The sequence below is a fragment of the Podarcis muralis genome, chromosome 6 (assembly GCF_964188315.1).
Source record: "Podarcis muralis chromosome 6, rPodMur119.hap1.1, whole genome shotgun sequence".
NCBI lineage: Eukaryota > Metazoa > Chordata > Lepidosauria > Squamata > Lacertidae > Podarcis > Podarcis muralis.
Window position 1 is genome coordinate 98,782,849 of NC_135660.1, and position 144,179 is coordinate 98,927,027.

The 144,179-nt window shown below is 44.9% G+C and overlaps 1 protein-coding gene across 2 annotated transcripts; it reads right to left on the minus strand.

The window, feature by feature from the left end:
- Window positions 1-5,390: 5,390 nt before the first annotated feature.
- On the minus strand, window positions 5,391-112,964 carry WNT7B (Wnt family member 7B). 2 transcript variants are annotated; one of them, XM_077930799.1, is made up of 4 exons: window positions 112,388-112,964; window positions 28,435-28,661; window positions 10,448-10,719; window positions 5,391-6,619 (listed from the first exon to the last, which is right to left on the minus strand). In XM_077930799.1, exons 1-4 carry the CDS (start codon window positions 112,456-112,458, stop codon window positions 6,140-6,142), a joined length of 1,050 nt encoding a protein of 349 aa, XP_077786925.1. In that variant the 5' UTR covers window positions 112,459-112,964; the 3' UTR covers window positions 5,391-6,139. The 2 variants fall into 2 exon arrangements, with proteins under 2 accessions (XP_077786925.1, XP_077786924.1); XM_077930798.1 differs by lacking the exon at window positions 112,388-112,964 and adding an exon at window positions 96,652-97,229.
- Between the last annotated feature and the right edge of the window lie 31,215 nt (window positions 112,965-144,179).

A 144,179-nucleotide genomic window follows, 5' to 3' on the forward strand; every position in this document is an offset into this window, starting at 1 on the left:
GCCTTGGCAGCAGGGAGGGGGCTTCTGACGCTGAATCTCCCAGGCGTCCCTCTTGGATGGTCCCTCCTAGGGTCCCTGGGACACATTCCTGGGGACTGCAGGGTTTCAAGCCCCAACACTCACATATGAACTTCTGGTCAAAACTTAACATTTAATATTTGAAATTTTGCAATCAAACTTTTGACAATTTAAAGAATCCATGCTAATGAATTGTGGACGGTCAAATAAGCTGGCTGAAATGACCGGATGGAAATCCCACAAGGAAGATGTACCGCAACAAAACCTGCTGCATTGCAACAACAAATTAGCATGAAACAAATAGAATCAAACAAGAGATTGATCAATGAGACATCAAACTGAAGATCTTATAACCATTCAAAAGTGCTGATATGTGTGTGACTCACAAGGGTTTTTTGTACCACAAAGGGGACTATTTATTAAGAGATGGCTTACTGCAGTGTGTGAGAGAATGAGGGAGGGGGGAAATACTTGGTCTGATGGTTGCTCTTCTCAGCATTTGATCAGAAATCTAGGAAAGCAGAAGAGGGATGAGGGAATCATATAGCTTAGGCGAGCATGCGATTGCATGCACAATATTAAGAGGTGCCAATTTGTCAATGGTGATCTGTCTTCTGATGCTTTGAGCCCACATTTACAACTCTCTCAACTCAGGGGAACATAGTCACTTGTGTGAACCTGCCAGGTAATAAGGAGAATCTTTTACCACACAGCAACTACTGGTTTAGTAAATGTGTTGTAGAATGTAAAATAGTTCTCTGCATTCAGTCTTAGGACTAATGAGGATGAAGACAAACGTAACACTTCAAGCTTACAGCCAAATGTAGCTCTGTGTGGAGGATGTAGTTTGAGCACAGAAAGCAATTGTTTCCAGAGCAGTGTTTGAGCTACTTCCACCATTATTATAATGTTATGTCTGTCTTAACACTTGAAAAAATGCTTCTGTGTTGAAATTAGCTTTTTTCAAGCTCTAGATGCTAGGACCTGCTAGGGACTCTCGTCTTTTGGCAAGGTTTTGCTCTACCTGAACATCAAAATTGAGTGCTGAGAAAGGAAGCTGAATTAGCTGGATTTGCTGCCCTGTTCCAGCTGGAGATACCCATGCACAGAAGCAGCTTTTGTTATATGCAGCAAATGCTAATTCAGATGTGCAGCTGTATCTGCATCACAATGTTTGCCTGTGCTCCATTAACCTGCAAAATGCATCTTGTGAGCTACCTATGGACCTATATCCTCATCCAGACCCAGCAGTTGTTTTGTGTAACTAGAGATGGATCAGGGCTCTTTCCAGTATTGGACACTGGGCATTTTAAGTCGTGGCTCTTCATGATCCATCTTTCCTGATACCAAGACAGGAACACCTGCTTGGGTGAATATTTGCAATCCAAGTCTCTTTATTCTTTTTATATCATCTGCAAGTACTTAGCTCTTGGAGATAAATTCAGAAAGGGTGCTTTCACAAGGCTGAAATTTGCCACAGACTAGAAGGGACCTGGATTTCATGTTCATTTTCAGTAATAAAAAAAAAATGTAATTGGCCTTTCAACTGGCTTGCAACCAAGTGGTGGACATTTTCATAACTGGGAGCTGCAGATTCACACCAGGTTTTTGAAAACTGAATGTTATCACCTATTCTGCTACCTGATCCTGTCTAGCTCAGATGCCCCATGTGGCACTATGTGTTTCACTAAAGGTAAAGGTAAAGGTACCCCTGCCCGTACGGGCCAGTCGTGTCTGACTCTAGGGTTGTGCGCCCATCTCACTTAAGAGGCCGGGGGCCAGCGCTGCCTGCAGACACTTTCTGGGTCATGTGGCCAGTGTGACAAGCTGCATCTGGTGAGCCAGCGCAGCACACGGAAACGCCGTTTACCTTCCCGCTAGTAAGCGGTCCCTATTTATCTACTTGGGATGCGGGTGGCGCTGTGGGTAAAACCTCAGCGCCTAGGACTTGCCGATCGCATGGTCGGCGGTTCGAATCCCCGCAGCGGGGTGCGCTCCCGTCGTTTGGTCCCAGCGCCTGCCAACCTAGCAGTTCGAAAGCACCTCCGGGCGCAAGTAGATAAATAGGTACCGCTTACCAGCAGGAAGGTAAACGGCATTCCGTGTGCTGCGCTGGCTCGCCAGATGCAGCTTGTCACGCTGGCCATGTGACCCGGAAGTGTCTCCGGACAGCGCTGGCTCCCGGCCTCTAGAGTGAGATGAGCGCACAACCCTAGAGTCTGGCAAGACTGGCCCGTACGGGCAGGGGTACCTTTACCTTTACCTTTATTTATCTACTTGCACCCGGGGGTGCTTTCGAACTGCTAGGTTGGCAGGCGCTGGGACCGAACGACGGGAGCGCACCCCGCCGCGGGGATTCGAACCGCCGACCTGACGATCGGCAAGTCCTAGGCACTGAAGTTTTACCCACAGCGCCACCCGCGTCCCTTATGTGTTTCACTATGTGTTGGTTATTTAGCTCTTGGAACTGTTGAATGCAAATGGGTGTCGTTGGAAACAAAGGCATGTGCAATGACACTGGGTGATACAAAAGTTGTAACTGTAACATTTTGAACTGTGATCCACACATGCCAGAATTGCACTCTTCAGTGGATGCAGAGGCATGTGGGAACCAACCATACAATGTAAAACAATAAAATGTAAGATAAAGGTCCAGAAAGAAACACAATGGTGCAATTGCAAGGGACATGAATAAAGGCTTTGCTCATTTCTGAATATTTATTTGAAATTTACTAAGGGCTATTTTATGCAGGACCGGCCCACCCACAGGCAGGGTGAGAAAACTGTCTCAGGTGGCAGGATCTACAGAGGCAGCAGATCCAGCCTCCGAGGAATGCATTGCCTGCTGCTGCTGCTGCTGCAGTGACAGGAAAAGCTGCAGCATGCTCCTTGGAGGCTGGATCTGCTTCCTCAGCAGCTCTCCCCATGCTGCCACAACAGTGGTCTCTCTGCCCTGGTGGAGGGTTACTGGTTTTGTGCCATTTTGTGGTTTGCCTTAGGTGCCAAAATGTCTTGGCCTGGCCCTGATTTTATACATTACGCTGTAGGACATCCAGACTTAAGAGGCAGCTGCAGCCAAACCCAGCTCCTTGTCAAGTTTACCAGCAGGACCCTTGGAAACATGCGCATGCTACAGTCATGCTTTTTGGCTATAGACGTGCACCTAAAAGTATGGTATGAAGAGGCTCTTCGGGAAGAGGGAGGGTAGTTAAACACTGTCAACCATACTTCGGTTCACTGTGCCATTTAAAAATAACTCAAGTTAACACATCAGCCATGTATTAGCTGGGATTCAGCAACTGCTGTTTTCATTATCTTCATGGCATGGTGTGAACATGATAATGCCTTTCAGAGAAAAAAACCTGTCCTAACCTGGAAATTATCAAACATTAAGAAAATCCAACTGCCCAAATAATGTTGCTGCAAGGTTAACTCTCTAAAGCCCTTCTGACCAAATCACACATGCATGTATGGTACTTACTGGTTTGGGCAACAGTTGATGGCTCACAGCTAAATGTCTGACTTGCCTCTCCTGAAAAGGAATTTGCTTGAGGTGATGTATGAGAAAACTGCTGGCTCTTGTTTACTTATTTACTTATTTATTTATATTTAGAATACTTTATAGCCCCAAGAGGCTTTCAAAGCGCCTTCCTTGCAAAAGATTCTCACAATAATAATAATATTAATAATAATAATAATAAACCACCCCACATTCACAGAAATGGTACAGTGTCCCTCTGTTGCCAGAATTATTCAAGTGACATTTCCTGCCCCACGCTTTCCTGGTGTCTCCCTTCAGCCTTTGCCCACTAGACAACAGCTCCCACGGATGTCCTCTGAGGCAAAGCAGTGGGACTGAGCAGAGGGAACTTGATGGACCACATGATGGACTACAGCATTGAGTGGCAAACTGCATGTGAGAATAAATGGTGGCATAGACTTTATATTTGCCAATGGGACTGGGATTCCTGCAGCAAAAATTTCCACCCACTTCCTTGTCACATTGGTGACATCCAATCCACATTCATTGCAACTGTTGGGAGGAATGGGAAGAACCATGGCCAGTGGTGGTGCAAAGGTCACACAGACAGAACCTTGTTTATCATCACCTCAGACAACATCCTTTCGATTCAGTGAAGATAGTTCATACATTCAGCTAATGTTCAGAGACTTATAAAGATCCTCTTCCCGTGGAATGGGTTCAGGGTTCCCTCTGCCATCATCCTCTTAATAGAGTGAGTACTTTAGGTTGTCTATGCCTGAAGAGGCTGAAACTGTGAGCCATAACCCACAAAATAAAGGGTGGGAATAGCAGCCCTGTTTGGATGTCCTAATTCCTCATCAAAAGAGGAAGAGTGGGAGAGACTGTGCTGACTCTCTCCTGTAATCTCTTTGCTCCATGAGTTAGAAGCATACATCTACAGTAAGGAGTCTGCTGTATCTGAGAAGGTTCCACATGTGATTTAGAACCCTGGGAGATCATGGACAGCCTAGAGAAGTAGAGAAGTCTCACCACTGCAGAAGTCAACCCTCCAGCTCAACAGTGGGGAAGATTATGAGAATGGAGCTAGAGCACTCAGGAGCCTCACTCGTCCTCATCACATGGAGAATCAGAAACCTCTGAAGAGGGGCCATCTGATTTAGCCCTCTGCATGTAGGAGTATCCCAAAGGACTTTCTCTGTTGCACAAGTTAAGAGTGTGGCAGTCAGGCACAGGAGGCCTTCCTTCACCCAGAAGCAGGAACTTCTGCCCAGGTAAGCCAGTGCATCATTAAGTAACATTTAAACATGACAGCTTCTCCCGTGGGTTCATCCCACTGGGTGGCTGTGATACCTAAAAGTGTGCCACTATGTGGGCAGTGGGACCTTAATACAAAATTGTCATCCCCAATGCTGAACTGCACTAATATTTGTTTACTCGATGGCTCCTTAATGTGAAACCATTACCCAGCTAAGCTTGGGAATGATGCTTTCATGTCAAGTGCTACGCAGTTTTCTGGATCCCCATGGTGGTGACCCTTCCAGCCGCAGCACGGGGTGGACACATGAAAAAGTGTCTCCCCAAACATGGCTGCAACCAATAAAAGGTAAATGAGGAAGCAGTGACAGTATACAAGCTTGGCTGCCTTGGTTTGTACATGGATGAAACTGCTGCTCCCCTTCTGAATTCTGGGTTATCTATAGCAACCACGTTCCTAGCATTTTAAACCACTGTTTCCCATGCTCCAGTTGCTTGTGCTCTTAGGCCATGTTTGATGTGTACAGTCACAGAACTCTTTCTAACAGTGGAGTGCTATGAAATCAGTAGCATTGAAGACATAGGGAGAACCAAATACAAAATAAAAACAGAAATAAAAATCAGAAAGTTAGAATTCCAGTAAGTTTACATTTAGTACAGAGTAAAGACATAGCTACCCGTTAGTGCTTAGAGAATTTGTTTTGATGCTATTAAAAACATAAATAAAATATTTTTTCTTCAAATGTCCATTCAAAAGGTTCCAGTGTCACCTGCAGCTGTCAGAGCTTTGTCCTTTGTCCTGACCTTTGTTTTACAAACAAGTCAATAGCTGAGCTTCCACCCGAGTCCCTCCTCTTTTACATCATCGTCTCGCCAGCTCCCCTTTACCTGCTTTTCTTTCTTTTCTTTTCTTAGAAATAAAAGTTTTTCAGCAACACTGCTGGGATTTTAGGTTTCTCTGGGTACAGTTAAATTACTCATTTGTTTTTTAATAAGATAAAGGTCTTATTTGCACATATTTGTGTGCGTTATAAATCTGAAAATAACCTCCTGGACTGTGATACGTATAATTTAATCTAAGAGCAAAACTCTACAAAACCCAGACTGCAGGGTTTTTTGCGGGGTGGGGGGGAACCACAGAGGAACTTGCTTGCGCTGAACGAAGTCACCGTACAATTCATCCCATCGACCCTGGTTCCAATGTAGTGAAAGCAGCTAGTCAGCAAGTTAACGCATCGTTCTTGAATGTGTTATTAAGAAGTAACAGGAAAGAGACTGGCCTCCTCCTCCAAGAAAATTAAATGTGCAAAATGATGCTGTAGTTGCCTTGTACCACTCTAACACGTGGCGGCTGTGTCTTTTAAAAAGGAGGAACATGAGCTGTTATTTACAAGTGAACACCTCTGTCCGCTCGCTACAAGTGTTGCATTTCACAAAGCAGCACCAGTGGAACTTGCAGTTACACTGCCAGACTTTGGTGTACTGGTGGGTGTTGTAGCCCCTCCCACAGCACATCATGTCACACCCATCGGCGCTGGGCGAGGTGCGGTTGCAGAGGCGTCCCTGTGTCCCCACGCTCCCCGTGGAAGCATCTTCTTCGCAGTAGTTGGGTGACTTATCTATATATACCAGATCTGTTTCCATTGGTTTCTGGTAACTTCTGATCTGCTTGATCTTCAGAAAGGTGGGCTGCCGAAGCCTGCTGGCTCTCACCACTTCCACCTGCACGGCGGCGTTGTATTTTTCTTTCAAAATATATCCAATCTCTCTGAATTTAGGGAGCGTAGTCCAACAGGTCTTGGTTGTGCAGGAACCAGAAACCCCGTGGCATTTGCATTCCAGTTTCATTCTCTCTTCAAGCACCTGTAGACAAAAGCAGGGAGAAATGATGAAAGGGGGAAATAGCCTCTCATAGTTCATCACGTGGATTCTAAGATATTACAGGGGGAGTTATCTGTCACAATATCATGCATAAAGATCAAGGGCACGATCCGGCACTTTTAAACTCCCACTAGCTTCAGATGGATATCTCTGCAGTGTGCTTTTCTCTCATTAAAATTAACCGAAATTAGGAGTGGTTCGCTTGGCTTGATTCAAGCCTTTGGTGTGAAAGTGTGAAAGCAAAATTTTGTTATTGTTCTTAATGGTGTGATTCATCTCTTCTGCCCTAAAGATGTTCAGACAATACCCACACCATATTCAACCTTATTATGCTCTATCTCCAATAAAATTGTTGCAGTATTTTATATGCTTCAGATGGTTCAAATGTGCTTAATATTTTAATTAAATGCAAAATTCAATGGAAACCCTAATAGTCATATCCAAAACAATGTTATTGGCTATGTCAGCCTGGTGCCTTCCAGATGTGGCTTGGCTGCAGCTCCCGCCCTCTCATATTACTTGCCATGCTGGCTGGGGTTGATGGGAGTTCAACAGCATCAGGAGGGCACCATTTTGGCTATGTTAGTGTGCAATATGCAAGTTGATCCTGCGGGATCATATAGCTCCCCTTCATTTGCCAACAGCATACAGAAGAAGACATGCAGTATAGTAAGTCGGCATGTGCTGGTAGGATTCTGCCTGAGCCTTCAGGCAAACAACAGAGCGCAAAGCAAATGTGCATAAAGTGCAGCTCGTGAGCAAATGCAGCCGTCCAGGCCAAAGGTGTGTGGGAGGCATGTGACACTTCACAGGAAGACACAGACAATTCCCTTCCCATCCCGTTAAATTCATCCAATCAAGCAATTCATCTCTGTGAAATACCAAAGTGAATGGCATTGCATTTAAGACCTCACTACACTTTTTCAAGTAAAGCTAGTGTGAACCTTCAGGAGACAGGAAAGACATGTTTAAACAAAGCAATAATACTGAATTTGTAGCTCTTATGCATTTCAAAAATGGCTGTTGTTTGTGCATAATGTATGGACTGGAATCCAGACATGGTTCATTGAAACTGTCCATGTCTGAATTCGTATTTTTCTTATTATTCATGCAGTGTCACCTACACACTCCACAGAAGAAAAAGAAAACACAGTACTTCCCTACCTCTGGTTTATAATCTATTTGTGTAAGCAAGACCTGCAACAAAATATCACCAGACATGCCATCTTCCAGGAAACTCCATTCCTGGTTTTCCATCTGCCTCCCTCGTCCTCCTGCCAAACAAAAACTCAGCATTCTGTGGCCATTGAGCATTACTATTACTATGATGATGAAACAATGAGGAAAGCAAAGGAGAGGGGGAAAGGAGCAGGAGCCCTTGTCAGGCATTCTGTCCCTGCATGAGTAGCAAGCTGTGGGGCAGAGTGGAGAGGGGCCTGCCAAGCCCAGCCCCATCGCCGTTCTTGACTAGGAGGGTGAGCTTCTATAGTGAAACATTTCAGCAACTGACCCAACAAATGTTCATCATTCAAATAACCAATGGCATTAGTATTTCCATGTGCTTTTAAATTCTCACCAGTGGTCTAATTAGTTTTTCACTGGGTGCAAAGACATAATGGACTGCCTAGGAGCATTCCTTTCTGTAGAAGTATTTTAGAGTATATGCCCTTTAGGAGTATAGCACTGTTTTGTTTTTAAATCTCACATTATGGGTTAGCTTTTCGCTCCAAGCCATTGCCATGCTGGACCAGAACTGTTTTCAGTCCCTCTTGACCCATGCATGGTTTTCATCCATTTGTTATGATTGGATGTATTATATTAACACATTCAGGTAGGTAGCCGTGTTGGTCTGACACAGTAGAAATATATATATATATATAAACAAAATTGTCCAGTAGCACCTTAGAGACCAACTCAGTTTGTTCTTGGTATGAGCTTTCGTGTGGTATCTGAAGAAGTGTGCATGCGCACAAAAGCTCATACCAAGAACAAACTTAGTTGGTCTCTAAGGTGCTACTGGACAATTTATTATTATTTTTCCTATATTAACACATTGTGATTAATAAGGCTCCTAAGTCCACATGCTGAAGGCCCATGGTGTCCATGCAGAAACCTTTTGAGATGCTGTGGTAACTATAGTTTAACATTTAACAGGCAAGAACTGCCACTCTGTTTGGAGGAAAGTATGTTTTAAATATTTGCTTTCTCACTCCATTTGGCAGAAACTTCCCAAGAATTGAAATCATGTCAAAAAAATTTAAGTGGCTGTGTCTGGCAGCTCCTCCAATTTAAAACTGCGTTCACTGATTAAAAGTTAATTGATTAATCTACTTATTAAAATGTCAGTCTTACTCATTAGATGTCTGATAGTATCAGTCAGGGCTTTTTTCAGGGGGAACTCACCAGAACTCAGTTCCTGCCCCTCTCAGGTGGGTGCCATTGCCATTCCAAGAGAAAGAGGGAGGCGTTCATGGTGAGTTCCAGCACCTCTTTTTCTAGAAAAATAGCACTGCTATCAGTTAAAATTAGCTGTAAATCATACCGCAAGAGTGATTCACCAAAACAAATCGCCACTACGTGACTCGCTCTCTCAGAATAACATTGAAACTATTCCCCTTCCTCTACATAGATTCCCTCTGGGTTCATGATGTTCTTTCCAACTAAAATGGTTGAAATGCCACTTCTCCTTTGTAAAATAAGTGCTGAAATACAATGGCATAAAAACCGCTTCTTCAGTTTATTGTTTTGCTTTTTCAAATGACACATCGCAAACACCATTTGATGGAATTTCCCCCTGCAACTTAGAAAGAAAATCCTTACCAAGAAGAAAATCAAAACAAAATGTGTAACATGTTTTGTCAGTTTCAAATTAGGCATATGGCATCAGATGCAGCTTTTGAACATACTAGAGCCTGGGTTTTTTAAACAATAGTAACATTTTTTCATGTGTTGGTTTGAACTTGCTTTCCCTGCTGTGTGTTTTTCTTGGAGATGCTAATTTTCAGACCAGTTGCTGAATGTAATGTAATCCGTATTTTAACTGCCAGAGCAAAGGGTAATAGACAACTTTGACGCTGGTGCTCTGTGTCTTTTGCTTATGTTATTGAATAAAGCACCATCTGCACTGCTGGCACAGAGAGAGGAAATGCCTGCAGGAAATGCCTCCTGAGACCCTTTCTCAAGTCTAGATTTCACTGAGACAGATAACCTGTGAGAGACTAGAAACTGCAGATAGGGACTCACATGACTGGATGATCCTCTATACAGAAAAGAAAAGCCTTTCACATAGAAAGCTAGCATGTTGGGAAGGCATCTAGGCCAGAACCTCCTGTCTGTTTGGGTTTCTCATGTTTCCTGTTTTAAGCTCAGCTCTCCACATGCCTACAGCAGTTTGAATTTTTAAAAAGAGAATAAAGACCCATCATTAACCAGCACATCACCATACTCTTTTTTTTTGCAAGCAATTTCCCCTATATCATGCATTGCTCCTAGTATTTTCACAAATATATGCATTTTATGTACACTCTTCCCACATATATCACAAAATTCAGAGAAGTGTGACTTTTGGAAGAGAGCTGTGTTTCAATTTGCGTGTTGTTTTGGGAAATGAAAATAAGGCAGGGTTGCATTAGAATGCAAATGTGATCAAATTTGCCCCCCCCTCCCTTTTGGACATTCCAGTTTTGTATATGCAGGGAATCTTTTACACTGCCATAAGGCTTATCCGTCCAGCCATGTGAATCCATGCCTACCAGTGAAAAGGAAGCCCATCCCTCTAACATTAGACCATCCACTCCTATTCTAAAATACCTTTCTTCCAGCCTCATTGTTGTGCAAGTTCATCAGCCTCCGAGCACTCTTTCTGATTTCTCTGGCATCAACAAACCTCCTGGAGAATTCAATGCCGTATCTGATATCAGCGGAGCAGCCTCCCCACTTCCACCCTTCCTCTTGGTTGTAATAACCTTGTTTCTCTCTGTCACAGCCACAGTTGCTTAGGTTTCCCTGGCTGCAGGCAGCAGTGACGGCATGCGCAACCCCAGCAGCAGTGATGGCGTAGGTGAAAGCGGCTTCCCTGCTTCCTGTGGGGTGGAGGGAGAGAAAAAAAGGTGGGGGGAAAATCAGCTGACTGGAGCAAAGAGAAGGTAGCTATGCCCCAATGAAATCCACCCTATGCTTCCCAGCCAACTGGCATTTCAACCATCTGCCCAGTCAAGAGGTAGGTAGTGCTGCTATCCCCAAGTGATTCGTGAAGCACCTTGCAGGAGAGAGAAGGGATTCTGCTGCTTGGCCGTGACTGAGGCGGGTATCCGGGACTCTTGTGACTTGGCACCGGGGGCTGCCAGCACAGCACCCTAAAGGCACACAGCTTCCGAGTGGCTGGCAACGTCCTCTAGTCAGGGCATCAGGACACCTTTCCTTTTTTAAAATTGGCAATAAAGTTTTCTCAGCAGTGATAGAAGCCTTCTTTGCCTCCAGCAAGCCACCACATGGGCTGGATTCTGGTTTGAGGGTAGGATTGTCTTGGCGGTTTGGGCCCTCTCCTACATCGGTGTGCCACCAGCTCCCATTCTGAATTTTCCACAATGCCCTGGGGTGCCCAGCTTAGGACCACTCCAGAGAAATATTGTGTCAAGATCCCCATTCATGGATTCAAGGACAGCTTTTTGTATTTTATCTGTGTTTTTTTAATTTGTGTAAGGTGTGGTGTGTTGAGTTCCTGTCTGGGGAAAAGGTGGGATGCAAATAAATTCAGTATAATAATAATGTGGGGATAAAGCACACAGACTTCAGTCCCAACATCACAACAGCCAAGCAGACAGTCCTTATTACACTCCTGAGTCAGGGACGGAAGGATCAGTCTGTTTCCAGCCCATGGCAGCTTTTCATGTCATATCATAGAATTGTAGAGTTGGAAGGCACCCTGGGGGTCATCTAGTCAAGCCCCCTGCAATGCTGGAATATGCAGCTGTCCCATACAGGGATCAAACCTGCAACCTTGGCATTATCAGCACCACGCTCTAACCATCTGAGCTATCCAGTAGTGTTCATTCATAAATCTGTTCAGTCTCATTTCTGCATCAATCTCCTTTTTTTTTTAAAGTGCATTATTTTAAACATGTTTTTTTCAAAAAATAAATGGTATTTACATATTCTATCCTAAATACAGGTTATTTATATGTGCTTTGCTACATTTTTTTCTGATCAAAGAATGCTTTGTGACCCACATATTAGTCCAGAAAGTACAAATAAAATTAGTTCTCCCAGAAATACAGACTGAACAAAATCTTTGTGGTTCCCTTGTCCGAGTGAAGGTGCTTTAAATTCTCCGTGCAGTTATGATCCCTGCACAATCAGGGTTCACAATCATGGTGAGGATTTGCCCTGCATTCAGCCAAATGAGTGGAGAACCTCTCTCCAGACCTTTGGCTTCAATGTGTGATGGTGGGGGTGGAGCCAACAGGGACTTTGGGGGGGGAGGGGACCCTCCAGCCTTCAGCCCCTTTTTGGATGCAGACAGCTACTGCCTTTTTCAAATGTAAAAAAGAAGACGATTCAATCCGCAGCTGAAAGGGATCAGTTCTAGTTAACACAGTCTCAAAGAGCTAAATTTCTAATTTAATTTTGCAAATCCAGACTGTAACCTGAGGTAAAATATATACAGTATGGCTCAGTTTCAACATGTCTGTCAACACAGCTGAAATGAAATCATTTGCTTTAGTCAGGAAGAATAGACAATTTGACTGTGGAATCTTGCTCATGAACAAGAGCTGAAAGGAGTCAGCTCAGATATTCTCCTCTGAAAATTTTGATGTTGAATATTCACAGCCATGTTCTGAATTTCTGAATATTTGCTAAATATTACTACCATATTTACTCAAATCTAATGCTCACCTTTTTTGGTCAAATTACATTGCAAAAATTAAGGCCCACATTAGATTCAATGGCACATTAGACTCGAGATAACACTTTGATTTCAGTCGTTTATATATGACTTTGATGTTCAGTATATGGTGTTTGACAGCTTATATTTGACAGTATTTGCCGGCTGATGATATGCAATAGTGTTTAGTAGTTTATAACTGAAATATACTGTAATTACATTTACTTAACAGTACAGTACAGCATTTAGTAGCTGGTAGTAACTGATACTTGGCATGAATCAGTATTTGGTTTTAGAGGTCCTAATCCAACTGGGCAACTATGTGGTTACAGGAGAGTCTAAATTTAAAATAAATAAATAAAATAATAAAATAATAACATGAGCTACTATCTATTTTCATACACAGAGTTCATCTGGTTGAATGTAATTGTGCAAGATAACACAATAGCAGAAATATTTATGTGTATGTGTATTACATAATTTGGTAAAAATAACAACAATAATTGGATATAAAAGGTGAAATATAAATCTAGTAGTAGTAGTAATTATAATAGATTATGAAATACAATAAACAATAATAAAATAATTTTGTGTTAAACGGGTGTAGTGATACACTGATGGACAAAGATATTAGCCCATATTGGGGGGGGGGGCAACATTTTTTGGTGAATGACAATCTTCATCAGGGACAAAGAAATGGTGACCATATAAATAAATGTCAACCTTAAGGCAAATAATCATAGACATAGACATGAATTACAATAGAGCAGCCCATGATTAACAATGTGACAAATCCCCAACCTCAGCTGACAAACACACCAAACATGCAGAATATAATGAAACATTATAAAAATAAGTGAAAAGAAGGAAGTGGTTTAGATTTCTCATTGAAAAGCATTTTTATAATGTAAATATCTACACATAAAACAAGAACACATTACATTAGGCAGAAAAAAGTTCCCTTCCTCTGCCTTAGGACTCTACAGAATCCAATATTAAGGTCTTCCTGTCAAAGCAAATTGTCTCTCAGGTAACATCCCCGGGTCTCCTCCTCCTCCTCCTTCTCCTTCTCCTTGCCCTCCCAGCATGGGAGATAGAAAGAGAAGAAACTGAGCAATGGCCCCTCAGCATGCGGGAAGTGCAACCCTACTCAGAAGTGGGATTTGCTACCGATCCCCATGTTATTTCAGCAGATTGGATTCAGACTTAATCACAATTAGAGGAGTATGAATGAGTCTGGATTCCAGCCCAGAAAGAACTAGCCTGCCTTTGCGTTCCCCATCAATCAAGGAACAGGAATGCGGGAATGCCATCTCCAAAAATAGCATCCCAGAAAATAATTTGCAATGATTTCAGATATTACAAAATTTTTGAATAACCAAGGCAATGGATTACTTGTAATCTGAAACTGTTTGCTTATTCCAAACATTTGGATTTATTTCTAATATTAGGATAGAACTTGAGAAATGTGATTTCCAGAATACAACAGAAACTGAAATGTTACAATAATCAAAGCTACCATCTGTATCTTGCTGTTGGTGACTCATACCTTCCTTGATTACAATTAATTATTATAAAATAATGTTAAAGCCATTGTATATGTTTCTTTGTACAATCTTCACATTTCCATACACTAATTGATTTTTTTACTTGTGTCTTTATTCTAGATGCTTGGTTAAGATCATTTAGTATTATCTATATGATCTTCCAGCAATATTTTTACTTGGTAAAGTAAGTTTCCCATATTGGAACTTAGCTATTGACTAACCAAAACCCATCTCTGAACACTACTGGACTTTGAGAACGTTCAAAGCTATATTTTGTGGCTCAGATTGATCTCTAATTCAAACAATCCAACTGGAAATATTAATATCACCAAACATAACAACAAATATTCGTCATGGAAATTGGATATTAAAACCCACCACTAGTCATATTACTAGATGGTGATGTTACTGATGGTTATCTTTTGTAAAAATGTGTACCATGCAAGTCACAACCCCTGAGTTCATCCATTCGGATGGGTTCGCATTAAGTGTTACCCATGTGGTGGAAAGGAATGCTCTTCCATCCCACTAGACAGTGCCCTGCCACCAAACATATGAACTGCGGCAATTTCTAGGATTGCAACTTAAGTATGCTGACCAGATACAAAGGAGGACAGGGACACCAAGATTCTGTAGGCCCTTTGGCAAAGTGATCTTAGTGCCCCACATAACCTCGAAGGTACCGGGCATTGCGCCTGACTTTCTTAGGTGCCTTCAATCCAGTGTGAGTCTGACCTTCCAAGGTGTTATAACCAACTTCTGAAAATTCTGGCTGGAGGAAAAGTACCATATTTTCCATGTATAAGACGGTTTTTTAATTATTATAATTAAATGTTAAAAATTAGGAGTCGTTTTATACACGGATAGTGCAGAGGGGGGCGTGCGGTTGTGGGGAGCCATAAACAGGAGATTGTCAGAGGTTATTGTTGGCTGCGGCAATTGGCAATTGGCTGCCATTGGTGAGAGGACAGATGATTGGTGGCTTTGGCGAGGCGTGAGATTGGCAGCGGCAGTCAGGCCATTGAGTGATTTCCAGCAATCCCCGCCCCCAAAAAAAGCTCAACAACTCTGGGCAATCTCCCCCCATTTCCTCAATTGGGAGTCCCCAAAAATAGGGGTCATCTTATACACAGGGGCATGTTAAATACGGTAATCTCTGTCTCTATTTTACCTGGAGATAGTTTGTGTCCACAGCATATCACTTCAGATGGTGGGTGTGGGCTCACATCTTTTCTATGCAAAAAATGTCCCTGGCCATGAAAAATACAGCATGCTAAGCTAAGATGATAGTAGCCTAGTTTGCTAGAATTCTGTATGGAGGTACTTTTTATAGAGGCCCTTCTCTGCTGAGATTCCTGTATTGAAGGGATTGGGCTAGATAACTATCAGGGTCCCAACACTACAATTATATGGTTCTGTGATTATGATTCAAGCTACATGATCCTCTACCTGCAATTGGAAGCAGTACATCTGAGAAACAGATTTACCAAGACTAGACCTTAGCTACTATTAAAGGTAAAGGTACCCCTGACCACTAGGTCCAGTCGCGGATGACTCTGGGGTTGCGAACTCCTCTCGCTTTACAGGCCGAGGGAGCCGGCGTTTGTCCGCAGACAGTTTTTCCGGGTCATGTGGCCAGCATGACTAAGCCACTACTGGCGAACCAGGGCAGCGGAGGGAAACGCCGTTTACCTTCCCGCCGGAGCGGTACCTATTTATCTACTTGCCCTGCGTGCTTTCGAACTGCAGGTTGGCAGGAGCAGGGACCAAGCAACAGGAGCTCACCCTGTCGCAGGGATTCGAACTGCCGACCTTCTGATTGGCAAGCCCTAGGCTCTGTGGTTTAGACGACAGCGCCACCTGCGTCCCTTAGCTACTATTAGTATACAATTAAATGGGCATTTGTAGCAGTGAGAATGTCAAAGATACAATTCCCTTTACTTTAAAAGAGGCAACTTTTTGCTTTCCCATCGCAGAGTAATTTACAGTTGTGTGATGTAGAAGTTATTTAAGTCTGTATGGCAGTAGTTAGGTGCCTGTCTCCCAGGAGAAAAGCCTCAAAGCTGACCAGCACAACTATCTAGGCAACTTATCATCCAGGATATCAAGGAGCAGTGCCAGAAAAGGGTACAAGTTCCTTAATTTCACTTTTAAAAGCTTACGTGGCCATCTTGGGAAGGACTGAAAGGCTATATTTAATACATTCTTTCTTGTTACACACACTTCAGATCATAAATATTCACCGAAATCAGGTGTGCCCTAAACTCTCAGTTGATGCCAGTTATACCACCTGGAGCCTGCAGCATATCTGTATATACATATTAAAGATCTTAAGTTTAAACTTTGTGTTCAAATATATATCCAACAAGATACTAAAAAGGTGAAAATTATATAAAGGAACTGACACAAAATACCGAGGGCCGGTTCACTTTCTGCTGCTGCAGCAAGGATGGCAAAAGGAGGCATTCCTAGACCCCTCCATCTGCTACAGGCAAATGTTATTCCTATTCTGCACCTTTCTTATTGGACTTTGAAATTGTTAGAAGCAATCACATCTGCATATGTTCCTTTAAAAATCAAGGAGGCGGTGTCTGACAGAGAGATTTCCTTTTACCTCCTATGAAACCTATGTTTCATTGTGTCAGTAGTATGTGGAATATTGCCACTAATCCCTCCCCAAAACAAACAAAAACGTGTTGTTGCAGAAAATCCTGTTGAGTAATAGGTCAGAGGAATCCCAGCGAACTCCCCTGCTAAGTGCTTCTGTTTGAACAGTAGTTAATATTACAGTGCCTGCAGTAAAGTAACACAGTTGATCGATGGAGAAGAGAAAGCAAACAATGGGGGGCGGTGGTGGGCAGGCGGGCGAAGGAGAACGTGAAGGCAGCCTTCCTGAACTGCCAAAGGAAAATAAATGGGAGATGGAAGAGATGAGGGGGGGGGGGAATGTGTTCATGCCTTGCTACCTGTGTCAGGATGTCATGGTGCATCAATGCGCTAGCAAAAGAGCCTGAGGGGCGGCATGTCTTATTCAGAGAATGGCAGAGCAGATGCAGAACAGTGACTTTATAGTAATCACAGAGGGAACAATCCGCTGGGAAGATCTCCTGTGCAAGACTTCAATGACGTCACCTTGAAGGAACAGCATTTTAGCTAATGGATCCTTGAAGAAGGAATTTGGGAGGTTTGGGGGCCTGGTTAGGGTAGCTGTACAATCAGGTTTGGGTAACCTGTTCCTTCAACCTACCCCAAATCACAGAGAGCTGTGCACAGGAGAATTTCTCTTTGGCTACCTTTGTTCTTTTGCACTACGTTCCATGGAGGAATCCACATGCCCATGCTACAAGAGAGATGCCAGTTTTGCCCTCCTGCAACAGGAACAAATATGGGCAAGAAGTAAATTGATAGTATGTGTCAGTTATGTAAGAATCATGCCCAGTAGCCTTTTTCATTTAGCATGCTAGATGTGGTTGTCTTCTTAGGTGCCTTCATTTTTGCTGGGGGGCGGATCTTATTTTGCTTTTATTTAAATGTAATATTTGTCTGGTTTATTCATAACCTGGGGCCTAAATTAGCAATAAGTTTTCTTTAAACAATAATAAAAAGGTTAATGTCACCTGTCCCTTTAAAACCAGGACTGTCCTGTTTTGGGGGTACATTGGGGTCCCATGGATGCAGGTGGTGCTGTGGGTTAAACCACAGAGCCTAGGGCTTGCTGATCAGAAGGTCGGCGGTTCGAATCCCCACGACGGGGTGAGCTCCCCTTGCTCACTCCCTGCTCCTGCCCACCTAGCAGTTTGAAAGCACGTCAAAAGTGCGTTTCCATGCGCTGCTGTGGTTCGCCAGAAGCGGCTTAGTCCTGCTGGCCACATGACCCAGAAGCTGTATGCCGGCTGCCTCGGACAATAAAGCGAGATGAGCACCGCAACCCCAGAGTCGGCCACAACTGGACCTAATGGTCAGGGGTCCCTTTACCTTTACCTTGGGGTCCCATTTAGCCCCCTTATTTTCCGGTTTTGAAGTCATAAAAATAAAAATCGGCATTTGTGTGCTCATCCAAACTTGCTTGTCTTGCCCCAACCAAAGTTGCTAGGTCGAAGCTACTATTCAACCCAGGCAGGAAACTGCCACTGATGCTAAGAGCTGGGAAATGATCATTGGGGCCACAACAGAATAGAAGGGCTATTATTTAAAGAGGGGGTTGCACACCTTTAACATAACAACTGTTTAGGCTATAAAACTGATAGGTGAAGGTTCTTCTACACACGAGAAAGTTTGTAGGATGTAAAAAATCTTGAGGACTGGCACACTTTCTTAGACTGCCTGGTGCAGATCCCCAAGATTAATGTAAAAAACCTCTGGGGTTATTTTGCTGGAAGTCTCCTTGCTGATTCCATGTGGTGCGTGGGAATCATTTTTATCCAGAGAGTTTTGAAAATAATAATTTGAAGTGCTTGGCCTTTAGGCCCCACCCCTTTAAAAACATTCATATTCCAAAATGCATTTAGGGTGGGGATGAGTTTATTTTTAGCTGCAAACTTGCAGTATAGCTCTCTGTCATATAAACATTTCTTGGCTTGACTGCCATAATATATGACGCAAACTAAAGTTAATGTACAGTCCTTGTATGTTTTTGTATAACAAAATCATTTATTTTTCAAAAGACTGCCCAAATGCTCATATAAAGGTAAAGGTACCCCTGCCCGTATGGGCCAGTCTTGCCAGACTCTAGGGTTGTGCGCTCATCTCACTCTAGAGGCTGGGAGCCAGCGCTGTCCGCAGACACTTCCGGGTCACGTGGCCAGCGTGACATCGCTGCTCTGGTGAGCAAGTGCAGCACACGGAACGCCGTGTACCTTCCCGCTGGTAAGCGGTCCCTATTTATCTACTTGCACCCAGGGGTGCTTTCGAACTGCTAGGTTGGCAGGTGCTGGGACCGAACGATGGGAGCGCACCCCGCCGCGGGGATTCGAACCGCCGACCTTTCGATCGGCAAGTCCTAGACGCTGAGGCTTTAACCCACAGCGCCACCCGCGTCCAAATGCTCATATACATAATAACAAAAAACCAAAAAGCATGCTATTTTACAAAATCCCTGTATTTGGGGTACATTTGTGTTGCATGGGGGGGTTTCTTTCAAACTTTGGAAACGCCATCCAGTGTTTTTTTGTTAAAGAACATGTGGTTTACTAAAAAGAACGTATGTTAAGGAAGAGAGAAGAAAAGGAAGGATGCAACACATGTAACAGTGAATTTTAATTCTATGTTTAGCATTTGCCACTCAATGTAAAGAACCAGACTAGATGACCAACCCTATCATCTATAATTGTAGGGAAGGGATTTCAGCAGCACAGGAACCACAAGCAAACGCTGGAGCATTTTGAAAAGCAAATAGAACCTGCTAAAAGGGTATGTTTTGATGTATTTAATGTACAGCAATGTTTCTGTTTCGTGTGTGTGTGTGATTGTAAGCTCATTGCTTCTGGGACTAGTCATTTAGGCTGCAATTCTACACACTCCGTGGGACTTAACTGCAAGTAAACATGCAAAGGGCCGGGCTGTTAACTTGTTACTGTGCAAAGCACCATAAAAACTGTGGAGCTATAAATAAACAGCAATAGTAGTAGTAATAAAAATAATAAGGCACTTGGCATCCAGACTTTCAGGTCTATAGATAGGCTGTGAAGAAATCAGGATCTCACTTGTTTTGCTCAGCTGGCTCTTGCAGCTTCAATTCATGTCAGAACACAGTAAAGTGCTGAAGGCAAACATTTTTCATCTTCTAGAGTTCAGAAGAGAGTTTGGCATAATTAGCTGCAAAAGGGCTGAACAAGGTATTTGAGGAAATCTGACAACTATCTGGCATGTGTCTAACTAGACTAAAGAGGAGGGTTTTGTTTTAGCTCTTATACTTCACAATAGAAACCTCACAATGTTCTTGGATCCAGGGATTTATTAAGTAAGTCATATGTCTAGACCAGCCTTCTCCACCTTGGTGACCTCCACAGATTATGATTCCCATCAACCTGAGTGACATGGGCTGATGAAAGCTGAAGCCCCAAACATCTGGAGGGCACTAGGTTGGTGAAGGCTGATTTAGGCTGTTGCCTTTCAAGGCCCTTTAAACAAAATTGCAGTGGTTTAAAAAGCTAAATACAGAACTAAAAATGTTTTGCTGAACTTAAAATGGTAAGATATTTAACACTTGCAACTGATTCTAAAGTGCTACTCAGAAGTAAGCTCCCAGTACTTCCCAGTTAGTACTGAAGTGTTAGTCTAGTTGTTATTGCTTTGCTTGCTTTTGAATTTGTCAGGTATCAAACATGAAACCTTATATAAATGGTCCAATGCTAAAGACCATTGCATGCCAATCAGATGCTATCAGATACTCTGTAGCACTGTATATGTCAGCTATCAATTACAGTAATAAATGAAATACTATTGCATATTCAACATCATCAAAATTTGAAATTATGTAATACCAAATGCAGATATCAATCTATGACAGAATATTCAGTGACGTGCCTGCCTGGATGTAGTGTTTGACTATAACAAGGGACACCTGATTTCAGACCCCCACTTATTTATGAAATTCATTAGCTAAGCATGAACTAGTCAGAAACTCTCAACCTAATGTACACTGCATAGTAATTTTGAGAATACTGCCCATAAGATACAAATGTGGCCAATTATAGATGATTTTATTTAATAATAATTAAGAAGAGAATTCCAGGCAGACTTTTTAGAATTCCATTTATTTTATTTTGGGCCTTTTCAGGGTGGGGTGAGGCTTATCTTGTAGAATCACATTAGATTTGGTATTTCTGGTAAAGGTAAAGGTACCCCTGCCCGTACGGGCCAGTCTTGACAGACTCTAGGGTTGTGCGCTCATCTCACTCTATAGGCCGGGAGCCAGCGCTGTCCGCAGACACTTCCGGGTCACGTGGCCAGCGTGACATCGCTGCTCTGGCGAGCCAGAGCCGCACACGGAAACACCGTTTACCTTCCCACTAGTAAGCGGCCCCTATTTATCTACTTGCACCCAAGGTGCTTTCGAACTGCTAGGTTGGCAGGCGCTGGGACCGAGCAACGGGAGCGCACCCCGCCGCGGGGATTCGAACCGCCGACCATGCGATCGGCAAGTCCTAGGCTCTGTGGTTTAACCCACAGCGCCACCCGCGTCCCACCCGGTATTTCTGGTACTCTCTACTTAATTCACGACACACACACATTTACCATTTGCATTTGCTTGACCGACATTTGAATCTCCACCATCCACAAGTGCGCCAACTCTAGGGGGCCATTTTGTCACCACCCCCATCAATCTCTGTTGGAAAGGGGCCAGGACCCCTGAATGCTGAGGGAGCCTGGTGTGCACCTCATGCATGCGGTGTCACACACATCGCACATTGTGTGTCCCAGCTTCAATGGCCACCTCTTCCAGAGTGCTTGGCCTTCTCCAGAAGATGAGACGTCACTCACGCATCATGCATCACACACACACAATGTGTGCCACCCTCCAACCAGGCACCTCTGACCATCCAATACTACTAGTTATAGCTTGAAGGAAGGAATTCTTCTTCGGGTGTCTCACAGCACAATCTGAACTATGTCTACTCAGAAGTAAGTCCTAATGAAATCAAAGGGGAGGGGGTTACTTCCAGGTAAGCGGGGTTACAACTGTGGCCTTAAGATATGCATATAACAAACTGAGCTTCTCATTATCTATCATCTTTTGCTTTCTTAGCAGTAACAATACTCTCCCACTTTTTCTTATCTCACCAGAGCCAAGATAATCTTTAGATAGGCTTCTCTTTTCTCCATAAGAAACCTTGTTGTTGGTTTTTCCCTGCTTCCAGGCTGCCTGATGATAAAGCTGGAATTCCACAGCATGTATTGCTTTCTGCTGATTTACTGCTTCAAGGACAGCTAAACAGCAGCAGCACTTTGCAGCTCTTTCCGATGGTGCCTCTTAGCATTGCCCCAGCTTGCTGGCTCCCCGGGCCTGATGTCACGTGGCTGAAATAATTCCAACAGCCATCCTTCCTGACACACATATTTGGATAATTGGTATCTTTAGACATAGTCTGACTTAGTGGTTCTTTCAGAAGCTGAAAATAGGCTCTATTGGTAAAAGATACATGCTTACATCCCAGTTTGTATTCATTTTAATGCCATGTAATGCCATTATAGTGTAAGCCCCACCCCCACCCCAGGTGTCCTTTTATTTTGCACTCTTGTTTTCCCTAACAGCATAAAGGACAGTTTGGGAAGGAGCATATTTGTCAGGAACATGAGCTGAGGGAAAGAGTTAACTGCCTACCCTGGGCACCAGGGTCTCATAAAATCAGAGAGTTGGAAGCGTGCTCATGAGATAATCTAGTCCAAGGGTGGGCAGGCTTCAGTCTTTGGAGATCTACTTTGTTTTTGTTTTGTTACTGGATCCTTGAAACCCATTGACCAGAGCCTGGTGCGTAGGATAGACGTTTCAAATGAAATAATTTTGAGCCCAGGAATTTGTTTAGAGCACCAGAGCTGAACTGAGGTCACAATCCTGCCACACAAAAGCCACTCCTGGTTAGCTTCTCCCCTGCAAACTTTATTTCTTTGTTTGTTTGTTGCAAGGTGTGTATGTCATTTTTATGTTATTATTGTTATACAGGAGACAGGTTGCTTTGTTTGTTTGTTTGTTTGTTTGTTTGTTTAATTTGTGTACCACCCTTTATCCGCAGATCTTGGGGCAGTTCGCAACATAAAAATGCTGTCAGAAATCCTTGCCAGTTTACTTCAAAGCACAAGAGTAAATTGTGATCTAGCTTCTGACCTCCACCGATCTAGTTCAAACTCAATAAAGAACCTGCAAAGCAGGATGCAACCACATCACCCTTGAGCCACGAACATGTGCTTAAATGCCTTCTGCAAAGGGGAAGCCACCAGTTCTCAAGGCAATTCTCTTTCACAGTTGACCAGTTCATGTTGTTAGAAAGTTCCTTTTCATGTTTAGTGAAGAACTGCTTCCCTGCAATTTCCATTCTTTGGCTCCTGCCCTCTGGAGCAACAGTGAAGACATCTGTTCAACCATTTGCATGAAATGCCCACCAGGCTTTTCAAGACATTGTCATGGGCTCTCCTTAATCTTCTGCTCTCTAGGATAAACATAACCAACCATTTGATCTGGACAGACCTTTCCCAGTTATTGCCCAAAATTTAGAGATCCAATAATTTCCATTGTCTTCTCTGTTTCAGCCTTGATACTGACCATCTGCTTTGACTTGACCTAAAGATGCCACAGATTGGAGAGGGGGTTCTGTATGTCTAAAGCATGTGCTCTGTGGCTGAACCCTGCCTCTTCTCCTTGCAGCACAGGCACAAACATGTCTGAAGAGCTTCTCTATCTGGCACATGAATTAGACATGTTAAGTTTCCTGAGGCTCAGAACCTGATGCAAAGAGGGGCAGCACAGTAGAACTCAAGGGTGGCATCTGGTGGGAGGAGAGTGCAGAGCTTGCCATCATCTGACGACTTCTCTTTAAAGCAGCATTACTGACCTCTTTTCTGCCTTCAAAATGAAAACCCTCCAAGTGTCCCAATTTTCCAGAAATAGTTTCAGAATTACAGAAGCCATCTCGGTTTCTGATTTGATCCTGGAATGTCCCTGTTTCCCTTTTTCCTTCCCTCCACTTCTCAGAGAACAATTAAAAGTGATGGAGGGATCAGATGCATGCCCCCCCCGCGCCATCCTGTCCTTTTTGGAAAGAAGAGACTTTGCTGTGTAGGTGTGGGGGCACAAATGGAGTCCTGTTTATACTGCAAAAAGGTACATGCATCAAATGAAAGGAAATAGTGAAGCTGTCAGCACTATTCTGGCAGCCCTTCTTATAATTTTGAAGGGAAATGTCACCAACGCTTTAAATTATTTAATTGCAATGCTTCAACAGCCAGCAATTTTTCAAGGAAATGCATGGAGTGTTTATTCCTTTATGGTGGCCTTACACTGCAATACTAAGCATTTTTTACTCAGAAGTAAGTAAGAATTCACTCAGTTTACTCTTTGGTATGTTCCTGCTCATTTTCACAGTTTCTGTCGTTGTTGTTGTTGCTGCTGCTGCTGCCCACCTTTTCCCCTGACTCAAGTCAGCTTACCTCTGAAAATTTATTTCATTTCATTTATCTGTGGAAGGTGTTGTACACGATCCCTTCCCTCACACATTTTTTCTTTACAACAATCCTGTGAGGTAGGTTCGGTGGAGAGGTTGCAATTGGCTCAAGGTGACAGATGTACCATACATGATGTCTATGTGTGCAGCAAGATCAACCGCGGGAAAAGCTTCCTATTGTAGAATAGGTAAAGGTAAAGGTACCCCTGCCCGTACGGGCCAGTCTTGACCGACTCTGGGGTTGCGCGCCCATCTCACTTAAGAGGCCGGGGGCCAGCGCTGTCCGGAGACACTTCCGGGTCACGTGGCCAGCGTGACAAAGCTGCATCTGGCGAGCAAGCGCAGCACACGGAACGCCGTTTACCTTCCCGCTGGTAAGCGGTCCCTATTTATCTACTTGCACCCGGGGGTGCTTTCGAACTGCAAGGTTGGCAGGCGCTGGGACCGAGCAGCGGGAGCGCACCCCGCCGCGGGGATTCGAACTGCCGACCTTTTGATCGGCAAGCCCTAGGCACTGAGGCTTTTACCCACAGCGCCACCCGCGTCCCTGGTGTAGAATAGGATGCCCTTATTTTCATCTGAGAAATGTTGGAGGGTATGAAAATATATTTATATGTCTGGTCCTTGTGTGCTTCAACCTACCTCTTTCTCACTGGGGCCAAATTAGACATGAAGACAAGAGATCCATGACCAACTTTGTGCATGAAATTCATATCAGAAGCATGGTACTGTGTGTCAACCTCCCTGCCCCCACATAGCATTTTCCCTGTGAAAAATGTCCCCCTTCTTAAAGTTCCTATTTGCTTTCATGGAAAACTTTGCATCAGGGAGCAACCTGTGTGCCTTCAAGGGCCAGATGCAGTGATGAGAGGCTGTATGGGGGCTGCTTGCTGCGGGGGGGGGGGGCAGTGAGTGGAGCCATTCTCACACACCTCACACACTCGCTTACTCACTCACTCATTCTCTCTCGTGGACCACCCTTCCCCATATGAACCTTCCTGGACCCTGATCTTGCCACCTGGGGCTCTTCTCTGCATGGCCTCCTCTGTCGTTGCCCCTCAGGGTTCCTTGCCTTGCACCAAATCTGTCATTGTTTTGGCACACTTTTGTTTTTTGAGATGTTTGGGCAGCACCAACAATACGGCTGTATTGGCAAATCTGCTTTTAATATGTTAGTGAAATTTTATTATTTTATTTTATTTTATTTTACTTGGTGGTAAATTGCTTTAAGACTTCTTTAGTGCTTATGTCCACATCTGTTACATACCCCCTTCCAGGTGTGGGTTGCCCACCTGTGCCTTACATGGATTACGGCTATAATTCGCATGTTTATGTGATGGTACCACCTTCACACGATAGGCATACACAAATCAGCCTGTAACAAACATCATCCCTCCTTTCTGATGAGGTAAAGTTTAGCACTCCTCTGCACTGTGTTTAAAATTCTCTAATTTCTTCTCTTTATTATCTTCCAGATTATTTTGAGCTTCCATTCTTCATATCTCACTCCAACACCCCATACCCCCAATTACCGGAGTAAAAACAAATATATCAATATAGATTTTCCCATAATAAATATACAGATGTTTTATAATAAACATACCATCAACCTGACATTAACAGTAACCAAATAGTTAAATAACAGTGCCAATAATGTGACAAAATGACAGTATGAGAAAAAAATAACAAAAAACCCCAAATAAAAGTAATAATAAGAAGAAGAGTGTTTCACGTTAACCAAAAAGCGGTCTGAACTGGTTCAGGATTTCTTTCTGACTCTAATAATCTGAACCATATCACAAGGATACTGGAAATGCTGTCTTTGCATCCTGGGTGTATTCTGTGGTGCATAGGAAAAGTTCAGAGTGCTGTATTCAGTACTGAATTCAGCATCCATAAAATCTTAGTTTTTATATATACCCGTGTTTATATATGTACCCGTGAAAATCTACGAAAGCAAATATATATATATATATATATATATATATATATATATATATATATAAAGCTAGTTTCTGACCTAATGGATGTGAAGCTAGATTTGAAAGGCCAGAACTAGACATTACTCAAGTTGCCTGGAAACCACCAAAACAACAGACTCACACCTCCATTTCTTTTCTGAAATGCATGATGCCGTGCCATCCTCTTTCTCTGAGCTTAGTTCACTTTGTGGGCTGCTGATTGTGGAGACAGGGAAGGGATGAGTGTGGGGAGCAAACATGTGGCCTGAATTGTTGGTGTTGTTGTGTTGTTTTTTATTACATGCTGCTTGTGGAGGGTGTGGGAGAGGAGACCTGGAGTTGCTATCCAAAACATATGAGCGATGCTTACTGTAACCTCAAAGGCAAAGGGGGCAGCATCTCATTGTCCTGTCCCCAAATTAGAAAAATATATATGAAAATAATAAAATACGCCACACACATTTACGTAAAATGGGGGAGCACATTTGTTGAGTGCATAATTTGCATGGTTCGCAGAATTCAGATTTCCTTGACACAAAGCTTGGATTGCCTGTATGCAGAATTTTAATTCCTTTATTGGCATTTACCAAGCTCTGATTATGGGTTCATCAAAGCTCCACATGGTCTTTGGTGGAGGTCTTTGCCAGAGACTGAAGCTGGGGCTTCCTGCATGCAGCTGATGTCCATTGCCACTAAACCATGGTCACTATGCTGCTGGCTTCCCAGATGATAAATAGGCTTAAGGTAGCAGTGGCTAATGCTTTTTGACCCAGGGACTATAGTCAACCTTGGCCAACACTCTGAGGCCCACAAGACCACACACCCACCCCACAGAGAGAGAGTACACCCAGGCAGACATATGTGAGCACACAGCCCCACTTCCTCAGCTGAGCTGTGGCGATCATTGCACCCTGTTCACTCAAGTAATTTGGGAGGGGGGTGGTTTGCATCCCCATCAGTGCACTGGGTTCTGCCCAGCCCAACACTGGGTTGACTTTCTTTTTCTTTTCTTTTCCACTTCTGCCAAAATCTGTGGGGTCTTGGGAAAGCAGAAAAAAATGCTTGTGGGGCAGAGATTAGGCCCCCAAACTAAGAGTTATCACCCCTGACTTAAAGCAGTCTGTTATCACAGGAGCAGATCAGAGTCTAGCCCTTAAATTATTCAATCAGTCTTTTAATCATAAATTACTGAAAATCTGCAGATCCTACATTCCTCTGAAGGTGTTCAAGAGTCCCCTTTCCCCAGCTATTATTATTCTTGTGGTTTCTTACCCCTCTACTTAACCTTCTGCTTTGGCTTCAGATGAACCTACAATCCCAAAGCAAAACACAGCTGAAATGGCCATGTTTAGTCTGAGTTTGGTTTAAACCATAAAAAGCCACCAAGCACCACATCAATCAGAGTCAGACATTTTTGGGAGTTCCCCAGGTTCACTGAACAAGTTCACGAACTTGGTGAATATTTTGGTTAATGTAGTTCAGGGATGGAAAAAGGCCCAATTCTTACCAGAGATACAATTGATACAGTAGTTGTTCACCCTGAAACTTTGAATGTGAAGACCATCATCTTCCAGCAAACACAGTCATTTTCCATACTAGCACAATATTAGGTCCATGTTCACATGCTACCAGCATATTACCAACACACACAAAAAAGAAGAAAACCCTTCCCCATAATTGGCTCCAATATGGAACCCGAAATTTGCTTCAAATTCATTTTTAAAAATGTCTGCAGCAGTTCTAAGGATGCAGTCAGTTACCAGTTCCAATTTCAAAATGAGCCCAAGAGACTTGCGGATCACTACTAATATAGCATAGTGGAGGATGCAGGGCCAATTCACATGAACGAATATTTCTAATCTACATATGAATTGATGCCCTTTACATCAAAAGGAAGAATCTAGGATGCTAAGAGGGGGGAACAAGCACTAGGACTACACAGTACTGAAGAGCTTTCTGGGGTAAAGGGGAAATGCCTCACACAATTTAAAACAGGGTTACTGTACTAAGGTTCCACGTTGCATACGTACAAGAGTTATGCCACTTGGTTTCATTAATCTGTGCCAATATATTGACATTTGACTTGCCACATTAACATGTAGAAAGAAAGAAAGAAAGAGAGAGAGAGAGAGAGAGAGAGAGAGAGAGAGGTTATCTGATCTACTGAGGATGATAATTACATTTGGCATCTATTATATGCCTGTTAATATGCTTTTCCTCTTCAACATTACTTGAAGGAATCCCTTACCTACTCGAAGCTCTTGACCAAAGACTGTTTTCTCTCCCAGGGCTGAGCAGTTCCACCTGCCATATCGGAACTGGTACTGGCATTCATTGATCCCCATCTGGGCCCCTTCTCCGATCACTATGATGGCATCGGGACGACTCTGGCAGATTGCTCGCTGCCGAGGGGCCAAGCCTGGGATTTTGTTGCAGATTATGTTTGCTCCTAAAGCCACCACAGATGACAAAGCTCTAAAGAAAAGCAGAGAAGAAGCATTAGAGCTAATGGAAGCCATTAATTCCATTTCCTTGATAGCATAGCATGCTGGACAAGGCAACTGGCTAAGAGCAAAAGGGCTGGAAGGGGGCTCCTATAATTACGCACACTTATCCCAACCTCTTTGGTCTGGCAGTGGGGCTGGAAACCTTGCATGACTTTCGGTAATGCCTAGTTTTGCTTGGGCCAGAGTTACCACATGTGCAATCTGTCTTACAAAACGTTGGCACTTCCAGCTTCTGCCTGTGATCATACGAGGCAATGAGGAGATGTGAGAAATAGATATTAAAAATCTGATTTGGATTTTTTGGAAATCTTGCTAACTGAAGGGCAGATTAAGTTTAGTGGGCACTGGCTCCGCCTCACTGCAGAATGCTTTCAAGCCAGTTCATCCCTTTCTAATTTTAAACCACAACATAAAAAGTAGGGGATGACTTTATTCAACCAACATTCACGCTCATTATTATAAGCACGAGGTGATGAATGATTAATAGGAGCTTGCGAGCACAAATTTCAGAGTCAGGTTTTTCAGACCTGGAAAACGGTCTGGAACTTTTCACAGAAGTGTCTCAAACGTTTAAACAGAGTAAAAGAAACATTTTCAATAACTGCAGCAGACATGCTTGCAATTTTCATTAAAGTTTTTGTCTTCTGCAGTATGCTATCTCAGTGATAAACAGTTTTGAGGCTGCAGTGCCCTTAGCAAAGGGGAGCTGGCCCTGCTGGAAACAAGTTGTGCTTCAAAATGAATCAGGAGGATTAAGCTATGGCTTTAACGCCAGAGCAAGAGATTGTACTGCTTTATTTATTATTTTAAAAACTTATATACTGCTTTTCACTTATCTCAAAGCAGTTTGCAATGTACATGAAACCATTACAGTAAATAACAGAACATCCATATAGTCATATAATTTCAAGAACTAAAGCAACCAGAATCAATAAAGTGCTCAATAGTCAATAAATGCTGTAGAAAACTAAAAGGCCTTTAATTGTCTGTGAAAGCCCCTCATAGTCAGTGGTCACCAGATCTCCATAGGGAGTTCATTCCATAAAATGCAACATCTGCACTGCAATACATAGGCAGCCCCTAGGAGCCTCGCAGTGGTTTCCATTCTAATATCCAGAGGTGAAGATCAAAAAGCACCACAGTGTTGGAGAGGAAGCTGGAATAGTAGGGGTGGTATTCAACTAAGTTTTACTCAGAGTTGACCCATTGAAACTAATGGGGATCTGATGACTTCTCATCCATTACAGAGTGGTACAACAGATGTTGTTGGCTAAACTAACAAATTTGAGAGACAACTTTTTGTTTAGGTGGAATGTCTTTATTCAACATTATATTAGATAAGGTTTTTCACTAGATATGAGTCATGGGTACTCTCACTGCCCACACCATTCATGGCACCAGTCCTGCAAGTCCACTACATGCAGCAAATAAAAGAAGAGAAAAAGTTTGCAGCAGGGACTGAAACACATTACAATATATGTAATGCCATTTCCAAGGTTGTGCTTTAGAGCAAGGCATCCTTGACGGACACCTTAGCCAGGTAGAGACAAGGTGTGGGATGTGAACTTGAGGGATGTCTTATGCAACCTCTAAGCTTCCTTGTGCTTTGTGAAAAGTGAAAATGGGAGCGTTTTAAGTAGTGGAGTCCCTAGCCAGTCTTGGAGCCCTTGTATAGTGAACTGTGCAAATGTTGAAATGTTATAGGGAATAACCATATCTATTTTGAAGTTCCTTTTCCCAGCAGCAGTTTTAGGCATTAAAGAAATGCAAACAGAATATTAACATGCTCATTGTTACATTGGATTCTGGAATTTTTGGACCTGTTAGGGATTCAAATTGATCAGGCCTGGTCCTGCCTGGCACTCGCTGTGACCAAACAGGGCCTCCTGGCTTAATTGTTTTCATGCTGTTGCTCTATTGTTGGTTTTATTAATTGTGCTGCTTTTAATTTTTGCTATGTTGTATATATTATTGTACTTTGTGTATTGTTGGAAACCACTCCAGGATGGCATTGTCATGATGAAGCACTGTCTATGAATTGGAGGAGTGACTAGGTCCTCTATTTCCACAGATGCTTCCTGTTTGAGGTCCTGGCTTCCATGCTTTCACAACAGTCCATGTGACCTAATCTCTGGTCATTTGATCAGCTGATGCTCATCCATTCGTGCTTCAAACCCATCTTAGGGTCCACTTGGCTCTCTTTATTATCTTTGCTACTTTCACTATAGGCGACCTAAGACATCAGTGACTGACCATACGCTTTTCAGGCAGAAGGTTGGGTCCCATCCCCAGCTCATATTCAAAATCCCTCCAGTTAAAACAAATCTTCAGTAGCAGAAACATGCCTACCTGAGACCTCAGAGGACCAGATACTAGGCTAGACGGACCAATTATCTGTTTAAATTTAAGGCAGCTTCTTATATTTTTCCTCCTTCCATAGCCATACATGCTTCTGTGTAGCATCACACTTACTGAGCCCAACAATCAGGCTGTTTCACACTGTGTATGCACATCTCTTGATGTCCCATAGCTGAATGTGTGAACTGGCTCCACTGACAGAATTGTCTTTATTTATATCTATACGGTGACGCGGGTGGCGCGGTGACGCGGGTGGCGCTGTGGGTAAAAGCCTCAGCGCCTGGGGCTTGCCGATCGAAAGGTCGGCGGTTCGAATCCCCACAGCGGGGTGCGCTCCCGTCGTTCGGTCCCAGCGCCTGCCAACCTAGCAGTTCGAAAGCACTCCCGGGTGCAAGTAGATAAATAGGGACCGCTTTCTAGCGGGAAGGTAAACGGCGTTTCCGTGTGTGGCTCTGGCTCGCCAGAGCAGCGATGTCACGCTGGCCACGTGACCCGGAAGTGTCTCCGGACAGCGCTGGCCCCCGGCCTATCGAGTGAGATGGGCGCACAACCCTAGAGTCTGGCAAGACTGGCCCGTATGGGCAGGGGTACCTTTACCTATATCTATACCACCCTTCCAATAGCAGTCACTCAAAGTAGCTTACAAAAAGAATAATTTAAAAACAGAAGGAGTACATGAAGCAACATGAAACTTCCAGGGCTGGATCTACACATGGAACAGAATCAGGTGACAGAGGCTTGAGATGGTAGAACAGACTGTCCCACTCTGTACCATGCATGGAGGGAGCAATTGCATTTTTACTGCTCCCCTACATAAAACAGACCAAAAAATCCTCCCCAGAAGTCAAAGTGAAGGCCATAGGTCACTCTCCTCCCTGCTGTACAGGAAGGCTGTTTGTTTAACAAAAGGGAGACTTGAAGGAATATGCTCACACACCTGTAGTCTGAAGTGGTGCAGAGTATTCTACCAATGTTAAGTCTCTACTACCTGATTCTGCCCCATGTATAGAAGCCAGCTTACCTCCATGTTCTGCAATGGCTTATTCACATATAGAAGCCACCATTTGATCCTGCAGTCCATGAATAAATGAATTGAATGAAGGAATGCAGCGATGAGTGTCCATGTATGACTGTTGTGTAGCATCTCTCACATCTGTATCTGAAATGGAACTGACATTCCCTGAAAAGTGCTATGGTCCTGGTGATGTAGGAAGTTTATAAGGCCATCCCTGTTTCTTGACAATAATATACTGATATACTGCTTTATAGCAGTTAAAGTACTTGTCATAACTGAGAAAATTTACACAAACTAGAGAGTTCATAGCAGTGGCTTCTATGATTCAGAGCTCAGGCTCTTAGCTACCTAACCAGATATAACATTTCCAGTTCTCACCTTTCTGGGTGATTTCATTGATCAGAGAGAGAATAAATTTTGCGCTTATTTTACAAGCAATCCAATCAAATTCCAAACATTACAGTCCCATACAAAGCATTATTGCAATGCCATTCTCAGTGACTAACATAATACAAAAATAATATTTGCTGATCAACTCACTTAATCATGAATGCCAACAGAGTATGCTTCATGATGGCTCATGTACAAAACCACAATGGAATGCAGAGATCCAGGCAAGGCATGGCTTTGAAGGTGCTGCTGTAGAGGAGGCAGCTGCCATTCAAAGAAAAAAATTGTGTATATAGAATACCTGTGGCTTTGCGCGATAATTCCATGTCCTATTTGCTCAAAATGCAAGCTTCACGTGCGTCCTCACAAGGCAGCATGCAAGCACCTGTCCTTAGACAATAAATGTCCTTGGCTTCCAATTGGCTTGTCCTTTAAGCCTTAGGTGGCCTGGGCTCAGGGTGCCCAAATGACCACCTGCTCCCATGCAAACCTGCCCACCTTTACAACTATTCACTGTGTTCTAACTTTAGATTCTTACAGAGCTAGAAAATATTAGGCAAATATATACAAAATATAAGGCATTTGGTTCCTTTAAAAATATATAGCTGCTGTTGGGGGTGGGGTCTTAGTCCTCTTTTGGCTCAGCCTTACCAATATATCCTCCAGCTTTGCTTTTATCTCACTCTTAAGTGGTTGCCATAAATGATTGCCAGCAGAAATGCTGAGTCATGAGACTGGGGTTTGGAAAATTCTTTATTTATATTAAATAAATGTGCCTAACAATTTCAGGCTTCCTCTTGAGCTATTCCTTGCAGGCTTCCTCATTTTGTTTGTCACACATTCGAATGTGGTATGTTGCACATTTAGGTCTTGGCATATTGCGAGCTACATCTGCAGCTGGATTTGAGGGTGTTTTTGCTTCATAGCAGCTGAAAAACAAATTAATGTGCTGTATTTTGGCACTGGCACCTATTTAATCTTTCCTCACAGTGCAATATCCTTTTTTATCAGAGGAAATCCTGAATGCCATGTTTTATCAAGACTTCTAGTGCCATGTGTGACCAGATTACACTGCATAAAAGCATCAGACTAAGCTATACAGCATAGCTTGGATATCAGTAGCAATAAGTGACTGGGGAAAAGCAGAGAGCTATTTGGTTTATCATCAACTGAACTAATGACCAGTCCCTAATCTTTTTTAGTGTTGTAAACAGAAGTTGACCTAAAACAAAAGTTGAAGTAACTCCAGATTTTATTAGTTACTTACTTGAATTGGAGCCAAATTCCACTTGATGGCTCTTGATGGAATGTACCAATTCAAAATGCAACTGGGGTGACTACACCTCTGGATGCCCCCCCCCCCCACATTACTAAACATGTTAAGCAAAAAGGTTTTAGCCTGGCTTCTCCCCATGGCAAATCACATGGAACCTTTTTTAAAAAATAAAACAAAATGTGGAAATATCACAGGTTGGTTGAAGGGGTCAACAACCAGATTTCTCTCTGTTTTCTGTTTTCCCCCACCCACCCACCCATCCACATTTACAAAAAGCCCAGCAATATAAGAGTGCCATTTTCCCAGGAAGGTAGACAAAATATGGTGGTCTACGGTAGAACCCACAGAGTTCCCCCCCCCCCTGCAACAATCTTCTCCTCTCCCCCCCCCCCTTATTGGGCAAGGTTCCCTTCTGGGCATGCTCTAACTATTCCTCATCTACTGGCTTGGCTTTCCTTGTTTAAATATTGAGTTTCTATCCAGTTTGGCTAACCAGCTCAATCTAGGGTGCTTTGAGAATTCAATTTGGTTGAATGGTTGGATAAAGAATTAATTAATTGAAATAACTCTTTGTGGCAGAATATAGGAGCACATCAGGAGTGTGGGGCTGAACCCCTTTGAGCTCTGCCAATATTTGTTAGTGGGGGCGAGCCCCCTCAATGTTCATCTGGCCGTGTTGCCCGGATGTGATGCTGTCATGTGCGGCATCCTGGCTTCGTGCAGTTGCATGAGCCAGGGGTATGGAGGCTCCTCCTTCTTCTGCCACATAGGGGAAGCGGCCCCTGACCCGTGGCGGTGGCAGAAGGCGGAGGAAGTGGAAGAGCCACTGGTCATGGAAGCTGAGCGTCAGCCCCCACAATATCTTTGCAGAGTCGACGAGCCTGAAACATATTACAATATTCTTAATATATAAAAATTCAGATTCATTGGATTCAGGTTACTATGTGATTTAATACTGCTTAGGATATATAAATTCCATCCCCAGTTAATAGTTTATGGAATTATAGACTGTGTACATTTAGTTTCAAAATAACAAAGAGATGTTCTCTGCTGATATGGGGACGGAGGATTTAATGTTAAGGTTCTACTACAACACTAGAGAGGCATTTAAATCTTACTTACAGCACGAAGGAAGGGGAAGGGATGCTGATTCTGTGCTCAGGATGACTTAAATGCCTTCTTAGGGCCAGTTTTCTCATATTTATACCTTACACAGTTATGTGCATTATAACCAAGAGGGGTGTGTCTCCATGCCAGGAAGCTACAGCTAAGTTGCTACTCCCTGGATCATGTCCCTGAGATTATTTGAAAATGCACCATTTCAATTCATTCCCCATTGGGAATATTGGTTTACATTTGGCTGAATTCAAATTATCCCCAACAAGCCTAAATGACCTGTTCAGGGAATACTGGTGTTTCCCAGTGGCTGCATAAAGTGGAATATAGTTCTTATAGCTGCTGGAATGGCAATCATAAACAGCAACACAACAAAAACGTAAATAACACCAAGAAAAGAGGTACTTAGAAATAAAGGGGATGAAATGTTTTGTTTTATTTTTCCTTGCCACCAACTCAACCATCTTAAGGAAGATGCCTAGAAATCCCTTCCACCCTTGAAAATGTTGACTTGCTACATTTTATGCAACCAAAGCATCTGAAGTGAAGGCGAGGTGAGGAGGAAGGGTGAAAAAATCCACATGCTTTTGTGCCATGGTGCAAGAAGTAGGGGAAGCTCCTCCCATGTTTGATCTCACTGCAACAGTGGTGGTGCACTGCCACACACATATATCTCAAACACTCCATAGTCTCCAGCAGTCAACCTTCATACCGTCTTGCCATTTTCCCTACTGCTCAGCTCCCAGTTCTTGTCTAAACCTTACACACATAACTAGAGGCTGATTTCTGGGTTGATTTTTGCATCACTGCCCTCAGTGGGCGCCGGTTTCACCAACCCCCAGGTATGCCTCTGGATCACTCTAACCCCCCAATACATGGAGAGGAAACATGCTTTACATGCAGAAAGGCCCAGGTTCAGTTCTTGGCATCTCCCGTTCAAGAGATCTCTCGGGCAGCAGGGCTGAGAAAGTTCTCTAGCCTGACACACCAGAGGCTGCTGGCATTTGAAGCAGGATCTGTACGTCTGCTTATATAGTCACTGAGTTTTGGTGCATTAGTATACACAATGGGCTCTTGCAGGATTACTGAGGTGCTACTTCTATCTGTCAGAAAGCGTCAATCACTGTGGGCAAAGAATGAGTACAAGGCATGGACTGAAGGAAGCTAGCCACACACATATTCCATTAACAGAAGGGGCAGTCCAGGTCAATTAGTTAACAGAGTAAAGAGAAAACCTCTTAAATGGCATGTGTGTGTGTATATATATATATATATATATATATAGAGAGAGAGAGAGAGAGAGAGAGAGAGAGAGAGAGAGAGAGACAAAGACAAAGAGCGGCTGATATATTTTGTGGTGGCACTGTGACACATCTGAAATAGGATCTCACTACTGGATGGTTTATTTAATTAAGAATTCCTAAGTAAATATTTCTGAGCATACATAAGTGGCCGAGCATTGGCAGAAGCTTCTCTGGCTCTAGATTTCATCTGCATATGTTTTTGTGCTTTCAATTTTGTTTTCCACTTCAGGCTTCAAGAAATCATTGTTGGCACATGCAATGATGAAATGGAAATCCAATAAGCTTGCTCCATATTGCACTGTGGTGGGGCGATCCTACTTGTGGCTCTGACTCTGAGCCGAATCTCCAGGCTCATGTGTCTTCTGCAGTGAACATCATTTCTGAGATTCATTAGAAGAATTTTTTTTTCTTGGGGGTATTTACATGAGATGTAAACTAAAACGTTTTCACTTCAGAAGCAATGGAAATGTAATGCCCATTCACACAACCAGCAGAAGCAGAAGTAGATGTCTTTCTGGAACTCTCTAGCTTTCTCCATAATCCAGCGCATGTTTGCAATTTGGTCTCTGGTTCCTCTGCCCCTTCGAAATCCAGCTTGCACTTCTGGGAGTTCTCGATCCACATACTGCTTGAGCCTTCCTTGTAGAATTTTAAGCATAACCTTGCTAGCGTGTGAAATGAGTGCAATTGTGCGGTAGTTGGAGCATTCTTTGGCACTGCCCTTCTTTGGGACTGGGATGTAGACTGATCTTCTCCAATCCTCTGGCCACTGCTGAGTTTTCCAAACTTGCTGGCATATTGAGTGTAGCACCTTAACAGCATCATCTTTTAAAATTTTAAATAGTTCAGCTGGAATATCACCGCTTCCACTGGCCTTGTTATTAGCAGTGCTTTCTAAGGCCCATTTGACTTCACTTTCCAGGATGTCTGGCTCAAGGTCAGCAACCACACTACCTGGGGTATACGAGACATCCAATTCTTTCTGGTATAATTCCTCTGTGTATTCTTGCCACCTCTTCTTGATGTCTTCTGCTTCTGTTAGGTCCTTACCATTTTTGTCCTTTACTATGGTAATCTTTGTACGAAATGTTCCTTTCATATCTCCAATTTTCTTCAACAGATCTCTGGTTCTTCCCATTCTATTGTTTTCCTCTATTTCTTTGCATTGCTCGTTTAAGAAGGCCTTCTTGTTTCTCCTTCCTATTTTTTGGAAATCTGCATTCAATTTCCTGTATCTTTCACTATCTCCCTCGCATTTTGCTTGCTTTCTTTCCCCCGCTATTTGTAAGGCCTCATTGGACAGCCACTTTGCTTTCTTGCACTTCCTTTTCATTGGGATGGTTTTTGTTGCTGCCTCCTGTATAATGTTGCGAGTCTCCATTGATAGTTCTTCAGGCACTCTGTCCACCAAATCTAAATCCTTAAACCTGTTCCTCACTTCCACTGTGTATTCATAAGGGATTTGATTTAAATTGTATCTTACCGGCCCAGTGGTTTTTTCTACTTTCTTCAGTTTAAGCTTGAATTTTGCTATAAGAAGCTGATGATCTGAGCCACAGTCAGCTCCAGGTTTTGTTTTTGTATAGAGCTTCTCCATCTTTGGCTGAAGATAATATAATCAATCTGATTTCGATGCTGCCCATCTGGTGATATCCATGTGTAGAGTCACCTCTTGTGTTGTTGGAAAAGAGTGTTTGTGATGACCAGTTTGTTCTCTTGGCAGAACTCTATTAGCCTTTGCCCTGCTTCATTTTGAACTCCAAGGCCAAACTTGCCAGTTGTTCCTTTTATCTCTTGATTCCCTACTTTAGCAATCCAATCCCCTATTATGAGCAGAACATCCTTCTTTGGTGTCATTTCTAGAAGGTGTTGTAAGTCTTCATAGAATTGGTCAATTTCAGTTTCTTCAGCACCAGTAGTTGGTGCATAAACTTGGATTACTGTGATGTTAAAAGGTCTGCCTTGGATTCATATTGAGATCATTCTATCATTTTTGAGATTGCATCCCAGTACAGCTTTCACCACTCTTTTGCTGACTATGAGGGCCACTCCATTTCTTTTGCGGGTTTCTTGCCCACAGTAGTAGATATGATGGTCATCCAAACTGAATTCGCCCATTCCTGTCCATTTTAGTTCACTGATGCCCAGGATGTCAATATTTATTCTTGCCATCTCATTTTTGACCACATCCAACTTACCCAGGTTCATGGTTCTTACATTCCAGGTTCCTATGCAATATTTTTCTTTACAGCATTGGACTTTCCTTTTGCTTCCAGGCATATCCGCAACTGAGCGTCCTTTTGGCTTTGGCTCAGCCGCTTCATCAGCTCTGGATCTACTTGTACTTGTCCTCCGCTCTTCCCCAGTGGACGCCTTCCGACCTGAGGGGCTCATCTTCCAGCGTCATAACTTTTATATGCCTGTTGTCTTTGTCCATGGAGTTTTTTTGGCAGGGATACTGGAGTGGCTTACTGGTTCCTGCTCCAGGTGGATCACATTTGGTCAAAACTCTCCACTCTGACCTGTCCATCTTGGGTGGCCCTGCATGGCCACCTCATAGCTTCTCTGAGTTATTCAAGCCCCTTCGCCACGACAAGCATAGGAGCCTACATAACACAAAACACTGTTGCTGTATGTAGGTTTTATTTCATTTGTTTTTTATCTTATATTTTGGAAATGTATATCCAGTTGTTGTTTTTTCTTTAAAAAAATTTTGGGGCCCCAAGAGAGTGAGGCCCTAAGCTATAGCTTGTTTAGCTTATATGTAAATCCGGCACTGCCTGCACCCACCCATATCCACCATGTGCTTTCTGGTGAGAGCCTTGGTTGACACCACCAACAGATCCCTTTGACATCCACAATTTCTCATTGTCTGAAGAGGTATTTCTGTCATCATTATTGTCCTATAGAGAACCTTCAAAGTGCGCCAGGGCCTGCCTGCATACATTCCTCAGGGATTATGTTCCCCTGCATAATCCGGCTAGTTCTGAATACGTATAAATGCTTCCACAAACTTCACCCGCTGATTCACTTTGGGAAAACCAAAATACCAGTAGTCTAACAGTTTAAATTACAAGAATTTGATGACTCATAACAACAATATACTGTATATTATGTGTTTAATCAAAAGTTCCAAGAGCTTGCCAACCAACTAATCACTATTGCAATCCTTATCCAAAACATTAGAAGGCAGGAGCAGGCTTATTTCTTACTGAATTTGGCAATTGTTTGATGAATCCTTGTATTTATCGTATGTTATTTGTCTTCAAATGATACAGATCTCTGTGTGAGAAATGGTAGAATGCCTCTTTTAAAATCCTGCTTTAAAATCTGGCTCCCCATTAATTGGGAACACCTCTTTAGTTGAATAATCTAACCAATTAATTGATTAAATGTTGCAGCATAGTGTGTGTGTGTATATATAATCAAGAAAGACCCAAAAGCTCACTATAACAGGCTTTGGGGACTGAACATGGATAGGCTGGTGAACACGCTGCTCAGGCCTCACACAGGACTCAACTAGATTGGTAAAGGAAAAGCAATTTATAGGTGTTGTATCAGTCTACATCCCAATCCCAAATAAGGGCAGTGCCAAAGAATGCTCCAACTACCGCACAATTGCACTCATTTCACACGCTAGCAAGGTTATGCTTAAAATTCTACAAGGAAGGCTCAAGCAGTATGTGGACCGAGAACTCCCAAAAGTGCAAGCTGAATTTAGAAGAGGCAGAGGAACCAGAGACCAATTTGCAATCATGCGCTGGATTATGGAGAAAGCTAGAGAGTTCCAGAAAGACATCTACTTTTGCTTCATTGACTATGCAAAAGCCTTTGACTGTGTCGACCACAGCAAACTATGGCAAGTTCTTAAAGAAATGGGAGTGCCTGATCACCTCATCTGTCTCCTGAGAAATCTCTATGTGGGACAAGAAGCTACAGTTAGAACTGGATGTGGAACAACTGAGGAATTAAAGAACCTTTTAATGATGGTGAAAGAGGAGAGTGCAAAATATGGTCTGAAGCTCAACATCAAAAAAACGAAGATCATGGCCACTGGGCCCATCACCTCCTGGCAAATAGAAGGGGAAGAAATGGAGGCAGTGAGAGATTTTACTTTCTTGGGCCCCATAATCACTGCAGATGGTGACAGCAGTCACAAAATTAAAAGACCCCTGTTTCTTGGGAGAAAAGCAATGACAAACCTAGACAGCATCTTAAAAAGCAGAGACATCACCTTGCCAACAAAGGTTTGTATAGTTAAAGCCATGGTTTTCCCAGTAGTGATGTGTGGAAGTGAGAGCTGGACCATAAAGAAGGCTGATCGCTGAAGAATTGATGCTTTTGAATTATGGTGCTGGAGGAGACTCTTGAGAGTCCCATGGACTGCAAGAAGATCAAACCTATCCATTCTTAAGGAAATCAGCCCTGAGTGCTCACTGGAAGGACAGATCCTGAAGCTAAGGCTCCAATACTTTGGCCACCTCATGAGAAGACTCCCTGGAAAAGACCCTGATGTTGGGAAAGATGGAGGGCATAAGGAGAAGGGGACGACAGAGGACGAGATGGGTGGACAGTGTTCTCGAAGCTACCAGCATGAGTTTGACCAAACTGCATGAGACAGTGGAAGACAGGAGTGCCTGGCGTGCTCTGGTCCAGGGGGTCACAAAGAGTCAGACACAACTAAACGACAACAACATAAGCAATGTAACATTTGGCCACCAGATGGTGCTGTGGAGTCCTGTTTTTCTCTACCTATTTTCCCTACTTAAATTTACAACGCGTTTAATTGAAATGCAGTGGTACCTTGAGTTACAAACGCTTCAGATTATAAACTCCACTAACCTGGAAGAGTTACCTTGAGTTGAGAATTTTGCCCCAGGATGAGAATGGAAATTGTGTGCTGGTGGTGCAGTGGCAGTAAGAGGCCCCATTAGTGAAAGGATGCCTCTAGTTAAGAATGGACCTCCGGAACAAATTAAGTTCTTAACTAGAGGTACCACTGTGCTTCTTTGATGTGTCTAGCCTTTGCCTCATTTAATAGAGCAGAAGCTTCTGCCCACAGTATTTAGGCAGTTAAAATAATTTAAATTGTAAAATGAAATGAAAAATCTGGTGCCTTGTTGGGCCCAGGGACAGGCCCCTCTGGCTCAGGGGATAGCAGGAGTCCAGAGCTAAGGGGCAGATGTTTTGAGGCAGTTTTTATCCACAGCCCAATGAGCACCTGAGAAAGTATTCTGCAGAAAACTTAATTCAGTATACTCTTAATTAGATAATCTTGCTCAACGCTGATCATCTGGAGCCTTGCTGCTGAATCTGCAAGGGCTGAGCCTGCCATCTAGCATGGCGGTTTTGTCAGAAGTCAACAGGTTCACCCACCTGATGCTAGTTTGCAAGACTTGAAGCCATAAAGACGTTCTCTTGGGGAAGGAAGTCATAGGCCTTTGTCCCTGTGTGCACCCAAAAGAATCCTTCCAGTATGAAACTGACCTTGCAGTTGGTTTCAGAATGTGTTCACCCACAAAAATCTCCAGAAGTCAACATTGCACGTTACACATTGAAGAATGCTGTTCATAGCTTTGAAGGGGCATAGTTTTTAAAGCAATTTTGGAATTGGGGAATGTGCAATTTGTCCCACAAGAATGGGGCTGTGGTACATAGGGTCTATTATGCTGGCCCATGGAATTTGCTGTCTGGTGTGACTTATATTCGCGGCAAAGCTGTAGTAGCAGGCCCATGCAGGAGCACAATGCAGTGGGGAAGGGTGGGAAATTCTTAATTCATGTGAGCTATCCTCTAAGAGATGGTTCTTAGCATCCATTTTAAAAAGTGCAGGAAGCCACTTTTCTTTAAAAAGTCATTATTTTAATCACTAAACTTGAAAATAATCTCACTTGAAATAATCTGGGTCCCCCCCCCCCAATTATCGGTCCAGAAGACGATGTAGTACACAAGCAGGGATGCCAACAGGATGTCCTGGGCCTGGCATCGCCTACAGCGACCTATGGGCAATAACTTCTGCTTATATTAACTTGACTTAGTCCACCTCACAGGGTTGTTGGAAAGATAAAGGGGGGAAGCAGGGATAACCTTGAGCTCCTGGGTATAAAAACAAGATACAAATTTATAATGTCACCCACTGATCATGCAAAGAAAGCCAGAAAAGTCACTCACTGCTTTAACGCCAGTGTTTCCTAGTCCTGATAATTACAGCAAAACACCAAAAAATAAAAGAAATGCCACCCCTTATAAATAGCATCAATTAAACATACTTGTTTTGACAGTGGAAGGGTCTCCCTTGGGAGGCTGTGGACTCTCCTTCATTGGAGGTCCTTAAGCAGAGGCTGGCTGGCCATCTGTCAGGGATGCTTTAGTTGGATTCCTGCATTGCAGAGAGTTGGACTAGATGACCCTCAGGGTCCCTTCCAACTCTACAATTCTATTATTCTATGATGTAATTGTAGAGCTTCCCAGCTTTGGTTTCTGAACCACCAACCCTCAACCTAGATGTTCTGAAAATTAAAAGGTGGGGGAAGGGGAAACAATCTACACAGCCTTGTGTTCCTTGGAGGAAGTTCAATATACAAATAATAAGCAACAAATGTGTGCAGTTTCTCAACTCTCAGCAATGCAATACACAACACACACACACACACACATTTTGCTGACCTTGATAAACACACACAAAAAATCATTATATAGACAAAAAAGGCCAAAGGAATGTTAACTTACTTCAGCTGTAAGGTGTTTAATTATTTTATGGCTGTATTTGTTGATTGGTGACTGTATATTAATAATAGCCCAGTGGTGGCAAGCAGACCAGTAGTGGTTATAAGGAAGATATGGGAAATCCAGGGTGGGGGGTGTCACAAATTTTTCTCAGTAGGAAATAAACCTCATCTATTTTAAGTAACTTCTAAGTAGAACATACCACAGCCAGCCAATTGTGTTTTTATTCTGCAAGGCACTACATAGAATGAATGAAATAATGTGGGAACAAGGGAAGTGCTCAAATAAAAGTACCTCGATTTCATCATCTGTCCAGCATCAAGTTAGCAGCAACAAGGAGCTTCTGCTTTCTTTTCTGCTGCTCCCAGGTAGGAATCATCAGCATTCTTTCCTCTAATTGCTTAGCAACAGCAATTAAGTGTCCTTAGCAATGGTGTTGCTTGTCAATTGCCAAAGCCTTAGAGTGTCTCCACACTTTGTTTTATAACTTTCTTTAAAAATGTCTGACTTCCTTTTCTTTTTTAAAGACATGAAAGCTAAGAGTCTGGGGGCCCTGTTGACTTGCGGCCTGGTACAGGTGTACCCCTTGTTCCCTTCCCCGTTGACAGCCCTGACCACAAGAAAAAGAGCAAGAAGATATAAGGGAAAATACAAATGACCAGGGCATTACATTAGAAATAAACACTCCAAAGAGATTTTAAAATAAAGTAGAACTGTTGGTGTATCTGAAGAGGTGTGCATGCACACGAAAGCTCATACCAACAACAAACTTAGTTGGTCTCTAAGGCGCTACTGGAAGGATTTTTTTTATTTTGTTTCGACTACGGCAGACCAACACAGCTACCTACCCGTAGGTAGAACTACAGGTAATGTGAAGAAAACATGGGATTCTCCAGCCTGTGTTTGCCTTTTTCTGCAAATGACTGCTTTGTTCCCAGGAGAGAATCAAAAGGTGAAAGGGGAGTGATTCTTAATTATTCCCCCACTTCATTGTTCTCCACACTCCATTCTGATTCAAACGGTGGAAGAGAACTTGGCGGTAGATGAGGGGGTAGGAAAGTAAGCCTAGTCGCGGTGGGGGGAGAAGAGTTGTGCACTCTGCCTTGTTTGCTGATTCTCCCCTGAAAATCCTTTCCCTGCATCGTTTTTTACCACCAAAACACACATATGCCAAGGCAGTGTTTAGTTCTACCCTAAATGTCTATTTCTGTCTCTCAAGACTTTAGAAAGCAATTTTATGTTCCTGGCAAGTACAAGAGAGGGTGCTTTTTTAATATAAAAAAATGCACCAATGTTTTGATTAAAATTGTGAATGGATATCAGAGACCTGGGAGTGGGGGAATCCCTTCAATTGCCAGATAAAGCGCACAGGGACCCAGCTGGCCATCCCTGATTTACATATTAGAGAGGGTGTGATCAGAGAACAAATCCTTTCATCACTTTGCTTGGGAAAAACAAATCAGAAAACTGTGGCTGTTGAGAACAGAATCCTTGGCCCCTAGGAGGCTTCCCCACCCAAGCCGGGCAGAAATGCAAAGATGCAGTGAATGGTTGGTGGACGCCCTGAGGCTCTGACACCTGCTTACAATCCATGTGAGGGCATCCCAGTGTCTTCATGTTAAGCCCAATAGTCCTCTGCAGCAAGGCCCATTCCACATCCTGTTTCCCCCTCTTCCGGCACCTAGAATGAACCTCCGCATAAATGGGTGGCAGCAGTGTGTTATTTAAAGCAACTTTCCACCAGAATCTTGGGGAGAAGCATCTAAGGAAGAAAGCTAAGCTACAATCCTTTCCCTCTTCATCTATGTGTAGTTGTGCTTTTGTTTTCATTGCAGTTTTAATACAAAGGAGCAGTCAATATGTGATTCCACAGTCTGAAGTGGTACCGATTTAGTATTGTTACAAAATTTGGGTGCCTCCCCCTCCCTCTGCCAAGCAGTGGCAGGAGCCCATGGGGTTCCTGGCACTCGCCCAGGGTCTGTGGTCCTTTGGAGAATTGAGACGCAGTGGAGACTGCCGTGGTTTTAAGAAATATACTTTATTCACCTGCATGGAGGGAGTCCAGACCTTACAGCATGGCCATTTCAAGAGGGGCTTGTACTTCACAGCAGTGCAGTCCTGGAGTCCAAGGCATCTCTGCAAGTCAGCCAGCCTTCCCAATGATGGATCCCAGCCTTTCTTCCTGCTTCTTCTTGCCAGCAACTCTTGCGAAACTCCTTTTTTCTGTCACTTCAAACACACACTCCATCACCTTGGTAACATCTGACTCCCCAGGCCAAAGCATTCCTCTTCGATGGCCCATCAACACTTTCACTGATCGGTGTTGCTCAGTCCCTGCTCCTGCCCACCTAGCAGTTCGAAAGCACGTCAAAGTGCAAGTAGATCAATAAAAGAACTCACACTGAAACTCACCTACAGGTGGTACCTAACACCAAGGAAACTAGCGCTAATACACCCAGGAACCTCACCAAAATGCTGGAGAGGGTGCACCTCCACAGGCACATACTTCCACATGTGGTGGGAGTGTCCCAAAATCCAACTATTCTGGACAACAGCCATACAAGAAATTTGTAAAATAACTAAGCAAGTAATAGACACCACCCCAGAATTGGCCCTACTAAACATCTTCCAAGACAACAATGCCCATTTACACCACAAAGAACTCATAACCCACCTGCTCTCAGCAGCCAGAAACACCATAACCAGACACTGGAGAGACCTGTCAGGAGTAAGCATGGACCAATGGTATCAAATAGTATGGGAAACAGCCCTACTAGAAAAATTAACTAATAAACTGAAACTGACACGGGGACAAACAGAAGAAGATGCCTTCACCCCGGTATGGCTCCCCTTTATCACACACACAGCCCAACAGGACAATGACAATAATCCACCAACAGCATACAAATCAATATGGCTAACCTGATCCAAAACACCCACCCACCTCACTCACACACGAAAACAAAGATCACCACAGCCAATCACAAGCAAACAATCACACCCTAGGCCAACCCCAACCTCTCTCACCACCAAAGGAACACAAGTGAACAACACAAGCACGCTGACACCAAACTCTACACACATTAAACATAATAGAAACACCGCCACCCAATCCCACCCATATCCATCTTCCCTCTCTCCACCCCCCTTTCTCTTTTCTCTCCTTTTTTTATTTTTATTTTTATTTTCTTCTCCCCCTAATGCCTCAACAAATGAAACGGATTTGTAAAAATGTTACATGGGGAAAAATATATATGAGGCACTACACTTCTGTAAAACAAGAAAATCCTTAATAAAATATTAAAAAAAAAAAAAAAATAGGTACTGCTCCGGCGGGAAGGGAAACTGCGTTTCCGTGCACTGCTCTGGTTCACCAGAAGTGGCTTTAGTCATGCTGGCCACATGACCCAAAAAAACTGTCTGCGGACAAACGCCGGCTCCCTCAGCCAGTAAAGCGAGATGAGTGCAGCAACCCCAGAGTCATTCGCGACTGGACCTAAAACAGTCAGGGGTCCCTTTACCTTTAAGCCAGTCATGCTGATTTACATAAGCCAGCCCAGGATTCCTCTGCAGCTGCTATTTCTCCCTTCACATCCCAAATAAGCAAATTTCTAGGGTTTAAGGGTCCCCCGCCTCCCCCCCCCCCCATGGCAGAGCTTCATGCTCCGGCACCAGGGGGTGGAGAGCAGGTGGGGGCGGGGCTGGTGTGCACATGGCACACGACTCATAGGGGCGTGGCACCCAGTACAGGCGGGGGGGGGCAGCCGCGATGGCTCCCCGCCAGGATTGCACTGCCAGGGGTGGTGCGCTCCCCCTGCACACCTCTTCCTCCGCTAGTGGGTCCCACAGCAAAGCTATAACAGTATATCATTTGCTGTTTGTATGGGCCAGTTCTTGGATTTACCACCAAATGACTGGAAGGCCTGTGTTTCCTGCTAAGCTTCATGAGTTATTTCAGGGTTCGTTTCTGAAGAAAATAAGCGCTTTCTATGCAGATGAGGAATTTCTACACAGATGGTGTATATCAACTAGATTCTTATATCAACTATTTTGGGTCATTTGTGTGTCACTCTGTGTTTCTAAGGAAATATTCACCTCACCCACCTCTGCATACCAGAGATCCTGCTTTCATTTACAGGGTTACTTATTGGAAGATAAAAGAGGTTCAAGTCAGAATTTCCAATTTTCTCAGTGTTGCTCAGTCTTTCTCTTTCAGCTTCCTTCAGCTTGTAATTCACCCCTCGTGGAGAGTGTTATCTCAGGAAAATCAATTCTGAAAAAAGCCTTCATGGGTGACTATTATTACCTCACCTCTCTTTTCTTGCCCCATTTTTTAAGGTTACCTACCTTGTATTTGAATAGTCAGTTTAAACATAAATTCATTGTAGGATAGTATTCTGGCAAAAAGCTGAAACATTGTTTGCCACACCTGTTTTTCAAAGAATACAGTTAACTTTGCTGAGGATAGCACATGCTTGAGAACACAGGAAACTGCATGGGTGGAATTATAACTCAAGGAGAAGGAAGACCACTGCGGAGGACATGAAGCACCCCACACACTGCATTGAATTGTGAAAACCTGTGAGGCATCGTTCAACATCAAACACCCAGCCTAGAAACCATAGAAAACAAGTTCGCCACTGGCTCACCTTCCCCATTGCAAGCTACTCCACACATGGGCCTTGTCCCCCAATTGAGGTGGCCCAGGGCTGTGTGATGTCAGCCCCATGGCGTGAGTGCAAGATGTCCCCATGCCCTGCAGTGCTCTGACTTCACCCACGCACACCGCAGGGCATGCTGAAGTGTCGTGTGGATGCCCCACGGCGTGCGCGCACGGCTTCCACGGAGCTTGGGGAGCAGCCCTATCATCAGAAATATTGCAGGAGCTCCGGCCCCCTGCTGGCCCCCTACCTATGCTGCTCTACCTGTCAGTGGCTCTCTAGGATCTCAAAGCAGTTGTACTTCCTAGCAAACTACAGAGATCTTTTTTGACTGGAAAGCAGGAATGGGGTGGGACACAGAGAGGCCCTCCTGGCAGTGGAGTTGACACCACTTACTGAGAGAGCCAGTGGTTGGCGTAAGGCATGCGCGGGTGCATCAGCAGGAGCACCTGACTGACTGCCAGTGCACCTTCAGAGCCCTGGTAAGCCGTAGGAATGCTGCTTTGAGAAAGGGGACTCTGTGGCGCACCTCCACTGGGCAGCTGCCCCTGCAGGACAGCCCAGAGACCGACCCTGCATGCTGCATAAGCAAAGTGTGTGCTTTGCCATTGAGCCCCACCCTCAAAATTCAACCCTCTTTTCTCAGGGTGCGTGAGCTTAATGTTGTTCTGAAGAGTCAGGTGGTTTTTGGCCTACTATATTCTCTATTTATTTATAATGTTAACTGCTTTTCTTTTAAGAAACACCCAGGGTGGAACACAACATTCAAAACATTCAAAGTACACATGCCATTCAGTTATATCACAGTAGCCTATACAAACACAGAGAGAAGCTTCCAATTTACCTATCAAGGAAGCTGCAGCAAAAACTAAGAAACAAAAATTAAGAACTGAAAGCTTTTTTAAAAAAGAGCAAAACTGCTTTGCCCCCCAACTATCACCAAAAGCTAACATACGGCTTCTCAGGCCTCCATGGAAGAAGCATTTCACGGTTGTGGTGCCATCACAAAAAATACCCTGACCTAAGCCCCACCAGATTTTACTTCCTAGAGATCTGATACCCAGAACAAAAGCTGTCCTGTTACCAGAGCATGGAATGCTCACATAGGAATTAAGAGATGCTGTAACGTCAATAGCCATTAAATCATTCCTCTCACTTTGGCTTCTCCCCTATCCATGGGCTGAAACATTCTAAAGCTGCAAGGCCAAGTGCTGTGCTGTGGAATTCCCACTGTTAGTGTTGTATAATGCACCTAATTTGTGTCTTAACTACAGGAGCATATCATGGGTTGCCGGGGGCGCATGCATGCACCAGGAGGCAGGGCATGCCAGGGGTGGGGCACAGAAAGTGAATGGGGCCGCCCTGCCAGCCCAGCCCTTGCCGCTGAGTCGGGGGCAACACGGCCTTCCTTGCACACACTTGCGCAGGAACACATGCCCGAGCCTGGCAGTCCCAGGTCTGAGTGGCCTTATGTTGGAGGCTCAAGTGCCCCCAAGACTGGGGCAGCTGTTGTGGGGGGGGGGTGTCCTGATTGGGGCAGCTCTGTTGCATGGCAGCTGCTGCAGAAGAGAGGTGCTGGGCCAAGAGCTGGAAAAGGCACTGGGGGCTCCAGAGAAACCCTGCAAGCTTTCCGAGGCAGCTTGGCTGAGGCAAGGGGTCTCATCGTCACCACCTTTTTGGAAGCCCCCCAGGCTGGCAGAGATGTCTGTTGCTGATTCCTGAGCTGGAGTTGGGGGGGGGCAGCAGGTGGTGGCATGATAGGAGGCAGGGACATGGACGGACATCCCTGTTGGTCTCGCTGGAAGGGCTGCTGCCTCTTCTCTGACTCGCCCCTTGGCCCCCTGCGTGGGAGTGCCTGGTTGTGCCTCCTCAAAACTGTGTGCCTGGGTCCACAACATCCCTGGCATCCCCATGCTATGCCCTTGTCTAAGGGAAAGACAATTTTGGGGGTATATCAACTCTATTCATATATCTGACAACTCCACGCTACTACAAAAGAAACCGTGCAGGAGGAGAGGAAAAATGGGAGCCAGCGGAGAGATGGGAGGGAATCTAGTAGAAGAAAGAAGAGGAACCAAAAGTCACAGTACAAGAAGGAAACAGAAATAATAACCAAGGGCCAAAGAAAAGGACAGAAGAGGAGTCTGCTACTGGGAGGTTTTTTTTGGTTTTGTGTGTGTGTGTTTTTACTACTAGTGTGAAAATTAGTCACAGCTGTATAAACTAGGCTTTGTGAAAGCATTTCCACTCCGCACGAGAATCCTTTCTTGCTCTCTAACAAGCTTCGACAGTGTTGTTTCCCCAACAGGAACAGCTGAATTGTGCTAGTTAGGCATGCGTGTTCATGGGTGTTGTTGGCACACATTTTGGGGACTAGCTTGTGATCTGAGCTGCAGGATACTTCAGGAAATAGAGTGTGTGCTGCAGTCGGTAGAAATGCCAATCTTTTCTCAAAAAACCTACATGCATACTTTTACTGGATAGATGCTCAGACTTCTGCAGGGCCGTCCAAGCCGAGCTGCACTGCTATGGAACATGGATTGGAATCAGAGGCAGATGGAGGGCAGCATGACCAGTTCCCCTACACCAGGCGCTGAGCTGTGATGTGGTGAACTGAGCAGAACAGAAGGCAGGGGGGCGGGATTTTGGCCCAAGACAGAGCGCTACCAAAGTCTTCCCCTAATAGAATGTAGTTTAGGCTGCTGGGGGTGGGCATCATCTTTTTTCTTAAAGTTTTTGTGGGGGGCTGCTAATAATACTTCTCTATGTAAAATATTAATCTACCTAGTAGAAAGATTTTAACCCAGCCTGCTATCTGCTGTCTAGAAATGTGGTTCCCCACAGCTGCTGTCTAAAGTGCTACAGTCAGTAAGTACCGTAAGCCTGCAACTTACATGCATTTAACTTGTGCACATTCACTATACGCGCTTAACAAAATAAATAAATAAATAAATAAATAAATAAATAAAATTAAAGGGAGCAGAAAGGGGACAGGCATCTGGGGGGGGGGAGTATTTGGCAACAACAACCCCCCTCCCACCAATTTGTTGTGACTATACATGATGTTTTCTTTAGTCATGGTCAGGGGTCGGCAGCCTAAGGCCCATGGGCCACAAACGGCCCACGGGGGTCATATAACCAGCCCCTGAGCCGCCCCCGAACTGAGCTGCCCATTCGCGAGTCCCTGCACGCTGCGCTAAACCGGCATGGGGACTCGCTTCCGCGGCACTGGAAATCACATCTATGCAGACACCGGAAATCGGGGGGGGGGGGGTGCATGATCCAGCCTACAGAAGGATCTCCACTGGAGTGAACTGGCCCAGGCGAGGTAAACCTTGCCGACCCCTGGTCATGATCCCTGGAATGTAAGCCCCCGTGTCAATTGTGGGCTTACTGTATTCTCCACTCTCATTCAGCTACACATGTATCATTAATAATAATATAAATAATTTATTTTTTATCCCACCTTTCCTCCTGAAGGAGGTCAGGCCTTGCACAAAGAACATTTTAACCACCTGCTTGGCTCAGTCCAAAACACCCATGATGTTGAATGTGTCACATGTGTAACTATTTATTTCATAAAATGTATTCACCACTTGGTTGTTAAATAAAACTCAAAGCTGTTTACAAAAGACAAAACAGTAAAATAAAGAAAAATTCACAATCTTGCTTTAAACTATATAAAAGTTAAAACACTAAAATAGATTAAAACTAGAAGTTTCACTACCCCTCCTCTCCCCCCTCTCTACTTCCCTGACCTTATACTGTACACAACACTAATGTCTCATATCAAATGTAACTGATCTGTAGAAAAGAAGACGAAGACGACGACGACGAAGAAGAAGACGAAGAAGAAGTGTTTGGATTTGATATCCCGCCTTTCATTCCCTTTAAGGAGTCTCAAAGCGGCTCACATTCTCCTTTCCCTTCCTCCCCCAAAACGAACACTCTGTGGGGTGAGTGGGGCTGAGAGACTTCAGAGAAGTGAGACTGGCCCAAGGTCACCCAGCAGCTGCAGGTGGAGGAGCGGAGACGCAAACCCGGTTCCCCAGATAACGAGACTACCGCTCTTAACCATTACACCACACTTTACAATCTGAAAAAAGAAACAATGTATGTGCTCTTGTAAACCAAGAAAATCTTTAATAATAATAATAAAATTGTCACGAGGGAACAATGGTTATTGGGGCTGCCATGTGTCGGGAAGGGAGATTTATTTATTTTCCCGCTACCATTGGGGGTGGAGTGGGCACTGGCGGAAACCAGTGGGAATGTTTTCTGTGTTTCATCATCATGCTGGGTGGGGAGGGGGATTTTGTCCAAATTGTGGCTCAATAGGAAGGGGATAAACCTCTCCTCCTGACACAATGCTGCCCAATAACCATTGTCCCCATATCTATAATGTTTTCAAAACGCCCCCACCCAAATACATAAATAACTGCACGCCACATATTTAGCATAACCAATAGCTTGACCCTTAATGACTCAGGTGTTTACATTTTCCATGGCCTTGCCCCACCCTCCCTTCCTGCCCTTGTTTACTGTGGTTATGACTTGCAGGGAGGGGGGGGGAATTGAGACCCTTCTAACCCCTGGATCCAGCAATTGCTAAAATATAAGCCAGGCTAGCTTCCTGTGTGGAGGGGATAGCCTGAGTGATGGGCCACTAAGGGAAACAAAGGCTCTCCCAGCTGGAGGTTAGTTAGAAGGAGAAAACCAGAGTTTAGAGTTGAGCTTGCAGTGATGTGACCTAGAAGCAAAGTGGCTCATATGATGAAGCTACTGGATTAGGATACCTCTTACAAACAAGCAGTTGACAGTAATAGAGATCAACTGGAGACGCACAACAAAATTCCACAGTGCAAATAACAGACATTTCTGATTTCACCCCTACCACCTCTGTTCCTTTCTTCACAAACATAAAATAAACAAATATAAACCAAAAATAAAAATTGTAGGATGAAATAAACCTAGACATATTTGTACTATTGGTGCTAAATAGACAGTTTGGGACATTATGGGTATTTTAGGTTGCTGAGATGTGAAATCTGTTGGAATAATGGGTTTGATTCTGCTCAGATGTGTCAGTGCAGAAAATCTGTTTGCTGTTGCTTCACAATGTAACCTGTTCTTGATTTACTTCTCCCCCTCCCCAACACACACTAGCAATACCCTGCAGTTGACTGTGTTGCTGGCCAATGAGAAACTGCAGCAACACTGCCTTGGCTGCCCAGCTGCCCTTACTGAGCCTCCAAGCAAACTGGCTTTTCCTCCGCCATCTTGAAAATATGCTTGACAATTTCACACAGAAAAGGAAACAGTATTTAAGTCAACAGTAGTTCCCCTGCCATAATGTCAACATGTTATGCAATTTTTAATACTGATTTCTCATTCACATTCATATTGCACCCACAGCTGATTCTCCTATTGCCCAGGTTTAATTACACTACTACAGTAAACCTATTATTGCTGCCTGTCTGGAATTGCAAAAGCAGATGCCACAGGATGTTGCTGGTGGCTGCCAGCTCAGAGGCTCACAGTTTAGCTGTCTCCCAAGTGTAGGTCTGCACTAGCACCAATTATGCAGTCAAGTTTTCCACATTTGGGGACATCACAGGGGTCAAAAAACAAGGGGTGTAGTGGATGAGCCTCACCCAGGGGAAACTTCCTCCATGGCCAAGGTATCTTCCCTGCCAGACACCATTTCAGATCAGCTGAAAATAAAATTCAAAAATCCATACAGAAACATCATGTTGACCAGGGGTGTGTGTGTGTGTGTGTGTGTGAGAGAGAGAGAGAGAGAGAGATTATAATATGAGATTTACACAGCCATAAACTAGAAAGAACAACTGGAGTTACTGCACATATTTGAGTAGATTTATGATCTGACTGAATCTGAGGCAATGGTGGCTGGCAGGGCCTGTGGCCTGGAGGGAATCTGACACCTGGATGGCTTCAGTACTGCAAAGTCCTCAAGGCAGTGAATTTTGAGGCAGCGTAGACCCAAGTCTGCACCTGTACAATGGAGTTTTGCCACAGTGAAAGGTGCTTCTCGCCAGCTCCACCTGGTAAAGAGGCTGCGACCTTCGTTCTCTCTCTGCGGACTCATCCAGCATCACACATGCCTTTGTAGCCTCTAATGTGCTCTGTGGGTGGCTGCCTTTGAAGATTATCAGCAAGCTCCATCTGGGCTATAGTAGAGCATTTACTTCACAGGGGGCACAGACCACACAAAATACATTCTATACCAATGCTTTAGAGCCTGCAGTGGCTTGTCCTAGCCTCTCAGGCACAACTGAGCACACTTTTTTGCCAGAAGCCATCATGAATTTCTCTTCAATGTTCTACTGTGTGAATTTCAACACTGAAAGTAAACTGAGTGTTGTCAGAATGGTCTAATATTTAGCAAATGTTCATTAAATATCTGCGCTCTTGATATCTGGTGAAGTCTGGTGATACTTGATTACAACCATAGGTTACTCAGTCAGTGAAAACACCTGAGGTTAGTTTGAAAACCTTTCAAGTGTGGTTAGATAGGTGGCCCTTCCAGATACTGATGTTTCCCCTCCTCCTCTGCACTCAGTGCTGCTTAGATCACCCTGGGTAAATAATCCAGCGCAGAGCTGATGGCACTATATAAATAATTATGCCAGCCATGTGGGCAATTCATTTCCTGCCTATAAAGCAGGCAAAGCCCAGCGTATTTGGGTGGCTGGGAGTCTGAGAGAGTGAATAGGGTGCCTGTGTGTGAGAGGGAGAGAAAAGGGTGTCAGTGATTTTAATAGATTTTGAATGGACTTTTCAATTTGTATGTAAGCCATCTAAGCCACTGGTGTGAATGGAAAGATGGGATATACATTTTTATAATAATAAGGCACATGAGGCAGGACTCACCTGTTTGAGTGATGCACTTTTATTTTTTGCTTTGTGCTTCTGATATTTGGAATCTGGGCAGTATTCTGAGTTGGTCTAGTATAATTAATACAGCATGTCTAGCTTGGGTGGAAGGAGACCAGCAGCGCCTCCTATTCGCCCAAAGGGCACTGTAGGGATGGCATGTAGTGGGGGGGGGGGAGGATGCTGAGGGGACAACAGATCCAGCCTCCAAGGAGCGCCCCACAGCTGTCGCTGCCCCATGGCAGTGGCCGCAGTGGGCAAAGATCGATCCTCTTGGAGGCCAGATCTGCTGCCCCTGTAGGTCCTCGCCTTGCCTCAGGGGTGGGCTGGCCCTGCCTACCCTGGGCTCTTCCAATGCACTAGAATTTTTTTAACTTTCAAAAGTTGGCAGCCCTGCTTAAAAGGACCAAAAGGCCCTCCTATGCTAGAGATGTATGTCCATAACTCCATGCAGCAGCAGCAGCAGCAGCAGCAGTTCACCGACAATCACTGAGCCTCTTGCTGAGTAGTTACAAGGTGAAAGCAGACACACAGAGGCTGCTGCTTTAGCCCTGCACAGACCCAGAGGGAGGAAACCCAGGTTGGGCGTCTCTTCCACATGCAATGCCCACACAGCAGCTGTGCTCCTGCCCACGTAGCAACACCATCCAAGGAGCAGAGTTCCAGGCAGCTGTATTTCCCAGTCCTGCCTGGAGACACCAGGGACTGAACTTGAGATCCTTTTGCTTGTTAAGCAAGTGCTCTGACCCTGGGCTGTGGCCTGAGCGGAATCTGATGGTGCACAAATCATGCAGAGAAGCAGCGGGCAGCCTCCTTTGTAGGTGGGTACTTACTTAAGACTTACTGAAACTTTAATTATTGGATAACTAGTGGTGATCTTGTTTGGAAAGGACTGGGTTAAAGACCGTCTGCAGTTATTTACAGATAATTGTCCTTTAAAAATAGTTTCTAAACCAAGGGTTTTAAGAGCTTCTCTTGGCATGTAGATATGCAATGGGTAGCACACAGAGACAGACCACTTGGGAGCATTTCAAACTGAAATAAGAAATGCAGCCACATGAAAGCTAACTTAGTATCTCAGATTTAAACTGTGTCCTGGTTGCCTTGAACACTCCTTGATCCTTAGAATGGCTCAGATGTTCCTCCAAATTGTTCACCCAACTCTAATGCCCATTGAACTACACATGCTCTCGCACATGCGGCAGGATTAGAAGGTCATGGGTTCTGTCCCTTAACGAGGCCTATTCACCCTTGTCACAAATCTACTCGGTTGATGGACAAATCTTTGTGATGAGCTGGCCACCCATTCAGAGGGTCAACAAAAAATCTCACTTATCTTGGAAATTTGACCGTGAGACTGACAATTGCCCATGGACGGGTGGGGTGGGATGCAGTGTGGGGGCAGGGCAGGGCAAAGATCAGGATGGGATTTGTTGTGTGTGCAGACCTGAAAAAATAGGGGGGAAATCTCAAGCTCAGAGATATTTTATGAATACTTGAGTTTTTCAGACATAAAGGGTGCATGTGTACATATTTGGCCCCATTTCATTACATAAGCATTTAAAGGCAGAAATAAGGACATTGTTGTATAACTATGTTTGTTCTCACAAAGATTTGTTTTAAGCACTGCCCCTTTCACCAAAACAGATCGTGAAGCTCCCGTTCCCGTTCAACTATCTGCCTATGTTCACTTGGGCTACAAGAGCTTATTTTGCACTAGCTTTGCACTAGGATGCAATAGTAAACTGGCCTATAACAGTTTCCTGTTTTAAAAAAGTAAGAATTCAAGCATCTAATGCATGATCTTGTAGTAGTTCTGGTTTTTATCATAGGCAAATCAAAGCAACATTGCTATCTGGACAGGCATTTAGGAACTTGAGAAACTGATGTGGTGGGAGATTATACAAAGGCAAAATGGGAACAATGATTTACCAGATACTAGAAAACAGGGATTGCCCTCCCTCTGGAAGCAGTAATGGCCACCAACCTGGATGGCTTTAAAAGAAGATGAGACACATTCGTGGAGGATAAGGCTAGCAGCAGCTATGAGCCATGATGTCTCTGCTGGAGGAAGCAGGGCTTCTGAATCCCAGCTGAAAGCCACAGGAAGGGCGAGGGTCTGGTGCCTGGGTCCTGCTAGCTGGGGCCTACAGGCCACCGGTTGGCCACGGTGGGAACAAGAGGCTGGACTAAAGAGGGTCCATGCGCCTGATCCGGCAGGCTCTTCTTATGCTCTTCTGAGGAGCACAGGTGTCAGGAGCCAGAGTCAGGAGTAGGTCAGCAATAAAAAAAGCACCAGTGACAGTGAAGTGAACTCCTTATTCCAAGAAACCAAAACAGCGCAGGCCTAGTGATGCCAGCAACTCTTCCCAGTAGGTCTCACCCCAGTGAGGCAGTTGAGAGGGTTGAAGTCCTCACCTTCCCACTCCTCCCCTGGTTCCTTCCCCACAAGCCTAAGGCTCCTCTCCTTGCTCCTCCCTCTTCATTTCTATGCGTGTTCTGGGAGACCAGGGGGGAGGGGAGCTGGTCGCAGGGGGGGGGGATTCCCCAGATCTACCTCCTCTGTCTCGTCTCCAGCCTCTGAATCAGGACTTGCCTCTGCCCCAGCCTCTTCCTGCTCACTTAACCCTGTTATCTCTTCAAGCTTCTGACACCTCCTCCTCCCAGTCTTCTCCCTCTTCTCCCTCTGACCACTCATTGTTGTCCCACCAACAATCCCCTGGCTCTGAGCCTTCTTCCCCTGGGGGGTTCCCAGCTGGTGCCTCCCACCACTCCTCAGCATCCAGCCAGTCCATGAGAATAGGCCAGTTTAGTGATCTATGAATAGTAACAGGATCAATGGTAACAAGAGTCTAGAGGAGGATCTTGCTAGTATGCTTTTTAACATGAAATTGGACTTTAAATTGAGTGCTCATTCATATTTGGCATGGAGCACTGAGAGTCAGCCACAGATTCTGAAGCATGCAGAGAGGTGGAAGTACAAATTCTGGCAGGATTAGGATTAGAGACAGGGCAGAGCTGTAGGGCAGAACCATAGGTGGGTCAGTCGAGAGCAGGGATCAGCAAACTTTTTTAGCAGGGGGCCGGTTCACTGCCCCTCAGGCCATGTGGCAGAGGGTGGCTTTTCCCTCCCCAGCCCCTCCCCTCCCCTTGCTTTCCTGCGTCCTCCGCCGCTCTGCCTGCAGCTGGGAGCCGGGGGCGGCGCCTCTCCTTTCTGGGCTAGCTTTTCCAGGCACCAGGTGCCAAATTCTAGCCGAAGCCCCGCAATGTCCCCGTCACAATGCTCACAGCATGGCCATGGATGGAGAGGCCAGTGGGAGGGTGGCGAGTCTGGGCTGTGCCTCAGCACGCAGGTGGCAAGGCTTTGGATTGGCTGGCACCAATCAAAGCCTCCAGCTCCCTTCCTCCGCCAGGAGAAGGGAGGGAGGAGGTGCCGCTGTGGTGTGTGTGGGCACCTGGAAAAAAATTGCAAAAAAAAAATGGCGCAGCCCAAACACTCACATTGATCCAAGCGGCAATTCCAGGACCGTCCGCAGGACCGTCCAGAGGGCAATTGGGCCTGATTCGGCCCGCAGACCTTAGTTTGCCAACCCATGGTCCAGAGGCAGAGTAGAACTGAGCTGAGAAGACCAAGCAAAGAAGCCTGGAATGAAGAGACAAGAAAGTAGCAGGCAGAAGAGCAAGTGGGAAGATTAACATGGTAGCAAACAGAGTCTGGCTGGTCTGAAAGTATATATAGCTTGGCTATGTCATAAAGCACCAATGGACTTCTTGGTGGTGGACCTGGAAAGAGAGTGTCGCCCCATTCGTTATCACTGAGTGCCTCACACCTTGCGTCGCTCACGGCACCCTTGGATGGCTCACTCCAAGAGCTAACAAATGCAGTCCCAGCTGATCTTAACAACGTGCACAAGTTCCAACTGTTCCTATTTACCAGGGACAGTTCCTGTTTTTCTGGTCCCTCTCCCCAGTCTTTGATTGTTCCTATTTTCTCAGCTGATGCCTTTGCAGAGAGTGCTGCCTTGTTAAAATGTGTTTAAAGTGAGTTGTCATCTTCAGGATTTAGGCCCCCGCCCTGGGGCATCTAGAAATTGAACCTTGGGCTGGGTCATAAGGTCATTTCATGTTTATTGCACGTGCAGGTAAATGCAGTGGTGGACTTTGGATTTTAAAATTTCAGCGGCACCCTGAGCAATGACAAAATTCAGTGCCCCTCTGCCGCTTGCCTTCCGTTGTTTGCCATTGCTTCTGTGCCCCCTGCAGTGCACTCTTGGCTCAGCGCAAGCGAACTGGTTGCAGTCCCCTAAATCCACCTCTGGCATGTGCATCATCTCTCAGGCCTGCCTTTTCTCACACCAGGGCTGCAATGATATATTTTGAACTGCTGATAAAGTCATGTAGGACAGTGACATTTTCCTAGTATATCTTTTCCCCAAAGAACAAGAAGCCTTCTGGCTTTTAAATCAATGGAAGATGGGCTGTTGCAGAATCATTGAAGATGGTATACATCAACCAGAATAAAAATGTCATCAATAAGAAACAGTAGTGTTGATATGAAAATAATGAGCAGTGTGTCTCTATTTTTGCCCATTAGATGTACCCTTCCTTTGTATTTGGACGGATAGTCATTTCAGAGAACCAGACAGGAGTTGATGTCCAGCCTCCATCCACTGAGTGTCAGGATCTCAGCCTCAGGGCAGCTCATACAAGGGGTGGCTAGTGAGTGGCAGGCAGGCAGCTGGGAGCTCACATGTTGTGCAGTATGAGCTTCAGTCAGTTTCCATGCAAATTCTCACCACCTTACAAGCTTTTCCACTTACTGAGCACCTTAAAGAAAACTATGCCAAGAATGTTTTAATGATCGGTGGTAGTTTTTTTAAAAAAAATATAGATGCAGTAGGTGTTCATCATGTTATTTGTCCAGGAAGTAACATTAACAAATAAAAGCAAATGTTTGGAATGCTTTCACTGAAAGGGCTTCATGAAATAATACCTTAATGCTGCCCTCACAGTGTATGGTTTAGTGCATGCTTGTGTTTGTCATGCTTCACACAACTTCTCCCATCCCAGAATGAGGTGACAGTTGGTGGGGAGGCAGAATTCCACAGCCTTCTCATTGCATAAGCAGCAGATTAAGAAATTGGTTCAGTTTTGCTTGATTGTTTGTTGCTTGGAAAACAACAGGTTCACGGGGATCTGATAACTAATCCATTGGGCACATTGCTCTGCTAATACAATCTCAACATTACAAACCAATTCCCAAGAAGTGTGCGGGACCCAGGTTTATTGTTACAGAACAACACTGGATTCCCATTCAAATCTGTACTCTGGAACTTTGAAAGCTTTTATGGCACACAGTTTGCACTGATTTCAGTGGCAAGTTCAACTTGTGATAGATTCAGAGTGTGTGCTAACCTCTGTGAGAGATGGAACTGATTTTTTTGTTGCTTGTGCTATGAATTTTTTTAAAAAAAATTAAGGACCTATCGTGTAGATCTGTAGGCCTATTGAGACCATTCTCTACCCACCCCCTCCCCACTAGTACTGACTAGCTAACATTCATTTGTAAGTGATTGTGTGGATTGGGAGCCATTTGTACAGGAGAGTCAACAGGTTGTAGGTGGACAATTGACATTTCCCTCACCTGCAAATTCTCCCTTGCAACCACTTGTCCAGGCTGTTGTTTCCCCACCCCCTACAGCAAGGCTAATTTTGAATCTTAAAAGCTGGCAAAGCAAGGAACGATGGCCGGGGGGGGGGGTCATGGGAGAAAATAAGCACCATCTCCCTGTTTGCCTGTTCTTCCCTGCAATTCCCTCCCCCTTTACATTTCCACCAATATAGATGCTTACAGATTACAGCAGGGGGAGGCAACTCCTAGCCGCTCTGAGCCAGAGAGCACGATCTTGGTGCCCCCTGTGTCTGTGCCCTTCACAGGGGAAAACCTGGCCCACTCCTGGGAATAGTTACCCCACACTCTTTTCCTGGGCTTTAGTTGAAATGCAGGAAAAGCCAGGGATTGGCTACCAGGTGCCTAATATCAGCACACTCACTAATTTTTTTTAAAGGTTATTTGTTAAAGGAAGAAATAACTTTTTTTTTTGGGGGGGGGGTGACCTTGCCATTATATTGTAGTATGTCAAGAAGTGTTAACCCAGCAGTCTTCAACCTGTTCTAGCCAAAGACTCACCACCTTTAATGCAAAAATGCCTTTAGGGACCCCTTTTTTATTTTTAAAATAAATTCACCATATGTTGGTAGTGCTGCTGTTGTGGCCCACCTTATATCAGGCCAGGCCCCAGTTGTTGACCAGTGCCCACCAGTTGTAGATCAGTGGCCTACAGAGTGAGGGGGGTGCTCCTCATAGAGGAAAGGAGGAAGATTTTGCTTGCTCTTCGAGATGTTGCCATGCGGGTAAATCTGAATGGCTATGTGGTGCTGTGACACTGTCATCTTCACTGATTAGCTGTGAGGCCCTACACCAAGACAGCAGCATGCCAGAGCTGTGAAACAGGTGTGAAAAAAATACAGAAGACTATTTTTAAGGGATTTTTCAGAGCCCTCTAGAGCTCACATACAAAATTTTAAAAAATGAACCTCATGAAAATTCAGTGTTGCGCTACTAAAAATAAATCTTCTCACAATAAGCCTCCCCCCCCTTAAGGATCTGATTGGATGTGTTGTTGTTTAGTACTTTAGTCGTGTCCACCTCTTCGTGACCCCCTGGACCACAGCATGCCAGGCACTCCTGTCTTCCACTGCCTCCTGCAGTTTGGTCAACTCATGTTTGTGGCTTCGAGAACACTGTCCAACCATCTCGTCCTCTGTCGTCCCCTTCTCCTTATGCCCTCCATCTTTCCCAGCATCAGGGTCTTTTCCAGGGAGTCTTCTCTTCTCATGAGGTGGCCAAAGTCTTGGAGCCTCAGCTTCACAATCTGTCCTTCCAGTGAGCACTCAGGGCTGATCTCCTTAAGAATGGAGAGGTTTGATCTTCTTGCAGTCCATGGGACTCTCAAGAGTCTCCTCCAGCACCAAAATTCAAAAGCATCCATTCTTCGGCGATCAGCCTTCTTGATGGTCCAGCTCTCACTTCCATACATCACTACTGGGAAAACCATAGCTTTAACTATATGGATTGGATGTAGCCAACCATTTACAAGCAGGATGCGGTCTTCAGTAAACTGCAGTGTGAAGTCATAATTTAGTGGTTTGGTATGAAACACTGAAACATTGCTCGTTGCAGGAAATACTGTTTCCAAATGATTTCATTTAAGTAATTTTGTTTAGATGCAATAAAACAGATTGCAAATACCAAGCTGATAAAGCAGAGCAGGCAGGCAGACAATCAGAGCTGGAATCTAGCAAGGCAGCATGCTGAGTTCTGCATGCCCAGGGGGCTTTGGACTTCTTTCAAAGCAGCAGCTTGCCATGCCGCATGGCAAACTGAAGCTATTTATCTTCCTTGTCCACACAGCAGATAGATGACTGTCTCATCTTACCACCTGAGGCTCTCTCCTCCCCATGCAGGTATTTGGAAACATTGGCAGAGGTGCAAGCCTTTGGCGTGAACTGAAAGGCACAAACCACGGGGCTTGAAGCCCCTGGAGCCTCTCTCAGCAGAGGAAGAGGGAAGACAACTCCAACCAAGGGACTGAGGGAAGGAGTTCAACCAAATTTCAATATGAGAAAGAGACATTGCCAGCAAGCTGCATCTCCAAAGCAATGTCCAAACAAGCATATTCCTTATTAGATAAACACAGTGCTTTTTTCCCTTAAAAAATGTTTAGGGGTCCTCTCATTTTCCTACTCATATTGAAATACTGCCCCTCAACGAGGCCAAACTTAGATTCACAAAATGTTTAGGGTTATGCGTCCCCCCCCCCCCCGAAAAAAGCACTGGATAAATAGAACCTCTCAAAGCAGTGGTAGTATTAAAAGAAAACATTTGCAAACATTGTCTCCTGAGACTGATTGATGCCAACCAGTATTTTCAAACGGGATCCCACATGTAGTTGTGCTTGGTGAGGAAATGGGAGAAAGGACAGGCTTCTTACACACCAGGGGAGCTCTTGAGATATGCAGGAAAGAGCTGAGCACCCTTTTGCAATGTTGACAGTAAATAATGGTGTGCAGAAGGACCTAGCTGTAGAAGGGAAGCAAGCATCCATTCATTTGTTTTCCTTAAACCAGGGCCTATAAGAAGGTGGGGAAAAGGTTGCATGTGCATGCCAAATTCCCCCCTCCCCGGGACACTTTAACCCTTGAGGCAGATTGCTCCTTTGAAAGATGAGGCAAATTGTGTTGGTCCAGGGGCCATATTCCAAGCAAACCACTGCTGCTGGGTCATTTTGTCTACCTGCTCCACAGAATAGTGAGGCAAGAGGGGTCTCTGTGAGGCCACATCATGAGACCCTCAATTTGCATAGAGTAAATCAAGAAGAAAGTCTGTAAAGTAATCTGCCTACTCACAGGATAAAGGGCTACTGGGAACTGGGCTCTGAGGATGTGCAGTTTCAGTCATTTGTCCTCCATGTTTACTCCCCACACCCAAGTTTTCAAACCCAGAAATATGAAGTGTGCATTTTGTTGTGTCTGCAGCACAGGTACACCATCCATACTGGAACACACATGCCAAAAATGTGCCCCCCCCAAAAAAAAAAACACCCTCAAAATTTGTCAGGGATTCACACTTCTATACCTCTATATTGCTTTCTGTACCTCTCCTACATGAATGTTTTCATATCTCATATGCTATCAACAGTCCATGAGGAGAATTATCTATTTTGCAACTGTTCACTTCACATCACTGCTAAATTAGCAACCAATCTTGTGCTGTAACATGTTCACTGTGCAATCGATAAACAATGGAAAGACAATAATCCACTTAGAAAATAAACTGACTGTATATCAACATTCTCTATAATACTCCTCCACTGTGAGCAGTGGTTTGCTTTATTCCAGAAGGAACTCGTGGTTTCAAAGTTGACATTATCTATCTGCATAACCCACTGAATTTCTGATAGAGTCATGTCTTTATAGGGCTAAGCCAATTTTTCAAATATTCCCTCTCAATGACAACCTGGGTATCAGCCAAGAAAATAGGAGAAAACAGAATACATTCTCAGGAGGAAAAAGAAAATATTACTTTAAATGGCCCTTTACTTTGGGTTTCTGACTGTAACAAACTGCTCTGCTGCATTGCTAGAAAATGCATCATTGCAGAAAAAAGATGGTTCCACTGCTCTGCCACTGCTTGATAAAGATTCCCAGAAAAAGTTACTGCTTCTGCCTCCACCGCCAGCATTTATCATGGTAAGCACACAAAGGCATTTTTTAAAAAGAATTTACCCAGCACCATTTAGCTGAGCCCCCCACAAAAGCCATTCACTTTACTTTTAAGCCTCAACACAACACACCACTGCCATCCATTCTGGACTTTCCCCAGTTCTTTTTTATTTTAAGGAAAAGGATTTCAAATTCATATTTTATCTTCAATAAATATTATCAATAAAGAACATTTACCATTAAATATATGCATATAAACCCCAACTGTCATATGACTGTAAGTACATGACCTAAACATTTCCCCGTTTTATAGACTCTAGAAAATTCTATTCAACTATATTTGTTATTTATTTTTTGAATATTTATTATCTGGACCAGTGTTTCCCAAAGCGGGTGATACTGCCCCCTGGGATCCCCAATGGAGGCAAAGGCTGTGAAAAAACAAAATATGGAGTCAAAATGGCCGAAATATTGGGAAATTGTGGAACAGGAGGGGGATAAATTGAAACTGCAGAGTTATGAGAAATTGAAAGATAAAGTGCGAGATTGGCTTCATTATTATCAAATAATGGAGGTGTTTAAGTCCGATAGGAAAAATGGTTTTCAGGTGGAGAAATCGAAATTGGAGACAGAACTGTTAGAACCCAAAACTAAGAACTTGTCAAAAATGTACAACTTGCTGTTGGAATGGAATACACAGGATGAATTAGTTAAATCAGCTATGATCAAGTGGGCACAAGATATTGGTCATAACATTATGTTTGAGGACTGGGAACGGTTATGGACCACCGGCATAAAATTTACGGCTTGTAATGCCTTAAAAGAAAATATTATGAAAATGATTTATAGGTGGTACATGACCCCAGTCAAGCTTGCAAAAATATACCACTTGTCTGATAATAAATGTTGGAAATGTAAAGAGACTGAAGGTACATTCTTTCACCTCTGGTGGACGTGCCCAAGGATTAAGGCTTTCTGGGAGAAGATTTATAATGAAATGAAAAAGGTATTTAAATATACCTTCTTAAAGAAACCAGAGGCCTTTCTCCTGGGTATGGTTGGCCAATTGGTGTCAAAGAAGGACAGGACCTTTTTTATGTATGCTACAACAGCAGCAAGAATACTTATCGCAAAGTATTGGAAGACAGAAGAACTACCCACCGTGGAAGAATGGCAGATGAAAGTTATAGACTATATGGGACTGGCAGAGATGACTGGCAGAATCCGAGACCAGGGGAAAGAGACTGCGGAAGAAGATTGGAAGAAATTTAAAGACTATCTTAAGAAATATTGTAAAATTGTTGAATGTTAAGATGATGTTGATTCTGAAATCAAGGGGTTGCTAGCTGCAATTATTATGTAATATGAAAAGAAAGCTTAAAAATTTAACCAAAATTAAGGGAAGGATTTGTTGAAGAGAATTAATTAGAGAATGGAATGCAGTAAGGAGAGGTATGAGGAGGTCGGGAAAGTAATTTTCACGAATATAAGGGAATGAAGTTATACATGTGGTTTTTGTTTGTTTTTTGATTTTTTGTATGTATTTTTGATTTTCTTTTTTTGTGTCTTTTTTGTGTGATTTTTATGTTTTATAAAACTTGTGAAAATGCTAATAAATATCTGATACTGCCCCCTGGGTGTGCTGGAACAATTCAGGGGGTGGTAGTAGCCTCTGATGCAGTTGGGGGACGCTGAATAAAAATAAGGGGGCAGTGGAAGCATAAAGAAGAAAAGGAAAAACTATTTGTGCATGTTCCATCTGTTGTGTAATGACACTGACCGCCAGGTTGGGCGCTGTTGTGGGATAGCAACAATGCCTCCCCTGGATCCAGCGGGTGAGCTGAGAGTGAGGGGTTTTCCTGGGCTTGGGGGAATCCTTTGCAGCTTCAGCCAGGCCCAGGAAGTGGATCACAGCTTGCCTGCCTGTTTGGTCAATGGCAGGCGGGCTGCAGTAATGGCACCGCCTCTGGGGCAGATCAGACTGAGCCAACAGGATGTCTGTAGAAATATAGCTACATAAAAAGGTAAAGGTAAAGGGACCCCTGACAGTTTAGGTCAGACGTGGACGACTCTGGGGTTGTGGAGCTCATCTCACTTTACTGGCCAAGAGAGCCGGCGTATAGCTTCCGGGTCATGTGGCCAGCATGACTAAGCCGCTTCTGGCAAACCAGAGCAGCGCACAGAAAAGCCGTTTACCTTTCCGCCGGAGTGGTACCTATTTATCTACTTGCACTTTGTGCTTTTGAGCTGCTAGGTGGGCAGGAGCAGGGACCAAACAACGGGAGCTCACCCCATCGCGGGGATTCTAACTGCTGACCTTCTGATTGGCAAGCCCTAGGCTCTGTGGTTTAGACCACAGCGCCACCTGCATCCCTTATAGCTACATAAAAGAAGGCAAATTTGTCACGGTATCTTTCAATTTGTTCACTTAAAGAAGATAGATTTCCAGGGGGGCACTGAGGTTTTTTTCTTAAAAGGGTGGTAGGACAAACAAGTTTGGGAAACTCTGATCTGGAAATATATGAAGGCAGCTTGCAACATAAAACACAATAAAACAAATATATGTAAAGCATAAATAAAATTATGAATAAAACAGCAACAGATACTATTTACTTAAAAAGAAAAGCTTATGTTGTAAAGGCCTCCCACTGCCAGTGCCCTTCCACCCTTCAGCTTCCGTTCTTAGACCAAGATAAAGTTTGCAAACCGGGACACTACTTCCAGTTTTGTGGTGTTCGTAAATCAAATAGTTCGTAAACAGGGCTGTTCTTAAACCGAGGTACCACTGTATTCTTCATCTGAGCCACAAGACTGTTATTAAATCAGAAAGTAGCAATGTTTGTTGTGGTTTAATTTCTAACATGCAGGCAATTAGTAGAAAGGACAGCATATATTTTGTATCAGGTGAAAAGATTCCCCCCCCCCCCAGTGACTGTTCCGGGACCTAAATCCAAAAGGCATCTGGAATAATTCTTCTGAAACTAATCTAGTAAAAAGTAGACAGCTTGACCAAAAGCTTGTCAACTGAAATTGGCGTATGTAATAATTTAAGAAGCTAATCACATCCAAGCTTTGCAAGCTCATGAGATGGCACAGTTCTAAGGGATAGAATGGTCTGTTCCACTTCAGGTAGCAAGTGGGGGGAATTACATGTTATAATACCCCTCTGTGTGTGATACACCCAAACTAGCACAGAAGGGAATGGGCCGAGGACTCATCCAGACTTCCTCTTGTTTCTAGGCACAGATCCTTGCTGTAAAGTTCCATGCACTTTTTTTTAAAACCCCTGCACTTTCTCCACAAAACCCTCTCTTTACCGTTGAAAACAATTGTACAGAAAACCCGAATTCTGGGGAATTTCTGGGGAAAACAGTGAGGCAAAAAAACAAACAAACACTCAGATGAGACCCGGGCAAGACAGGTGCCCCAAAAGTGAAGGGGAAAAGGTAAGGGTGGATGTGATGTGCCAAGAGGGAGTTTGTTTTGCTTGTAGGGAGTTTGAGAGGTGATCCCACCCGCCCACTGTGGGGAGAACATTCCAGGTTCAGATGGGACAGCAGGGCCCACTGCATACTTTTTCCTTTTCCCCTCCCACAAGTCTTCAGGCTGAAAAGTGGGGGAGATCCTTGGACCACCGGGATGAAGTTTACGGCATGTAGTGCCTTAAAAGAAAATATTATGAAAATGATCTACAGGTGGTACATGACCCCAGTCAAGCTTGCAAAAATATATCATCTGCCTGATAACAAATGTTGGAAATGTAAAGAAAACGAAGGAACGTTCTTTCACCTGTGGTGGACTTGCCCTAAGGTTAAGGCTTTCTGGGAAATGATATATAATGAGCTGAAAAAGGTATTTAAGTATACCTTTCCTAAGAAACCAGAGGCCTTGCTTTTGGGCATTGTCGGTCAGAAGGTGTTAAAGAAAGATTGTACCTTTTTTATGTATGCAACAACAGCAGCAAGGATACTTATAGCTAAACATTGGAAAACTCAAGATCTGCCCACGCTGGAAGAATGGCAGATGCAACTGATAGACTATATGCAAATAGCAGAAATGACTGGCAGAATCCGCGATCTGGGAGAAGAAGCAGTGGAAGAGGATTGGAAGAAATTTAAGGACTATTTACAAAAACATTGCAAATTGTATGAATGTTAAGAAGGATGCAAGAATAAAAATAAATATGGCATCAGCAAGCTAGTTGAAAAGAATCTGAGAATAGGTGAAATTTGACAAAAAGTTAATTCTTTAGTTAATATTATGCCTAAATTGAATATTCAAGCCTTTGGTAAATAAACCTAGATTTAGAGACATAATATTGAAAAAATACAAATAAGTAATTGAAATAAGGTGATAATTTGCTGTTCAGAATTTTATAAATTTGGAAACAGGAACGAAAGGCGTGAGGAAGTCCAAAAAAGCGAAGAAAGTTTGAATATTAAGAATCTGATTTTAATGTGGTATTTTTTCCCCCTTCTTTTGTATGTTTTATTATGTTTTTTCTTTTTTGTTTGTTTATTGTCTTGTTGGGGAAGGGTTTATATGTGTTGGGTGTTAAATGTCAACAATTTTGAATAAATATCTTTTTTTTAAAAAAAAGAAGAAAAAAAAGAAAAGTGGGGGAGATCCCACTGTAGTCTGAACTGATTCAGTTCCCTTGTCTACCTCAGGGCATGGTTAACGTAACAATATTGCTGCGCCTATGAGATGACTGCTGAGCCTAGCTGGGGCCAGGGTTTGCTTGCAGGGTGCTGACAGAGTGCCAAACACAGGCTGTGCTGATCAGTGATCTCTCAGCATTAGTGTCAGCTAATTCAATTGTTTACCCTCAGGTTTAAAGACTAAAAATGCCACATTGTTGCCAAACTATTGGATGTGGAGTCCTAAAACAGCTCGCTTAGCATGCAGAGGCCAGTCATAAATGCCTAATGACAAAGTACTGTAGGGTTCTTTCAAGTGTTCCCAAAGTAGCTGCTTATTTTATGAAGAATGGGGTTATATATGCAGAATACCCACAGAGTGACACAAGGAGTTCCTTGGCACAAACTTCCCCAAACTCAGTTGTGGCTTTGCCCTTCACAAGCATGACCCTGTGTGTAATGTGATTATGTGGCCACATAATTGTAGATTATTTGTAAATTGCTGCATAATTAGGCTCTAAGGCTCTCTAAGCTTTCGCTGTTATGAAACATGTGTCTAGCATTTCAAAACATGAGGGGAAAGCGGCTGAAGGGGTGAGATCTTCTTCATGCACTGTGTCCTCTCCCACACCCATGAAAATGCCTCAGGAGTGAATGGGGCTGCTCTGGAAGCACAGGTCTACTCAAGTACCATAGATGAACTGCTGATGAGAGCCACCATCTCCATGGGAGTGATTCCTCACAATGGGATATAATTCTTTCACGTTGGCATTGCTGCCAAAGTGGAAATCATGGCAACTGTAGCGATGCTGCTTCACATATTAAATGGCCTCTCAAAAGCACAGTCTGACCAAAGGCCAATAGCAGACCCACACAATCCGGATGTTATAGTGGTGGGATCATCATCCTATAGTGGCCCACAAGCTCATAAAACAGATGAAAGAACAAGCTCTATTTCTTAGTGAGGTGGCATACCTATATCAGGATTGTACCACATCAGTCTGCAGGTGGAAGAATACTCCACCACCATCATGCCTCTACACAAAGTAGTATGTGAAGGAGAAGACTTCTAGCCTAGCCTTTTCCTAATATGCAAGTTTTCTATCATATGTAGGAGCATTATTCCCCTATTGGGGGACATTCCAGTATGTCAGCTCTCACTTTCATTCTGAAATGGCACTAATAGTGCAATCCTGTAGATATCTACTCAATACTAGGTAAAGGTAAATGGAACCCTGACCATTAGGTCCAGTCATGGCCGACTCTGGGGTTGCGGCACTCATCTCGCTTTATTGGCCATGTGGCCAGCATGACTAAGCTGCTTCTGGGGAACCAGAGCAGCGCACGGAAACACCGTTTACCTTCCTGCCGGAGTGGTACCTATTTATCTACTTGCACTTTGACGTGCTTTCGAACTGCTAGGTGGGCAGGAGCTGGGACCAAGCAACGGGAGCTCACCCTGTCACGGGGATTCGAACCGCCGACCTTCTGATCGGCAAGTCCTAGGCTCTGTGGTTTAACCCATAGTACCACCCGCATCCCTCTACTCAATACTAAGCCCCATTAAATTGAGCAGGATGTACTCCCAAATGAATTTGTTTAAGTGTGCAGCCTAAGGTCCATCCTAACCCAAGTTTGTTGTTTAGTCATTTAGTAGTGTCTGACTCTTCGTGACGCCATGGATGAGAGCACGCCAGGCACTCCTGTCTTCCACTGCCACCTGCAGTTTGGTCAAACTCATGCTGGTAGCTTCGAGAACACTGTCCCACCATCTCGTCCTCTGTTGTCCCCTTCTCCTTCTGCCCTCCATCTTTCCCAACATCAGGGTCTTTTCCAGGGAGCCTTCTCTTCTCATGAGATAGCCAAAGTATTGGAGCCTCAGCTTCACGATCTGTCCTTCCAGTGAGCACTCAGGGCTGACTTCCTTCAGAATGGAGAGGTTTGATCTTCTTGCGCCATATGGGCACCATATTGACAAAGTTTACCAAAGTCCTGTTTGACCCCATTTCATGGTAAAGTTCCACAGCCTCTGACACTGGCCAGACCAATGACCAGGGTCCACATGGTAACTGTTGTGGACACTCCAAAATATCCATTTCGTTGAAGAAAACTGATGACATTCAAAATCCACCCCCACACAAAAAAAAAAACACCCCCACCACAAAAAACAACAACAAAGCACAGGCAAAAAACAAAAAACAGGCAACACCCAAGCCAAACAATAAAGAACACCAAACCTTCATTTTAAAAATGAAAAAAATGAAATGAAAGAGCGGAGAGCATTGGAGAACAAATCTGTGTCTGAGAGCGCCATGGCGTGCCATGTTGAGAGATTTTCAAGAAACTTACACAATATTTACACAACAGAAGTGCTACCTTCAGGGAAAACTTGGGCTGGTAAACTTTGTGCCAGCACACCAGGGATTCTCTGCTGAATACATTTCCATGGATATGGACAAAGTCCTTCCCTTTCCAAATATTGAGCTCTGATGTATATTTAATAGGGGTCTTTTCTAACCGCATGCTGCAAGACATTTTGGCATAATTTCTCTCCCCTTCCCCTAACAGTAAAGAGAGATGTAAGGCAATATTTTAAGATATGGATCCAAAGTATCCCAAAGTCATAAGGTTCTTTGCTATTTGGGGTCTGGCAATCTGTTATTCCTAAAGTGAGCACAAGGTTCTAATGCATGAACTTGGGTCCAAAGTTTCCATGGGGATACTGGATGTTCTAACTGCTGTGTGTGTGTGTGCAAGGCCAAAAAAGAATACATATAAAAACAATAATTATATGTTGGACTTGGAGAAGTAGAATTACATTATATAACAGCAACAAGTCGATATGTGTCTCTCCCCCCCTCCCAACACTTCCCTTCCATTCCACGGCACAGCAATTTGGGAGCGGCATATATTCTGCTTGCATGCTGTCCCACCATCTGAACATTCTTTGTCTCTCAATAGTTATATTTTATCCCCTGCTGATTCCCAGATTTCTGATAGGGTTGCTGGTGGTCATTGTAATGATGTTCTGTAAAAATGTGGCGGTTGTGATTCTTTAGATACCAGTGTGGCTTTGATGCCCACAGTTACCACTTTTTCTTGGACTAATTCTCTCAGAACTGAAATACATGAGTTCGGGAGTAGACAACAGGGTGCCCACGAGATGTTGCTGGACTGCAATACTGCAGTCTAAATCAGTGTTTCCCAACCGGTGTTCCGCGGCACACTAGTGTGCCGCGAGACGTTGCCTGGTGTGCCGCGGGAAAAATTAAAAAATTCGAAAGATATCCGGAGAGGCGGCCTTCAGGCGAGTTTTAATTTTAATTTTCCTTCTCCCACTTAATGCCCCACGCTCGCCCGAGCAGCTTGCAGTCCTCGGTAACCACGGCAACCCGAGGGAGGGGAGGGAACAGGGAAGTCGAGGGCGGCGGCGAGCCGCGATGACGTCAGTGGGCCGCGCCGCCTCGCCCTGGCACGGTGTGAGAGCCCCGGCTAGTGGCGCGAGCTTCGGAATAAGTGGGATCCACGTGCGCGAGACCAAGATCGCGGGTAAGGAGCTCAGCCCTGGGCAGGAGGAAGCGGGGCCGCGCGTGCGGGCCACATCCCCACAGAGAGCGAGCCTCCCCCGGCCCACCACTCCGGGCAGGTCCACTCGCATGAGGGGGCGGCGATGGCGACGGCCGGCAGCTTGCCTGCAATGCCATCCCTCGAGCAGGCGAGGAGCCCAGAGGCTACCAGATGCGAGTCCTCTTTCCCACCCTGCTCGGGAGTCCAGAGCACTTGGTCGCATTCAGGATCTAGAGTGGGGAAGCGGGGCTTGTGTCTGGGCTGGACACATTGGGCTGCCTGTGCCGCTTGACCTGCGGGGAGAAATCAGGGTGGGAGTCACGACCGTGAGGCAGGGCTGCCAAGTGTGGCAGAAGAGGACACGGCCGTCGCACCTGTCCTTAGGTAGGAACTTCTTCCGTGTCGACCTGCTGCCCTAAAGTCTTGGCTTTTTTCTTGGCTTTTTGGCGGTTGGCACAGAAGGAAGGCAAGGGGGAGGGGGAAAAATTTAAACTTACACTTTCGTGTGTCCCTCCCGGCGTGACGCTGCGCGCTGACGTCACGGGGCTGTAATGGTGGTGTGCCTCGATATTTTTTTCATGAAACAAGTGTGCCTTTGCCCAAAAAAGGTTGGGAAACACTGGTCTAAATACTGTAAGGCTAAAACAGGCTTACAACCCAATACTTATGCTTAGTGAAGTCTCACTGTGGTCCAGCCTTTCTCAACCTTCGGTCCCCAGATGTTGTTGGACTACAACTCCCATCATCCCTAGCTAGCAAGTCCAGTGGTCAAGCATGGTGAGAGTTGTAGTCCAACAACATCTGGAGACCCAAGGCAGAGAAAGGCTCCTGTGGTCAAAAAGGTTTAATCCCAAGTGTGCAGGATTTCAACCTTACTTAGATACCACAGCGAGAGGTATTTTCTGTCTTAGTTCAGATGCAGCAATAAACCACAGTTTTCTGTTACATCATGTATCCACTGACACATGCTTCAGGATCCCCTCCGCTTCACACACAAAGGAAGGCGATTTAAACATTCATTCCTGATTAGCAGCAAGCTGGGGCGGATCATCTCCCATGAATATGCCCAGTCCAATCCAAGCCCAACTGTCATCTCAGAGATCATCACAGATAGAGATTGTCTATCTGTGGGAGCTGCTGGCTATGTGCAGCATTTCTCCTTTCTGGCTTCTGGCTGCTTCTCGGAGGGAGCCTGGCAAGCTTGCTCTGCAGCTCCTCTTTTAATGCTAGTTGGATGAGTTCCCCGGTCCATAGAGCCTTACACAGACTGCAGTGGACGGCATGCCTACAGCTGCATGTGAGGATTCTTTGTGCTTGCTTGCTTATTTGTTTTCTAAAGAGATTTCAGCCAATGGGATGAGAGCTTGCAAAATGGGTTAGAAAAGGGCAGAGTTCAAAACAGAGTTGAGGGAATGCTGCTCAAATCCATTTTTAAAAGCATCTAAGCTAGTGGGCATCACCATGTCTTGCATGGATTCCTTCTCTTTCAGGTACATGCTAAACAGAGGGCACACACATGCAGATAAGCAGCAGAGTGTATAACTGGGCTTAATTTAGATAATGACTAAAAAAAAAAAAAAACCACTACCCAGGTTACTTTATAAAGTTGCAAGTGCGCTGATAGTGCATTGAGGTAGTAATAAAATGCAGTAGCTATTTTGTTGTGAAAGGTTTATTGGCCACGGTGCCTGCATTCATGCTCTGAAACTAGAGCCTATTCAATGGAAAAAAGGAATGTTCGAGCGCTGGAATGGAAGGGGGGTTGTTGTTTTTTGTTTTGGAAGGATCTAGAAATTCCATCCAAGTACAGTTACAATGACCAGGCAATTTTTTTAATTCAACGTTGAGGAAACCAGCACAAATGTACCCTTGTAATACCCCTGGTACACTATAATGTTAGCTTGTGAAATGAATAGAGGCTCCGGAACGCAGGCACAGCTCATCTGCTTACCAAGTGGTGGAGGGACAGAGAGATGCCTAAAGTAGGGGCGGGGAATCTGTGGCTGCCCAGATGCTGTGAGGTTACAAATATCTTCATCCCTAACCACTAACCAAGGGCCACTGGTGTCCAGACACATCTGAAGGACCATAGCAGGGGTGGACTTTGGTCATCCGTTATGACTCTTCTCAATTTTGTGCCTCTGCAGATCAGCACCCTGTGTGGGGAAACCACCTGTGCCACCCTAAAACCGGTGCTGACAACGGGTTCTCTATCCCTGACCTAAAGTAGCATGTGACATGGACTTTTGGACCAATATATATATATATGACACTCACATGAGCCACTCTTCCCCCACCCTTCTTTTGAGGAGGAATCCTGGCACCCTTTCGTCCACATGGAACACGTGCATCAAATGCCACATTTGGCGGATGGGCATGAGAATTTTTCAACAGCATAGACAAAACAAAAGAAAGCATGCAAACTATGGCTATATGGATGTGCATACATTGATTTACACTCAGGCACATGACAGAAGTCCTCTACGTAGAGACTGGTGTATCAAAACCCAAACACAGTAGCAGAGATTCCTAAAATGGTACCAGTGTTGGCAAAGTATGGCTGCAACACCTTACCAGTAACTATAATTTCAGAAGCTCAATGTAAGGCCAGTCAATTAGCTCATTTCATTAGAGCATATAATTTATAAAACGTACATTAAAACAGCCCCAGCTTAAAAAATAAAAATCAATTATGTCCCTGTTACCTGTTAATCCCTAAAATCTGTTCTAATGAAATGATTAAATGCTGAAGAATCTTCACATAAACTCAGAACTGTGAATATTGAGTCTAAAGTAGAAATGAATTTGCTGCGCAGCATTCTCCTCAGTTAATTTTGATAATGAAAAGCCAAATGTATTTTGGATAGGTGAATATTTAATAAATGTTTTATTTTCAGCATCAGTATTTGCCATATGATTACTTTACAACAGCAACTAGCACCTGAAATAATACAATATCTCTCTGAGTGATAGTATTTAACAATACCCAACAGCTAATTTGCAACTCCATTTAGTAAATTTTGTACTATGCTCATCCATTGATTTAAACAATTGTGGGTTATTTTCTCAATAGGAAAAAGCCTCCAGCACTATTAAAATTCAATTATAAGATCCCTCACTTTTCCTTTGGTAGAATGCATCTTTCAATGTATGTTACAACTAGCAAGGTTCAATAAGGTATAAAATGCATGTACTGTATTTAAAAACATTCAAAAGACTATCAAAATAATAGTATGCAAAAAGGGATTAAAACACCTGTCAGCATACTATATGCCAAGATAGGCTTGTGTAAAAAAATGTTTTAAGTGGCAGGAAAAAAACAGAGTACAGTGAAGGCATCTGCCTGAGATGACTAGGCAGGGAGCTCCCAAGTGTGAGTGCTGCCACACTGAAAGATCAGTTTCTTAGAAATGAAGAATGAGTATTATGTGGCGCCTGGAGCAAGGCCAGTTCTACAGAGCAGTCACATGGGAATATATTGGGGATGCAAACCCACAAGTTAACTGGTCCTAAGCGCTTGAGGGATTTATATACTAAGAGTAACACCTTAAACTTGGCCCAGTAACAAATTGGCAACCAGTGCAGATTTCTGAGCAGATGAGGTTTTTATTTTATTTGTTTATTTAAGACAATTATATACCACTTAAACAGAGTCTCACTGCAGCACTCTGCACTAAGAGCACCAAGGGCAGTGTCCAGATCAAGCACAAGGGAAGCCCCACGTAGAGTGCATTACAGTAGTCTAGCCTTGAAGTCACCAGTGGCTAAACTACTATGGTCCAAGGATGGTTTTAGTTATCATACTAGCTGCAGCTGGTAAAAGGTGCTTCTAACCACTGAGGTACCTGGGCCTTCCCCAAACTGAATCCAGAAGTACTCCCCAACTGCTCCTTTCTGTCAGGGGTGAAACTAGGCTTTAATTCACCTGGGTCACCTGCCCCCCACCCATGTGCATTTGTGTGCAGGCACTTAGGCTGGGAGCCTCAACGTCGCCCCTCTGGAGGCTTCACCTGGGACAAAAAGACCAGCTAGCCCCCCCCCCCCCCATAGCTACAGCACTGCTGTTTGTTAGTCTGGGCAGGAAACAAAAAATGTTTGGAAAATTGAGGCTGCCTGGCTAGGTTGGTTGTACCCTATGTTCTTGCTGAGTCTTCCATCTCGGTCTGGCCCTTCTGACTCAACATGACTTCCTGAGCTAGACTCTGGCTTTGTTCCTCCAAAGCTGGTTTCTGCCCAGTCTACTGATTCTTTATGTGGTGTGGCCTTTAGTCTAAAGATTTCCTTTTCTCATGGTTCCAACACTAGCTGGCCATGGTTACAGACATGACCCAAGTCCTTTGTTGCCTGTACATTGGGTATTTAGACCTTGAATATTCTTTGTTGTTGTTCTTTGTAGGAAATTATCTTTTTTGTGGCAAGGTTCGACTGGGTCAACAGTATACATCACTTCCTTATTTGGCAGTCATTTCTGACACATTCAACCCAAATATTTAGGTTTAGAGAACCATACACCTACAGAACTAGCTCATGCCCTTAAAAATAGCCAATGAAAGAGAATTTAAGACAATATAATGTGGCTTTACTCTTTCCTATATATATATATATTCTGGGAAACAAGATTGTTTGAGGGATTGTTATTGGGATGTGGAAACTTTCATCATCGATCCAAACATGGCTCAAGTCTGAAATGACCAGGAGTGGGGGAAACAGTTACCATTTGGCAGATGTTTTGTGGCAAAGAGGATTACGAATGCGTCAATGATCTTAATCCAGTTCTCAGTGGGCAAGTCGCCACATCACAGAAACCACCACCACAATTGGCAATCTGATTGTCAGCTGTAGCAAGTTGGCTAAGGTTTAAACAAGTACAGGGAGAGAAGAACAAATCCAGAGGTTGCCCTTTTAGGTCATGGATGAGACACATAGATGGGCCTGATATGCAAAGTTCATATTGCATTGTGGGTGGGTGAGGAAAGTTCAGCTCTAAAGGCACTGTGTACAAGATAATGCACTGCATTTAATCCTTAAAAATGTCCTTTTTAAAGGACATGAGGAGAGAAGCTAAATGCACATATTCATTGTTTGGCTTATTCAGTTAATAGAACAGAGAGAACTAACTTTTCTAAAACCAGACGCCAATCTGGCAAGACTGCATTTTATCCCTGCCTTTTTCCTGACCTTGTATCCATCCCCGTGGTCCCAAGGAGTAGCAAATGCCCACAGAACCAACAACCACCATCACTGCCACTTTGCATGAAACACCAGAGGAGGCCGGATTGAATGGAAGAGAATCCACACTTTTCACATTGTGCAGACCTAGTTCATTGGGAGTTTCAGCAGAGGGTAAATGTTTGGCCTACCTTGGCAAATGTTGGAAGCATAAAGAGCACAGACAAGGGAGGAAGGAAAGAGACATTTTTTCTACAACCAACCAAAACACCCAAGATCAGGGTGGTCCAACCCCTCAGACCAAGTGGGCCACAAGAGTACTTCCAACACAGAACCATACCATAAATTAAAGTGTCTGTAATATAGTTAATATCATTTAATATAGACAATATATTTAAGTGAATATATATATATATAACTAAATACACAATTAATAGATATAATATATTTATTTATTAAACAAAAATTAATACACAAACATATTATGCGCTTTCATCAACAATGCTGATATTGAGTCCCTGTCTGGATAAAAAGGTGGGGAAGAAGGAGGAGGAGGAGGAGGAGGAGGAGGAGGAGAAGATAGAAGGCTCCTGTTCAGACTGACTCGAGCCTCTTGTGAAGCCAGTAAATAAATGCAGCCTGTGAAGAATGAGTCTCAAGGTTGTTGTGAGGGATTAAACAAGGAGTGGGGAGAACCGTGTATTCCACCTTGGGCTGCTTGGAGGAAAAGGTGGGATATAAAAACAATTAATAACAAGTAAAACAAATAATTTAAAAATAGAGGGAGAACACACATGAGTCTGAAGTGGTAGCAGTGCATTCCTCATCTGAGGACTGATCCTAAAATATTCCAAAGGCATTTCAAGGGTCCCCAGGACACCTGAGCTTAGCCATAATGCATGCTGGGAGTTGTAGTTCTTGCTCCCTGGTGAGGTTCCTGCAGGTCTGCTGACAGCTGCCAAGCCAAATGTCCTTCATTGCCCCCAACTCACACCATGGCTGCTGACAGGCAGCAGTTTCCAGCTGTGCACTAAACATATGCAGGACTCACCATGGCGTCCAGGAATGACAAGAGGGGGAAATGAATGATAAGCACCAAAGCCTCCCCCACAAGCCCAAATCTGAGTCTTCATGCTCTTGCTGAGAGTTTGCCACCGCTCCTCAGACCTTAGCAAATCATAGCTTGCCTCCACCCATACAGGGGCCTCCCTCTCTTCGCACCCATTGCTTATGATTTTGGCATGAACTAACTGAGAGACAGGATTTCCTTCACAGCGCCACCCCCACGTAGCCAGTGTTACCCCTTTCACTAAGATTCATAGAAGAAACATAGAGGAAAATATGGAAGAGAATGGCTGTTGCCACTAGCAATGCTCCTTTGGGCAAGGACCACCAGCAGAAGCCACATGTTGGACCACCCGACTCTGGATCACCAAATTCAGTGTCCTCTCAAGGACTGCATTAATTTTGGAACCATTGTATTTATAGTTTTCAATTTTACAACAAATACATAATTATTTAAATCCTCTCATTATCCACAACTTCCCCTCCCCACCTTCCATGGTTCATTAAAGTTCCCCTAATTCAAGTGCATATCCAAAATCTTCCTTTACCCTTTTATTTTCACCTTCAGGCCTATTTCATTTGTTAAACTTTCTCCGCTCTGATTATTCTAGTCCTGCTATCATTTAAAGATGTTTACTACAGTGATTCATGGGTTCCAAAAATTTCCCCTCAAGGATTGCATTATTCCCCAGACTGTGCTTCAGAGACTAGAATAGCAGTTTGTCATCAACCCCCTTTTGGACACTATGCGGCATATTAAATCCAAAACCAGGCCTAATTTTAGCATGGGAGCATCCTTGAATATGCAAATAGCGGTCTTAGAGAGGTTTTGTTTTTGTCAGGACCATGGCAGATAAAGAGTTAAACTTCCATTTCCCCGGAATCCTGAGACTGCTTAAACTTCACCTCAGCTGCCATTTCAGACAATGCCCCATCATATTTGGTTCAGTCCCCAGTTCACATATAGCAAAAGGCCTTGCCAGCACCTTGCCGGATCTGAATGTGCACCCAAGAACACTTTGCCAAATCTTCTACAACATGCAAGGATTTTATGGCAGACACAGCAGTGTGGAAAGGATTCCCTGATGCTATAAAGTTTGAAAACAGGCTGGTGTGATTAATTGAAATCAGTGGCATTATGCCAAGGATGGATTTGGCACAAGCAACCTTTAATTGTCCCCACTACAAACCGAGAGAAATTATTTCACTGCATTAAGTAGCATCACTCATCACTTCCATTATCCCCCAAGATGTCTCACAGTGAATACAACCTATGCCAGGTCCTGCTGCAAACCTAAGAAAGGTTTTGTTATTGAGTACAAGGAACAATAGCAACCCAAGAGCTATCAGGCAGCCCAAGATATGATAATTCTTGGAACACGCATTATGCAATATTAAGAAAAGCAAAACAGGAGCTTAGGTTACCAGCAATCTGAGAGGCTTAAATAGGGCAACTGATAAATGCAACAGGATCATTCATGAGAGGTCACATTAATTTGGGGTGCGGAGACAGAATAGGAAAGTCCACAATACTGAGGTAGTTCAGAACAATGATTCCTTTAAAGGCCTTGTCCTTCAGTTCTACTTTGGGATAAAATATTCTGTGTGAACTGAACACTAGGATACTGGTCTAGTTCTCACTGTGCTAGTAAGTCTTCCTCTCTGGGCTGTATCACTTCAGACTGCAGCTGGAGATGTGTGTGTTAAGACTAAGTTAGCCCTTCTCTATGAAATGGATGTGGATGGATTTTGTGGATGGAGGATCATTCAGTCATATGAGTCTCTCATGTAGAGCTTGAATGCTTCTCACACAGGCAGATGGCCTCACTAGGAACCATTGTGTCCCCTTGCTTCTGTGCATATGTCAATGGGTTGTTGTTTGAAATTTTAGCTAAACTAGACAGTTCATGTTACAAGGTTACAATATTAGAGTAACCAGATAATTGGGAACTTGCCCAAATTAAAGTGTACTAAAATGCTTTGTTGTTTGGTGAATGTACATCTAAAATGCATGCGTGTTTTCCACTTTCCAGTTTGTTAGCAAATAAATGCATGTCTCAATTTCTATTGGTACTAGCCTGACTTCCATTCTGTGCTCCCATTTTTGCAGTGGACCCTGCAACTGAGAATTCACCCTTTCAAAAGCTGCCTCAGCCACAACCTGCCAATGTGCCATCAAGTATTGCTGTTCTCTTAAGGTCTTATTTCAGCACTCCAGATAAAATGTTTTATTATATAAACCACTGGACATAAAGTTTTCACTTGGACAAACTCACATTCACCCGGTGCTATACCAGCTGCACTGGCTCCCGGTGGAGTACAGGGTCAGGTTTAAGGTGCTGGTTTTAACCTTCAAAGCCCTATACGGCCTAGGACCCTTGTACCTACGGGACCGCCTCTCCTGGTATGTCCCACAGAGAAACCTACGGTCTGCAAATAAAAACATCCTGAAGGTCCCAGGCCACAGAGAGGTTAGGCTGGCCTCAACTAGAGCCAGGGCTTTTTCGGCTGTGGCTCCGATCTGGTGGAACACTCTGTCACAAGAGAACAGGGCCCTGCGGGACTTGACATCTTTCCGCAGGGCCTGCAAGACAGAGCTGTTCCACCAGGCCTTTGGCCAGGGCACAGCCTGACTCCCTCCCTCGGCAATCTTCGCGGAGCTCTGGCCCAATGGTTGCCAGTGGCTTGAATTAATTAATTTTATAATGAATGATTTTAGAGTGTTGTGTTGTACTGTTTTATTGTTGTTAGCCGCCCTGAGCCCGGCTCCGGCTGGGGAGGGCGGGATATAAATATTATTATTATTATTATTATTATTATTATTATTATTATTATTATTATCCTTTCCTTTAATGTTGTCATTGTCCCTTCATCTCCCTGCCCAAGTCCTGCTTCAACTTTTCCACATCCACTCATGTTCAAAGTCTCCTCCCTTAAACAGCTTCTCCCTTTCTTGCCTGTGACGCCTTATCCTGGTACTTTCAGAATCTGCACATGGTGCTACTGTTCATCCCTCCTTCCCCTCTCTCACCCTTCAGACTCAGGCTCAACCCATCTCTTCTGAGTAGAATTTGAAGTAGCATCTAAATCCTCATTCCCCAAACAAACTAACTGCATTTAAGAGCCGCCAGGGCCAGCCCACCCATGACGCAAAGTCTCTCCACACCAAGATTCTACTTTAGCCAATGTCCATTCCAGCAGTGCAAAGGTCAGAGGCATGCAAGAGACATGATCCCAGATCAAGGACATGTTCCTGCCTTGCAAAAGGACTCCATGAGAGGGTATCTGACAGGAATAGAGAAGGGCCGTCTATCAATCTTTATTCCTCCTTTTTCCCTCATGTAGATCTTCACTTACCCTTTCTTCTCTGGACAGGGGTGGGTGGACACCATTTGGTGGTTCGCCTCAAGTACCAAAATGTCTTGGCAACAGCTAAGGACAACAGCTAAGGACTTGTAATGACATTTGCGCCTCTTTTACTCCCCTGCCTCTCTGGTCACCCACTACCATTAACATTTAGATTTTAATCTTCTCAAGGACAAGGCTCTATCTTTTTTTGCCTATGGGACTCTGTAAAGCACCATGTGGCGTTGGAGTGGTGTTAACAACACCAGTGAAGCTAAGAGTTGGAACAGGTTGTTTGACAGGCCCTGCCTCTGGTCTGATCTGTTGTTCTCACAGGGACGCCTTGGCTTCTTCACAATGTTTGTCACAGGCAGGCACTGTGCTCCACTTTTTACCTCAGGAAGTCTGTGATAGTTTAGCACCCTATCATGTCTTAAGTGTAATGTTTATATTACGTTTATTTGGACAGGGGCTGAGAGGAAGTTATTTGACTGGAAGAGCAGTTTGTGAAGCAGCCAGAGCAGCTGACCTTGTAGAGGAAAAGTAGCCCTCTCTTTCACTGCTGTTGTCTGCCGAAGTACAGGCATAAAGGAGAGAACCATTTGTCCAGCTGGGCAGAGTGGCCATATTAGTTAAGGACAGACACTATGGAAAAAGAATGCAGAATTCAACATTCAGTAATGCCCATGGTTGATGGGATACATTTCAAGAGTGCATTTTAAAAACAAGTCCAAAAGTTGTTTGAGGCTCAGGAGGGGCAGGGGTGGAATATCATTCATCACACAAGATTAGACTGAAGCAAAGAATTTGGCAGTGTTAGGATTTTAAATTATCATCTTATATTTTACTTAGTGGATGCTGGTCCATTAGGGAGAATGGGGCGCTTCGTCTGCCTTCACCCAGTTCAGGGAGTCACACAGCCTATGGCACCTTCTTCTTCTTCTTTAGTTGTCCTTGTAGAGCTCAGCAGAAGATGCAGGATGGTGACTGGGATTAGTTGGCTCTGCCTGTCATTATCTCAGGCTCCATCTCCTTTGAGCCCCTTGCCTTTCACCCCACCAGGATAAATGAGATATGTAGAAATTAACAATTAAAAGAGAAGTGCTCCTTCCTTTTTTATTTCCTGTCTTTTATATTTACCTTCAGTCCCCTCCAAATTCTCTGCCTATCTCACAGGGACCCTTTAGAATTAACAAGAATTAGAGCTTCCATTTTTCACATGATGAGTGAAAGTGTTGCTAAGCTGCAGTTCTCTTTAACAGAAGAGAAAAGAAAATGAAGGTCCTCCTTTCTTGAATGCTTTAGAGAAAACCGATCATCTCATACTTTTATCTTCACCACCTCACCATCGTCATATTTGCCACTTGGCATGGATCAGTGTAAGACCATGAGTTTACATGAATTTGCATGGAAAAGAAATGTTCAAGCCATGCGTAGAGTGAAACTAAAATATGACTGTACCTAGTTTGCTATAAGGGTAATTGAAAGCAGAGATAACCTAACAACATTGAACTTTGTAAATATGACCTGTCTCCCAACAGTCTAATTATTATTTTTTTAAGTATCATTTCTCATCTGACAGTGTCTCACTTGGGGGGGGGGTGTTGCACTGAGATTTGGGGCATTGTATGTTAAAACATTCAATGAAAAAAAAACCTTGTCTTTTTTTTAATTGTCATTTCCATTCATGGCAGCTAAAACTGTACATTGTTTGCGAGGGCCTTCAGTCATGGCAACGCCCGAAAGGCATGAGATGTTCTACAAGAATATGAAAAACATGTTATCTATCATTTTAAGGACCAAATGAGACGCAGCATCAGATCTTTGAACAGATTTCCAATGTGTGTTTTTATTAAAAATGAAAATATGTGGGTGGATTATCTATTTATTTATTTATTCAATTAATCAATCCAGTGAAAAGTCGTGATTGATCAATGAAAAATCTAACTCTTCCTCTTAGTACAGAGGTGCGCTTGTCACATACACCTGCTCACACATGAATCATTAAGGGCCAGAGTAATCTCATAGTGGCATATTTTCATTCATACAGTTAGTCAAAATTATTTCCACTGACTTCTGGGATTGGGGTGAATGACACATGGACCATAGTTCACCAACCACCTCACACCTAATCAAGTAATGACCACATATTGTTGATTGGCCTCATTAACTGGCCTCACTGACAGAGCAACCCCAAAACAGACCGTGTATGACCTTATGTATGGAGGATTCCAGACTTTGCTTGGACAACATGCTGCTTCATGTCATGACTCAGGGCTGAAGTGGATTCCGAATGTGGGGCCTGACCAACGTCAGGCAGGGATTCAGACTGTGAACCACCATCCAGTTCTGGCCAAAGGGAACTTCAGGAGGGAATAGGAACTAGAGCTAATGGGGCTCTTACAACAATTGCGCAGATCATGTCATATGTTTGCCCTGGTGCTACGAAGCCTTTGGGGCCAGGTTTGCTTGGTGGTCTGAGCAAACAAGGGACTCCTCTAGTGCTGCTCTTGTTCCTTTTCAGCCAACACCATCACCTGCCTTGTGGTCCTTTTAACTGGAGTTTACAACAGTTCAGCCTGGGACCTTCTGCATGCCAAGTGTACCCTCTACCATGTAGCTGTAGGCACATTGATGTGGCTTCACCTGTTTCCTGTCCCTGCTTCACCCCAGCCAGCCCCCAGCTTGACAGAAGTGAGTCTAACACTTCCTAATCGCAGTTCCCCCAGGCATACCACACAACTGGTGTGTCAGAATGATTTCACTATAGTACTGCATTGCGTTGCCAGCTGGTGTCAAGTTTGGCCAATTATCTGGCTCCTTGGAGCTCTTAGCAAACTGAGAGGAGCCTCATGAGCCCCTCCATTAAAGCAGGGAATGCAATCTGTGTTTGTCCAGTCTGTTAGAAACAGTAGGAGATGGAGGCAGAGCAACAGCAACTTTGCCAAGCCTCACAGCAAGGCCAGACTTTGAAGCCGGTCCTCTGAGCTCCAAGGACAACATTCTCTCAGCTGGACCCTCTAAAACAGCTTCCACGTATGCATAAAGCTACCAGACTGACCAGATAAACTTCTGCACCATCCAGACTTGCTGTCTAGTGTAAATATATCTCACCCACCTCACTTTAGTTTTTTGCCCTCCACCCAAATAATTTCTGAAAGGTTTTATATAGGCATGTGCAGCAGAGTTTGAGGCCTTTTTATCTGAATGGCAAGATACACTCTCCATTTGATGAGACCACAAAAGCAAGCAGACATGTTACACCCTGCAGGGGACAAAATATATTTGGTGGCATTTTGGAAGGGAGGAACTGCAGGGCCAATGGTGGGCAGCTTGTTTATATGTAGCAATGAACTCTGTAGTCACCATTTCCCTCTAAACTCATTCAAAGCTGCAGCAGCTGCAAAGATTTGAGGAGTGAGGTTATTACCCCTCTACTACTATCTCTGCCAGATTGCTCAACCATTGCTACTGTGTCTTTTCTTCTGGCAGATCAAATAACTAGGTGACAGCCAAAACTCCAAAAAAAAAAAAAAAAAAAAAAAGCAGGGGCAATTAGAATAAGAACTGTTATTTGATTAACTTTCTAACATTGCTCAGCTTTAAAAACAAAAGCCTACTGGCTCACATGTTTTACCTGTGGCTAAAGGATCATGTATAAATTCTGTCATTTCTGTAATTTATTACCAACTTAATACAATTTTATTCAAGTGACTTCCCACTCGCCATTGTCGATGTGTCCTTAGCTTCTGATGTTACTGCTTTGAATATTTTAAATTAGGTACCTCCGATTATAATCCATTACCCAAAATTATCACTTAATCATCAGCTGTATTCTTAGTAATTTCCATTCACGTTGAAACATTATTTAAGGCATTTGTATACTTTTGTAAAGCTTCAAGTGGGAATATTATACTTCTTTTCATTTCATTCTGCGTACGACAGTTCTAGCATACAACCTTCATTGGCCTTCCATTTATATCTGTCGCCTCCATTTCCAAAGATTATCTTGAGCCCTTTCTGTGCGCCTGCAGTGCTGTTGCAGTTATTCAGTGCATTGCTGGTATCTGCTGGTATCTCAAGGTTAACTCAGCCCCTCCTCTCCCCAGTTCGCAGGTCCATCCCATAATACTCTAAAAAGTACATTGTTGTCCAAAAGCGACAGTCCTCGCCTTACGTGGATCCTTTCCAACAAGTTTCAAGATCTCTTTATTTTCTTCTCCTTTAAATCTCATCAGCACAGGCAGGGAAAGGCATTTCTCTCAGTACCAACCCACTGACGGCCTGGCATCACCTTCTCTTCCTGCAGCATCCTCCAGGGTCTGCAACACCTCTCACTTGGAGGTGCCAAATCTAAATTTCTACTTTCTCCATGTTGTTCACAGTCTGTTCTCTCCACACTACCACACCAAGAATTTACCTTAGCCAATGTCCATTCTAGCCATGCAAAGGTCAGAGGCAAGTAAGAAACATGATCACAGATTAAGGACACGTTCCTATCTGACAGGGATAGAGAAGGGCCCTAGACAGAACCTGAGGGCCAAGCAGAGAGAGCCCTGCTTCTCTCCCCTAGGTCTGATGTTTCCCACCCCTCACCTAAAGGCATACTGGCGAGTGGCATCCCGTGGGGAGGGCCAGAGGGGCAGTGGCCATGGGCGCATTTTGCTCCTCGCTGCCCTGCCAGCCCCACAGAAAGGGCACGTGCCTGTTGCATCCCCCTCACACAGCCCTGCGGCATCACAAAGTGGCGTGGGGCTGGCAGGGCAGTGTGGCTGCACCTTTCATGCCCACCAGGGGCCGGGGCGGGCAGGGGTGCAGCATGGCCCCCACTTGGCTCTGATGGGTGGGGCATCAGCATTGAGGGCTAGGTGTGGGCTCCGTTCACTCTCCGTGCACACCTCCTAGTATTCACTGCAGGTTTCAAGGGGTTTCACATGAGTAAGATCCCCTCAGTGTCCCACTGCTGCCCATTGGCTTGTCCTCTCCCTCTGGGAAAGCAAGGGAAGCAGCATGACCTCCATCAGGCCTAGCCAGCATCTGAGAGGGGCTGCCTGCATGCTGTAGAGCACTCTTGCATGGTAAGGTTTCCATGCATTTTTTAAAGAACAAACAAACCCCAAACCACCAGTACTCTAAAGCAGTATACAAAAGCTCATGTATAGGACATGGTCTTCCTCTTTCTCTTTTGACCTGTGAAATCTCAGTGCATTTCTTTTTTCCTATTGCTAGTAAGTTCCATGACTAGAGGATGTGGAATCAACAAAAACAGACCCATACAAAGTCAGCATTCAATCAATACATGTGAAAGTAGCTCACACAGCAAGCCATTGATAGTGGCTCACTTGCTGCTGACGCTGCCATTTGGAATGCTCTACTGTACACTCATCACAAAGGTCTTTGCCACTACATAAGCTGGATGTGTCAAACAGTTGACACCTATCAAATAGCCCTGAGGCTTTCTCTAGTCACCATAACTGGGAGGATTCACCCTCACCCAAAACAGAAGACTAACTATATGTCACTGCCTAGAGGCATATTAAAAACACTCTCAGCTACTGCACTAAATTGCTTTCCACTTGTATTGTTTATTGAAGCTCACTTGTTTTTTATGTCCTTATTACTACGTCTGCATATGACAATCTGATCAGTTCAGCATGCTAAATGTCACTGTTATGCATGCTGTGAAATCAAAGAGCAAGCAACCAATGTACATCACAACACGCAGGTGCCTTTTTGGTTATTTTTAATATGTTGTGAGCCACTCTGAGCACTTTTTACAATGGAAGGGTGGGGCACTATTAAATTAAATTAATTAAATTAAATTAAGTTAAAATTAAACACGTTACTCTTGTCCCCCCTTTTTCCTGTACTGTGGTTGAACACCTGTCTATGGTTTTTGCACACTGTCAAAATTGAGATTATAGTCTCCCCAGGACAGAGAAATGTATTTTGTTTGCTTGTTTTTGTAACCCTGTAAAATTCCAAGTACAGTACAGTGGTACCTCAGGTTACATACGCTTCAGGTTACATACGCTTCAGGTTACAGACTCCACTAACCCAGAAATATTACCCCAGGTTAAGAACTTTGCTTCAGGATGAGAACAGAACTCGTGCTCCGGCGTCGCAGCGGCAGCAGGAGGCCCCATTAGCTAAAGTAGGGCTTCAGGTTAAGAACAGTTTCAGGTTAAGAACAGACATCCAGAACGAATTAAGTACTTAACCGGAGGTACCACTGTACATGGATGGTGGTTAACAAATCCATAATAACAACTTCAGAGCTTGCAGCTAATGCATTCACCTCAATAGACACCACAATAGACACTTTTTGGAAGGTAGAGGGACACGAGAAAGTTGCTGAGACAGACAGCTGGGCAAGCAGGCTTTGCTGTTGCTGCTTGCAACCTTATTGAGATTATAGTGCACTATAAACATTTCACAACTTGCTCCTGTGCAAAGTTATCTGTGGCTGGACCCAATGATCTCTTTTGCCAGCCAGGAACAAAGAACAAAGGCCTTATACAAATGCACACAATTCCCTCATAACCTCACCTCTCATCCTTCAGTAAAATCTGCATGATGCTCATACAGTGGTGCCTCGCAAGACGAAATTAATTCGTTCCGCGAGTTTTGTCGTCTTGCGATTTTTTTCGTCTTGCGAAGCACGGTGTCGGGAAAGTTTTGGAAAAGCTTCAAAAATCACCAAAGTCTTTAAAAACCTCAAAAAAGGCTACCACACTGCGTTCTATGAGTTGCTCCTCGAAGTCAAGTCGCAACTGTATTAAGAAAAAGGAAACAAACTTGCAAGACGTTTCCGTCTTGCGAAGCAAGCCCATAGGGGAAATCGTCTTGTGAAGCAGCTCAAAAAACAAAAAACCCTTTCGTCTAGCGAGTTTTTTGTCTTGTGAGGCATTCGTCTTGCGAGGTACCACTGTAATAAGATGTGATAAACTGTACACAACCTCTTTATTCATAAATAATAACAGTTTATTTGCAAAGATGAGAAAGTACAGAACACCTAGAAATAAATTACCAACGAATTGATTCAAAATTCCTACATAACAACTGGGGACACTTCTCTTTAGAACACTAAAATTCTCTCAGAAGGAGACCCCCAAAAAGAAATAGTTGGATGACTTCTGCCAAGTTTTAATCTTCAAAGGTTGCCATTACTAAACCAGGCAAAGTACATTTGTCCACAACATACACATACGCACCACAAATGCAGTAGGCTATTTTCCATTAGGTATGGAAATAGTGTACAGGAAATCTTGGCCTAGGAGTTGCAAAATGGAAATAAGTACTTTCCAGAATGTATTATATATTATATTTATAATATATTATATTTATAATAAGCTGCAACAGCAATTTATTGAAGCCATTTTACATAGCAAGCACTGCACAAAATGTTGCAGTATGGAGAGTTCAGCATCCCAGCTGCCATTCCCTGCTATCCCATGTTCTCTTTTCCCCTTCAACAGTGTCAGCCTTTCCCACCCCACAAAACATCTCAGTCCTCATTGGCTGTTTGGTGCCCTTCCATCTCCACTGATGTCTGTGGCCAGTGGAAGCTTGTGTGGAGGCAGACCTTTTGGGGCACCATGGCACTGAAACATGGATCCAAGTCACAGGTCCACATGGTTTTTAGAAAGCATGCCCCACCCAAGCCACCACCAAACTGAAGTTGCCAACAGTTTCTGTGGGTTGCACTGCAAAAATGATCTACCCAGTATTTGTCAGAGCCTCTGTGGCATAAAAAAACACAGATCCTCATGAATGCACATGGTTTTTACATAGAATTCCTAGAAAATCGCTATCAGATAGATGTACCCCAAAATACCCACAAGCATCCGTGCCTCAGTTCCATGTCTATGTGCTAAGGTGGTTCTAGTAAGCACCAGTCTGTGATTTTTACAATCCAGTCCATAGGCATCAAGTGCTGGACTGATGGTTAAGAACATAAAAAGAGTCTCCTGGATCAGGCCAGTGGCCCATCTAGTCCAGCATCCTGTTTCCACAGTGGCCAACCAGGTGCCCACGGGGAGCCAAGAAGCAGCACTCTCCCCTCTTGTGGTTTCCAGCAACTGGTATTCAGAAGCACACTCTCTCTGATTCTGGAGGTAGAACATATCTGCCAGGCAATGTGGCCACTGATAGAGTTCTACTCCATGAACTTGTCTGATTCTCTTTTTGAGCTGTCCGTGTTGGTGACCTCACTGCCTCCTCTGGGAGTTCCATAATTTAACTGCCTGCTGTGTGAAGAAGTTCTTTCTTTTATCTATCCTGAATCTTCCAACATTCGGCTTCAATAGATGTCCACGAGTTTTTGTATTATGAGTGAAACTTTTATCTAGCCACTGTCTCCATGCCATGCATAATTTTATAAACTTCTATCATGTCACTTCTTACTTGCCTTTCCCCTAAACCAAAAAGTCCCAACCTTTCCTCATAGCAGAGTTCCCCTGTCCCCGGAATCATTTTGGGTTGCCCTTGTCTGAATCTTTTCCAATTCTGAAATATCCTTTTGAGGTGAGGCTACCAGAACTGTACAGAATGTGGTCACATCACAGATTTGTATAACAGCATTATGATACCGGCCATTTTATTTTTAATCTTTTCCAAATGATCCTTTAGCATGGAATCTGCCTATTTCACAGTTGCCACATTTTCTACAGGTCAGAGTGACCTGTGGTTTTGTGGTGGCTTAGAGAAAATCCCATATAAAATAATGTAAATATAAGAGAGCCCATTAAAAAAACCTTTTGCTACCCCCTCCCCCGCCACGCATGCTCTACAGCACACATTTTGTGGCCAGACACCCACAACAGTCTCAGAATTTTACATGTGTTCACAGCACCCCAAAAGTTGAGGCCCCACCAGCCCAAGATCCTGCCCCCCACCATTTTCTTTAGCATCTGGTTAAAACTGCTAGGAAAGGTTGTCCAGAGTTTGGAAGTTCAGTTCCAGCATTATATTGACGACACTCAATCCTATTTCTCCTTCCTTCTAAGTCCCAGGAAGCTGTTCAAGTTCTGAAATCAGTGTCTGGATGAGGATGAACAAACTGAAACTTAATCCAAAAAATACCATGATACTCGTGGCCAGTAGAAAAGCAAACCTGGGTGAAGGGATTCAACATGTCTTGGATGGGATTGAACTCCTCTGGAAGAATGAGGTTTCCATCTGGGATGTCTTCTTGAATTCAGTGGTGAACCTGGATGTCCAGGTGTGGTGGTGGCCAGGACTCAGAGCACTTTTGCATAGCTAAGATCAGTATGTCAACTTTGCTCCTTCTTGGAAATGGTGTGGCATTGGGGACACCATGACTTACCGTATTTTTTGCACCATAGGGCGCACCGGACCATAGGGCGCACCCAGTTTTTAGGGGGGGAAATCAAGAAAGAAACCCCCCCCAGCCCCAAAGAGCAGTGTACAGGGTGCACACAACCTCTCCCTGCCAGAGGGGTTGTGTGCAGCTATGGAAGAAGGCAAGGCAGCGAGTGGGATAGATCCCGCTCGCTGTTTTGGCTTCCCCTTTAGCCCCGTGCAGCCTCTCCCTCCCGGGAGACGCTGCGCAGGGCTAACGAAGCCATAGCTCCGTGCAGCCTCTCCCTGCCGGAGGGGTTGCGCGCGGCTATGGCACAAGCCTGCATTCGCTCCATAGGACGCACACACATTTCCCCTCAATTTTTGGCGGGGAAAAACTGTGTCCAATAGAGCGAAAAATACGGTAGTTACATTTCATTTGGACCATTGTAACAGCCTCTGGGCTGGGCTGCCCTTTCACTGTTGCAGAATGCCATTTAGCAGGGTTGATTACAGGGAGCACGTCACTCCCATGTTAGAAGAGCTTCATTGGCTACTGGTCTGTTTCTGGGCATAAGTCAAAGTTCTGGTTCCATTAATATACATTTTGGTAAGTGGTTTGTTCCTTTGTCTGTCTATCTGTTTTCTATAGCAATGTTTCCCAACCATGACCCCCTTCTGACCACGTTTCCTTCCTGTGCCCCACATGGGCATAGCAAGGAGAGCAGGGGGTCAGATGCCTACCAGTAAGTAAAAATCAATACAAGTCAATACAAATCTGAGGTTCTGACCCCCCCCAACAAAAGCCTGACCCCCCCCAACAAAAATCCTGACTATGCCCATGCCCTCTCCCATCCTACAGGTGGAAAGGTAGCTATTTAAATGTTTTGTTTGTAAATAGAACATCTTTTATATATAATTTTCATAATCTTTACAAAATACAATTATATAAAATGATAGGAACATAATGAAATATTGTTGAAGCAGAAAAACATAGAATCATCATTCTAGTGCAACCCCCTCCAAGGTAGGAATCTCAGCTCAAGCATCCATGACAGATGGCCACCCAACCTCTGCTTAGAAACCTCCAAGGAAGGAGAGTCCAGAACCTCCCGAGGGAGATCCATTTTCCATGTATTATAAAAAGTAAACAATACTTATTTGACCCCGGTTATTTGACACAGAGGGAGAAACCTACAGATTCAGTCCAAAAGGTGCACAGGGAGTTCTGTATATATGGGAGAATTTTTAAAAGCAAGTGGTCCTCACTGACCTGCTGCAAAAAATCTCGTCATCTGGAGGAGCCCTGGCTGCCTAAATAAAACACTCTAGCTCCACACTCACTTACCTGGGAGCAAGGCCCCCTGGACTCAGTGCAGCTTTCTTCTGAGTAGACACTTGGTTATTTACTAGATGCAGGTCAGCAGCACCAGACAACCCCACTCAGCTAGGCTTTGAAGTGGATTTCACCCCATGGCTTGCAGAGCCAGGCTTACGCTGCCTATGGGCCCTGCACCCCTTGGCAACATCCGAAGGCCCTGATCCACTAGGCACTGAGGTGGATTGCAACCCACACCTTGCAGAGTCAGACCCACGCTGCCACTGGACCAAGCATTGGCGGCAGCAACAAGCAGCTCCAGCTCTCCCAGCCCTACCCATTGCCACCCCACCACTGCACTTACCTGACCTGGGGGTTCTGGATCGCAGGCCCTACTGGTCAACATGGGAGGCCCAGCAATCGCCCTCTCCCTCCAGAAACAAACCAGGACTGCTCCAAGAAAACACATGTGGCACAAAGGAACATTAGGCCCTCGTGGGTCACCCCCTTACCCACTCTTGATTGGCCAAGTGGATAGCCAGCCAATCAGGATTAAAAATAAATCCCCCCCTCACTTCTCACTTCCCTCTGTGTTGTGACCCCCCATTTATGTGATTTTCACCTGGGGGCCCCCAGAGGGCCTTATGGCCCCCGGGTTGGGAAACGCTGCTCTATAGTTTCTGCTTCCTCTCAAGATATCATCACCAAACTTGGCACAGGGGTTCCCAAGGTGGGGGCAGCAGTAATTATAAATGTTTAGGTGCTGGGCACCATTTTGAATTAAGATTGTGGACCAAAATGTTACCTTGCCCCTCCCCCCCTTTTTTGCGTAGGTTCAGTCGCCTCTTGAGATATTGTTGTCAAACTCAGTACAAGGGCTCCTGAGGTGCAGGCAACAGTTTTCATCAGGCTTGGATGTGACTTCTGCCCGAATATGATTGTGCCAGGTACAAATACACAAACAACACCATCCGTTTTTTAAAAATCACAGTATTTTGGGTTTCTACAAAGTCCTGGGCAGCACAGGCACTCACTGTAGTAACATATAAAACCCTACATGACTTGACACCAAGTTATCTGAAAGACCATCGTCTCCCATACAAGCCTGCCTGGGTTTTTATGATATTTGGCAGAGCCCCTTCTTTCCGCTCCACCAACAACTGAGCTGCATCTGGTGTGAACGCTCAGACAGCTTTCTTGGTTGTTGCCTCTAGGCTTTGCCTCAAGCAACTTTAGAGACGTCGCCATTGTTTCACTGTTGTGGTGATGGCCACTACCTCAGATGGATTTTGGACTAACCTTACTTCTGTGCTTGTAACTTCTTTTAAATTCCGTGTTCTAAAATCTTGTACCCTGCCCTGAGACCTTAGGGTGAAGGGTGGTAATAAACAACAACAACAACAATTTAAAAAAACCAATGAACACCACCATTAGACAACTTCATGGAAGATAGACCTATCAACAGTCTATAGCCCTGGAATCTAAGTGGAACTCTTGATGCAGACTATCTCTGAATAAGCCACAAGGAACTGCCATCATATTGGGAGAGAGCGATGGACCAGGTGGTCATCTGGTTGAATCCAAGTTCTTCATTCAAATTCAACTCTTGTCCCTTTCTGCCCTGCTTGATTCCAATAAGGGACCAAGGCTCAGCTGGATCCCTCAACTCCCCCAGCCCATTTTGGGCGGGGAGGACTAATGATGAGTTGGGAAAGTGCGGGGCGGGAAGCATCTGGGCCGCGCTGGCCTGAAGGGAGACGGGGGAGGGGATCCGGATTAATTTTCCCACCACAAATTCTCACTGCCCCAGAAATCTGCGCTCTGCAGCCAGTCTCCGCGAAGCGAGCTCTAAATAAAGCCTGCGCTTGTGTTTCCCCCATCAGCAGAGCTGCCTTCGTATTATTATTATACATCCATAGCTTTTTGCCTTCGGACCTTATAATTATGTCACACTGCAAGGGAAACCACCAGCATCTGGTGTGTGGTTGAGAAAACTTTTGTTTCAAGACTCGGAACTATTTATAGAAAGAAAAACTTGGTGGGGATAGTCATTTCCTAAAGTTTTTCAAGAAAATACGGCTAGGTTTCTATTAAAGGGGGTTCTTCTCCTGCACACACACATGCCTACATATAGATATAGATATATAAAATAAAAGCTCCCTTTTAGAAAAGAGGGAAGCGGTAAGCAGCTCGCTCCGGCTCTTTCGCTGCGCCCCGCGTTGCGCAGAGTCGGCAGCCGGAGCGATTCCATTTAATCCCCGCGAACAGCAATGCAAACGCAACGCGGTTCCATAAATCAGACTTCTCTGAAAATAGGTGGCCAAGGCATATGCATTTCATTAAGAATTAAGAAGGAAGAAATAGACGCGTTTCTTTTCTGCCTTTCCTCTTTCCTTGTTTTTTAAAGGGTAGATTTCTAACTTGCGTGGGGATCGAGGGCGCGTTTCCCACAACAGAAGTAGAAAGCTGCAGACCCACTGAAGCAGCCAGGGGTGGGGTGGGGTGCAGATGGATGGGGAGAGGAATAATAGGCCACTGGTCGCACGCACATCGGAGAGAGAAAAGCAAGGCAAGGCCACCATCTCCCAGAAGTTCAGCACTATATAGTTCGAGTCTATGCGTGTTTACACAGAAGTAGAGTCAATGGGACTTACTCCCAGGTAAGGATGCATAGGATTTTGCGACCAGAAAGTCCCCATTGGTTTCGATGGCAGTGAGTGAGGAGAAAGAGCCCCAGTTCTCCAGTTGAAAAGAACAGGTTTTGACATGCTGAGCTTCTTGACACCTTGCGCTCCAGTGGGGTGGGGTGCAAGTTAAGCAAATGCTTAATCCATAAATACGTTTCATGTGGCGAATGCAGCAGTGGGGAGTCCCCGGTTCAAATCCCACCTCAGCTGAGAGCTTCTGTACACTGCAACCCTCCGCGCGATCCTCAGCCGGCAATCCCCCCGGGGTCCAACAGGGCGCACTCCCAGGGGAGCCGAAAACGGCGCCCCTTTACTCAGCAATGAGCCCGTTGTATCTCTGCCCAAGCGAGACTTAGGCGAAGGGCACCGTTATTCTTTCACCGTCGTCCCCTCCCCTAATAAAAGCAGCCTACCTGACACGGCGGTTGGCAGCATGGCTGGCATATTATGGGCGCGGGAGCACTTCGCCTAGGGAAGCTGGAAGCTGGCCAAGCCTTCTCTAGCGGACAGCCTGAACCATCCTCATCGCCCTGGAACGCCGCACTGCACGGATGGAGCCCAATGCGAGATCCAGTTGCTGGGCCTGAATCCGAGCTTCCTGCCTCAAATCAGCCTCGCTTCGCTCATTTTGAATAAATTAGTCCTCACTCCTCCAGGAAGCCTGACTTCGGAGTCGATCTCCAGTGGGGCTCCGTCCCTCTGCCCCTCGGCTTCCCTAACCTCCATCCCTTCCTGCACCCGGATCCTCATTTCCCAGATAAAATCGTTTGGTAACCTTCGCGATCCGGGTGATGTGGGAATGGCCTGCGCGTCTTGGCCTGAATGGAGAGGAGACGGAGCGAACCGGGCAGCCCTAGCGCGGGGGGAAAGCGAACGAGGGCGAGCCGCTCCAGTTAAGAGTGAGGGGCAGAAAGCATACATTTGAGTTCAGAGTTCAAATTTAAGTGCCATCGCTTTGGTCAAGGAGAGCGAGGAGAGTCAGAAGGGTCTTGTCTTCTCGCTGAAACCAATGGGACTCTAACAAGTTTCTCTGCGGCCGGATCATGTCATAGATACAATACAATTGTTATTTTTAGGGGGATATGCCTGTAATTTAGGAGTACAGTATTACACTACCAGTTCCTCATCGCCAAGACTTCTGATAAGTACCTGGACATCAATACTTATCTTACTTTGGGGGGAGGTGGTACAATCTTATTTTGATTCAAACACAAACCCCTTGACGTCTAAAATCAAACTTCCTTTTGTTTAATAGAGTGGAATTGCAGCCACGCATCCCGAGTCACGCTTGTTCCGAAGTTAGCCCCACCACAATCCCATGGGACTTCTTCCCCAGTCACTGCGCCTAGCGGAGCAACCCCTTTGGGCGCTTCTCCTGTTAGCAGTCTTTCTTCAGGACAAGGAGCCCCAAGTCCCCGGCATTATTACCCGAAAGGAAGCCCCCCCCCCCCCGGTTCTCAGCAGTGCTTCTGCCCTCGCTGGCTCCGCCACCCGATCCCTCCTCACGGAGCACCTGTTCGCAGCAGCAGCAGCATCTCTCGCCGCAGCACCTCAGCCACAACCTTCCCCCAAAGCCTCTGACTGCTCTGGGGGCGCCTCTGAACTCCAGAGAGCCAAACCTGCCGCAGGCAACTTGTTTTCGGAAGAAACTTTCTCTCTCACATGCCCACCCCACTCCCGACAGCCCCCATATCTGCCACCCCCACCCTGCCTTGCAACCATCTTTGGGGCGCACGTCTCTTCCCCCCACTTTCCCAGCTCCTAGAAGGCGCCCTTTAGGAAACCAGCAAACATCTAAGTAAGGGGTTTAAAAGAAAAGAAGTCTTGATCACTTACAAGTAACTTCCACTGGTAAGGATGAGGAAAATCTGAGGGTAATAGACTGAGAGTAAAACGCTGCGCGGTGAGAAAAGGATCATGGTCGTTATCCAGCTCTCAGCACTCTCGAAAGGTCTGTTCCTTGGCTTAGGATGGATGTCTTCCTTGGGGGACCACAAAGGGTTAACTGCTCCCTCCCCCGGTTGGTGTCCCCCCCTTCACTTTGGGTGGGAGGGTGGCTGGGGGGAGAGGCTCAGATGGGGAACTTGAGTTTGGATCCGGCTTGGGCTGGGGGCAAGGAGCAAGAGAGGGGCTTGTTGGCTCAGTTTTGCTGTGTCTGGTTAATTTCCTGGGTGGTGGTGGTCCTGTCTGTCTGTCTGTCTGTCTGTCTGCCTGTCTGTCTCTCTACAGAGCGATGGTCGCTGCTCCTCCAGCTCCTGCTGCTGCTGCTGCTGCCTCTGGCTCAGCTCCCCTGCCAGTCATCTCGCAGTGGTTGGAAGCTTGTTAGAGAGTGGCTTCTCTCGGCGGAATGATGATGCTCCCAGGGATTTGGAGGGCAGACTGCGCCTCTCTCCCTCTCTCCTCGCCAACTCTCCAGAGACTGCAAGCTGCCATTGGGCGAGCGGTGCCGGCAAACCGCCTCCTCTGTGTGTGTGTGTGTGTGTGTGTGTGTGTGTGTGTGTGTGTGTGTGTGTTGGTGGCGGCGGCGGTGTTGTAACGATGACAATGGCATGACACTGATCCGGCAAGCTGGAGAGCTCCCTTTCGGTGGCGGAGCAGCGCTTTCCAAGTTGGCTGGCTTGAAAAACGAGCGCCCAAGCGCCGGGATGGGACGCCCTGGCTTCCCTTTTGCTCTTCACTCTTCGCCCTTATCATTAAGGCAGCTCTTCAGCATCAGCCATGAGCATGGCACTTGGCAGAGGTTCAGGAGCGGAAGGGAACGAAATCTCTGCCCCACAGAGCTTACAATTCCTCTGCAATGAAAGCAATTCCACTGACTCTTTTATTTCCCTTCCCTCCTGCTTTTGAATATTTAATTATCCCGTGGAAGTTTAAATTAGAGACTCCTCGGGGAAGGAATCTGCCATCAGAAGCACTATATAAATAAATTTATAAAAGTATTGTTAAAACAAAAAAATTCCTTCCAGTAGCACCTTAAAGACCAACTAAGTTAGTTCTTGGTATGAGCTTTCGTGTGCATGCACACTTCTTCAGATACACACGAAAGCTCATACCAAGAACTAACTTAGTTGGTCTTTAAGGTGCTACTGGAAGGAATTTTTTTGTTTTGACTATGGCAGACCAACACGGCTACCTATCTGTAACTAAAAGTATTGTTGTCGTCGTCAGTACTGCCAGATGTGACTGGCTTAGAAAGGATAGCTCCTGGCTTCATAACACCGCCAGAAACATTAAATGAAACCTTCCTGAGACAGACAGGGAGGTTCCCGAGCCACAAGGTGTTGTGCGTAGCGAGAGAGGGAGCGAGACATCCGAGCTGCGCCATGCGGGAGCCCGGTTCAAATCTCGCTAACCACGCATTCTTGGTCCTCCGCCTGCCCTCGGGCGGGGGGTGACAGTGGCATCGCTGCGAGGGTGGCTTCAAATCGCGTGAGAAGCGCCCAGGACAAAGTGCTTCGTTATCTTTGGCCTCCACTAAAATCGAGGCATGTCAGATTACCATTTCCATGCAGAGGAACTGATTGGGGGGTCCTTCAGCCAAAAGTGGCTGCCAAAGCGGCTCATAGCAGTGAAAATCTGCAACAGGAAAGGAGGGATTCCTCGGTACTTGTAAATGTGGCTGCCTCTTTCGGCCCCTGGGAGCTGGTAGTCCACCACCAGGCCACCATTACTCTGCAGACTTTAGAACAGGGGTGGGAAAGCCCTGGATGAACTCTCAACTCCCATCATTAATTGTTTTTTTTAATTATTGCACTTTTTCTTTGTTTTTAGCGGGTTCTATTTTAGCTATTTAGGGGGAAAGGAGGTACACGAATAAATATAATCATCATCATTCCTGGCCCTTGGGCATACTGGCTGGGACTCATGGGATATATAAAGGGGCGTGGCCAAGGGGAGGGGGGCAGCTGCCCCCATCAAGTACATACATACATACATACATACATACATACTGAACTAAAAGTAGAAATTGGAGAAAGATTTTGACATTTTTCTGAGCACCTGGGGTCAAAAGAAAGTAATTTAAAACAACTGTTGCTGTGACATTTCATTCCGAATCTGCTAGATGGAGCCAGGTAGAGGTTGATGTTAGGTGGGTGTCCTGCCCTTGCGAACATAAATCTTGGCTACGCCCATGGATTTATATACTAACGACACCCGCAAGGTCCGCAAGTCCCCATCCCTGCTCCAGAACAGGGGAAGGCAACTTCAGGCCCGAGGCGGATGAGGCCCAATCGCCTTCTCAATCCGGCCTGTGGACAGCGTGTTTTTACATGAGTAGAATGTGTGCTTTTATTTAAAATGCATCTCTGGGTTATTTGTGGGGCAGAGGAATTCATTCATTCCCCCCCCCCATCAAAATATAGTCCGGCCCCCCACATGGTCTGAGGGACGGTGGACCGGCCCCTGCTGATAAAGGTTGCTTTTTCTAGAAGAAAGCCGAGCCACAGCCCTGCTCCGAAAGAAAGGGAGCTTCATCCCTCGTGCCCTTGAATACCATCGGTCTCTGCAATCCTAGACTCGGGAAGATCCCTGCTCTCTCGGTGGTTTGACGAGGTGTGCCCGCTATAACACTGAAATGAAATTTGTCGAGGATCCTCCTGTAATTCCCCACTCCCCCACAAACCCTTTAAAGCTCTTTCCTCTTTACACATGGCACTATATAAAGAGGTGTGTGAACTGCCCCTCAAGCAGCAAGATTAGATTAAAACAGAATTTTGGGGAGCAGGACAGCTGCGGAGATCGACTCGCTCCGTAGTAAAGCGCGGGGGTCTTGCCTATTGTGTCTCTATATAATGGTCAGTGTTCAGAGAGCTTCGTTTACATTCCCCTGTTATAACCCTTACAACAACCCTGCGAGGTAGCAGGTCTCTCAGAAGTCCCTCCTTCTGAGCTGAAGCGGAGAGGTTGTGGCACCAGGTTCATGGCGCCGGGGGAAATCCCCCTTCCAGGGACTCCTGATTCGCAGCTCACAGGGCGAGCCTCTCCGTTCCTCATGCAGTTCCACGGGGCTTTCTCCTAGGTGAGTGCGGTGGAGTCGTTAGTGCTGGACGAGGACCGAGTGAATGAAGGACTAAGTGGACCAGAATCAGTCATGAAACGTGGGGCTGGAAGCCACCACCCTGAGACTCCTGCTCCAGCTGCTGAGCTCTGCCTCAGTCACAGCAGCCTCTCAGCCTCAGCTCCCTCACAGGGTTATTGTAAGGATATAACAGAGAGGAGGAGACCCAGACCCGACACCTTGCAGGAAAGGTGGGATATCAATGGAATGGATGCGGAAGCATTTGGACTGCAGCCAGCCTTCCTCTCTTGGACGAAACCTGGCTCTCTCCCTATGCAGCCAGAGGAAATCTGATTCCCAGAACTGCCTTTCCTCCATTTCTGAGCTCCCCCTTTTGATCCCTGGGCGGGGGGGGGGGGGGGCGGCGGCGATGCACCACCAGCACAAATGGAGCGAGTGACATATCCCCGTGGACAACGGCTTCTGGCGACCCTCACCCCGTGCGACCCTCCCGGAGGGTTTTTAGCTGGTCGTTTGAATCCGGGACTCGGTCAGGACACCTGGCCGCCGTCAAAGCGGGCGTAAAACCTTAACACTCCTTAATTCTAACCTCTCCCGACATAAGTGAATCTCCCAGGGGGCGAAATGTTAATTATTATTCTCTCTCCAAGCAGAAAGATTAAATTTCGTCTCGTCCGTCAGTGATTCCCCTCACCACCCAGAAACGGGATGAGGGTGTGTGTGCATATTTGCAAATATGGAGAAAGGTGGAAGGGAGATCAGCCGTCGCTTCCCAACCGGCAGGGAAGGCAGTTTGGTACCCGAAGAGGGAGCTCAGCAGCAGCCCCGCCCAAGGAGTGACTTGCCCCTTCTAAATCCCATGGAGACTATTTTTATTAGTTGCAAGGCACTTTGAATGAACTCAGATCCATCCCAAATGACCCTTGCACCATCAAGGTGACTGTCCTGTGCACTCTTACTTGAAACGGAGCTGGAACGGGACTGACTTCCCATTGCTGGCATAGGATCGGACCACGAAGCTGGAATTCCAAACATGCTTATTAAGAAACGTCGCGTTGGCCTCGGCCAAACTTGCTGCAGAGCAAACGCGTCAAAGCTCCAGCTGAACAATGAATTCACACGATCCTTACCGTCCTCCCTTCCTGCAGGGATCGCGGGGCAATCTGCAGGGGTCCGCCCTCCACAAAAGACAATTGTTGCACAATTTTAGAAATTTCAGTAAAAAAAATCAGTCAAAAATACCAGTAGCTTTTGATGAGTGGTGGGGACTGGCTTAAGGTAAGTAAGCTTTATGGTAGGGGAGCTAGAATTAGGGACCTCTTCCCCCACGCCAAGTGACGCGCAACCCGATCCTATGGAACTTTGGCTTGGAAGAGGACTCCATGCCAAATCAGCAGGAGCAGGCTTACTCGGAGGTAAATTCCACTGACTTTAATGGGACTTTCAATTGAATAAGAATTTAGGAAGAGGAACAGACTCTCCTCCTCCCGCACGCGCACACAATTAGACCAGATCACACCAAATCACTGCTCTGTTGCTTTCTTTAAAGAGGAAAACAAATGTCGGGAACACTTCGATTTTATGACAGCAGACATGCGGCAAGTTGAAGTGTCCTGTTTTAGCGGCAGAATTCTCTTCAAAGACTTGACAATGAGAGAGACCGATTTCGTGGCAGTCCTTTATTATTAGAAAGCGAAAGTCTCGTTTCCACAGAAATGACAGTGGCAGAGGGAGCGTGTATCTGACATGCTGGTGCGATGAGCTGATACCGTTTACACGAGAGAACAGATTTGTACATATGGGATCCTAACGAGATCTGGAGCTGCGCTCCCAGCCGAAGCCGGCTAGAAGTTTTGTCCTGTTTGATGGACAAGGGTATCCGGAGACCGAGCCTCGGCCCTCAACAGATTCCCAGAGCAATGTGCAAAAATATGTTCTTGCGTCACCTTCCGAAAGCAAGCTTACATTCTGCGTTTTGTTACTATTTTGGCCCGGCCCTGAATGTGTGCAAGGGAACGCAACGAAATCCATTTTAGAAAGAAAACCTCAGGTGGCTCCTGTGGAGGGGGGGGGAGTGTGTAAGTCTTTTTTTAAAAATGATAATAATCTGCATTGATCTGCCTAGTAATATTTATAATCCTGCATCGTGAGGGTGTCATTCTAGACTAACTTGCCTGGGAGAAATCCCTGAGTAGGGACTATACTCCTGTATAGGCAGTGTAAGCCTGAAAGATGAAGTGCCGCTTGAGATCTCTTGAGTGCTGCGATGGAAAAGAAGAGATACAATTTCGTTGGTGGGTCGTAAGGCGTTGCTCCCTTTAAATGATGCAACTTATGATTTACCCCCATTCCCACCAAGGCGGGCCAGGCGTGGAGCAGGTGGGCGAAAGAATAATAAAAAGTGGCGCCTCCCCCTCCCCCCCAGCCCTCTTCATTTGGTTTATCCTGCCTCTAGGACTGCGGTATTTTAACCTGTGTAAATTATTCCCAGGGCAGAAGGACGCGCGTCTCTTGTATCTGGAGTCTGTCGGTCTGGAGTAAAGAGCAGGGCGTGCAGCCAGCCAGTGGCGTAGCGTGGGGGGTGCCAGGGGGGCCGGCCGCACCGGGCGCAACATGGGCGGGGGGCGCGCTCGCACTAGCAGCTCTCTGCCCCTACTAAAATCCACGGGTTAGGGAGCCCGCGCTCGCTCGGCTTGGCGAGGAGGTCGCGGAAGGGGGAGAGCGAAGCCTTCTGCCACGGGCAAAAAAAAGGAGAGGAAGCCGGGCGGGCGGGCGGGCTGGTTGGCTGTCGGGGGTCTGGCTGCGCCTGCTGCTGCCGTTGCCGCTGCTGCCGGGCTTTGACAGCTTGGCAAGCGGAGGGAGAGGAGCTTTATGGTAATTGCGGCTCTCTCTCCACTGGCCGCCTGGGTAGTGAGCCGAGCCGAGCAGGGAGTCTGGCGAGGGGGCGGGAAGAGACTTTCCCCCCTTTTTTCCACCTCGCCTGGTCAAAAAGGAGAGCGGAGTCTCCTCAGGGCGCCCTCAGGCAGGGCAGGGCAAGGCAAGCAGAGCGAGGAGGAGAGAGGGGGGAAGGGGGGGGGGAAGCAGCCAGGAAACGCCGCGGTGTGGAGGAGGAATCAGTTAAGGAGAGAAAGCGAAAAGCCTTGGAGAAAGGGAAAAAAGGAAAGAAAAGAGGCAGCTCCAGGAGAGCGCGGGGAAAAGAGAAGCCTCGCTGCTGCTGCTTGGGAGAGTAAATTACTGTACTTGCCTTGCCCCGGGTTAGGGGGCGCAAATTACTTGCCTTGCCCCGGGTTAGGGGGCGCAAATTACTTGCCTTGCCCCGGGTGCTGATAACCCACGCTACGCCGCTGCAGCCAGCTGCCCCGGGACCCGCGTCCTTCGTCCCTCGCTCCAAAGTCTACTTCGCCATCGCTCCCTTCCCATTCAGAACCGAATAGTGACGTGTTTCACTCCGGATTGTTGCTCACAGTGCTATTCAGGGATTCCGGAAAGGAGTACCCTGGGGATGCAGCAGCCAATGGGAAATCAGAGTTTTTACTGCCCCCCTCTCTCTCTCTCTCTCTCTCTCTCTCACACACACACACACACACACACACACACACACACAGCGCTGTGAAATATCTGGAGTTCATATGACAGAAAACCGCGCGCGCGTGTGTAGGACTGAATATAGTTCTCTCTCAGAGCGAGCGCTAGATTCTCTTATACACACACACGGCTACCTGTCAGTATCTTATACACTCCGGATCTGTCCCTGCGCTGAAGATCCTAGTCTTCCATTCGGGACATCACCCCGCCAAATCTGGAGTTTGGGCGGAGGCCGCTCATCCAGGAAGACCGCCTGGCTGACTACTGTCTGAAGCCCATGAACACTTTCATTCAGCTCCTAGCGGGAGCATTTTCATGGAAAGGGAAGCCGCAGCAGAAACCTTTTATTATTACTGTTACTATTATTATTATTATTATTATTATTATTATTATTATTATTATTATTATTATTATTACTATTCTATTTCTAAAAAGCGTGGGGGGGTATCTATACTCCTCCTGGGGCTGGATTTAGCTCTTGGTGATGAGCAGGGAGTAAATCCTGCTCAGTTCGGCCACACGCCCGGTTCCCTCCTAATAATAGGTCACACAGCCAAGGCAGGGTTTAACCTTGCCTCCCTCCTGCCCTGGCCCCTGGCTTTGGAGGGAATGGCCTTGCAAGCCGACTTGAACCCACGTTGTTGTTGTTGTTGTTGTTGTTGTTGCTGTTGTTCTTGTTGTTCTTGTTATTATTGTTATTATTTTATTATTAAAATTTCTATACCGCCATTCATTCGAAGATCACAGGGAAGTTTGTAATATAAAAAACATCGAAAATACATACCATAATAACAAACAAAAACAACAACTCCCCCTTTCCAGGGAGATGACAATCTGAGCATCGCAACGGCGGTGGGCAAAGAGATACAGAGGAAGGAGACCGGAAGCGCCGAGCCTGAAACTGGTTTTGTATCGTTCTGAATCTAACTTTCCTCCTCCAAAGCCAACAGGCTGACCCAGGAAATGGAGTGTTTAATAGAGCGGGTTTAACAGCGCGATTTGTATTCTCATTTGTGGGAAATACGACTGGGTTCAAGGGAAGGATGCAGAGCCTGAAGTCACTGGGAAGTAAGGCTCTCCGACCCGCCGCCCCAAGATCCAGGAGGATTTACTGCCGAGTAAACGATGAGAGGCTCGGGTTGCGCGACCCGGGGCTGGAGCCGGGAAGTGTCATAGAAACCACCATCGCAATATGGAGCTAATATTGACCAACCTTTCAGAGTTGCTGTAAGGAAAACGGAGGCAGTGTGGTGGAGTACTTTAGGGGTGCTAAAGACCAGCAAAGAATCCCTCCTTAAAAGCCACCTTTTCCATAAGACTGAGTTTAGGAAGGGGCAACGACTTTTCTCCGTCCTCATCCCACACTACTCTGACTTCTCCTTTCCCTTACCTTTTAGATTGTAATCTCTTCATGGCGGGGGCCTATTTTGCACCTTGATGGAATTGTTCACTATGTGGAATACTACAACAACAACAACAACAACAACAACAACAACAACAACAACAACAACAGTTAATGAAATAAAGATGATGATAGGAGAGATCTTGAATTCATTCATCCCTAACCTTGTTATTTTGCTGGTGTTCTCCACCACAGCTGAAGGTCGAGATTGAACGCTATCTTCATCTTCACTAAGTCCAAAAATATGGACCAAAAATATGGCTAAAATACAAAACTCACCCATACCTAAAACACACACTTCATTCTGCAAATCAAAGACAGAGGTGGGGGTGGAGTGTGGAATAAACAGGAGGATGGAGAGGAGAGAGAGATTGAAAGCCAGGCTGCTGCATTATCATTTCTCCCTCTCCTTTTTTTGTACAGGGGGAAAAACTGGTAGAGGGAGGGAGAGAGAGAGAGAGAAGGAAAGAAAGAAAGAAGAAGAGGTATCACTGCATTCAAAAGGATATGATTTCACGGGGGTGGGGAGAATTGGTCTTTCCAAGGCTCGATGAAAGAGGGAATAATTGCCTCTCCCCCCAGTCTAGCCTCCAAGCAGCCCGAGTCAATTACACCCGCTATTGTTTAGGGAAAGTGAAGGATCTTCATCTCTCTCCTAGGCTTGCTGAAGGATCTAGTGCTCTCTCTCTCTCTCTTTCTTTTCTGGTTATTATTTTTTATTACCGTACATTTGCAGTTGCAGACTAAAGAGGAGGTCATCATTCATCAGTATTCACCTGTCTGGGGCTCTGAATCGCCCTCTCAGTCTCATCTGCGTCCTTTGCAGGGAGGACGACACAAAGCAGCAGCTCTCCTTTCTCTAGACTTCCGCGTGCCCCGCTTTCCTCGTTTCACTTTGCTCCCCAACCCAAAACGAGGGATAACAACATGGGCAAGGAACGAAGCTAGGAGAGAGAGATTTCCCTCTGACTCGCAAACTGTTTTTCCCAACTCGCCAGTATAGTTTCTGCAGCGGCTGCCTCCGGCTTTCTGAAGCTGCCCCGTCGCCTTCCCTGCTCCCTCTGGAATCCGCTTCCCACAGGGTGATTTCAAATATGCCAAGCCAGGCTGCGCGCGTGTCGCACAATACACTTCCTAGGGAATGACTGCAGCTCTTGGCTGATTCACACAAGCTTGATCCTTAAGTGATGCACATCAGGTAATGCTGTGCGCGTGTCAATTTGCATTGCACATATAAATCCAGGGAGAAAGCTTTTATCACCTGCCAGCATCGTTGCCAGTTCTCCATCTAGCTAAAAGAGGGCAAGGGCAGATGCAGGGGCATCACTTGGTTTTCCCTTTAAAAGGTGACTGCACCGTGGCAGGTAGCAGAGAGCACTGTACTGAATTGGCTTTTGGAAAAACCATTTTCTTGGAAGCCATGTGGGCCTTTTTTAATACTTGCAAGTCACCACGATGTTGCAGTCAAATAAATCAAGGACTAGTTTACACATTGCATGCTCAGATTACTATAAGATTGACTGATGAATATGTAAATTAGACTTCACAGAGATAACTTTTTATTCACCTCAAACTTCATGCTTATCAGTGGATACAGTTCACACATTCAGTTTCCAATCAATCAAGTGTTGTGCTTGCTAGTTTGGACCAATTTTCCAATTGTCACCTGTTTGGGTGTGGTCCTCTATATTTTTCATTATTATTGATCTATGCTCTTCTTTAGTGCAGCATATTCTCCTTGCATGCCTCTCCCATGTATGTCCCTCACCTACCGCGACCTCTGCACTGCCTATGGCTCAATTTTCCGCTTAAATGGTGGAAATCCCACTAGGTAGCTGCCTGGGCTCATGACATTCGTCTGAGCACCAGACTCAGCACCTCCCCTCCTTCCTCCAATTACAGATACATGGGAACAAGCTGTAGTGAGAAAAATGAGTTTTGCACATGTTTCAGTGCTATTAGTTCACATGTTTGAGTGCTAAGTCTGTGTGATTCACATTAAGGTTCAGATTTCAGTGCGCTGGTCCTCTGTATCCTCCTTCTAAATGCTGGAGAAAAAATTGCCATCCAGTCAGTAGATAAGATAAGATGCAAACATGTAGTAAATACATTTCTTCTCTGCTTGACAGAACAATACAGAAGAGCACCCTTGTCAAATGGTTGTATCACATGCACACATATATGTTGGGTAAGTCATCATCTGCAATCATAGAATCATAGAACTGTAAAGTTTGAAGGGACAATGAGGGTCATATAGTCCAAGCACCTCCAATGTAGGAATCTTTTGCCCAATGCCGGGTTTGAACCCACATCCCCTGAGTTCAAGAGACTCATCCCACCCCATGAAACTCTATCTGGATTCAATAGGAGCAACTATTTGCAGGCAGAAGCTGCAGTAAATAGTTGGGATGAACTCCCTGAAACGGAAGAAAACAGAGGTGTGAGGGACCTTGCTGTCTGGCTTTGTAATTCTTGGAAAATCCAGATCTCTGGACACACATATCAGCTTAGAAGCCAAATAGAAAGCTACAACTGTGTGCTAATGTGTCAGCAATATGACTGATCATATTGATACCAGGAGAGGATATACTGATTGTTTATTATCCTTCCTCATTCACGCTAGTGAGCTGGTAGCAGAGCACATTCGCCTGTGTATTGCAGGAAGCTAGTTGGGAGATTCGTTTGAATCTCTTGAGTTAAGCAATCCAGTCTGGCTTGTCCAGATTGAATTTGTTCCTGGTAAATCCCCTTTGTTCCCTCTTAAAAAGAATAAAGACACAACTGTAATAAGAAGTTTACTCACGTTCAGTTCACAGTATAACCCTGAAGTCAAGCTTTAGCTTGTAGTTACAGAAGAGAGTGTGGGTTTATCCCATATGCTGCTGTCTGTCAGCCCATGTGCTGCTGTCTGAGAGCCAGCAGACAGCAAAAGCATCAAGAAAACAGCATCAAGAGAAGCGTCAAGAGAGAGGGAGAGGGAAAATAGCTGCATGAACAGCCCTTTTACAGGGTCTCCCAGGGTCACGCCCATCTACCTGGTCACATGCAGGGGGAGAATGTTCCAGACCAGGTGTCACAGGAAGTCCTCCTGGCTGGAGCAACATCCCCCTGTGTGTTCACTCTGGGCAAACAGGATATGTTGTATTTGACTGCTTTCTGTGATGTTACATCCCATATAATTGACATAGATTTGGTAAGGTATTTTGAGAATTCTCATGCAAATGCTAAATATAAACTTTCAGAAAACAAAAAAGGGAATCCATTCACATTCAGCTGCAATTCATCAAAGGCTGGCCAGTCCTGAGATGTGCAGACATGTGTGAACTGTCCCTTAGCCCCCTGAAACAAAAAGAAGAGAGTCCTGGAACCCTTGAGATGCTGGTAGCATCCCTAGGCAAAGAGGCTACTTCAACATAAATGTATCTGATGCCTTGGGAACAAAGTGGTGAGATGCAGCCGGATGAAGATGAGTAAGAAAGAGTTCGTTTATCTGGTTACTGCAAGAACATACTTTTTCAGTTGGCCCTGAACTGTTCATAAGTCACTTTCATCTCTTTGATTATACAATACACAAACTAACCACCATCAGCTCTGAGCACGCCAGTTAAATGCTGCACTTTGCTAAAGAACAAGAACACAGTCTCAGAGGGGAAAAGCAACCCAGTGCTTAAACATCTCAGCATCTTATTTGGAAACAGGGCTGGCTCCCAGATATTCATCACTTAATGACTGCACCATTGGGGGAGGGCTTCACTTGCAGGTGTGAGTGGTCTATCACAGGTATAATGCCATATAGGACCTTCATATCTCCTTAAAAACAAATACACAAGAGCAGTATCAGGACGTGCAGAACAATGGATATTCATGAATGTGTGGACTAGTCCCTACAGCACCAAGGAACAAACGCAAAGTTAAAGAGAAACAAGTTTATGCACAGGTCAACTCTTTTCATCAGATCAGTGACATAGTCTAATGCATCTGAAGTTAATCCCATTTATCTCAATCGAATTTATTCCAAAGTATGAAACATTCCCAGTGTAAGCACAGCGCAGGGTTGGATGTACATCCATTGGAAATAATTGTGACTTGCTTCTGCTAAACAGTGTGATAGAGTTTACGGCAGGGTCGGCTGTTGTGTGGGCTCTAGACACCACTGCTCCCATAATGCTATCTGAGCGGAAAACAATAGTTTTGATGTGGCAGGAACCCCACAAGACACAGAGACCTTTGGTTGAAACTTACGTTCAATACAAACAAACCAGTGACTGAGAGCAAAACGTGACAGAGGATGTGTGGGACGTCTTTCCTCTTTCCTAATACTAGAACTTAGGTCATCCTATGAAACTGATTAGCAGGAGATTCAGGTTAGACAGCATTTAATGCAGGTATGGAACGCATTGCCAGAGCCAGAAAATGAGACGACAGCCACTGACTTAGGTGGTCTTAAAGGAGTCTTGGCACATAATGGCTACTAGTCATGATGGTAAAAGGAAGCCTTCAGGCTCAAAGGCCTTTGGATACCATTTGCTGGGAACCTCAATGACAGATGGCGGATGCCTTCGGGTCCTGCATGTGAGCTCTCTGAGGTGAGATATCTGGTTAACCACTGTGGGAGAACAGGATGATGAGCTAGATGTCTGGTCCACCTGGACTCTCTCTCCTTAAGTTCTTATTTGGCTTGGGCTTAAATTGGTGTGAGGGCCTGGAACATCTGCTCAGTCCATCTTCTTCATTCTCTCTTGTATTAGGTGCAGTTTGACATGGTGGCAGCAAGAGATGAACCTTTGTCCAATATGGAAAAAAACTGGTTCCTGTGTGCATGTTGGGCACTGGTTGGCTGCAACATCAGATGTGCTGCACATGTGGAATGGCTCCTCCCAAATCATAGGTGGAACCTATAGCTGCCTGGGATGTTTCCACAGGACGCGTTCACACATTCTGCTAGGGCCATGATCTGAACATGAATTCTTCCACAAAATCAAATCACCAGAGGCATTTTGTGATTCAGCCCTTCCTAAAACTCTGTGTGAAAGTGACAGACTTTCAGAGAAGCCACAGTCCCTCTTTGCAGTCCTGCACCCACACATTCTTAGGTGCAAGCCCCATTGAACTTACTCGTGGCGAGAAATAGCTACAGCCTTATATACGCTGGCAAGTTGAAACCCACATTTACTTGGAAATAAAGGCCACTGAGTTAAGCAGGGCTCCTTCCTGACTCCAGCAACTGTGCTCAGGGTTCAGGTCCTGTACATTGACTTCAATGTGTACAGGACCTCAACCCTGTTCAATGCCTGCTTTAGCCCTCTTCGATATGGCATAAATGAGCAGAAGATCAGGGCTGCAAGCTTCCAAGCCCAGACTCCCCAAGCAACGTTACTCAGCTCAACGAGGTCCTGCAATTGAAATATGTACTTGGTGGCCTATATGGCAGGGACTAGTGCTTGGGAGAGAGCCCGACTTACGACAGCGAGACTTCACCCTGAGCTCATACGATGGCAGGGTCTGATGACTGTCAGTCGGGAAGGGGGTTCCGGGTTCGAATCCCAACTCCGCCTTGAAGCGGCTCTGGCTAAACGGCCAATCCAGGACCTCTCAAACTCGGGCCTTCAGCTGTTGTTGGACTACAACTCCCATTATCCCTGGCTAGCAGGACTAGTCCCTGCTGGGCCCACACGCCCGGCCCCGCGACTCCGCCGCACCGCACCTGATTGCGCCAGTCTACCTTGCAGGGTTGGTGCCAAGCCGCCTTGGGCTTCCCTAAAGCACCTGCTCCAGTCTGCCTTCGCGCAGCAAGCGCCCCCCGCCCCTCGCCCGGCCCATTGGCAGGGGAAGCTTCAAAGGGTCAGGATTGCAGCTCCACACTCACTCTGTGCATTTTGGACCGTAAAAGAGAGAAAGAGAGAGAAGGGGGGGGGGAGGAATAATCCCGCAGCTATGCAAAAGGAGGGGGGCGGAATAAAAGGCAGGGATCTTTAGCGTGCGGTTCAACAGGTAGAAACTCGGCTGGAGCAAAGGAATGTGGAAATACAACTCGCGGCAGGCAGGCAGGCAGGCAGGAGGGAGGAGGCAGGGCGAGCAGACTGGCCGGCCTGGTCTGCTGAAGGAGAGCCCCGGCCTCTGCCCCGCGGCCCCCTGCTCCGCCCTGCAGCCTGCTGTCCCCCCCAGGCGCCCAGCAGGTGCCTCGGATCCCGTCTCGGGGAGGGCGAGAGAGCGACCCTGGCGCAGGGGGTCGAGGGCCGCCTGCTGCCGGCCAGGGGCGGATCCCTCTCTCCCGAGGCCGAGGGATGCTTTGGAGGGTCGCTGGGGCCCGGCTAGCAACTGGTAGCTGACCCCCCCCCCCCCCCATGCAGACACACACATCCCTTCCACGGATTTTAATTGCGGGAGGAGGGAGACAGGATCGCACCCTCCGAAGCTTCCCTACACCCACCTCTTCGGCGTGGGCAGGATCTCCCCTGCACCGCTTCAGAGTTTACATTGCTTCCCAGGAAATGGGCTCAGGGATCTGGCGCTGGGCGCAGCCGGATCCTGCTCACGGGGAGGTGAGTCTTGCTGATCGTCGGGTCCGCAGGGAAGCAGCGATCCTATGCCCTCGCTCTCTCTGGGGCAGGATGGACCCGCTCCGGATTCCGCGGGAGCGACTCCGGAGTAGGCTCCCGATCTTAGGCTGCGGTTCCAAAGCACGTTTCCGAAGGAGGAAGGCGAGCTTCGGGTCAGCCGGCTGCTCAGGAGTTAACCCCTGCGAGCCTGCAGCCTCGGCAGCTGGACCCTCGCTCTGCGTTCTTGGAAAGGGAGACCCGCTGGGTTCAGCTGCTGGCTTTCCTCCCCAGTCAGCGTGCTCAGGAGGCTGCAGCGATCCTGTGCACCTTTACTCAGAAGTAAGTCTTGCCGAGTTCCAAAGGAAACGGAAGCTGCTTCTTTATGGTCTCACCCACAGGGTCTACCTATACTCTGAAGAAAGTTCCTCTCATTGCAATGGCGTAAATCTGTACTTGGAATTGCAGCCTGAGCTACCTAGGGATGTGTTGCTGGGTTATTGTTTTTTAAAAAACACACAAAACAAAACCACAGTTATTCAATCCCTCTTTGTCCTACCCCAGTTAACAAACGAAACAACAATATGTAAAATGTCCCTTTTTGCAGACTCAGGCACGTAGACCAGACAGTGCGCGACGCAGCAATGTTTTGCAAATTGCTGTGCTCACATGACCAGCGCCTCCAAACTGGTGGGAGGGAGGAAGAAATCGATAATTCTTTTAGCTGACCGACGCGCGGCTTGGATTCACAAGCCCTTTCTCTCTCTAAAGGCGAGCTCAGGGCTGGGACAGGCAGCAGACATCCAGGTCCCGCCGCCACCCCTTCCAGAGATCTCATATTTGGTGCCCGAAAACCTGCCTGCGAGTTTGCAACAACCCATTTCCAGAAGCGGTGCAAAGAAGGGCAATGACTTAACCAACAAAAAGCAATATGTGGCATTGTTGACACACAACTTCAGAAACCTCTCCTCGGATCGCGACACCCCCCTCGCCGCCGCTGCCCCCGATGCAACCCGGTCTCGTACTCACCCTAGTTTGACATAGATGACTCCGAAGCAGAGAAACACGTAGAAAATCCACTTTCGGAAGTTTCTGTGCATGATCTAGGAGGGCATGGAGTGAGCCATATAATATAAAATTGTGCGGGGGGAGGGGGCCGAGAGAGCGGAGCGGTCGCAAAAGGGATCTTTGCCGATTAAATCCCAGCAGCAGGAAGCCTTTGGGGGATTCCTCCAAAGACCCGGCAGGGGGGCACCAAGGCAGCGTTCAAACGATCGGCTCCCCCTGCAACCATGGGGGCCAAAAAACAACAAAGGGGGGAGACAGAGAGAAGGGCTTTTGCATTTTTGTTAATTGCAAAAAGCAACCACATCGAGGATCGCGAGGGGAGTCTCCCGGAGAGGAGAGCAGGCGTCGCTGGGGATCGACTGCCTCGCCGCAGCCTGGAAGTTCAATGCGTTTCTACTTGTTCTGACTTCTCCAGGTAGCACCACGTATCTTGCGATCTGTAGCTGCAGGTAGGAGGATCTCTCGCTCGCTCGCTCTCTCGCTCTCGCTCTCTCGCACACACACTTCGCGCGCACACCTCCTCTGCTGCCTTTTGCATTTCCAGCGCTCATCTCTCCAGTTCCACATACAAAATAAAGGGGAGGGGGATTCACAGATAATTATAGGGTCTGCAAACGAAACATTTGTCTTCGGCAGAATTACACACACACACCCTCTTCAGCAGACATAGTAACATTAAAAGCAAGCTAAAAACTAATCCTGGGTCTGTAATCCGATTAAAACCCAAACGTGCATCCCGATCCGTAGAAGGAAGTCCCACTGCTTTTATTTTATTTATTAAATTTGTATACCGCCCTTCATCCGAAGAGCTCACAGCATAAAAATACACAAAATGCATAATGCATAATAAAAAATAAGAGCAAGAACAAACTCCCCCTCCCACAAACTCATTTAAAATGATATAGGATGTTAATCAGCCCAGAGGTTGGTGGAAGAGGATCGTTTTCGCCTGGCGCCTAAAGGAAGGATTCCTGCAATCCGGAGCAGACCTACCTGTTAACATTGAGCTTGGTGAGGCTTGCTACTGAGTGAACATAGGAATGGGTTATTCAATCGAACAGCATAGTTATATACATGGGAAGTGACTATAAAAAAACTGATTAAATTTACACATTTTTCATATGCAAATTCTATCAGTAAAAACACTTAGGATGGGAGAAGACTTCCTTTGGTATTAGAACCTTAACGAGGCCATTTTTCTCAGGGTCATCACAAGAGTAAATAAATCATAGTCAATAAAGCATAATTATTATAGAGATGAATTAACCAATTAAATGTGTATCCGGTGGAAATCAACTTAACAAATCCACTTTCAAAGCAATGCATGTGCAGGTCACAGAAGTCTTTGCAGGCTTGTGGGAGGCAGTGGGCACTTTGAAGATGGCACCTAATGCGCACCATTTTGTGGGATATCCAGAAAGAGCAATCAAGTCCAACATTTCCTGTTTGCTAGAATGGGCATTCAGAGGATGTGGGGCCAACAGGGAGGACTTCCTGTCAAACCTGTGGGAGCCACTTCCCTCTGGATGCAGCCAGGTAGAGATGGGCATGACTCATAAAAGGCTAGTGATGTCGCCCCCCCCCCTCTTACTCTCTTGCCTCTTCCTCTGCTTCCTGCAATCTAGTCTGATCTCTCATACCTCATCCATAGTTCAGGCTTCACTTTAATCTAAACTGCAATATGTACCTGTAACTGCAACCTAAGCCTGCCACCAGATTGCTACTGGATGTGAACTTTGAGTAAACTCTATTTTATTCTAAGAAGACTGTTATTGTATTGTTATTGTTTTAAGTGGGATAAAAGGGGGGAAATACCAGGAAGAAACCTGGCTGCACCAAGGCATCCTGGTTGCTTCATCAAAAAGGCTGAAACCAGCTGAATCAACAGCTTCCTATCTTGCTGCAAAGGGATGCACTCTGCTGTACTCACAAACTTGAGCAAGGAAGGATAATATCTGATATATCGTCTCCTACCTTCCATACACATCCCTACACATTTTTGTAAGTACCGGTATGTGTATTAAAAATAGTTTGAGAAATCCACTGCCTAGTTAATCAGAGCATCTTTTTATTTCCTCATGATGTTATTTATTGATCTAATTAATTAATTAACAATTGCCTACATTGTGTGACCCTATTTACAGGCAACTCTCAAGCTGCGCGTTTGATGCATGTGTGCCCATGCACGTGTGTGCTGCATTTGGCACCAGAAAGGGGGGGGGGGGAGGAATGGAGCTGGGCAGGCCAATGTGCACAGTGACCCAGAACGTAACCCACACGTAAATGTGTGTGGGGGGGTCCCCTGGATTACCTTAACAGAATAAGAGGGACCCAGCATGGCAAGAGAAAGCTGACCTCCTGCAGCCAGCCTTGCAAGTTCAGATTTGTAGAATGTAGCGTGTGTGTGTGTGTGTGTATGTGTGTGTGTGTGTACCTGCCTGCCTGCCTGCCTGCCTGCCTGCCTGCCTGCTTACCCTTAGCAATTGCCCTACCTAACTGTTGATAGTACTTAATGCTGCTTCCCTTCCCACTGCTCTGGAGTGCAATATGGGGGAGCCAGGCAAAATACTTGCTTTATACAAATAACAGCCTGCTTCCTTGATTAATCAGGGGTCACCTTTCAAATTAATAAAAAAGGTTATGATAAAATAACTGCTGCTTTAAATCCTCTTCTTTTTCTTCAAACTTTGGAATAGTATTTCTCCAATAACTATGTGTGAATGTGTATGCTTCGCTATTGCTTGGGCCTAGTAAAGGCATTACTTCATTAATATATATTCTAATGGCCCAACACACACAATGTTCACATCATAAATCTAGCATGGCCCATTCATATTTTGGCAGGAGCCTGCACTTACCAGCATCACCTTCTGTCCATTTTCTATAGAAATAGAACGAGGGCTGCTGCAAACCATGACAATTCAAATTCGACACCGAGAAAAGCTGAAGTCCACAACCTCTAAATTAGGTAACCTGAGCACATTTTAGTAGAATCATAGAATTGGAATAGACCACAAGGGCCATCAAGTCCAACCCCCTGCCAAGCAGGAAACACCATCAGAGCACTCCTGACATATGGTTGTCAAGCCTCTGCTTAAAGACCTCCAAAGAAGGAGACTCCACCACACTCCTTGGCAGCAAATTCCACTGTCGAACAGCTCTTACTGTCAGGAAGTTCTTCCTAATGTTTAGGTGGAATCTTCTTTCTTGTAGTTTGGATCCATTGCTCCGTGTCCGCTTCTCTGGAGCAGCAGAATACAACCTTTCTCCCTCCTCTATATGGCATCCTTTTCTATATTTGAACATGGCTATCATATCACCCCTTAACCTCCTCTTCTCCAGGCTAAACATGCCCAGCTCCCTTAGCCGTTCCTCATAAGGCATTGTTTCCAGGTCTTTGACCATTTTGGTTGCCCTCCTCTGGACACGTTCCAGTTTGTCAGTGTCCTTCTTGAACTGTGGTGCCCAGAACTGGACACAGTACTCCAGGTGAGGTCTGACCAGAGCAGAATACAGTGGCACTATTACTTCCCTTGATCTAGATGCTATACTCCTATTGATGCAGCCCAGAATTGCATTGGCTTTTTTAGCTGCCGCGTCACACTGTTGGCTCATGTCAAGTTTGTGGTCAACCAAGACTCCTAGATCCTTGTCACATGTACTGCTCTCAAGCCAGGTGTCCCCCATCTTGTATTTGTGCCTCTCATTTTTTTTTTTTTTTGCCCAAGTGCAATACTTTATATTTCTTTACATACTTTACATAGTAATGCCTCTTACTTTTGTATCTGCTTGTCTGCAATGTTTTGTTGTTGCATAATCTGTTCTAGCTCTTGCTATCCAGGACCTTAGGCCAAAACTCCGCTTCCGTCTTTCATCAACAAGAGCCCCTTGCTGTAATTTCAGCATTCCCTGATATACGCAGGTCCTTCCCTCACAATCACCTTGTCACAATCATGGGCATTTTGCTAACAAATAATTGAAACTGCAAATGCTCCCTTTCCAAAATGACTACTATTTATGATTGCTATTCCTACAGCCTGCCTTACAGCTGTTTCTGTCTTCCTAATCTTTAAAAATCATAATCACCATGCAACCTTCTGGCTAAATTCCACTAAACACACACCCCAACACACATACACACAATCCTTGCTCAACACCTGCACAATGGCAGGAAAGGGATGGAAGGATTTGTGACAGTGTACTCCACTTCTTCTCTTAGTGAATGTGAGTATACCCAGAAGCAGGAAAGATCTGATGCCAGGGATAGCACGGCTGTTGAGTGATGGCCACTCCATTCTTGTTAGGGACCAAATCTGGAAAGGGTTTGTGTGGAGAGTGGTTGCCCAGACCTGAGTCACTCTCTTGGGGGCATAATCTTCTGCTAAGTCTCTCTCTTTGTCTTCTCTGCCCCCCTTCCTTCCATAGGAGGCGAGAGTAGTGCATGGGAGGCAGATGGGCAACACTGCTGACAATGGCCTCATCCAGGGGTGCCAACTTGAATAAAATATTGGGGGACAGCATGGGTGTACAAGGGGCAGCTGCCTGCCTAAATCAAGCAAATAAATAAAAATACTTAACTGAAGCTTGGTTCTGCCCCCCCCCCCCAAATCCTGGCTATGTCCATGGGGAGCAGATATGCCCCATCCCATAATTGATCATATGGCACAATTGGAATGGCAATGACCAGTCACTTTGGGAGGGTGGCCCCCTCAAACATTTTATGGGGGGTGAAGGGACCTCGCCTCTAGGAGTTGGCTCTAGGACTCATCCACACTGTCTTTTAATGTGGACAGTCAGCAAAACAGTCCTGTACTGCCATTAATTTTCTGTTATCCATACAGCATTCTCCTCCAAATCACTGCCTTCCCACACTTTCCCCTCCCTCAACCCCAGTTTTCTTATACCAGGGATATACGAAAAAGGAGAAAGCGGGGGAGGGGGGACAGGAAAGGAATGTGTTGGGAAGGCAGTGATTTAGAGGACAACATCATATGGGACACAAAGAATCCATGGAGGTATAGGAAGCTTACTATCTGCACTGATGATATGAATGAGCCTAATATTCCTCCCACCATCATTGCACATCAGGGCTAATAAAAAGGGGAGTCCACATTGCTGCTTTAGGAGGGCAGGGGGGCTATTCCCCCTTTGAGCCCAAAGAGACTTTCATTGAATTCTCCCCGGACCCCGACTGACCCAAATGCCATGGTGAGACTGAAAATGTGTGCTTCAACAAACAATCAAGTGATTGAGCCCTGAAACAGGATACATTACAGCAAAGTTTCAGATTTCCATCTCATTGGAATCAGGGTATAATAATACCATTCTTCAAATCTATGGTGCAACCACACTCGGAAAACTGTGTACAGTTTTGGTCACAGTGCCTCATAAAAGATAGTGTAGACCTAGGAGCACAATTATTAATGGGTTGGAGCACCTCTCCTATGAGAGGAGGTTACAGCTGTTTAGAAAAAGGGGTGCGTGTCTGTGGCGTGACACAACCATGGGGCATGTGGATGGCATGGAGACAGTTGATAGGGGAAGTTTTGCCCCTCTTTCCTGAGGCTACAACCCAGGATCATCCAAGGAAGTTGAGTGGAATCAGATTCAGGACAGACAAAAGGAAGTACTTCTTCACACAGCACATTGCTAAACTAGGGAATTTGGCCTCCAGCTCTGGTGGCTTTAAAATGGGATTAGAAAAATTCATGGAGGATAAAGCTACTAGTCGTGATATCTTTAGTCTCCCTCCAGGATCAGAGGCACCATATCTCTGAAAACTAGTTGCTGGAAATCAACAGTGGGGGAGAGCTATGGTGCTCATGTCCTTCTTAGAAGCGCCTGCAGTGGGAAAACTAGAGAGGCCTGTGATTTGATCTAACAGGGCTGATCTCATGGCAGCTCTGCAGATGGGAGCTGGAACTTTGTGCTTCCCAAGCAATCTTCTAAACTCTACTGCTTGGCCCTGTTTTGATGCTGCTGAAAAAGTTCAAAGAAAAGGTAATGGGAACTGTTGACTCAGCCAGAAGAAATGTAGTTTTTCATATAGAGCTTCCAGTTCTACCAGGCGGTTCAGCATTTCTTTCTCCCTGCTTCATGAGAATAGTACTGCTTTAATCCCCCTTTACAGCTGGGAAACTCAGTGACACTGGTTTGCTCAAGGCTATCCCAGTTGAGGAAAAAATGGTGCGTCATTCCAGATGCAAGCACAACTCTCTCTCCTAGAAACTGCAATTATTCAAAGCTTTCTGCATATTTCCAACCCACTTCTCAACATTCCATCACACTCCAGTAAGACCAAGAAGCAGAACTTAGGGTGCGGCTATGTGGAATGGAAGCGGCGGGAGAGAGGCCTGCTTGGTTTGCAGTGGCTCGCTCCAAGTTCCTTGCCATGGAACACAACTGATGGAAGAAACCTGCTCCAGGAAGTGAGGAGACCGGGGGCAAGGACATGGGAATAGCCAGGGGGGCAGGTGCCCTCCTAAATCAGATAAATAAATAAAAATACTTAACTAACTGACCAGTTGTGTTGCAGATAGCCTGGTTCTGCTCCCCCCCCCATTGATCCTGATCTAATCATACACAACTGATTCCTTGGGGTGTGCAATTCACATTGGGCAGCACATGCACACCTATTCTGGAAAGAAACAGTACAGTAGGCACTTTATATGTAGCAGCACTGCACTACTCCCCCCCCCCCAATTGTTGCCATTTCATGTTCATGTATCACTTCCTTGTAGCTATTCTGCCGCATCAGTTGTTCCTTTGGCCCCATTTTTTAAGCTGAAAAGAGCTTTTCCACCCTTAGATCTCACTGAGTAAGAGATTCTGTGGTGAACACGATAACATCATAGCACTACCCAGTCAGGTGAGTTTATGTGATAACGTCACAGAAGGCAAATGAAATTATGGAAGAATTGCACTCGGTTGGGTGGGCTGAAAGTCTTGCTTCACACACCAATAAACACCCTCATGGGAAATGGCAACAATTTGCAAAAAAAGTAGTGCCCTGCTGTTACATATAAAGTGCCTACTGTACTGTTTCTTTCCAGAATAGGTATGCATGTGCTTGCATGTCTATATAAGAACAAATATGTCAAGCTGGCTTAGAGCAATGGTGCATTTAGTCTGATGTGCCCTCTCCAGCAATGATGAGAATTCCCTGAGTGCTCAAGTCCTTGTCATTCAGTATCTTAGAAATTATTCTTCAGTTCCACCTTCCACACGTCTCTGGTAATATTTGTATTCCGTAGTCATATGAATACCATGATACTTTCCCAAACTCTACTCTTCTTCCTGACTGTGTGATGATACAGCCCACAAGGCACCAAACTGTTAGCCCCATTGCTGGGGCAGCATGGGGAGAATCCACAGGGAGGTCGTTCCCATGGTGCTTCTGCTAACTTAGGAATGATTCCTCAAGAGCCAAGCTGCAGTATCAGTAGATTCTGGAATAGCTCAGTCAATAAAGCATGAGACTCTTAATCTCAGGGTTGTGGGTTTGAGACCCACATTGGGCAAAAGGTTCCAGCATTGCAGGGGGTTGGACTAGATGACCCTCGTGGCTCCTTCCAAGTCTACAATTCTATTCTTCTATGTGATGCAGCTCTTACTGGATTGTAGCACTGGATTGTACCACTTGTAGGTGGAGTATCCACCCATGGAAAACTGGCATATTAGAAAGAATAATCTTACGATGTGCTTCTCCATAGTGTGCTAGTTTTCTACAGTATGTGCAGGGAGGGTGTTCTTGCATTCAGTCCTGGAGCATTCAGATATACAATGTCTGAAGTGTTACGGGGCTGAATATGTGTAAATCTTTCCATTTATTGTTGCTCTCTGTCTTTGTTGGGGGAAGTGCTAGCATATTGTTTAAAGGTCTGGTATTGTTCATGGGCCAGGGATGTGGGTGGCGCTGTGGGTTAAACCACAGAGCCTAGGACTTGCCGATCAGAAGGTTGGCGATTCGAATCTCCGTGACTGGGTGAGCTACCATTGCCCGGTCCCTGCTCCTGCCCACCTAGCAGTTCGAAAGCATGTCAAGTGCAAGTAGATAAATAGGTACCGCTCCGGCGGGAAGGTAAACGGCGTTTCCGTGCACTGCTCTGGTTCGCCAGAAGCGGCTTAGTCATGCTGGCCACATGACCTGGAAGCTGTACACCGGCTCCCTCGGCCAGTAAAGCGAGATGAGCACCGCAACCCCAGAGTGGGGCACGACTGGACCTAATGGACCTAATGGTCCCTTCACCTTTACCTTTTATTGTTCAGGGTTGTAGCATCATGTTTCGTTATTACACAGATTTTTCAGCTCCTGTAAATTTAAATGTGGACAATTGGTACAGGAAACCAGTATATTGCAGAAGCTGAAAAACTAACCCACTACAAGGGAAGTGCAAGGGAAAACCACCGGAAGCCTCTCCAGGCAATGTATGGTGGACCTTTATTATGTTTGCTAATACATAGACTGCTGGGGTGGGAGGTGGGGAGGAAGATCTGGAGCAATGGAGAGAGTTATTGGAAGTGTTGAGAGGCAACGTATCTTTAGTTTAGTGGGTTTGCCTGGGGAAAAGCAGAGTGGTTAGCCTGGTCCTCCAAGGGATTTCTATACACAGTTTAAACTGCTGCTAATGCCTATAAGTGCCATATGCTGATCTCCATGGCCCCTTTGTATCCTTGAGGACATGGGCATGAATACCCAGAGAGGTTGGATAGCTCAGTTGGTTAGAGCACGGGGCTGGTAATGTCAAGGTTGCAGGTGTGACAGGACAGCTGCAGAGTCCAAGACTAGATGATCCTCAGGGTGTCTCCCCACTTTATGATCCTACAACCTTTGTTTGTTCAAGCTTTCTTGTACTTTGCACAGGAGAAGCAGAGCAATTTGGTTGTTTTGTCTTACCTTTACATATTCAATGTTATAAATGAGGAGAATTACTTAAAACAAAAGAAAGTGGCATTTCCTCCTGAAATGTAAAAATCTAGTATCATGACAACTGTAAGAAACCCATATTCACTAGTATGTCAATTACAAGAAACACATATCAGAACTTCAGTAGAAAAGAAGTAAAAAAATAGAGATACTAGCAAGCCTTCTTTCATTATGGAACAGACATAAAATAAGACTGTCTATGAAAGTCTCTGTTCACTTTCAGAAAGTAGTACAGATTTATGAAAATATGAGGAGAAAGGGGCTGTTTAGGTATATCCATTTTAATTGAGAACAATAGATTGAACAGTAAAACCAAACACAAATTAGGAGGCATAAATCTTCCTTGGTCTGAATTTTATCAGATTCCATATTATCTGAATAATTTTTGAGATCAGATATGCAGCTAAGAAATATGACCAGTTTTAGAGAGAATTTATATCTAATGAGAAGCAGGTTCTACCCAAAGCTTGTAAAATATTGCAACACTATGAATGTGAATTTGATGGGGTAAAGCATTTTAAAATGGACCTAAGATGGGAGAGACAGTAGACCTGTGGGGCAAATATGAGGACACTTTGGGAGAACTGTCCACTCCATTTCATTAAAGATGAAGAAAATTGCTGCAAGCTGTTAATGGGGTGAAATGTTACTCTACTATCTATAAGTAAAATATGATCAAGAATTTCATTTCAAATGGTTGGAATTGTCAGACAATTAAAAGTGTTTTTACTGAAGGGCAGGAAAGCTAAAGAAGCTATGGAGGAAGATTTAAAAATGCAGTGGAAAAATGCTGAACTATAAAATACGTTTGGACCCACTAATTTTTTCTCCTAAAATATGACAACAGAATACCCCTTAAGGATAGAGAATTAATATGTGATTATTACAGCAATAGTTGATTGATATAAAATAATGGCGGCAAATGGAAACACTATCTTTGAAGGAATTGCTAGATAATTTGTAGGAGTGTGCAATAAACAAACCAAAAAACCAAGCCCCACAAAATTATATAAAAGTCACAGAAGGCTAGTAAAAATAATATTGATTCATTTACAACTGGTGATATCTTATTCATTTTTATAATGAAGAGGTCACTAGCTTTTCTGGGCTCATGGTCCTATTTGCAAACCCGAGAAACTGTTATGAGTACCACACATACACCACAATCATGCAGCACATGCACACATATTGCAGCCACACATGTACCCTCCAAAAAGTCGTTTTGAAGTGAATGGAATATGGTTTTCAAGGGGCAATTTCCTTCTCTCCCCAGCAATGAGACCACCAATTCATCAATTGGTCTCCATTCCAGTTAGGCTTTTGAGAAGCTTCTTTGAATTGTAATTGGGACATGAGGGTGTTTTTAAGGGGTTACAGCTGAGGAAAGGAACTTCCCCCTCATCACCTGCAACCCTCCCAATTACTCCCTCACACTGCAATTAGAGGGGGGATGGGACATTCTATTGGCGGAAATATATTTCTTCCCCCCCTTCAAATCTAATTTCAGCAAGAGTCAAGAAGGGGGAAGGGAGGGGACCCTGTGGATGTCAGGGAAGGCCTTTGCATGCATATCTGTGCCCATGGGCACCACACGGGCAACCCAGACTTTAATTCCAATCAGTTATAGACAGAAGCTTCCAGTTACTGTGACTTTATGCACAACAGGCTGTAGCAGTACTGTTGTATGAATTCTCCAGAGCAGAGTAAATGACTGTGTTTGTAAGCTGCCAGGACAACAGATCTGTACACTGTTGCCATGTGGGTACAGATCTGTTGTCTGTACAGATTAGTGGGTTCTCTGGTCTCTGAGGTATTCTTAGATTTCTGAGGTGAGAGTGCCCAGGCAGGTAGTTTACTGAATCACACTGTTCACTTCTCTAGAGCTGGGGTGGGGGCAGAAGAGGCAACCCATTCTTACTGGTTTCCTTTCAAGTTTGGAAGCTGTGGGAAGCATGGCTGGTACCTGGAATCTCCCTTCTTACACCCATTTTAGACCACCCAAGGTTCTGCTATACAGACAAGTATATAAACAAAGGTCAGGAACAGGAATATTCAGGATGCAGGACATTCTCTCAAGAAAACCGAAAGAAACAACTTGAGAATATTAGAACTAATTGAATCCAAATATGCCAGATTTGTTTGTTTGGTCATTCCCTTTTTTAAAAAACAAAGGGCTTCAATCCCTAATGATTCTGGAATCCTTAGGAATTAGATCTAATGTCGAGGACTGGCTGGATGCAGAGGAGTGGTGGAAGGCACCAGCTAGGGAACCCCAAGAGAACCCCCAGAGGAAGAAGGCTCAAAGCCAGGGATTGGTGGTGGGATGACAATGAGTGGTGAGAGGGAGAAGAGGAGGCCGATAAGGAGGAGGAGGTGTCAGAAGCTGAAGACGCAACAGGGTTTAGTGAGTAGGAAGAGTCTGGGGCAGAGAGCAGCCCAGAATCAGAGGCAGGAGAGGAGGGAGGCCAGGAGACAGAGATGAGGCAGGCTGCTGAAGAAGCCAGGGAGTCTTCTCCTCCTGCTGCGACTGGGTCCCCTCCCCACTGGTCTCCCCACACACAAAGAGGAATGAATAGGGCAGAGCAACATGGGACTAGATGAAGGAGCCTGAGATTGCTTGGGAAGGATCCAGGGGAGGAGGAGTATTAGGGAGCAGAGGGAAGGGGGACCTTTAGTCCTCACAGCTGCCTCATTGGAGCAAGACCTTCTAGGAAGAGTTGCTGTGATCACGAGGCCTGCACTGTTTTGGTTGTTTTGAATAAAAAGTTAACTTCACTGACACTGGTGTTTTTTATTGCTGACCTAATCCTGACTTCGGCTCCTGACATCTAATATAGAGCTTAAAGGTTAAGCTTCTTTATAAAGCACCATTGGACCTACTAATGGGCAATGAGTAGAATTTTAGAGAAGCGTGGGACTTAGGTCAATTAACTGATGAACACAAATGGAGCTCTTTATGTTCTAAACCCCACTTCATATCATTTTGGCTAAACTTCAGGAAGCCTCTAAAGGTGAGATGGCATGGAGCATTCCTACACCTTTCCAGAGTTAATGGCACTCTCTCAGCTTTATGCTGGAGAGGATGTGAGCTTAATGGTGCTTTCCTCCACATGTGGTGGGAGTGTCCACCAGTTAAAGATTTCTAGACTGTTTGCCATTACGGGGCAACATCTTGTACCTGAACCCCTGTTAGCTCTGCTATCAATGGAAAATGATATTAATTCAAATGTCAAGCATAAAGAGTTAGTCCTTTTTCTTATGACAGCAGTAAGACAAATAGCTGCTTCCAACTGGAAAAAAACCCCTCCCACCACAGAAACCTGGACCCAATATTTGTGGAATATAGCCCTTATGGAACACTTAATTCACCATCAGAGGGTGATCAGAGGAATAACAAAGAAACATGGTTTTGACTCAGTATGGTCTTGATTTATATTATTTATTTATTTATTTATTTATTATTATTATTATTATTATTATTATTATTATTATTATTATTATTATTAATTTATTATTTATACCCCGCCCATCTGGCTGGGCCTCCCCAGCCACTCTGGGCAGCTTCCATAGAAACAAAAAATACACTAAAATATCACACGTTAAAAACTTCCCTGAACAGGGCTGCCTAAGATGTCTTCTGAATGTCAGGTAGTTGTTTATGCTGTGGATGTGAACTGAATTCATAATGTAAAAGATTTTCAAAGTTGATGCCATGTGGATGCCTGCATACAAGTACAAGCCCCAGTATACACATATATGTCTTGGAAGACACTTTGAGTTTGGTAATTGTTTTTAAAATGTTCAATAAAGTTTATACTATCAACCAGTTATTAATTAATTAACAAGGCATTAAACTCATCTCGAGAAGAAAACATATATATGTCCTTTTGATTTCAGTTGAAACACACGCCCCTTTAGGATTCCATCCTTTGTTTATTGGGAATGTGTGCTATAAACAAATGTAAAGAAGGAATGTGCGCTTATGGCATGAAGTACAACAGAAGGGCTAATCACATACTGAAATCTTCCTCAGTGACATATCTGGAACTTAACCTGTGGCCAGATTGTGCAACTATCAAGTACATGCTTAAGGGGAAAGCTGCATTGATTTCTTTTTTCAAAAAAATCATTTTATTAAAAGTTTTCAACATATGAGACAGTTAAAACCAAAGTGGTCTAAAGAGAAATACTGAAAAAAAGACTACATAGCAAGAAAGGAAAAAATATAAGAGGAGAGAGAGAGAGAGAGAGAGAGAGAGACGGAGGAAATCAATTAGTAATAATGATAATAATAATAATAATAAAACACACACACGCATTCCTCTATCACCATTATATCCTAATCTAATCTTCAATCCACATACAGAGAAGGGAATTCTTCCAGCTGCAGTGATTCCAATGCACAAAGCACATCTGTGTGTTCATTCCATCGTGGCAGCACATGGCAGAGATGCCCTACCCGGGACCTGGGGGTTTTATGACAACGTTTGCAAGCATTTTAAACCAGACTTTTGTGGTATAATTTTAGACTACCGAGGGTCTTTGTTACAGTAGTTGAGCACTATGGAATAATAACGCCAGATATGTGATTCTTATACAGACGGCAATGGACATAAAATGCTTGGCAAGGAATGTGATAAATACAGTTACAACTCCTCCAGTGGTCGTCATCATCATTCATCTAAATTCAAACAGTTCTGTCTCATGGATTTCAACTGGATAACTGTGTTTTTAAAAGAAAATAAATCAATTAACTGTCTGGCTTTGGCATGAATGATTAACTTATGCTCATTGAATTAATGAGTTAAATGTAAATTTATGCAGATAGATAGTTCTCAGTGAATGTTCTCTACTGAAGCTGCAGGAAGCTCTCTCTCTCTCTCTTTTTTTTTTTTTCTTTTCTTTCTTTCTTTCTTTCTTTTTTTTTTTTTTTTTTTGGTCCTAAAGTTAGCATTCTTTCAGACTGCTATTCAAATAACTGCTATTGTTCATTTCTTCCGCCATCTGTGCAACATTTCCAGTAGCATACAAAGCTTTGTGGATCCCAATGTAATATTATGGAATACCCATAATGTTTAGGATGTGGGACTTTGTAGCAGAGGTAGGAAATGGGTGACTGCACTTAACGACTCTGAAACAGTCTCTTGTTTTGATCTGCAAACATAAACAGAAGTCTTAAAATAGGCTTGGCTGGATGAAGTAAAGGTGATTGAGATGTTTGGAGGATTGTGACAGGAGCAGAGATGGTGAGCAGAGATAGCACACAAGGGCTCTTATTTTCCCAACAGCCCAAACTAATTCCATCCCTTGTAGGCGAGGCGGGGCAGGGCGGAGTCCCGGAGAGGAGCACGTCACCATCTGGTGGCAGCAAACGCAAGCACGGGTCCTGGCTTCATTCCTTAGTCGCCGTATTTGTGACCTCCAGGATAGCACTGCCATCTAGAGGTTAAGAATAGCAACAGACTTGAATTAATTTCCCCCTTAAAGTAAGAAAGGAGAATGTTTTCTCTTGGCTTTGTTTTGTCATCATGAGCCAGTTGGAGAGACAGGCACACTCGTCGCTCAAAGACTGCAACATCAAGTGACAGCTTCTATGCGTGAAGAAGCCACTCCAGAGACAGTTCCCATACCATCTGCTAACATCTCCTCAAACAGAACTTGCATCAAGAGTCAATACTATGGTGTGGTGTATGTGTGCATCAATAATATTTTGGGAGGAAATATGGTATCTCAGTGAACTGAAAGCTGAAGAAAACCTGTATTTATTTACAAAGCCCTGAACAACTTAGATCTAGGGGACCTCAGGGACTGCCTAAACTCATACTATACTATATTGGCAAGGTTCATTTGACATCAACACAGAACTGAGCCTTGAGTGCCACCAGCCCAGTCTTGTGAAATAAATATTTAGCAGGTGCTTTCTGTTTCAACTTTTAAATTCCTGCTGAAAATGTTTCTATGCCTCCAAGCTTATGCAGGCAATTTCAAAAATATATTTCCATAAGTTAGTTGATGGTCTCTGGTTTTTAATTTTTTGGTGTTGCTATTATATAAAGATATCATTGTAAACTAAGATATAGCAGAGTATAAATATTGTAATAAAGAAATAAAATAAAAACTGCACAAGCACAATGCTCTGCATAGCAGTCATACAATATGGTGCAATGAAGGATTTATAATGCATTGGTTCTACTTTGGAAATGATTAGTTAATTTGGTACTCAAACTTTTTTGGCATCTGCCTGTCTCAAGAGACAGTGAACTGCTCCTCTGGGGGTACTCCAAAGTACAGGGAGAAATTTTGATGAAGAAAATTTTGGAAGCGTCCCTGTTCTAGAATGCATCTTGCTAGGCCATGAGTGTAGCAAGCTGAAACTGAAAGGCAGTTGGGATCAGAAGGCAACTAGAGGGCAGGAGCAAGAGAATGAGTCAGAACCAAAGAGCAAGACTAGAATCACAAGAAACAGCAGAGTTCTTGTTGCTTAAGCAATATCAAATTCCAGTAGTAGTCTCCTCTAAGCTTTTGGCTGATGCACTTGGTTTCAGCTTGCAGCAGCAATGGGTAAATGTTTCTTCAATCCTCTCCTAGCTTTCAATGTTCCTGTGCTGATGCTCACTCTCACTCTTGTTCTCAGGAGCAAAGCAAGAGCAGCCACTCCCAGAATTTGCTGGCTTTAGCCAGTGGCTCCTGGTATGGACTCTAGTCAAAGGCAAACCACCGCGAAGAGACCTTTGCCTCTTGCTGTTCAGTCACATCTCAGACAAACCCAGTGGCCTATGGACCAGTAGAGATGGCAGGAGACAAACACACACCCAGACGCTGGACAGCTACAAGCAATTTCTCCAGCCTTCACCAAGAGGCTGCAGGTGTGTTTCTGGAGAACTATGGACATTAGTGGGGCAATGGCCCACACAGTTTCCACATAGTAAATGTGGGACATGACCACAACAAAGGGCTGTAACCACAGCAAAGACGTCAGGCCTTGCCTCTCTCTTTCCAAATTATTTTTATTAATTTTTTGACATAATAATGGCTGCAGAAGATACTGAAAATACAAAAAATAAAATAAAAAAATCAACAGAATCATGAGATATCACGAAGGAACTACTTTTATACATGAGACCAACAGCAATTTTAAATCAAGTCAGTTATCATACACTGATTTCCTATTGTTGCAGCTATATCATTATTGATTGTTTCTCTACTACCTTTATCACAGGAATCGGATGGCAATGAATCAAAAATAACGTGGCTGGTTTATACAAGGCAGGTCATTTTCTATACTGAAGGCACTTCCCTTTCTGTGTGCTTTTAAAATTTTATAAGATGATGCTAAGGAGTTGCAGAAGATTCTTTATCACTATTGTACAATACCTGAGTATTTAAAAAATAAATAAATCTGCAGAAGTGGATATCTCCCCCCATGTGAAACATGATAACTGGCTTGATATACCTGCACATGTCTTGATTTTCTTAAATATCTGAGCACATGCCCAGAATAGAAAAAGGCAGCAGAGGTTAGGGAGGAATGACGGGGTGGGGGCGGGGGGGTGGAGAAAAACACCACCCAGCTCCTTCCTGTTGGTATCAACAGTAAGCAGTGGAGTGGCCGTGAATGTTATGATGGGGGGAAATGGGAATGGAGAGAAGCTAAGACGCCAAATAGGCACATGGGGGGCAGGGGATCAGTCTCCCTCATCATGGGAGGTTTGTAAATCTGTCTCCTGAGAAATCTCTATGTGGGACAAGAAGCTACAGTCAGAACTGGATATGGAACAACCAATTGGTTCAAAATTGGGAAAGAAGTACGGCAAGGCTGTATATTGTCTCCCTGCTTATTTAACTTATATGCAGAATTCATCATGCGAAAGGCTGGGCTGGATGAATCCCAAGCCGGAATTAAGATCGCCGGAAGAAAAATCAACAACCTCATATATGCAGATGACACAACCTTGATGGCAGAAAGTGAGGAGGAATTAAAGAACCTTTTATTGAAGGTGAAAGAGGAGAGCACAAAATATGGTCTGAAGCTCAACATCAAAAAAACGAAGATCATGGCCACTGGTCCCATCACCTCCTGGCAAATAGAAGGGGAAGAAATGGAGGCAGTGAGAGATTTTACTTTCTTGGGCTCCTTGATCACTGCAGATGGTGACAGCAGTCACGAAATTCAAAGACGCCTGCTTCTTGGGAGAAAAGCAATGACAAACCTAGACAGCATCTTAAAAAGCAGAGACATCACCTTGCCGACAAAGGTCTGTATAGTAAAAGCCATGGTTTTCCCAGTAGTGATGTATGGAATGGAGAGCTGGACCATAAAGAAGGCTGGTCGCCGAATAATTGATGCTTTTGAATTCTGGTGCTGGAGGAGACTCTTGAGAGTCCCATGGACTGCAAGAAGATCAAACGCATCCATTATTAAGGAAATCAGCCCTGAGTGCTCACAGGAAGGACAGATCCTGAAGCTGAGGCTCCAATACTTTGGCCACCTCATGAGAAGAGAAGACTCCCTAGAAAAGACCCTGATGTTGGGAAAGATGGAGGGCACAAGGAGAAGGGGATGACAGAGGACGAGATGATTGGACAGTGTTCTCGAGGCTACCAGCATGAGTTTGGCCAAACTGCGGGAGGCAGGGGAAGACGAGTGCCTGGGGTGCTCTGGTCCAGGGGGTCACGAAGAGTCGGACACGACTAAACGACTAAACAACAACAGCAACAAAAGCAGCGACAAACCAAGAACACTGATGCCTGTTGCTAGTCATCCAGGATAAGAGGGCTAACTGGTTCTCAGGTGGGTGCCATTGCCATTCTGAAAGAACAAGGGAGGTGTTCAGGGTGAGTTCCTACACCTCTTGTGCTAGAAAAATAGCACTGCATGATAAACAATACAAACTGGAGGTTAAAGTCTCTCTTTTCCCTCCCTACAATCGTACTCTCTCTGGTTCATTTGCTGTCTCTAGAATTTCCTACCAAAATTATGCATAATCATTCCATATTATTTGGAGTCATATAGTTTTGCCACTTGGAGACAACCAAATCTCTTCTTCCTCCTCCTTGGGCATTGCTCTTATTCAGGCCATAAACCTGTGTTTGGGGTGTGCCACTTTAGACACAGAGAATCATATACTTATAGAATTGTACAGTTGGGAGGGACCCCAAGGGTCATCTAGTCCAGCTCCCTGCAATTCAGGAATCTCAGCTAGATCAGATGACCATCAAATGCATTTGAATACAAGCAAAAAAATCCCTCCACATAGAAACTAGCATGTCAGGGCTAGCATCTAGTCATGACTAGAATATTTATTTCATACATCCACCTTTCTGTGCAGAGGAAATGTCTGGGACAAGTGAACCTGTAAGCCCCACAGTGGCCGTCTGAAATGGCGCAGCCCAGGCACACATTTTAGCACTTCAGAGAGAACTAAGCTTTAGTCTGTTGAGGCAAAAATAACACACCCAGCTACCCCTCTCAAACAGTCCAACGTGATCATCCAAGTATCTATATATTTTGATAGGACCAAATAAGGCACAATGATAAATTCTAAGTAGACTGTGAAGAGCTCCAGAAGAACCTTACCAAATTAGGAAAACTGACAATTCCTGCTGCACATATATACCAAGAAGTTCTAAATGGGAAAAATATCCTGATCATAGTGGGAAACTGACTGATAACATCTGTTCATTGAGCTGCATCAGTGAAAAAGGAAATATATATATATATATTTTTAGGGATGATTGGGAATGGAATTAAAAATAAAACAGCAAGTATTTTAATGGCAGCATTTTAATGCCAAGATCTATTGCACACTCCAATTTAGAACAGCATGTACAGTTCAGGTTGCACCTGCCTAAAATGTAGTTTATAACTGAATTCACAAGGTTAGGAAAAGGAGAAGTGAAACAGTTGGGGCATAGAACATATTCCTTTGAAGAAAGCCAGTTAGTCCATTGCAGCTTCAAGCTGGATTCCAGATGGAATTTTAGTAACCCCTTTTCCCATCAGGGGGCAGTATACTCCTTCTAAAATTGCTGTTTCATACTCCTCTGAAAGGGTTCCTTCCAATATTCGTGGTGAACTCTGAGGAGCTGACTTTAAGTTACTGACCCCATGTTTAAATTATTTTTCTTGTTTTAAAAATCCATTTTATGAGTTCCATTTTAATTCTTTTTTTAAAAAATGTATGCTTATCAATAATATTTTGCTCTTTCCTAAACAGCACAAGAAAAATCTGGATTATTTGTTTCCTGTTAATCTAATTGACATACTAGAACAATGTGAAAAATTGTGTTGCTAAGCCTGGACATAGAAGAGTATGATCTGCTTGTCTCCTCACTGTGGTGATAAAAGGCTCTCAGCATTTTCACATCCTCAGAGGCACTTCAGACTAGCTTCCAAGGCTTTTCTGGCACTGAAAATACATTTCAGATCTGGGTTGTGTTGAGATCTGGCTCAGGCAAAATTCTGGATTTATCTTGACACTGTAATTAAAACAACAACAACATCAGTTTATCTGAGGTTGTGTACAGCTGAACCATTTCGTTACTTGACTGCCTGTTTATTTCTGCCCCACTGAAAACCCTTCCAAGCGGCACCAAGTAGACATATTATTTAATTTTAACAGCATTCATTGGATATGTAAAACAACATATTTAGTAGGACCAATTCAAAATGCAATACGTAAGCTTCCTAATTATACAGAACTAGGGATTCAACTGAATTCAATTCAGTTTCCTTTTAAAAGCAAACCTACCTAATTCACATGTTCTGAAACAAAACAAGAACTGGGACACAGCTGTCCTTCAGAAGTCACACTTCTCTGAATATTTCAGTCAAGTAATGTGTACAAAAATGCATATACCAGACTAAGCATTCCTAAAACTGCATGTGTTGATGGGGGGAAATAAAATAAAAATGCATTATTTTAGGAGAAATCACTTTGTAAAGATTTGTATTTTGGGCAAAAGGGGGTGACATGAAGCTGCCTTGTACTCATCCAGAGTACTGGTTCATCTAACCAGCTATTGTCTGCTTTGACTGACAACTACGGAGGGATTTGGCCAAGGCAAAGCAGGATCTGCACAAGGCCTCACAAGCTAAATCATGTCCTCCCCAAAAGAGGGCACCTGGAGACTGACCTCCTGTGTTGTGGGTGGGTTGGATTGCTGCAGTCATGTGCAAGGCGCTGGCAGCGTTTGGCCTGCTGGCCAGTGAGTTTGCACCTCATTCTTTCCGCATTGGTGCAGCTACTACCGCTGCTCACTGGGGCCTGTCCATCAACAGGATCAAGGATCTGGGCCTCTGGAAATCTGACGCATACAGGGGTTATGTTTGGATGCAGTGCTGAGGTGTAGTTATTAATGTTGTTTTGTTCATTCCTAAGTCCGCCTACCCTGCACGTCTGGATAGTCAGGCACAGCATTGGCCACTGGGCTGGCAGGAAGGCGGCGGAGTCTGGATTCGGATGCAGGCTCAGACTCCTCGACCATGTGTGCATTTCCTGGGTGTCCAGATGAGGAATGCGTTGGGAGGAGCTTCTCCCGATGGTGCAGGCGAAGGTGTCTGCTGAAGGCATGCCCGCAGCGATGGTGGTGCAGCTGGGTGAGAAGAATTTGTTGGAAGCTCCCGGCTTGAGCCTGGAGACCTGCATGCAGGAGGACTTGGAAGAGTTGAATGCAGCTCTTCCTGCACACAAAATATTTTGGTCACAGCTGTTGCAGCAACATGTGTGGTGTGGTAGCCGATGCCCAGCTGCCACCGAGAGGGCCAGGAGGCGCATGCAGAGCGTAGTGGCCAAGAAGGTTCTGGCCTTGGGCAGGACAGTGATCCATCACCTGGGCATTACCTTCCATGATGCGTCCCTTTACAGGCTTGATGGTGTTCATCTGTCTGTAATTGGAAATGATTTGTGGCTGACCTCCGTGTCAGCGGGGTTAAGGGATTGGTTACAGGTGTGAGTGGTTGGCGGTGAGTGTGGTGCTCATGTGGCGGATAGGCACTGGTTCAGGTGATAGGGATGGAAGAGCGGTCTCGCCATCCCTATGTGAAGGGTATTCCGTTACAGGAATCCAGGGGCTCAACTGGTTTGATCAATGCCCGAGAGGGAGTTGTGCCCGTGTCTGAGTCCAGGGGGGGGCAGCTGGGTGGTGAACATAGTCTGTTCCCGGCTTTTCACCTTCCCAGGTGTTCACCCTTGGCTGACCTATGCTGGTGCCCTGGGTCAGCGCTGCCTGCAAGGGTGCAGGGAGCTAGTCAAACCAGAGCCTATGCAACCACTCACCTTCTGTGATCAATAAAGTTGTGGCCTAAATTCTGTCAAAAACCAAAACTAAAATTTGAGTCAAGTGTGAATTTATTTAGGGGGGAGGTCTCTGTGTCTGAACACGCAAAACAGGGATCCCTGAAGCATTTCAGCAGCACCTCAGCAAACCAGACATTTTTGAAAAATGCTGCAGAGAAGCTCCTATAAAAGTGAATCTATGGGTGCAACTTTGCTGTTCCACTAGTGGAAGCCAGAGCAAGGCCTCCTGCTAGTGCAGTGGGGTTTCCCCTTCTCCCTGCCCTATGTGTCCCTCATGCCTCCCCCAAATCTGGAGGGTCCAGAGATCACCCAGAACAGTGTGCAGGAAGAGGACAGGACAGGGGAGATTGTTCCATCAGGCAACCTTGTGGTGATGAAACGATCTCCTTGGTAATATATTTAATTCCACCCAATGTCCCTAAGCTTACCATAGCAGGGGACAGTGGGAGGGGCAGACGCAGGGCGCAGCTTTTGTGGAGAAGACTCTGCCCAGTGACCTTTTTAAAATCACTATTATTATTTTTATTCATAATTTAAGAAAATAAGGGGAAAGAGAACAAGATGAAATAAAATTAAAGGAGGAGGAGGAAGAGAAAGCAACAAATTAATAATAAGAAAAGTAATAATAACAGTAGACCCCCATCAGTTCACCTGGCTGACCAGGTGGCCTGTGTGTGCAGTCGCTTGTCCTGGTGCCAATTGTGGATGGGCAACCTCAGGCTTCCTGCTCTCCCTCCTTGGGGTTCTGCATCTTGGACCAGACAGCTGTGCAAACAGAAGACCTGTCCTCTGTCAAGTAAGTCCCTGGACTGCCCTCAAAGCCACTAGAGGGAGTCACTAGATGGTGCAGGTGGTATATAAAGCCTGGGAAGTGAATATTAAACATGTTGCAGTTAATACTTCAGGTTTTGCTAGGGTATATTGAGTTTTGACAAACCTAACAGAAGCTGCCGCCACCCCCACCCCCTTTTAAGGAAAATAACTAACTTCAGACAAAGCACTCTTTTTGTGTTTCAACTCTGTCTGCAGGAGCAACAAAAGATACTGAGCCCCAGGTAACTATTTTGGGGTCACACTCCCCTGTTAAAAAGTCAGTAGCCAGGAGGTGGTCATAAATAACTTTATATATAGTCCCGTAAAATCTGAATGAGCTGTTGGAGGGGCAGCCAACTGTACATTACAGAGTGGAGAAGTTTCTCCCATTAAAATGGCTCCCATCCTTGGTCTCTGAGCGGCTGCCAAGGGAGCCTTTCAAAGGGAGCAGCACCCACCCCATGCCAATGGACGGAGGGCATTGGCTTGATCTTCAAAGGAATCGCTGTCTCCTGCTAGCTTTTCTATTAAAAGTTGAGGCTGCAGTAGCAGCTGCTGGGGGTGGGGAGGGGGAGGGAAGAGACTTAAGGGGGAAAGAATAAAACATAAATCAGAGGGAATGTTATTTACTATTTGAACGCCTTCTCTGGCCCATCCAACACCAAATGGGTGGAGGTGGGAGATTTTTCATTTTATAAAGATCTCAGAAAACCCCAATATTTTTCATTTAAGAAGAAAGAAGAAGAAGAGCATGTATTCACAGAGTAAGAGCAAAGACATCCAGTGACAACAGCAAAACCTTAAAATGGTTTAAAGAGCCAAGATCCTTATGTACATTCTTATGTAGGTTTTCATCTCAAACTGTCTGCCTCCCTTCTCTCAGTTGTCTTACCATTGCGACTGATCTTGTTCTAGACCTTAAACAGCCAGTCCTGGGACTTCTGCATGCAGAGTGCATGCTCTGCCGCTATCCTGGGAACGAAGGCCCTGCCTTCCGAGGCTGAACCTTCACTATGTTGCCACAAAAGCCAGCCTCCATAACCTCAAGACTGGGCCATGTGGGAGTGACGATGGATGGCCACTGGAAGTGTGTTTGGGCCTGGATGCGAGTGTGCTGGGAGGGGTCCTGACTTACTCTGCATCCACAGTAAGGCCCGCCACTGTTGGGACCACAGCAGGGCTAAAGGGTTAAATCCATTCTCCCACTCACCCACCACATGCCACATTTCTACTCTGGACTGCCTTTTCAACAAAGAAACACACACACACACTGCCTAATTATGTGCTAATGTAAGGTCACCAGACGTCCCTGTTTCCCAGGTACAGTCCCTGGATTTACAAATCAGCCCCCTGACAAAATCCATCTATTTAGCAGGAAGTTGAAAAGCGTCCCCAGATTCATTGAAAAAAATCTGGTAACCTTATGCTAATGTCACATACAGCTTGGCGCTTCATCTTTCCTCCCCTTCCCTTCTTGTCTCCTTGTTCATCCACTGTTCCTGTGTTGCCAAAGTAGACTGCAATATAAGCCTAATTGTGTGAATATGAGTTCCAGGTGTATGGCTCTGTCACACACTGGGGTAAGCAATCTAGGATGGGCCAGGAGGAGGCTATGTCCTTGAGTCATCACCTACCTTTAGGTAAAGGTAAAGGGACCCCTGACCATTAGGTCCAGTCGTGGCCGACTCTGGGGTTGCAGCGCTCATCTCGCTTTATTGGCCGAGGGAGCCGGCGTACAGCTTCCAGGTCATGTGCCAGCATGACTAAGCCGAACCAGAGCAGCGCACGGAAACGCTGTTTACCTTCCCACCGGAGTGGTACCTATTTATCTACTTACACTTTGACGTGCTTTCGAACGGCTATTTTGGCAGGAGATGGGACCGAGCAACGAGAGCTCACCCAGTCGTGGGGATTCGAACCGCCAACCTTCTGATCGGCAAGCCCTAGGCTCTGTGGTTTAACCCACAGCGCCACCCATGTCCCTCTCACCTACCTTTACTTTCTCACAAAACAATGTCAGGTTCCATTCACTACAATTGTGGAGGGATGTGTGGACTGCCTCTCCTGTGAGGACTAAAGCTGTTTGTTGCCTCTGTTGCTCGCTGTTTTCACATCAGTGAGATAGGGGGTGACTGAATGGGGTCACACCCCTTTCCTGCTGACCTGCATAGGTTCAGTGTCCCCTTGTGTGAGCATTAGCCCATGTGCACACAAGTTGTATATATGCATAGGCCCTCTCTATTTGATCAGGAACATTGTGCAAGGCCCCCAGTTGGGTGGAGAGTCTGTGATAAGCATGCATGCTCTACAGGCCTAAGTGCTGTTCAGAAGGGGGGCACGGGATGCTTGAAGATTGGGAGCCGGGACAAGGGACATGGCCTTGCTCCATCTCCACAGCATTTCCAGTGGGACGGAAATGTGATTTTGTGAACCCCAGTCCTCACGGGGCACAATTCCTATAAAGGTGAGAACAAAGCGATCAGGATACCCTCTAAAATTTCAGGGTTTCCTAAATATTTCCCCCCAAAATATATACCCATTTATCTCTCATCATAATCTTGGGAGTTTTAATTGCAAATCATCAGTGTGAAACCTCCTTCCCTTGCTGTGGCCTTGACTTCCCCCAGTCTTGCCTTTCCCAGGAAACACCAGCATGCACTTAGGCTTCAGCTGGCTTCCAAATTTGTTTTCCCCACATTAAAATCTCGAGGGTGGCCGTGTCTCCATCTGGATTCCTCTTTTCCCTTCAGTCTCTCTCTAGTCATGTAGGCTCAGGGGTGAATAGCCGTCAGAGCAGCTAGTTAATTCTGCTCTCAATACTCTCCCTGAACAGGCAGACACGGATGTCTGGCTGCCCAACTTTCTCTACCCATCTGTTCACATGGCATGGTGCCCGGTGAGAGGCTGGTGAGACCTTTGTTCTGAGGGTATACAAAGGAGGCAATAACGGATTTAGAGGGTGCACATGCAGAACAATGCAAGTGCCATCTCTTCAGCAGGAAGTCCCTTTCACTCAGATGATTAGTGGGGCTTCCTGCCGCGTCCTCCTGCAAACTTGCTTGCGAAGAGGAGACAGGCAGAATTGTACTGCTTTGCAAGCTGTGAGGGTTTTGTGTTTTGTCTACAGGTTTCAGTCCTGGCCAGCAGTGGTGACACTTAAGCAGATATAAAACCATATCATGGTGAGGATATTCTTTTTAAAAATAAAATTAAAAAACGATACTACCCAGAGCCATGATTATCAGTGAATTTCTGCCACAGACTGTGGTTTTGGGTCCAGACAGTTGCAGAATCTACCACATACACAAGATTATGAGTAAGCATGTGTTTGGGGTGGGTGCATATTCCCCCTCTCTTTGCTGCACATATGATGCCCACATATGTCTGATGCTTAAACCTCAAAAAAGCAGATAGGTCCCCCCCCCCCTCCTTGCAGGAAGATAAAGTGGCAGAAAAAGTTCCATCTGTTTAATCTCTTCAGGTCAGCTGTTATTAAAGCGCAGGAGCAGGGCCTGAGGAATGGTGGCAACCCCAAAGGCAAGAGGGATGTGGAAGCCAGAGAGGGCTGCTCTGTCTTTCTGAGATGCAGAACTGGGCCATCTTGTCATGTATAATGCTGTGATAAGCAAAGCCATACTTGGTGAACCACAACCAGATATTCCACCTTTACTCCAAGGAGCTTCTTGCAATCCCGTTTTTATTTTAACCCCCCTGAACAATTTGTTCTTATAAGCAAAATGGAACTCTCCATTGGGTGAATGGGAAATAAACTGGCCAATTCAATGTAAGGAGGTGTAAATCAATGCAATTGGAGCACTAAAATATATGAATTTCACATATACACTTATGGGGTCAGAACTGGCAGTGAGTGACAAGGAATGAGATATTGGGTCAGAGTGGAGAGCTGAATGAAGACGTTGGCCCAGGGTGTGACAGCTTTGTAAAAGGCCAATTCCATGTTAGGGATCCTTAGGAAAGGAACTGTAGATAAAACTTCCAGAAACGTAATGCTGTTGTACAAATCTAAGATGCAACCCCACTAGGGAATATTGTGCACATTTCTTATCACTGGACTCCAAAAAGGATATTTCTGGAAACTATTTGGAAAAGGACAGTTCAAATAATGTAGTGGATGAAGCAACTTCCCACTGGGGAAAGGTGACAATGTATGGTGCGTTCAGTTTAGAGAAAGGGCAAGTAAGATGAGACATGACAGAGGTATGTATAATTATGCAAGGCATGGAGAAAGCATCAACAGAGAGGCATTAGATCAGGGGTCAGCAAACTTTTTCAGCAGGGGGCTGGTCCACTGTCCCTCAGACCTTGTGGGGGGGGTGGACTATTTTTTTTGAGGGGGAATGAACAAATTCCTATGCCCCACAAATAACCCAGAGATGCATTTTAAATAAAAGGACACATTCTACTAATGTAAAAACACGCGGGTTCCCAGACCATCCGTGGGCTGGATTTAGAAGGTGATTAGGCCGGATCTGACCCCCAGGCCTTAGTTTGCCTACCCATGCAGATGAACAGCAGGCAGAGAAGAAATCCCATTAAAAACAGAGAAATTCTACTAAAAATATTTGAAGGACTTTTTTGATCCCATAATGAGAACAATAAATGCAACCATTAAAGAAAGTGGAATCCCTGACACTTGGAAAGAAGCCACACACACACACACACACACACACACACACACACACACACGATAGATCCCCGTACCCCCCAACCAATAGTGGACTCTTGGGGCGGAACTGCAGCAATAGCCTCCTGGCACCACTGCCCCTGACCAGGAGTGAGGAGAGGTCAACAATGTGCAGGCTGTGCAGATGTGCTTTTGGGAGGGCTGGATATTTTGGGAGAAGCATAAACTGATGCTTTCTAAAGCATAGGATATTAATTATTATGAGAAGCATATAGATCCAGATTATGTAAGTAACTCCCACAAAAAATGCTTTTGGAAATATATTTGCTCATGCATACATAAGCATTACTGTCTACATTCTCAGTAGAGGTTCCTATTAAATTATTAACATAATGGCATTTGACTCTAGTTAGGTTAGCAAAAATGTGTAGGGATAATTGCTGGAAGCAGAGGAGGAGAAAGGATGTTTTTTTTTGTCATGGTTGGTGGACTTGCCTAGAAGCCAAACAGTTGTGGCCAAATAAATAAATAAAAATCAGTAAATGAATACTATTCTTTAGGCTGACATACCCTAAGACCCAAAAGTCTACCTATCAATGTCTCTCAAAGTATCAGTTCCATAACATTGATTACAGTAATTATAGTGGCTCAATACTGCAGGCCAACTAGCAGAAACAATAGATACACACACACACCTATTCAAGAACAGCACATTGAACTCTGAGATCTAGCAATACTAAGTAAAATTTCACGGACCCTGTAGGTCAAGCAAGGAAGAAATCAAGCAAATACTTTTGAGGAGGAATTGCAATCTTTCAGGGCAGGGATCATAGAATCATAGAATCATAGAGTTGGAATAGACCACCAGGGCCATCGAGTCCATCGATTGTCCACGTCAGCGCCCCCAGGGGACTTTCCTGGTGCCCACAGGGTCCTCAGCACCCTAGCTGAAATTGGGCTTGAAACAAGTATCCTATTGTAGCTCACAGAATAGTTTGACGTGTGTGCTTGGTTGTAGGATAAGTGTGGTGCCCACAACAGTTTCTCTAATTTGTAAAATTGTTCACTGACCCCCCCCAAAAGGCTGGAGATCACTATTTTAGAGTGTTATTGACCACTAAATGAAAAGCGGATTGTGGCAACCCTCTCCCCTTGCTCTAAGCCAAAAAGAAGAAGAAGAAAAATTGACATATTTTCCTCTTTTTTGTTTTTGTCTCTTTTATTTCCATTTTGTTTTGCTCTCTGGAATACATTGGATGCTATATATTAAATATAATTTACACAACAAACAGCTGAATCACAAAGATTAGGTATTTAATAAGTCCCATATTTAAATTATGTCCATCATTTATTTAGCTGAAGTTGAAATGTGGTCTGCTTCTTTTTAATATTTGTACAACAATAAGTTTTTTCATATTGTAGGGTAGTTAAATTTTATTACTTAACAACTTAAGATACTAGTATTACTAAACAATTTCAGTTAATATTTGTAAAGTTGATTACTGTTATTTTTCTGTGTTCTAAATTATATGCATTACTTATACTATGTACAATCAATGTATTTTTTAAAGGAGAAGACTATTCCAATGGGACATCTATCCCACTGAACACCAGGGGGCACAAACATGAACATCCGGTGCGGTGTCAAAACCTATGTTAATTCAGAAGCCTCCAGCTACTGCCTAATGCCCTTCATGGTGCTCTTCCTGCTGCTTGAACTCTTTCCTGTTCCTGTTTGGAAGCCAGGCAAATTATCGTGATGTGGCACCTTGCGGTTACTAGGCTTTGCACGTCAACCTAAAAGATTAGCAACCAGAGCCAGCCCACCAAGGAGGCGGGATGAAGGACACGTCTCAGGCAGCGAAGCGGAAGAGTCGGCGCCATTCCCACCTCACCACTTCTTCCCTGTCCCTCAGCCATTAGGCCCAGTTCCAAATACCAGCACACAGAAAACTAACAGGCTGTGGAGAAGACTAAGCTAGAAGCCCTGTCCTTAACATGCTATTTTTCCATCTTGATTTAAAAAAAAAATTAAAATAGAGGGACAATTCAGTCATAAGAGCCCCTTCCTACAGTATCCTGGATACTGGATACAGTATCCTACAGCACTTCTGTGAGAATGTGATTTTGCTTTCCCGCCACAGGAAGCCTATTCTCATTTTAGTTGGCCTAATGTATCCTGTATCTGTTTCCAGTCTAGTGGCGTAGTGTGAGGGGTGCCAGTGAGGCCCCGGGAGCACGGTCTGGGTCTGTGTGAGCTAGGTGCTCCCTCCCCCCAGAGATCCCCATCGCGTGCCCAGCTTGCAAGCGCCTGCCCATCGGCAGCGAGGGCTGGGGAGGGGAGGGTGAAGAGCCCCCTCCGTGCCCACCCAGTGGCAAAGGAAGCTCTTCATCCTCCAAGCGCCACCCCCACCCAGTGTGCAAGCGCCTGCCTGGCAGTTATGTGGGCTGAGGAGTGTGGAGGGGGAAGAGCACCCCCCCGTGGGCCGCCAGCAGTGGGGGCTGGGCGTGGGCACCCATCCTGGGCACTGGCAAACAAGGCCCCTGTTCCAGTCTTATAATTATCTTCTTCAGGTGACTAGATGGTGACTAGAACCATATTCAGTAGGGCAGACCCAGCAGTGCCAGAGGTCCATATCACAGCACAGTTACGTATGGGAGTTTGCTGTTGATCCCTTTGCGGTTGGGCTATACAGAAAACTGTACTGAGACATTTCCTTTTAAGGAGCAGCATTGCTGTTTTTTGGTTTCTCCCTCGTTTCCCATGCCAAGTTTGCCTGAAGCCACTACTTTCATTCACACAAAACAAAAGACCATCTGAATGACATATTCATTAGTATGTGAATCATTTCACTTTCCCCACAAAGTAAACAAAGTCATGTGCAGACTTTTCTCCTATATGATGAAGGAAATATCTCATTCCCACAAACATTGTGGGAATAGCAGGCCTCCACAAACTGTGACCTGCAAAGACAAGTATAGTCCACCTGGTATGTCCAGCAGCCCCTGCTCTCTCTCTCTGTGTGTGTGTGTGTGTGTGTGTGTGTCTCACACACAGTTGTCACAGTTCACATATGTAGTCAATAGACACTATATTTTAGATCCATACTTAAAGTATCTTAGCTGTAAACCAAAATATATGTAAAGTGGCCTGCAGATTCAACACAAAAAGTCCCAAAGCAGTTGGTATATTTGCCTGTACATGAAACTGACAACATAGTCAATAAACTGTCTTGAGGTTAATGAGTTTCAACGCCATGGAGAACATCTGCTCTAGACAGGGCAAGATTTTAAATTTGTCTCTCAATCTGACACTCGGTATGCTCACATTAAGGGATTCTACACATGGCAGTAATCTGCAAATGCCTAGTGTTGTATCAGGAGCCATTTGTAGCAACAACCTCAACCTCTGCAATGGAAATGGGGAGCTGACATGCTGGCTGGCAGAGTGGGGTAGGCTTTAACTCCAGAGATAGCTGGCGGGGGGGGGGGGGCAATAAAATTGCTGGAGATCTACATTGGGTGAGATAATAATAATAATAAAGTGGCGCAGCAAAGTGCCCAAGTGTGAACTACACACAGCCAAGGACTCAATAGGTGGCCTTAATTGTGTGTGCAGGTCCTTCTCTCCAGTCACTTTTCTCCATTCCTGACTCAGGTCAGATGCAGGATGATTGAGGGTTCAGGACCCTGTTTTTGAAGCAAGACACACATCCCATCCTGCTTTATTTGTAAATGGGGCAGATGCATGAATGATGACTCCATTCCATCTGGCATGTCCCTCTGCGGTATGTTGGTCTGCCCCTCTCAAACCCCCATCTGTAACATGGGGGAAACAATACTGGGCGGAGCCTGTGCACTAGCAAGATGCTGTACATACAGTGTGTTAAGTATAATTGCTTAATTGTACATTGACATGGAAAACAACTCTGCATGCATACTGCTAAACGTATAGCATGGAAACGTCTATGTAGCTAAACAAAGGTGTTGCAGAAAGCCTAAAAGATTGATAATTATCTTAGAATGTATCTCTGCTACTCTGTCATGAAGTGTTTAACTTTAGATCACATGAGAAAGGTATTCAGTCGCAAATATCCATTTTGTGGGACTTGGCATTTGTAAGAATTTAAATATAACAGGACTAAAGCTACTTGGCATTGCTAATCTGTACATGTTTACTCAGAAGTAACTTCCACTATACTCAATCAGACTTATTCTTAAGTAAGTGTCTAAAGCAGTGTTTCCCAGCCGGGGGGCCATATTGCCTCCTGCCGCCGCCCCCCGGATATTCCAAGGGGGCCACAGGTGAAAATCATGTAAATAGGTGGACACAGCACGAGAGTCTTGGGGGGGCACAGAGGGAACTGAGAAATGAAGGGGGGAAATCCACCCCAGCATCTAACCGAGTGGGATCATCTGGTGCTGCTGACCTGCATCTAGTAAATAACTAAGTGTCTACTTAGAAGAAAACTGCACTGAGTTCAGTGGGCCTTGCTCCTAGGTAAGGGTGTATGGGCCTTTGTTTTTTATCTAGGCAGCCAAGGATCCTCCAGATGACAAGATCTTTTTGCACCAGGTCAGTGAGGACCACTTACTTTTAAAAATTCTCCCTTATATACAGAACTCCCTGTGCACCTTTTGGACGGAATCTGTAGGTTTCTCCCTCTGTGTCAGATGACTGGGGTCAAATAAATGTTGTTTACTTTTTATAATACATGGAAGATAGAGCTCCCTCGTGAGGTCCTGGACTCTCCTTCTTTGGAGGTTTCTAAGCAGAGGTTGGATGGTCGTCTGTCATGGATGCTTTGGAGGGCGTTGCACTAGAAAGATGACCCTTGAAGTCCCTTCCAGCTCCAAGATTCCATGTTTTTCTGCTTCAACAATATTTCATTATGTTCTTATCATTTTAAGTAATTGTATTTTGTATACATTATATAAATTATAAATAAAAAATGTTCTATTTACAAATAAAATATTTAAATAGCTATCTTTCTACTGGTAGAATGGGGGGGGGGCATGGGCATAGCCAGGAATTTTGTTAGGGGGCAGGCTTTTGTTGGGGGGGCAGAA

Coding starts and splice junctions, on each gene's coding strand:
- WNT7B (XM_077930798.1), bottom strand. CDS start 96,734: ATGATCCTTTTCTCACCGCGCAGCGTTTTACTCTCAGTCTATTACCCT. Junction 28,662..96,651: donor CTTACCAGTGGAAGTTACTT/GTAAGTGATCAA, acceptor GCTTTTCTTTAG/AGCTTTGTCATCTGTGGTGG. Junction 6,620..10,447: donor ACAATGAGGCTGGAAGAAAG/GTATTTTAGAAT, acceptor TTTTGTCTACAG/GTGCTTGAAGAGAGAATGAA.